Consider the following 115,811-nt stretch of genomic DNA (forward strand, 5'->3'; position numbering starts at 1 on the left):
GTAACCAAAGCAATACAATGTTATTGCATTCCTTATCTACCTGTGCTCAAAATTGTTACTGTCTCCTCAAAACCCTGCAGCCAGAAATTAAACCACCGGGCAGCAGAGGGGTGTGCTGGTCCCTCACACAAGTCAGAGCCGCCCAAGCTGAGTTCTCCTGTTTGTTGGCTTCACTCTTAGGCTCTCTCTTGCCTCTCTCGCTTCTTGCCTCTTGGCTCTACTGGCAGCAGCAGCAACCCAAGAACCCGCATTTCACAATCAAAAACTGTTTCAGAGTGAATTTGCAGCAGTCAGAGGGTCCCATTTCAAGTGCTTGTTCTTGCCCCCGCACCACACCCCTGTGAGCAGCAGCATTGACGGCTATGGAGCACAGGAGCAGGAGGCGAGACACAGCCTGACTTGCCCAAGCCGGCCGCTCGCTCTCTGCTGCCGACAGTAGGACATCATCCCTCCACGAGTTCCGGCCCCTCAGCCAGTACCAGCCGCCAGAGCTGCCAGCGGCACTCGCAGTCAGAGCCGCTGCCGCCAGACAGACGGACGGGGAGGGCAGGGCAGGGCTGCCGCCGCCTCCCTCTGTCCCCCACTGGGCCGCCCTGCCAGCCCGGCGTCACTCTGCGCCCGGCGTCACTGAGGTTTCAGCACCTTAGCAACTAGTGTCAGTCACTGATGTCTTCCACCTGCTGTTGTTCTGAGGGGTTTTTGTAAACTGTTCTTTTGTCACTTACATCTACTCACATTTCATTCCCCTTATCGGTGGAAAGGGACTGGCTAAACTACGGGGGAAGTAATTCACTTTAGACTGTGCACTCCCTTAACTTGTTTAAAACCAAAACCTACACCTCCTTCAACAAATAGTTTAGTGAGAAATGCTACTAACTTCAAAAAAAAAAAAGTAAAAGGTTTATTAAAACCTTATCAGAAGTACAACAGAAGACTGAATAGAGAAAATATTTCGGCGCTGGGAGCAGAGGATTTTTCCCACCACATGCTCATCCACACCACGGAGATTTTGCCTTTTAGTCTTTCAGCCCCTCCCAAAGTTCTGTCCATTGACTCCTTCCTCACTGTCCAGTGGTGGAGTTCACTTCCTTAAATCTTGATTGGAGGTCAGGCGCTGCCATAGTAATAAGCAGACCCTCCCAAATGTCCCAAACCCAGACCACCCCCTGACAACAACACAAGGGGGGTAAAACATAAGTCTAGAAAACTTCTCTGAACACATATACATGATATTTGTGTTTTAATTGTGAAAATCAGCCATCACATTACTCATCTATCACAGTGTGACTCATGGGAAAAAAGGGACAAGACCAAGCTAATGAGGTGATAGTCAATTACTTCTTAAAACCTGACCACTTAAAAAAGGTATCTGCTGGCCACTGCATTTCTTTTCAGGAAAAAAAATAGTTTCTCTTACATGTGAATCTTTGGAACACACTTTAAAAAGGCTTTCTTCAACATGTACAAAAGAACCTTGCACAGCTTCTTTCTGATGGGGTTTTGATGATAGAGAAAATATCTTTTGCAAATGTCCTGGAAATACCACTACTCTGACCATGAGGACACAGAATTGGATGGACAATTCTGGATTTAAATTCTACTGAACTGAGAATCCAAAGCTCCAAGAATTCAGTCCAATATGAACACCTTTTGTAACTCCCCCATGACTACCTAACTTTAAAATCTGCCTTAGTCATAAACTGCAAGATTTAAGAAAAAAAATGTGATATTGAAACCTGAGGATAATAGAAAGGTTATCAATGGAAACCCATAAGAAAGAATAATGCTAAAAATTAAAAAGTGTTTAAAACAAATAAATAAAGCCCAGATACTGAAAATCTAACAGGATGAAAAGATATATATGATATGCAGCATGCTTAGGCATACTGGAGAAAGAAGCAAGAAAGAATTAATACTTCCTTAGAATTTCTATGCCACACAGAAATATATTTTCCCAGATTAAGAAATGCTAATAACATTATTTTATTATACTGTATTGCATTGTGTTGGATTGTATTGTGCTGTATCATATGGTATTGCGTTGTATCATATTGTATAGTACTGTATTTTTTGAATGCATCTTTTATTAAAGGACTATTATAGGGATTTTCAGACCTATGGTGACTGAGTTCGCAAGACCACTGGTGAGCCTCAATAAATGAAGCCAAAGTGTATAGGAAGGTATCCCCTGGAGTTGCTCATGATAGACCTGGAAATCTCCTTACTACTGTCACATTAAGGACCCACTCTCAGTGGAGATTCTCCCTGCCTCTGCAGCCTTCACCCTCCAGATCATGAAGGAAACAAACTAAACTGGCCTATCCCACCTATCAGCACAGTAGAAAAAGTAATCAGGTGCTATGGGGAGACATTCACATCAGTAAATTTGCTTCTCAGGCTGTATGTCTAGAAACAGGTTTAACTGAGTCTGTGAACTAGCTTGGCAGGCTGGGCTAATATTTAACAAGGAGAGTACTGTGAGCACTGACGTAGTCTCCAAAGGATTAAACAAATGGCAGGGCACCAAGGATCCTTTGAGTCTTCCACTGTCACCACACATGCTCTTGTCCTACTCTATTGGATAAATATGTTTGAAAGTTTGTACATAAATCCACACTTAGGTATTGATCTGATTTCTAGAAAGGTTCAGCGTAATTCCCACTTTCATCCCAGTACAGCAGGCCCTCTTCATCCCAGGAGAGAAATGCGCCTTCTGCTAAGAGTGGGAGCTTTATAAAAGAAGCAGCAAATGTAATGAGATCAGCAAGAAAAATGCTACCTGTTTTATGTATCAATATAATAAATCAATGTTACAATAATTGGATTTTTTTCATTTTAATTCAGGTTAAAATAGCATGCAACATTACCCAAAATGGCAAGGTACTCTGGCAAGTGCACCTGTATAGACAGTTCTACCTGCTGCCATCTGCATTCCCTTCTGTATCACCATTATTCTATATTCTAGGTAAACACTACCCTTATTCATTTATAAATTAATTCTCCCTCTCTTTCTCTCTCTCTTTTTTTTTTTTTTTTTTTTTTTTTTTTTTTTATTAAGACTATCAAAGGGACAAGCAGAAGCTAGAAACTGTAGAAACTGGTGCCATCAGGTATCTGAAAATGGGTCAGGAATGCACAGAAATGAATAAACAGGTAACATAAAGGCTTGTGGTGACTTTGGAGGGCCACGAAGTAAATGCTTTCTCAGAGTTGGTAATTCTGCATATTCTTTATGTTTCAAACTTCATTCTTAGCAGTTGGCAGCATGTTTTTTTCAAAACATATCTTACTTCTGGATATGAAACATGAATACTACTATCTTAATCAAAATTACCTGTATTTGTTCACAAGGCTTTTAACAGAGAACTTAAAGACTTGCCAAAACAAGAACATGGACAGTTCTGAAAAGAGTCTGATGCAAATGGCTAATGAGAGAAAGTTCTTCATTAACATTTTTACATTCACAAATTGAGGAAACATCATCAAAGGCTGCCACAGCAAGAATACAGGGTTGGCATGCAATTAATCCCTTTGCAGAAGCCACCACATGAAACAAGTCATTATGGAAATCAGACCAATGTGCATCTTGGTTTTTTTGAGTTGCTACATACTTCTCAAAAGTCACTTAAATCAAAATGTTCAAAAGATTTTAAGAATTTCAGGTAAATGGATCTCTAGTGTTTAACTTGGACATCTTGAAGGACACATTAGGCTTCTGTTCAGGGTGGAGCTTACAGGAACTTTGCCAAAGCATGTTCCTTAAAGACTGTCTCAGACTTGTCTATGCATCAGACAGCTGGCTTCTCTAGGGATGCATTGTTAACTTCTGCGTGAGTTACAGCAGAATTACGAGGGGATACAATGGAGATATTTGAGATTTCTGGTGTGCTTGCAAATCTAGTGATAGGTAGAAATTTGGTGTTATCAGTCAATGAAATTCTGCTAATGAGTACCTGCGAATACAGAGCAAAATACCTGTGAATAAAGAGCAGTGTCTTTATGACACCTTAAATTGCAGTAACTGCCACAATGCCCCTTCATGGACATTCATGTGCTACAGCACACTGAAATACCATAACTCCATATTCTACAGGCCACTGAACATCTAAAAAATCCAGAAAATAAGCAGGACCTCAGAAGCATGTTAGAATTTTAGCTAGATGGGAGTCTTGGATGCTTCACCAAGCAACTTGTGCAGTCTGAAGGTGATATGCTTTACATAATATAGATAAAATTTTCAGTCAATCCTTACCGTCCCAGAGAACATTTTAACATAAAACCCACTAAATTTGCAGAAAGAAGTTATTTGTGTACTGATCCATTTTTATCCAGTTTTGCAGGCATGCAGGTATTTGTGGACACCCTTGAGAACTGAACCAAAGACCAAACAAATTGCTTTTAAGCTTCCAGTACTCAGAGGTAGTCTCTCCTCAGTGCAAAGATGTTAAAAAGACGAAAGGTATATCAGAATGGAACACCTGCCCTTCTATTTAAATGTATGTCCATCTAAAGCATCTGAATATATTTATTGTAGTGTGTTTATTTTCCTTTGAAATCAAACTGTATTTAATAGTCTTCTTTTAAGTCATGATTATTATTTCTTATAGTCACAAATTGCATGGACTATTAGGTATCCACATGTAGCCATGAAATCCAAATAAAACTATAAATAACATATAATACACAATTTAAGAAGTGCTATAAAACAATACAATAATATAAATAAATATTAGAACCAGGGGCTATCAATCAGTTTTCCTACAAAAGGCATCTTTCAGTGAAAAGTGAGCATAAACTCTAATGCTCAGTTAAGGTCTGTTAAAAAATTAAACAGGAAGCAAATTTTCAAAGACCAATAACTCGAGTAATGCCTCATATTAGCTCTAGTCATCTGAAGTTGGCAGTATGCTGTCTTTTCCTGTTTGCTGGAACATTTTTGTCCTGATATGCAAGTTTCAGTTATGCCCTTAAAATTCCATCCTTTAAAATGTTCCCTACTTGTCATAAAATAATTTTTGGCTTCTTTACACCCAATACCCTAAACCGAAATGTAAACCAGGTTTACATTTACCTTGTAAACCCATTCATTACAATGTTGCTAGCACTTCATGAGTCTTCATATTGCACCAGATGTAAAGTTTATTCCTTTCTATGTCCTTGATCCAGTCTTAGCTTCAAGGCATAAGAATTCCTTGGGCTCTTCTGTACAAAGGATCTAAGCAGCTTAAAAAGGTAAATTTCTTTTATGGGCCCACCAATTCATTCTCTGAATTTCATTCTCTGAAATTCTCACCAATTTTCATTCTCTGAGGAAATTTACTGTAGGTTGGTACACAATACTCTGATATTTATGGTGTTCCCAAAGAACACTATATGAAAGTATTGGGGCACAGGGAAGGGAGAGAAGACATTTTTTCTGAGGAAGCTGAAAACAAAAATAGTATTGTCCTGAAAACTTCTATGAGGAGAGAGTTAAACTTGTGCTGGTCTTGGGGGGTAGTGGAGGGGGGGGGCATGTGGCTATTCTTCCTTAGACCTAATGAGGGCATTCATAGACCACTATTGCAATATCCTGCCAAATATGTACGTATTTCTGGTAAGCAAATTATAATCCACAGATCCAAATTTGCTCAAAAGCATTGAAAAGATAGAAAGGTGACCTGCTCCAAGTGAAGTTGTAGGAATGCTTTTATGTCACACAGAAATCCAAGTGATTGCTGTGCCCTGACGAGTTTATATTTTGTATGACATACGTCCTTGTATCAGTTTAAAAACCCAGTTTACAATTACATCAGGCATAAGGAAAGGTACTAAGAAAGGCACACTCTGTCCAGGGGTAGAGCTGGGTAGCTTAACAGGCTCTGTACAGCTACACAGACAAAAGAATGTTGCCACCACCGTGAGCATTATGTGAACAAGGACAATGCTCACCTGTATTGAAAAAACAGGTGCTGCAGATTCACCTGCTTCCATGTTGCAGTTTCTCTGCTACCTCACTCCTCCGACCTCTCTACCGATCAGCACTGCAGCTACAACATCCATCTTCAAATGCTCATCTCTTTTGTGAAAAATTAAAACACATTTGTTGATTGTCCAGGAATAAGAACTGGTCACTTTTCAGATTCCCTGTATCAGATTCCCTGTATCAGGACCACAACACAACCACGGTTTGGTCTGTGCTTAGAAGATGCTCAAAAATACAGAGAAATCCAACAAGGCAAATTAGGGCAACAATTAGGCTTTAATTGTTAGATACATAAAATAAAGTACTAGACTGGGCAGAAATTTCCTGCAGTCTGAATGACCCTATCTGACTCCTATTCAAATGTAGGAAAGGAAAAAAAAAAAAAAAATCAGGATTATCAAGAGAAGTAGATATATACTATAGCAATTTTTCTCAGGAAAATAATTGAGAGGAAGATACATGGCCAAGTAAAGCAAATAATCTATCCTCTTATTGCATAAAAAAAACCAAACAAAACCACAACAACAACAAAAGAAACCTAGCATAATTTAGATCAGTGGTCTCCACTGATAAATTTGTCAGGGCACAGCAATTACTTACATTTCTGTGTGACATAAAAAGATTCCTATAACTTCACTTTTTTTTGTGCATCCCCATTAGTAAAGCATTTTTGAGCACACACGCCTAGCCTACAAATATTTATCAGTTGTATACATACATTACTGAAGTTCTAGTATTTCCTTCTGGCACCCCATTAGATCATCTCATGTGGGCCCACTTTAGACACCACTGATTTAGATCATCTAAGTATCTTAAAAAACTGCGGTGCTTTGGAACACAGAAACATCCAAACACGGGGGCTTCTTCCTTAAAATGTTGCAGAAAAGAGTTGGATGGAGAAATCTCTATTAGCTATGGTCAGATACAGTTTTCCAGTCACAAGTAAAGACTATCAAACCACAGATTATATTCTGTGCATTGATTCCAGTTTTAAAATAATTCAGTCATTAGAGAAATTAAACTAGTAGCTGGCCCAGCCACTGGGTAATCAGTTGATGAAGAACTATTTAAAGCACCATCAGAAAGCAAGGTACAAAAAGTATCATATATTAAAAAGAGGTCTTAAGAGTTGAAAATGAGAGCTATGAGAGCAGAGCGTGAACATTTGCACAAAGAAAAGAACAGTCCATGAACTGACACGACTTTTGGGAGCACGGCAAACTCTGAAGATTAAAATGAGTCTGGACAGTGGTGTGTCATTGGCACAACAAGGAGGGGAAATTGAGAAGCACTGGCCAGGATCAACACAGCCAGCTTCATTGAGGCACTTATTCACCACAGTCACAGAGATGCACAATTCAGTGTGCCTTAAATTACACCATAGTAATGATAATTCTAATATTATAATATGTATAATTATAAAAATAATTAACTATTATCTTGTACCTTGGAACAGGAGTTCACAATAGTTTCAGTAGTACACAGAAAAAGAACATGAAGGCCCTGTAGTCTTGTCATCTTCTAAATTTCTTTTAAATGTCAGCACTACAGAGGAAAGTAGCAGGGAAAAAGTACTGGCAGTCTTTTACTGTCCTTCTTAGGTGAAAGCCTAAAATTATATGCCATAAACTAGTCCAACATATTTTAGAGAAGAATGGATGGGAAAGATGGTCACTCTGTCCTCTGTTAGACTGCATCCCATAAATGTCTAAAAACAATGTATCTCTACCAAAACTTTTCAGGAATGCTACACCTCAAGTCTCTTCAGAGGGCAGATGCCCTTCATCAGGAGATGAGCTTACAGTCTTTCAAAGGAGTTTCTGGAGCCTTGCTCAGATTCCCAAACCACTTATTTCCAGCTTGCCTCACCTGCCAAGTTCTAGGTACCCATGTTCTTGAAGAACTCACAACATGCAACAAGAAACAACAGCTCTAAGACAATGGAAGCAGTATGTTTCTCCTCTACAATGAATATGTCCATCAGAGAAGACTTCTTTAAAAGTGTGTCCCTCAAACCAGTCACCCATTTCCTCAGAAGGCAGCTTGCTTGTGATGCTGCTAAGCAAACATCAGTCCAAAATCATTGTCCTTTGAAGCTGCGGGTTCTAAAGATGCACATATTCTTTTGCTCCTTGTTATGAAATCATAGGGTTACCCTGGGGATGTCCTCCTTTTATGGGTCCCTAACATTCCAAACATCACAAATTAGAAAAGGTCTCCAAGGCAGTTTTTTGTGAATCTCACAGTATTTTTGAAGGTAGTAACCTCTTCAGGATAAGATTCAGTCCAAAATGGCATATGGAATTAGCTCATCATTGGGTTAAGTAAAACATACAGTTATTTCCTTATTCATTCTGTTCTGTGAAGCTCAGCTCTTCAGAGCAGCGAAAGAACAGTTATCAGACACCTGGCAATTAAATTTATAATCGGCAGTTTAAACTGGACGTTCTCTTCCCTTTCGGAGCAATGCTCCTGCATTTTGACATTCCATCTCACAAGCCGGCTGAATCTTGTAGGCAAATTTAGGTCAAATAAAAAGAAATACCCAAGAAAATTTTGTTTTAAAGGCAATCTACGTTCTCCAATTCTCCAAGAGCGCCGCAGTGTGCCGGCGCTGAGACGCTCCGTCCCCCGGACACCTAGCGGTAATTGCGCACCTAGCAGGCGCTCCGGCAGCGAGGAGCCTTCCCGGCCCGGGGCTCCCGCGCTCGGTGACGTGGCTTGGGGACAGAACGGCGGGCGGGCACCGGGAGCGCCCCGCCCCAGAGCGGCAACGGGCGGAGCGCGGGCCGGCAGCACGCATGCACCGGCGGGCGGGCAGAGGGAGGAGCCGCGTCCGCCGGGCGGGCTGGGCTCCTCCCTCCTCCTCCTCCTCCTCCTCCTCCTCTTCTTTTTCCTCCTCCTCCCTCTCCTCCTCCTCCTCGTCGCCGTCTTCTTCTTCCCCCTCCCCACCCACCCGCCTCCAGCGCTTTCCCGCCGCCCGCCTTCCACGCACGGCGGGTCCCGCCTCGCGCCGCTGCCGACACGGCCGCCGCTGCCGCTGCGGGAACAAAGGAGCGAAGCGGCGGCGGCGCGGCCGCCAGCCCGGCGCCCCCCGCTACCCCCGCTCTCCCCGCAGCCGCCCGGAACTGTCCGAGGCGCCTTCTACGGCACCCGTCGCGGGGTTTGTGGCCCCCGCCGGGAACAGGTGGGTGAGGGGTGGTATGCTGGGCTCGGCTCCGCGGGGCCTTTACCGCGACGGGGTGTGCCCGGGCCTCCTCTCGGGCGGCCTCGTTGCGTTCGGCCTTCGGCGGGGCCGCTGCGGGGCAGCGCAGGCGGCGAGACAGTGAGGTTCCTGTGTCTAGCGGCGGCGTGGGGCCTGCCGGCGGCGGGGCCGACCGTGACTCAGGCGGTTGCGAGGAGCGGCCGAGCTGGAGACCCCCATCCGCTGCTGCCGCTCCTCAGCCCGGCAGCCTCGCGGGTCTTTTGTGTCCGGGTGTCGGGGGAGGCGGAGGGGGTGGGAGACGCGGTTAAGATGCGCGGCACTGCGGGCGCTTGGCAGGGCCCCCCGCTTTGTCTAAGTCAGCCGCCGGACTGCAGCCGTCTGGGGAGCGCCCTGCTCTGGTTCGGTTCCCCGATACCGACACTGGGCTCTGCCGAACGCGAGTGAGCGGCGAGTGACCCACGCAGCCTTTGTGCGTCCTTCTTTTGTTTTGTTCCTGTGTTTCTCGTGTTTATCGTGATCCCTTTTCGGAAGGAGGATGTTGAGGCCATTCGGTATGTAGGTCAGTGAGCCCGTTGCTAACGCAGTGCCCAGGTTTTCGGGCTGCTTTCAGCGCGCGTTGGGACCCTCGTTTTTGTCGTTACGCCGCCAGTGCGGGATCGCCCGGCTGGACGGCGGCAGCCCGGCCATGGCCTCGGGCCCGAGGGGATGACTGAGGTGCGCGGCCGGGGCCGCTAACGGGATTTACCCTCCCCTTTCTCCAAGTTGGGCTGATGACGGCGAGGTCCTGGTGGAAGAAGACCTTTTTTGATTATCTTTTTCCCTCCTCTCGAAGATGAGCGGTTGGGTGTAACCCTGCCCGCCCCGTGTTGCGGGGCGCATTGGTGGAGCGATGGTTGCTTTGGGGCGCCCATCGCGGGAGGCGGCGGGCTGGTAATGCCGCATTTTCTGGGCTGCAGGTCAGCACCCGCTCTCCCCGCTCCTCCCTGGAAGGGAAGGGCAGTCGGGTTTCGCCGGCGCCTCCTCCCGGAGCCGGCGGCCTGCGGGAGATATAAATAGGGGCTGACTTCAGCGGGCGGCCCGGGCCCGTCACGCCGCCGTCTGACAGGCGGAAGCGCAGGCGCTCGTCCGCCCATGTGACCGGCCCGCCGCGGCGGCAGCGGCACCGCCGAGCGCGCAGGGCCCGGCCCGGAGCTGCGGTAAGGCGTCGGTCGAGGGGCGGCAGCCGTAGCGGGGTTCCCCTTGTCGGGCGGCGCCTTGAAAATGAACGCGGGTGAAACCCCGGCCGTCTCCCGGAGCCTAAAAAAGCGTGACTTGTTTGTTCAGCGTTGGGTAGCAACGTTCCGTCAGGGTCATGCATTTCAAGTAGGGTAACACTCTGCCGACCAAAGGAGCTGCTGAGTTTCTAGTGTGCGCTGGAATATTAGAGTTGGCGCCTAAAGCAACATTTAGTAAGTGGTGAAATTTTAGGGCACTAACTGGGAAATAAAACAGGTCAGTTGATGTTGGCAGTGTGTTTGATAGCATATTGATCTTACCTGGCTAGTAACAAAAGGGCAGCAGTATTATTTTTCTGTGTTATGTAGACATAATTCTGTGTCTTGTCAAAGATGACAAGATTTTTTCAGATTTCCTCTAGGTGGGTCGGGCTTTCTTGTAGCTCCTTTGCTCGTGTGTTTGGCTGTAAAATTGTATCAGATAAAGTGTGAAGTCATGTTGTAGCCAGAAAGAATGCTATTTATACCTGGAAGGTGTTAAAAGCTATAAATAGTACAGCTATATATACCTGGAAAATTAGGTCTTGTGACCACTAGCTGACAGGATGAATTTTGCTTGTTTACTTTCTCCCGGTTTTGCTTACTGTCATCCCAGAAGTTTAGTTTAGCTAAAGGCACCTGTCAGTTGCAGTTGTACTGGGAAACATAAGTACTACTTGCCGTGTGAGCTCTCTTAATTAGAATCATTTTTCTTTATGCTGTAACGAATTTGCTTTTGGCATTTTTGACTTCTAGCAAATCTCAACTGTCAAATATCTCTTACTGTGACTGTTTCTGAATAGGAAAACAGCAATCCAAAGTTTATACTAAAATGTCTTCAGATGCCATATGCGCAGCTTCTACTAAATTTAAATTTTAGTGCAATATTGTTACATTACTTCAATTTGTAGCAAATGCATGATTACCGTGTTCCAGTTTTATTGCCCTTGGGAGTCAAGGATTTGGCTGCTATGCCTTTTTCTACTAACCTTTCTTTTCAGAGGTTAACAGGCGGTGAACATGAAGATATTATTTCTAACATGCTTAGCACTGACTGGCTCTGGAGGGCTTAGAAGTCTTGACAGAACCTGATTAGAGAAGGGATTTTTTTCTTCTGTAAGTGTGTAAGCTATGTAACAGAACATATTCAATAGTTTGGAGTTGTTATTGTTATCTCCCTTGGAAGACTGTTGTGAGAGTAATTGTGAAATTAGCCTCAAAATGATGAAAGATCAGTGCTGAAAAAGCAGGGCTTTTCTGCTGGAGTCTCTTGGCTCTGCTGGAGTCCAGAAAAATAAGCTATATTATTTGCCAGGACTGTTTTGTTGGTGTGAGCATAGTCTTACTTATTCTGCATATCCCTGTTAGTGCTCAGAAGCTAGCACTTAAGAAGGATTTTTGTCTGTCAAATTAACTTGCACATGCAGTTCAGTGCTCAGCAAGTATATTATTTCTCAGTATTAGTCTGATGACACTTTGTCTTGTACTAAAGGTTCATAATGATGTTACTTAGCAATAAATTGCAGTCTTGAATGGTATATTAATGTTCATATAACCCTCTTTAAGAATGGTGATATCACTTGGTGAGGCAGGATGAGCAGATATACTTAAAATTCTTTAAATTCTTAATACGTTTAACCCTGTAATTGATTTTGGTGGCATGCCTGCTCCTAATGCAGTTTTTGATTTTATTTACAGCATCGAGATGACTCAGGAGACAAACCAGACCCCAGGGCCTATGCTGTGTAGTACAGGATGTGGATTTTATGGAAATCCTAGGACAAATGGGATGTGTTCAGTTTGCTACAAAGAACATCTTCAGCGACAGCAGAATAGTGGTAGAATCAGCCCAATGGGTAAGAGTGTGGAGAATTTTTGGGGGTTGGGTTTCTCTATTTCTGTAGAAATTAAATATACAGAGAATTACAAGGGTTATTAGAACGTTTTGTTAGAGAACTTCTGAAGGCTGAACTGAAAGAATGAATATTCAAAGAAAATACGACTTAAAAGCACAGTAAAGATAAAAATAATTTTTGTGTAATGTTCTGGTTTGCTTGGCATTCAATCGTAACTTGCTTTCCCACTTAGCCACTTCTGTTAGCATTTTTTTAATGCAATCTCTGTTTTGGTTATTATGTAAAAATGTCTTTAAGTAAAAAATAATAAGCAGTAGCATTGAAGATTGTATGCAGGCAGTTCATAGCTGTATAGGAGACTATTTAATTAATGTGTTTTCTGTGATTTGTTCATAACTTGTCAAATTCTTGTTACATAGGAACAACCAGTGGTTCAAACAGTCCTACCTCAGACTCTGCATCTGTACAGAGAGCAGACACTAGCTTAAACAACTGTGAAGGTGCTGCTGGCAGCACATCTGAAAAAACAAGGTAAAATAAAGGTTGTACTGTGACGGTTGAATGAGCTGTGTGTTTGCTAGAAGGCTTGCAGCAATCCTGTCCTGTTGCAGTGAGTGCCTGCAGAAGAAAATGGGCCTGACAGGGCTCTATGAATCCATGTAAATTGAAAAATCATTCAGATATTTGGTGTTGTAGTACTGCAGTAAAAGGAGTGGGTTTTGTTTATCTACGGAACTAATTTGTTACAGGCTTGCCTGTTTTTTTCTAAAATACTACAATCTAAAATATAATAAAGAAGTATTTTGAAGATAGTAGAAGTATAGGTTGGGAAAATGTATCAATAGTGACTAAACCAATAGTTCATTAATGGGTCTGAAGAGTTCAAGCTTTTATTACTAATGTAAAACTGATGTAAATTTTGTGTTTCACTGTGCTTAAACAGAAACGTGCCTGTTGCCGCTTTGCCTGTAACACAGCAAATGACAGAAATGAGCATTTCAAGAGAGGAGGAATTAAAACCGAAAACAGAGACTGAGCCAGGTATGTTCTCGGCAACACTGGTCATAACCAATGTCTTAACATGAGTGCAGAGTGTGTTTACTTTCTGAGTAGCCATCTCCTGTTGTGGTGGTGGTCTTAAGAAATGTGTTTAGGATGCTTTTTGAGTACAGTCTGCTCAGAATAAAGAAAAAGGACTAGTTCCTTTTTCTTTATTCCAGAGCAGCTTTTAAATATATGTTAATTGTGAGTAAAAGATTTTACACTTATAGGGGTGTCTTTAGATCCCTAACATTTGTTTTTAAAGGTGAGGCACTCTAAAATCATATTAGGGCAAGGTGTTCTGTTTTGAAGTGGAACTGTTTGGATTCGGTATGTTATCTAGCAGAACAATTCCAGCGGACTCATGGCAGTCAAAATGGCTTGTTGTGTTTGGAGAATGGTGCTTAATAAATTCCATTCTACAGAGAAGTGAGGCTGTTGGGGAAGGGAGAACAGGTGGTTTAGAAACATTAACAGAAGTTGCTTAGGGTTCTTGAACTAATTGAGTAATCCCTAGATATACTCAATGCATTGTTTCAGGGATGTAGGGTAGTTGCAGCTTTAAATGTTATGTGTGAATTGTCCATTTAACAGTTTTATGCTCATGTTGGATTGTTGTAGCTGGAGCAGTAAAACTTCGAGGACTGAGCTATTTCTTGTACTGAGGCAGAGAGGGAGGGCAGCTTGCTTAACCTAACTAGTGAACAACTGAATTTGTACCAAATGGATATCTTAACGCTTAAAACACTTGTTTTGTTCTTAACAAATCCAAAGGTTTTTTTTTTATTTACCAGCTCTGAAACAGTTTTAAAAACTAAAAACTGATGTGTGTAGTAGGAAATCTATTTACTCAAGCTGAAGATAAAATCTGTTTCTCCAGTTTTGAAGTCATTGAGATAAAAATGGCATCAGATGCTGCAAAGCACTCTATCAAAGTGGTTTTTATCTAGTTATATCTTTGCCAACAAAGACTGTTCTGACACTTTATGTTAATTTACAAAGTATTTGTACAAAGGGTTTTTATTTTCAGTAAAAGCTGTCACAAGCTTGTGTAGAGATGGTTGGAAATACTACCAGAGAACTTAAATGGCTCTGGAAAAACTTGAAAACTTGAAAAAACTACCTTCTGAGAGAACACACCTGTAAATTCATGAGGCAGCCTCAGCTGCTATGATGCCCAAATTCCCTTTTAAGTGTTATTGTTTGGCATAGATCCTAGACAGTGTAAGATAATGTCCTTATATACTATTCTTAGGGTTTGTTGGACTTCTTAATTTAACAGTGTTTGCTATATTTAGTGGTGCATTACTCTGTGTCTTGCAGGCAAGAAAAGCTGGCCTGGACTTTTTAATAAAAGTTCCTGATGTGTCTGGACTAGGCAGATTTTTTATCTTCCCTTTTTCCAGTAGCATCCATTATGTGTTGGTCTCTTGAAGACAAACTGGAACAATTGTAAATAATTTGCATCACCTGATAGCAACAAAAGTTAATACTCTCTTTTAGATATGATTCTCTAAAATAATACAGTCATAGAGTTGTTAATGAAATAAACATGTAGCTATCAGCATAGGCTGACACTAGAGGCAATATCGTAACTGGACGGTACTAGATCATGAGCTGTATCTTCAAAAGTATGAAGTCACATTCTCTTTTGCCAGCTGTTCATTAGCAAAAGAGATTTTGTATGCTTCCCTTACAAATCAGAAACTTTAAAAGAAGGATTACATCTGGTAAATTATTTGTTTTTGCAATCCTGTAGCATAAAATTATACTTTTTTACTTTTGGAATTGAAACAACTGACTAGAAAGTGGAGAAGTTGAGAAAAAATAAACTATCGTTATAAATTATCAAATCGGAAACCAAATCTATAAGAAAATTTAGCAATGAGTTATTAGATTGTTAACAACATAAAATTTTGAGAAAAACCACCACAGCCAAGGCAGCATCAACCCCAGGTGTCGGCACGGGGTGAACCGGGATCCAACTGACAAAGTGTCAGCGTCTCCCCAGTGGTTCACCCCGACTGCTTCAACAGCTAGCTTATATACAGTGTATTCTGCCTGAGGCAGGGATGACTGAATGTTCCTTTGTGTCTCTTCACATGTAGAATTGGGGCCATACGTGTGCAGGAATAGACAAAAGTAAGTCCAGGTGTCTAGATGGTTGTCTGAACACTTTGGAAGAGCCTTCATTCACATGTAGCAGAGTGGTGCCAGTGCTTGAGTATGGTAGATGCAATCTTCCCAGGTGCAGGTCGTCGTGAGTGGCTTAGACATTCCAGGGAAGTCAGCAATCATGGCCCAGGAAGCTTTCATTCATACTTTTAACAGACTTGATATTTTTTTTGTCTGGCAACTAATTGAATAAAAATAAGACTCTGCTCCCAGCCAAGGGATGTATTTTATACATATATAGCATGAATTATCTCTATCATATACTACACTGTGAAGTTTAACAAGCTTGTTTCTATTTATTTTGTTGGGAATTTTTGTTTTTTCTTTGCTCAGATTGAGGTTGCAACCTAGATTCGCCTTCAGAGCAAACCTGGTGCTAAGACAATTGTACCTTAACATCTGAAGAAAGGCATGGTGGATGTAACTCCGTTGTAACTCACATGATTGTTTTCTTGTAACTTGTTGAAGTGCTCTGAGTCTTGACTGGATTCCAGGCACCCATGAAAGCCTCACTCCCCTCCTCAGCTGGACAGGGGAGAGAAAATAAAATGATGGGTTAATGGGTTGAGATAAGGATGGAGAGAGATCCCTCCCCAGATACCTGTCAGGGGCAAAACAGACTTGAATTAGAGGTGTGGAGTTTATCATTAACAAGATCAGAACAGGATAATGAGAAGTAAAATCAGACCTTAAAAACACCTTCCCCCGACATCCTCTGTGCCTCCTACCCAGTGGTGCCAGGAGCCAGGGTTGTGGTCAGGTCATCACCCAAGGCGCCTCCTGCTCAGGGAGAGGAGTCATTCGCTTACTGCACTGTGGGGTCCCTCCCACTGAAGAGAGCTCTCTGAATTTATCCAACATGAGTGTATGTCACGAGCAGCAGGTCCCTGAGAACTGCTGCAATATGAGTCCATTCCATGGGCAATGGCACCCCTCAGACTGCTGCAGGGTGGGTAACTTTTCCATGGGGTACAGTCTTTCAAAGACAGGCTGCTCCAGCATGGGAGCAGAGCCCCTGTCTGCTCCCATGGGGTCACAGCCTCCCTTGAGGCATCCCCCTGCTCTGGCCTGGGGCTCCTCCCTGGGCTGCACATGGATCTCTGCATCCCCGTAGACATCCGTGGCTGCAGGGGCACAGCTTTTCACGATGGTCTGCACCACAGGCTGCGGGGGAATCTCCGCTCCAATGCCTGGAGCACCTCCTGCCCCTCCTTCACTGATCTTGGTGTCTGCAGAGTTGTTCTGCTCACAAGTGATTGCAACTGATGCTGTGCAGCAACTTCTCTTTTTCTTTCTACTTAAATGTTACCACAGAGGTGTTACCCAAAGTGGGATGTGCTGCTTTCTGATTGGCAGAAAGCAGCACATCCCACTTTGGAGCTACCAGGGATTGGCTCTGCCAGTTGTGGAAGAAGCTTCTACCATCTTCTGATAGAAGCCACCTCTGTAGCCTTGCACTACCAAAAACGGGCCATACAAAACCAATCCACCGCTATAAATAAATGGTTTTAAAAATAAGTTTGTTTCAACAATTGTATTGTTTTAATGCACAGCATATTTTTAGCATTTTCTTAGACTTTTGTAGGTGATTACTTTGCTAAATTATCAGCTTCTAGTCAGGTCTGTCAGTGTTTCCAGACACAGTATCTGCACTGGCTCAAGAATTTAGTACTTTTTGTGGTTGTTTTTGATTGGGTTGGGTTTTTTAATGCAGTAATGCTCTGATTAGGGTGTAGTGTTATATGTAAGTAGTATGGCTTATGAAAAAGTAAACCAGAAATTAAACTGATAATGGTATTGTGTAAGTTACATATTTTAAAAATATGTAAATACTGTCAACTTCTGTCCATGCTGTGACTTATCCTGTCATTCAGCAGCCGCAGTGTTAGAAGACTGCAGGCGATGCTGGTTGGCATTTCTCTGCTCTCAATCAAGCTGTTAGGGTTAGAGCTGTTTTACAGCTGTTGAGCATTCAGGTTGAGAGACCCTGTAACGGGTTACCCTTGCTATGCTGTAGGTAGAGGCAGTGTGTTGCAGGTAATACTCTGGTAAAATGTAAGTAAGGTAGCTTATGATGTCGGGTAAGATCAAGATGTACGTACATGATGTTCCATAAATCTGTTTGTAATGAGTGCCTTGTTTGTTCCGGTTTGTTTTTACACATGGCTGTACTAGTTTTGCCACGTTGCTTGCTGTAAACAGTTACATTGTATTAGTAACATTCTATATTGTGTTTGAAGTAATTAGCTTGTCTTCATGTTTCCCATGCCTGCTGTAGCTTTGGTAAACACTCCTGATTGAAAAATTTCAGAAATTAAGTCTCTTGTAAGCGCTGAAGCTGTCCACTGCACAGAAAAGCGCTGAGGACCTAACTGCTGGTGCTCTGTGTGTTGGTGATAGCACATTATTGTTATTATTTAATAGTGATACACCATGCATGTCAAGTCTTTATGATAACCAAATTAAACTGTGTTTCTGTGACTGGGGAATCAGTATGTTGTGTTAATGGGCATATTAATTTAAGGTATTAAATACGCAAATAGAAGAGTTAGACTTAAGAGTTAGGCATGGAGAAGTGAGTGGCATGCTGCAGAACATTTATATTCCCACTCTTCAGCATGAGAGTAACCATGATGGACGTTTGTTCTGCAGCCTTTCATCACAGGCACATAGGTTGGCATAGAAGTTATAGTTCCTGAGCAAAAGTTCAACAAAGCATAGCAGGTACTGCCCATCCTTCCAGACTAAAGTTTTATGTACGAGCACCTTGTTGTCTTAGACTAACCCCAGCTGACAGCTAGGTGCTATGCAACCACTCACTCAGTTCTTGCTCTCCAGTGCTGAGGACAGTCGGAGGAGGAAAAAATTAAACCCCATGTGTTAAGATAAAAAAGCTTAACAATTAAAATGAAGTAAGATAAGCAATGCTGATGGTAGTAACAATATAATTGTAATGAGAAGAGGAGAAGAAAGAATAAACTCCAGATATTTCACCAGTGATGCATACTACATTTGGTTACCAACTGCTGACTGATGCCCAGCTCATTCCCCAGCAGTGGTTGGCAGCTCCCAGTCAACACTCCCCAACACTCCCCATTTATACATTGGGGGAAGTGTGTTCTGATGTGTGGATTATTCTTTGGCTTGTTCATTCAGGTCAGCTGTCCCAGTGATTCTCTCTCCTGGCTTTTTGTGCACCTGTTTGTTTGCAGAGCACGTGAAACTGAGAAGTCTTTGTTTTAAAGTAAAAGCACTATTTAGCAATATTTAAAACACTAGTTTTATTATTTGACACTAGTAATATATCAGCATTATTCTCATACTGAATCCAAATTGCATCACTGTACCAGCTACTGAGAATAAAATAACTCTATCCCAGCTGAAACTAGGGCAGTTGTGCTCATATGCAGTCTAAGGATTGTATTGTGTCTAGTACTTCTGTTACTGCTACTATTGTTTCAGGTCCATAACTGCAGAAATGCATCTAATGTATTTTGGATAACTTCTGACTTGACCTTTTCTCTCTCTTGTTTTGTTTTTTCTGTTTCTTCGATTCCCGTGAGTCTAAGAAGAACTTTATTCTTAAGTTCATAGAACCTTTTTGCATGTAGATTGAGTAGCTGTTGTACTTTGTCCTGTAGGTGGTTCCATCAGTGGCCTTGCTGCTCCTCTTGTAAGGATGCATCTTATCTTAAGGCTACATTTGAAGGAAATTTTCCAAAATTCGTGATGAAATGCCTGCATTTGTGTAGACTTTTTCAGGCAGACTCATCCAGTATAGGATTAGGTTAGTCTTTAATTTGCTAGGATAATAGCCATCATTGGCCATGGTGGTAATGCATATTTATAGTCCCTGCAGGCAATCATGTAAGACCAAAATAGTGTTAATAAAAGCCTATCCAGTTCTGAAAATCAGTTGTCCCTAAAGTTTTTGGCATTGTACTAGGAGAACTGATCTGGTAAAATTTGAGTGAAGTAAATCTTTGCAGGTCTTGAACCAGAGACGAGAGGACATGACCAGGGTGATGGAGGGGGCTACACAGAACCATAGAACCATTTGGGTTGGAAAGGGTTTTATAGATCATCTAGTTCCAAGTCCTCTGTTCCTGTGCATCACTAATCTTAGAGTAAAGAATTTCTGCCTAACAGCTCATGTATATCTATCATGTAATTCAAAAGTGTTTCCCTGGATCCTATCACTATCTGCCCACATTTAAATCTATCCCTTTGTTTTATTATCCGTCTAAAGCTGGAAAGGTTTCTGTAAGGTATTCCTAGAGCCTTGTCATCTCCGTGCTGAGCAACCCCATTTCTCTCAGCTTGGCTTCATAGGAGAGGTGTTTCAGCCTCCTGATCATCTCTGTGGCCCTCCTCTGGTTAACCCCGCAGATTTACATCTTTCCTGTGCTGAGAACCCCAGAGCTGGATTCAGCACTCCAGATGGGATGTGCAGTAGCAGAGTAGATGGACAGGTCTTGAGCCCATTTCTCAAGTTTGTCCAGATCTCCCTTTCTGGCATTCCCTCCTTCATGCTGAGAATGCACATAATCCCTGTCTGTGTAACTGATTAAGACATGCAAGAGCAGGATTCCCAAGACAGAGCCCTAAGGGATGCCACTCATCACCAGTCTCCAACTGGACATAGAACCACTGACCACACCTCTCTGGCTGTGTCCATCCAGTCAATTCCTTATCAACCACATAGTTAATCATTCAGTTCCATGTTTCTCCAGTTTGGAGATCAGGATAAAAAAGTGCATCATACCAGTAAGAGCTCTTTTACAGCGGTGAGAAGTTTTAGTGTGAGGACTTTGCTTCCTCTGAACACTGTTACTGAGAAAGCAGGTTGACGGGTACCAGCAACCACTATTTTACAGCTTTTGGCACTTTTTCAGCTACCTGTTCTATAGTGATACATAAATCATTTTGTGCACTTTGATTAACACTGTGATTTCTGGCATGAATTTAAGTTAATATCTTGAGGACCGGAATTGTACTTGCCCAGTTGGATTTGTCTTTTGTGTTAAAGGAAGCCTTTTGTGGCAAACAACTGTAAGAACAGTATTTTGATTTAGGTAGGCTCCTGATGTCATGGCAGAACAACTGCAGTTTTCAGTATTTTTCATCTGTAGGGTGATGAAAAAGGAATTTTGTTCTGAGTTCTAGGGCACAGGGTGGGCAACTTTTTCAGCTGTCCTTGCCATTACTCAGAAGCACATTTATGAACATTTAGCATCATAAAAGCCAATCAGACTAAAGTCTGGTGGCATAAAATAACAGCAGAATCCTTTATTCTTGGAGAGTAATAAATGGAACATTTTAGTTTGGATTTAGGGAGCTATGTCCCCTCTTGGCTTGGTACCTTTCAGTGACTATTACTGCATGTTGTGTCCTGCTTTTCCTCCTTGGAAGATGTGTTAGTTGTGGGGGAAATATCCTGTTCAGCAGCCTTTTCAGGGAACGTGCTGCTGCAGTTTCTTAGAATCACTTTCATCGCTTTACACATTGTGGGCTGCCATTGTTGCAGTTTCTTCATGGAAGAAACTTGTATACTTGGAAGATATAGATGGAAGTATACTTGTAGTAATTGGTAACAATTTTCCCTAGATTAATTTTTTCTCAGAGGCTTTGTTTTGTGATGGAGTGATCTACTAAGCTTTTTGTCTTGATAATTCCTGGGAAGTTTTAATTTTGGCTTCCTTGTTGATATGTGTTGACATATTATATAGGCAGTGATATAAATGATTCTCTTCTCATTTTCATTTTTTCTTAGTGTATGTTGTGAGTGACCTTTTGTCACTGTTTATTTGCCACCCTCTATATTTTCTTAACAATGATTGAAACAGCATGCATGCTCCCAGGGCTCAGATTTTTAAATTACTTCTGACGCAGACAAAGCTTTCTCTTTACTAACTACTCAACAAATTGCAATGTGTGTGTTTCTGGTTCCTCTTATTCATCTGTTTTGGCTTACAATTTGCTTTTTATTTTGAAACAAACTAGCAATATAACAAATCTTAAAAAAAGATATTTGACTATACCTTTGGAGAGGTGTTCAGTCTTTGTATTTTTTTAAGGCCATAGCTGACAGCTCTTAGCCAAGGTGCATAGCATCTAACAGGTACACTCAGTTTGTGATACTGCTGGCTGTTAGGCCTGTTTTTGGTCACAGGCTCTCTGGTAGACAAACTGGTACTGAACACTGATTGTCTTAGGATTTAAAGACAGGTTCAGAGTGTCGTATTTGTTCATCTAGAAAATCTTAATCAAAACAAATTGTTTCCATCAAAAAAGGGTTATAAAATATCTGCAATGTGACCAAAGAAAAACAACAGGTTGTAAATGACCTTGGTTGCTCATTAGCTCTGTTGCTATGATGTAGAGGTATAAAATAATGTTAGCAGTCATTTGTTTTACTGCAAGAAATTTCTTGATGATGAGCACTGAAGGTTCCCTGTTACTTCTGAGAGTTTGTTGCTTATAAGTGTTGTTTAGATTGTGAAGTCTTGCCTGGGGCATTTCTTGTGCAGTGAATTGTGAAGTTTTCTATGACAATGCAAATACAATTTTAACAAGCAAGTACTATTCAAAAGAATCTTGTCTAACAAACCATATTTGTATGAAGTTAACTGCAAATACGTCCTTGAGGCTTACGTATTCCATTTATTATGAAATGCATTTTGTAATAGACATTATGATAGACGTTATCATGCTCTGAGAGTGTTCAGCAAACTTGTACCAAGAGCAGGTATTACAGTTGTGTACAAGTGCATCTCTCAGCTTTCCTTAGTTCCATTTTTGGATATGAAGAGGATATCAATTTAAAAAATTAAATTCTTGAGATAAAACACTTTTTTCAATAAAACAGCCATGTCTAAAGATGTTCTAAAGATGTCTAAAGAGGCAATTGAAAAAGTATTCATTTTGACTATACCTGTTTAAACACAAGAACTGAATAAATTGCAAAAAATACAAATATGCAATATAAATTTGCACTTTGTTATTTAAATGAGGGCTCTTTAGGACTGTGTATTATGTAGCTGTATTCTCGATCTGTCATAGAATTAACAGCTTCCTAGCTGCTGTCCTGGTGAGCTGCCTTAGATACCTGACTTCACTGCAGAAGTGGCAAAACGACCCAGTACTATAGCAGGAACATATTACTGAATTTCCTTTTTTTTTTTTTTTTCCCTAAAATATGTTCATGTTAGTTATATCTTCTACAGAGGTATCTGTGTTCAGCAACTTTAGCTGTGACAGTATTGTTACTTTTTAGATTATTACTTTAATTGTATGATTTATTTAAATATAAAAGGTGCACACAGAATTTCTGTCATGCTTTTCAAGCCTGTATAGATATATAGAGTAAGTGCCATTTATTTCCTAAATGTTGAAATGTGCAGAATAATCTCAGTGTCTCAAGTAGTCGCAAGGGGTGGATAAAAATCCTTATTACTGATTCATGTTTTTAGACTAGTCAGCGTAGTACTGTAGGCAACAGATGTCAGAATCTTAGTGGTTGAATTAATCCTTACTGTATGCATACTATTTGATACCTCATGAAGTCAAGAAAAGCAAATTTTACCCTTATTTCCTTTGCGTGCTTTTAACAGTTGTTACTCAACCAAGCCCATCAGTTTCTCAGCCTGGTACTTCAGAGAGTGAGGAGAGAGCTGCTGAACTGCCGAAACCAAAGAAGAACAGATGTTTCATGTGCAGGAAGAAGGTTGGCCTTACAGGTATGAGAATACTGTCAAATTTGCATGATTAGTTACATCTTGCTAGATTAAACTTGACAAAAATTGTGTTTTATTAGATTTACCAGCTTTTTCACAATTCACACAACTTAGTAAGTCCATTTATTTTTCTTACTCTGTATATCACAGTAGACAAACATGTCCCCTTTGTAGTGACTGCACCCTTAATTAACACCATAATTAAAAACTAATTCCTAGTAATGTTTCTTCTTTTTCTGTGTACAGGATTTGACTGCCGATGTGGAAACCTATTTTGTGGACTTCACCGTTATTCTGACAAGCATAACTGCCCATATGATTACAAAGCAGAAGCTGCAGCAAAAATCAGAAAAGAGAATCCAGTTGTGGTGGCTGAAAAAATTCAGAGAATATAAATTAATGTGCTTGTGAAAAGACTGACTGACTTTTTGTGGGGTTTTTTTTTCAATACATCCTAAAAACCATGAAAAGAGCAGGTGCATGGTCATTTTCCTTTGTTTTCGAAAGTTTTACTTCTAGTCCTGTCTGTCTAAATGATACTTCAAATGTTTGGGTGGTTGTTACAGGCAGAATTGGATAGATACAGCCCTTGAAAATGTATATGCCCTCCCCAGAATAGATGGATGATCAGAAACCTGCGCAGGAATACACATGCACAGAGGACAGACTCTAGTTCACATGTGCCAAACAGATGTATGCAATCTGCATGTGTGCAGCAGCTCTGCCTTTTGAGATGTGCATGAGGTGTTTAATGTTTGGCTAATGTTGTATGCCTGTTTTGGAGAAGGATACATCAAAACAGTTTGCAGTCTACTTCTATCATTTAAAATCTCATTCTACTTTTAGTTGTCACACTCCCATTTTAGTTTTCCAGCAGAGTGCAAGCTGTGTAGAGGGGTCTACCACCACAGTAAGATGAGCGTCTTTGCCATATTTTAGTCAGTTAACAACTGCAGTGAGAAAAATAAAAAAAATCAGATACATATGAGAAGAAAATTGCTTTTTTAAAAGATTACATTAACTCAAGAATCCTGAAAAAAAGTTCCCAAAGGAGATGTCCTATTAGGAGCTTAAGAACTGGCCTGCAACAGAATTGTCCGCTTTTCCTTGCCTAGCTAAAAATGTTGTGTAGCACAATATTGTAAGATTGGTTTTCAAAACACAGTTACAAATGTTTCTAGGCATATCACAGCATCTCTATCAAGCAACACAGGTCTGAATAAGTTGCTGAAATACTAGAGCAGTTTATTATTCATGTACTACTTATGTTCTGTGTGTTCCAAGTTCAAAAGAATATTAGGAATTAATTTTTCTAGTTTTAAATGTAACAGTTGCACCGTTCTGCATGGAAAACCATACCTAACATGGCTGCTGTAGACTTAAATGGTAGCTGGAACCACTCTTGGAGGGCTGCTTTATCATTTTTAATTGTACTTGGGTATAGGACTGTAGTGTTCTTGGGTGTATTGCATGGGCTGCGTTATCTACGGCATTGTACAATAACAACTAGAAAAGGCAGTATTCTTCACTGATGCTTGTCTGGTAATATATATCACTTCTGTGTTATAATGGAAGGGGTTTTTGTGATGTATGAAACTTGTGTTTTTTATATAAACAAATATGGTTTAGACTAGTGTTGTGGTAATGCCTGTTCTCATTTGTAAATAGTTACATACATACACAAGGCACTACTCCTACCTGATTTTTGTTGCCAGTGTTCATTCTTGGTTTTTACTTCACTATTAAAAGTGTCAGGTTTCCGCTTTTAACTTTGTTCTTCTGAGTTATTAGATATGCAAACATGTACAGATAGTTCATATTTATGTATTGCACATAAGCTACCCAGCATCTATGCTATATTGTATTATGTAAATAATAAAAATAATGTACAGAAGGAAATACTTCCTTTTATGGTAGTTCATTGGTTTTAGTTCTTGCTGTAATGAGAATGTGACCTTGTAGAGGATCAAGTGCAAAGTTTAATATAAGTTCTTACAGATATTGTCCTATGCGTAAGCTTGCCTCTGTCCTTACTTGGATATACGAGCTTTTTTGAGACAAATAGCCATGAGCAACTGGGTTAGAGGTAACTACTTGATGACCTGACAAAAATGCCAGCAAATAACAATGTGCTTTAAAGGGAAAAAAGTATTAGCAATAAACCTCTCCCTTACTTCCAGTGGATTTGTCGTGATAGAGCCAGAACACTGACTAAACTGTTCTGTCCACATCTTCACCAGCAGACCTCGTCAGTTATTGTCAGTGTCAGCCACCCCATACAGGTGGTAAAATACACCTGGTTTATCCTTTCCAGTGGGAAGGAAAAGGATACAGTACACAGCACATGTTGCAATGGAGAAAGACATCATTAATACTGGATGATCCATAAAAATTGCTTATATCAGAAATGGATAATGTGTATTCCACCAGTCAGCTGATAGTCAATGTGATAAGTTAACACTCCAGCCACTGTGTGTACCTCCAGTAAGGGAACACAGGCATGCTCTGGGACTTCGCCATGGAACTGCTTTAAAGCGCCCAAATTACAGTATTTCTACCTTTCGTATTAAAGCAACATCTGCAACTGCATTTCAGCATAAAGGTGTTGGCATTTTGGTTTTTTTTGTTTTTTTACCTGAGAGTGCCCTGTAGCTGGGTGTTTGGAGAACTGTCTGGTTTTGATACTTTCTTGTCTAGAATGGTTTAGGACTGATACTAGTACTCATATTGTTGTTTTATGATTATGGTGGTCTCAATCTCAGTCTGATTTTTTTTTTTGTACAGAGGTTGCACTTACAAACACTTGTTAAAATATTTGATCTTGGTGCATCTGTACAGCAAAGAATGGAATGAAAAACTTCTTGTAAAATCGTTAACTGTATCATGTAAATTACACTTAAGTGGAGTATGAGCCTCCTCAAGTCAGTTGGCCAGCGCTTTGTTCTTTTAATAGTGTATGTCCTGAGCTCTGATTCCGTTGAGGCTCACAAAACAAAGGAGGGGGAGGGTTGTTTGAAAAGAGCAGGTATTGGCAAAGTATGTAGATGGGGACGCTATTCAGACTTAAGTGCAAACACTGGTACATTTTCCAAGAAAGAAACATAATTGCTTCATGTGTCACTGATCCTCCTTAACGTTTGCTTGTTAGACTGAGATCTTTTTAACTCTTGCATAAACACAAGTTCTGGGAAAGGTCTTACTCTGTTATAAACAATATTACTAGATGGTGGTGACTTTTTAGTTGGGAAAAAAGGGCCATGTAAACATGTGAATAAATGAAAACAACTAGGTCATCATTTCATTATCTTCAATCTGTGAAATGCTTGACTAGCCCCAAGTGTTATGGCTCTGCAGTACTATGTTCCACAGGATTCTGGGCAAATTTACTGACAGTTGTTACTGTTAAACCTGAAATTTGGAATGTAAGGATGGGCCTTCCTGTGGTGGTTCCAATGCTGATGATCTGCCAGATGCTTTGGTTGATTGTTGTGATGCATAAGGATGCCATGGGGTCAGGAACCCCTGACTACCAAAGCTCCTGACATGGTGCTTAGATCTTTGAAATCGTGCTACTGATCACTGGTGACTCTCCTTTGGAAGGTCATTATTTGCAAGTGTAACGAAATGTCTTAGATGCTTCTAGTCACTGAAAGGGCACTTAAGGATTTGACTCAGGTCTGGTGTCACTGATGAGTGTCATGTCATTTTTCCCGTGTTCCTAAGCTGCTCTACAGTATCATCTGATGCATCTTCTTGAAGGAGGAAATGTACAAGAAATAAGGATTGGTTTGTTTCAGGTATCCAGGTGTGTTAGGTAGCTATGACTCAGTCACAAATGGAACTTTGCTCTCTGTATAGATGTGTGATTTTTCTGCTTCTTTCATAGTTTCTCTGTCAGCCCGAAATAACAGGTTTTCTCACAAGTAACATATTACTGGCTCCCTTTATCTTTTCCTGTAATTAAATACCCAGGATGTTGATGGACTGCTTTCTGATTTAGGACATAAAGAGCTTTGGCAGTATACCTGAAAATACCTGGATGGCATTGAAATTGACATATGACAAACATGAATAGTTAGAAAATAACTGAATAGTGAGAAATTATTTTACAGCTGGAAAAATAATGAGTGACTGTATGTTGAAATACAGTGCAGGAACAAAGTTCTGTCAGTGAGTGAGTGCAGTGAGAGTTATCACCACAGAGAGTTTTAAATGCCATTTTGCAAACCTGAATTATCACTTAATCTACTGTAAACACTTAGGAGAAAGTGCTTCAGCCTTTAAGTTGTCTGTTTTAGAAGTAATTTAGTGATGGCCAAAAAAGCAGGGTTGGAGTTTGGAGGTTTTTTTTATCAAAGGAAATACAGAGGCCATTTCTGCTTGAAAGGGCATGTCAGCCTAATAAAGCCAAACCAAAGACTGAATCGCTCATAGTGTGAAGAATTGAGTTCTGTAGGAGGCAAATTAGCAGAATATCAGCAGTCTGTGATTTGATATAAATTAAATTAAAACAGGGGTAAAGATGGGAGTACTGAAATAAATGGAATAATCAACATCTACAATAGTCATCAAAAACTGGCCTGACTGTTTTATTTGTGTAGGTAGAATCTACTATTAAAAAAATTAAGTTGATAATTGAAATTTTTAGTGTCATAGCTTCCTGAAGAAGTTGTCTTGTATGTGTCTTTTGTACTAAATGGTAAGATGCAGAGGACAAATCCTTTTTTTAATGCCTATTTCGTTTCAGTGTGTGTTTCTGTTGTAAGCTCATGGCCAGATTTGTAGCAGCATCGGAAGATGGGCTTCTCAGGTGAGTGTTACAGCAGCTCAAACTGCTGAAGTGAGATATCTGTGTCTTCATTAAATCCCCTTGTGATGCTCTTTCGTTTCTGTCTGTATCTACAACTAGTTCACCAGCATATCTTTCCAAGCAGCAATAAGCCTGCTTATCACAATCTGAGGTTTATTCACTATGAAGAGAAAACGAAAAATAAATGGCATAATTATATTTACAACTTTTGTTATATTGTTGGCATAACCTTGTGAAAGGTGTTAAAAGCAGAAAAGATTTGCTGAGCTATTGCATGGCAAGCATAGAGGTGAAGAAATGCTACCTACAGCTCTGACCTTTCACTTTTGGAGACCTACATTACCTGTGTCTAATATTTTTGCCTGTTTAATATATTAAACAATATATAGCAAAAGAAAATAAAGTCCCACTGTGAATCTTCACTTGGTAGTATCAGTGAGATTGTAGCACAAATTTGAGGAAAAGGAAATCAATTTAATTCACTATCCCTCATTCTTGTTCATCTACTCTTTACCACAGTGCACATATATGTTGTTTAAAACCCACCCAGCCTGTGCCATTTTTGGTTAGTGTTTTCCTTGAGTGGAAAACATTTTTAGATGTGATTGAATTTTTTTTAATGCATCAGGGAGAAGTTGGGTGCATGATGTCTGTCCCCTGAGTTCCCAAGAAAGCCTGTGAAACAGTTTGTTCATGGGACTATTTGACTTCCGTAATACTTCTGGGAGACCAGGTCAGTTTGGGTTTAAACAGGATTAGGCTAAAGCAGATATTCCTTAGTTGTACTTTAAGTAGCGTGGGATTTATGAGGGGAAAGTAGATTTATGACCCTGGAAAAATCTTGATCCCTCTCAGTCTGGTTTCAGTCTTCAGAGTGAGACTGAGCTGGTTCCTTTAATTGCTGGATTCATATGATGAATAATACCCATACTGATTTGTGGATTTCTGTTAGAATTCCTGATGGACCAAAATCTTGGATGTTTTGTTGTCAATTCAGTCATGACAGCAACTCGAGGAAAGTTCACTGAGTACTGGGTCTAGTGTGAGGATGATGCACAGGCAGGCAGAGAGGTGAGACCACACAGACTTGCACACGCTGGTGAGGATTCGCGGTTTCAGTCTCTGTGCTGAAACAGTTTGGCTGGTACCATCAAGCATAGCAGTGATGCAAAGATTAGCATTTGCCATGGCGACTTAGGTTTGCTAGCTGAATGTGAGCCAGTAACCTGCAGGTTGCAGAGGTAGCTTTACATTTAAGTGGATACTTTCGCTGAAACTAGTTAGTAATTACATGTCTGGACCTGCCAATAAAGGTCCAACAGCAGCAGCAGTTCACTGGCTTCTCAGCAACATTTTCTAAGCTAGAGTTTTGAAATTGTTCTATGTTAGGAAATGGCCTAGAGATTCAAGTTAATTTACTCCTCATTTCACCTAAGCAGGGGTGGTTGTGTTTGTCATCAGCTGAGGCTGAATCACAGTTCAGCACAGAGTCATTTCTCAGTGTTGGCCAGCCTTGAGTAAATAGAGGCATGTAACACTCATTCTGCAAATACCTGCTGGAGGCCAAAGGTGATATCAGCGAACAGTAGCATCAGGGCTTTTACTGACTCTGCCTCTTTGTTTTCCAGAGCCCCTCGTGCTGGTGGGTAAGGGTTGCTGTCCTCATGCACAGAGGGGCGGACAAAGCATGGAAGGGGTCAGTGAGGGCACTGTCCTGCAGTTCTGGCTCCAGCTGTGCCATATTACCAGAATACTGCCACCAGTTGCTTGACTGTCTTGCAGCATTAGTTTTACCCTAACTCTTGCAATTGCTCCCTGATTTGGTTTTGGTGAAGTGATCCAAGTTAAAAAGCCACATTTTAAAGAGCAACATCACAGGTCTCAGGGAGGGTGGGCGAGTTAGACTACCAGAAGCAGAGGTACAACACCAAGGAGTGATCCAAGTTCCAACTAACACCATCTTTCAATAAGAGGAGTGCAACACCTGAGTTCTAAACTGCCCCTGTCTGGGAAAAGCAGCAGCTCTCCTTGCTTCTTCAAGTGTCACTGTGGCGCACCTGCCTTCCCAAGCTCCAGAGTGGCATCAGGGAGGAGCAGCAGCCCCTTGGCTGGGCCCTGAACAGACACTACTCAGGACACAACCCCACCATCTCACATTGGCAGGCAAAACCAGATGATGCCTAGAGCTGTCATTTCCACATTTACCTTAGAGCAAAAACTGCCCCAAAAGATCTCTAAACTCCAGCATGCTTCTCTGGAGGCTAAAATCCACCCAGCACCACACTTGGTACTCATCAGGCCATCAAAATTCTTCAATCACCGGCATTTCAGCTCAGGTAACAATTGTATCACACCAACGCCAAACAGGAAAATCTCCAGTAGACAAGAATACCCATACACTTCTGCTGCCTTACCCTTCCTCTGTAACTTAACTCCTGCACAAGCTTTGACTGGCCTTTGCTCGTTCATTTCATCCCCACTTGTGAGAGTACTTTAACAGTCTGAAGTAAACATGTCTGATTTTCTTAAGGCAGTTCACATAATTTGAAAATCTGATTTCTGTGTATGTGTGTGTGTGTTGTTTTTTAACTCCCGTAAAAGGTTATGCCGAGAACATATCTTTGCAACAATCCTTATTAGTATTGAAGAAAGTTAATATAGGCACAGCCTGCAGTATAAGTAGTATTTTGGTTTGGGATACAAGTGTAGAACTGTTTTTAGAACAGCAAAAATAAGAACGCCCCTGTCGACTGCAAGTCCTAAGCAGTCAGGGTAACTTCCACTTCTCTTTCTGCTAAATATGCTTCTTTTTAGGGAATGATTTACTAACATCAGTTAAGTTGCTAACTTGTGTTTGGGTTGTTTTTAACTAAACACAGTTAGGTGGAGTACAGACAAAGAATTCTGTTTGAAATCTCCATTTTTGCAAACCTGCTCATTGTGTTTTTAAAAAGTCTGTTGTTCAAATATGCCTGCTTGCTGCCCAGCTCTGTTCTAGGTGAGAGCTGCATCTGAAAACCTCGTCCCTCACTCTCCCACCTCACTCATCTGAAAGATGTGTGTAGAGAAGCAAAGCCTTATGTTCAAACATCAGATATATCCATCCTTTTGTGTTTCAAAACATTTCGTGTGTGCAGGATTTACAGCTATGAGCACACTTTATAGCTTTTTTCTTTACACCTTCGAGGTAAGTGCCATTATCAGCCGACAAATGTAGAAACACAAGGAGCTCAGGATTTTGATTCAGCTTAATATAACCAGTGGCTAACCACAGTCTTCACAGCGCCTCAGTTTCCCTCTGGCACATCTGAAAGTGATTCACAAAAATCTGCTGTAGAGAAAGGGTGTCCAGGACAGCCCATCAGGGTCTTCCTGACACTGCCATCCCCATGTGAGCAGGAGCCCCAGCTGTCATGCCTTCCAGGAGCCCAGTTCAGTGCTCCTGTGTCGCTGCAGCAGCCCCAGGCTGGCTGGCAGGCCTGTGGGGGTCCCAGCCGTGCCTGCTGCAGCGCCAGTCCCAGCCCACGCCGCCAGCAAGGCATCCTCACACCACCACACACCTCCCCTGTCAGTGACTCAGCAGCCGAATAACAGCCTTTTGTTCCTCCTCCCTGGGTACTTACGAGAAATTTCAATATAAGGAAACTGCTTGTAGAAAAATGCTAAAATAAAAGGAACTAACTGGTGTCCTAAGGCTCCCTTTTCCCAAGGCTAAAACTAAGAGTAAAACGACCCCATTTTTTCAATTAAGGAAATTGTCAGTCACACTGGCTAGTCCCAGAACAAAGTTCCAGGAACAAGTAAATATTTTAGGCAGGTGTGTTTATCTGTGCTGATAGTGCCAAGCTGTGGCACAATCAGGTCACTTTGACCATAAGCTAAACTCCAGAGCTCAGAAGGACTTTGACTGGATCAAAAGGGCAGGGCATGGTGCCCTGGGGCTGTCTATGCCACACCACCACTGTGATGATGGATCTGGAGTTTCAGCAGTATGTGGATGTAGTCAGCAGCCAGGCCCTGCCAAGGGCACCATGGAGGGGGTGAGGGTTTGTGCCCAACATTTTGCCTCTGCTGATCCCCAGGATGATGGGAAAAGGGGCTATCAGATGGAAAAAATGCTCCAAGTGACCGGGCTGAGCACAGCCTGCAAGAGGGCAGAACAGCACCTCCTCTGTCACCATTGCTCCAGCACGAGCAGTCTGATAGCCCCACATTCATTGCAAATGCCAGGGAAGACTGAGCTCCAACAAGACATACTGATTTCACTTTACCTGTGCTCAGAGGCAAAGCACAACAGTGCCACAAAAGCTTGCACAAAGCTCCGCAAGCGGCCATGTGGATCATCCAGGAAGGTGTTTTGTGCTTCAAGTCCCTCTTTTGATTTCCAGACACTTTTCCTTTAACAACAAGGAAGGTTTAATGCCTGTAGTATGATTGTTCTTTATACGGCTCCATGTGAATTTTGCCCATATCTTATCTGACTCATGAGAAAAAGGGGAGTACTTTTTTCCTGTTTTATGATTTTATAAAGATTTGCAACAAGGAATCTTATGTCATGCTTAGGTGAATTGTCATGCAAATGGCTGTAATAGGGGATAAGAGTGTTTGTTTTTTGATGATACAATAAAATGTCAAAATAGGAGTCTCAAAATCCTGTATACAATGTTGAGGCTGTGGTTGCTTCATGGTTCTCACACTCTGCATGGTGAATAGACCAAGCAAAATGCAGAGAGGAGTGTGAGAGCTATTTGTGTCAGTGAGAGACACCATGCAATTAATTCTCATACTTAATTTTGTCTAATTATTAGTATAGGTTTTTGTAGGCAGTGGAATAATCTGCTTATCAAATACCACTTCGAAATACATTAGCTCTGCCTTGTTCTGAAGTTAAACATGTAGCAATTTAGTCAGCTCAGTGAGTCACAATTCCAGTAAATGCAGAAGACAGCTCAGTGCATTTAGCACTAATATCGCAATTAACACTTCAGAAACCTGCCTAAGTAACAGAACCACCCAAAACAATTATATAGGCATTTTTAGTAACCAGGGTGTAGTGTTTACTACAAATTAAAATTAAATTAATTTAATTTACTACAAATTAAAAACTATAAATTAAAATTGCTTTTTAAATACCTTTGACAGTGATTCCTCAAGTGATCTAAACCACTCATTTGTGACAACTGTGTACTTCTTTTTTCATCACCCAAAAAGTACATCTACTTTCTTCTCACTCAGCAGCAAACCTCTTTTTGGAAAAAGGTTACCAGGCACTTTAAATTAATTCAAACCACATTTTGCAGGAAAAACCAAGAAAATAATGGAGAGGTCTGGCTGCATGCATAGGCACACCTGAGCCCTCAGCTTCCTGTTCTGGAAGGAACTATTGCAAAGCCCGGCACAGATTCTGCAGCCAGGCACGCTGGGCTGGCACACACCCATGTGGGACTGGCACAGGGTCGGGCACTGTGAGGTGGTGCCACAGCCCACCCTCATGTCATGCCTGCACAGCCCTCAGCCCTGCAGCCTGTGTGACACCTGCTCCATGGGCAGCAACCATCAGGGAACTGCACGGATCCTGTGGGGTCTGTGCTCCTGGGGGGCTCTCTCATTGTTGCAGTGATTTTATAAACGAAATTTTCACGGCCTAAACAACAAGGTGTTTCTTTGGGCAGGTCACGTCCTCTTCCCCACTGCTCATTTCAGTACTACAAGAAGCCTGGAGGATTTTTTTAATGGAAGGATTATATGGCTTTGGAGGCAAAAGCATGAAATGGTAGCAGACATTGTAGGGCAATGACTGCAAATTGTGTGTAAGCAGTTGCTTCTCTAGATGACGGACTGTGCTTCAGAGGTGTGAGGGGCTCACAAAAAGTGGTGAAGCATGGTACTTTGAAGGATAATTCTCAGAGGGCCGTGGTTAACCAGGGGATTAGGATGTCTGTAGATGTCCTGCCAGCCAGCGTTGAGGAGTCATGCTCCAAGAGAGGAGGGAGAAGGCCTGTCCAGGGATAGGGAAGAGCAGCACAGGTAGGTGCCACCCTCCACCCACCTCCCTGGGCTGCTTTCTCTGGTATGAAATACCTCTGTAAGATCAAGCCTAGGAAATAGTGCAGGAAAAGGTGGGTTTTTTCCCCCTCCTGCTGTTCTTTTCATTATTCCTTTTGCTCTTACTTTTATTTTTCTCTTTTTTCATTTCTTTTCTTTCCCCTTCAAATTTTCATTCCTTTTCTTTCCCCTTCAAATCCTCACAGGGTTTTACAAAGGGTTTTCTTCTGCCAAGTTCATTTTAAAGAGAGGAAAAGCTGAAGTGCAGGAGTTTATGAGGGCAGCTCATGACACCACCTCATACTGCCTCACCTGACCTCAGTTCCACACCAACAGCAGCTGCTGCAGGACAGCAGCAGCTCCCAGAACGGGCAGGGGCGCAGCAGAGAGCTGCCTGTGCACACAAACTTCATTGAAGAAACAAGTGTAAAGTCAAAATAAGTGTAAATGCAGCAATTTGAATTTAATTTGACATTTTGTGGTGTCATTGAGAGGAGGATGCCCAGGTGATGGGATCTCCCTGCTCTCCAACAGGTCTCCAGAGAGAGTCTGGGCTGCTTCTGTGGGCTGGCTGAGCTGACCCTGCTTCTGCAGGGTGCCCAAGGAGCCTCCCAGACTGTCAGCACAGGCTCATCACAGCCCTGCACTGAAGGGAGCGAGAGCCACGGTAAATTGAAACACGGGGTGCTCAGCATGTGCGCAGTACGATGTCGCTCTTACGTACTGTGCCTGAAACAACAGATCCTGGTCACTCAAATCCACTCTGAGTGTGTGTCACCGGGACATTCAGCCCCAAGGGTGGGTACATGATGAACACGAGACACGGCCTCAAGGGTGCCTCAGCCTGGAAAGGTCAGACCAGATGGTAGCCATTCTTCCATTCTTTATAGGTTCACACTTACAAAATCTGTGAATCTGTCTTTCTGCAACAGCATCAGCTGTTACACACAGTTCAAACTCTTCTCTTTTTCCTGTTACTCCTTGAAGCAAGTGAATTTTGTGTAACAATGCTGGAAATGCCCAGAGGCAGCCCTTCAGCTGGGGTAGGGAGGATTGCTCAGCACTGGCTGCTGTGTCCTTCAAGGCAATGCTGAGCTCATGTGGCACATCTGTTTGCTGTTTCACAAGTCATAAAAATACAACAATAGGGATTCCTTCTCAACAAAAAAAAAAAAAAAAGGCCAGGGAATAATTTTTAGAGCACCAAGAGAATACAGTGAGTATTAATGCTGCCCTTAGCTAGCTGGAATTGACATTCTGAATGAATTATCAGAGAAGTTAAACATCAATGAATTATTAGAGAAGTTGGGTTTCTGACAGCTCTGAGCTTTCACCATTGTGCTGGGAGGTGAGATTGGTTCAAGCAGGGGCTGGGATGAAAATGTTCCTACTGCTTAATACTTTCAGTTCCTAAGAAGAAAAATACTTTTATATTTTGAGATGTTACAACTAATAGCAATTATGAAAGGAAGAGGCATTGCTGATATTTCAGCTTGATTTCATGGCCTTTATGCTGTATTTTTAAGGTACATATTATAAGGCCATATTTAATTTAAAATAATGTAAGAATGCAGTCACACGCTTTGAAAGGAAGACAGCTGATTACATATTACAAGCATAGGGCAATCAATCTGCATTTTCCATTTTAACTATGCTCTTAAGTCATGAACTGCAAACCCATTAAGCTGAAATATAAATGATCCAGTATCTGATCTCAAACCAAAAGAATTTCTGCTTTACAGTCATGGGATAAGACTGATAAATTTACGTTGGCAAAGTATTCAGAATTATTCAGTGACTTTTTGGGGGGATTGCAAACTCTGTTTTCACTTGTACAAACTGTGCCTGTACCAATTCATTGAAATGAAACAGACAATTTCTATACGGATATTTACTGAGAGCATGCCAAAGGCTCTCAGATTTTCAAATTGTCTTGGAAACCCTCTACACCATAAGAACTCTGCTCGCATCTGGGGCTCACAGTACCTTAAAGAGGTAAGTTTCAACAGAGTACTCCAGTGAAATACTGTAAAAGCATTTCTTAATGGTGTTTTTCAAAGTAAAGTGTCAAGTTGCAGAGCTCCCATGCTGAAAGCCTAAATGGACCCTCTTAGTAAGAAAAGTAGTCTATAAAGAAGTTTTCTTTCACTTCTATTTTCTACTGGTTGATGAAAATACAGAACAGCTTTATTTCTTGTGCACAAAATTTTGAGCGAGTTGATAACAGCTTGCACATAATTCTCAACATTTCAGTGTACAATTCCTCAGTGTGTAATTAGTGGTCTTCTTATGGCAGTTTTTGTTTTAACAAAATCCACTTCTGGTGAGTTTCACAGATGCTTAGACTGGGGAGATTTTTATGCCTAAACTTTGAAAAATAAGAAAGTGAAGAAACACTCATCAAAGGATACGTGACTCTTGTTAAGCAGAAGCAAGCAAGCATTTCAGGACAGTACACTTCAACACAAAAAAAATAAAGTGGCTACTGAACACTGGCTTTGATTTATGAAGTAAACAATTTGGTAATAAAGATACATCAATACCTGTAAGAGCTTTGAATCTGAAAAAAGATCCCCTTTTGCAAATTACTGTGATGGGGGGGTTGCCCAGGTTCCCCAGAGAACAGGGTATGTTGCTGTGTATTTTGGCCTTCATTGTTTATTAGTAAGCTTGTCAGCTTTCTCTCTCTTCTCAAAAGTCAAATACAGAAAGAGATGAGGGTTAGTGTAAACACAAGGCCTCTTTATTTTGTTTCAACAGTACATGACTTCCTATTTAGCATGACCAAAACCAAGCAGAACAGTGGAAATCGCATATACCATTTCTCCTAATACATTGTTCTTCCTTGAAACTGCACAAGTACAAAAGGAAGGATAAATTCAACAACATTAACTCCAGTTAGGCATTTTCACATGAACCAGAGCTTATGCACAACAGGTGACAAGCAGACAAATCAGCGTCAGAAAAACTTACTTCAGCAAGATGTGAACTCTCCTTTGGGGAAAGAAAATTTGTCTTGAAGCAAGGGATGCAAACATCCTCAGGTAAGGAGCACATGCTAATCCTTTCTAAAAGCTTCATCACTAAAAGTTGTTAGAGGAGTACACAACCGAGCTCCAAAGACACAAATCCAGATAGGATGCAGTTTAGAGCCTTAAGCTGTCACCAAAACTGGCGCCTTCTCCTGCTGGCTTATCTCCAGTTTTCCGTATCTAAATATGCCATGGAGCACTTGGCCAAGGAAAGCTGCTGATGTCTTAAGTGCAGATCACAGTAAAACATCTTTATGTATTTGTCAGCTGTTCACAGTTTATGTCCTAGCCTTGACTGGGTTTAATTGTTACGAGTTGACTCAAGTCATTAAGCCAAATCATTGGGTCTAAGAGCTGTGCAAATGTAACATCATCTACGTGGTGGGACAAATATTTTGTGTTGGAGCATTAGGCAGACTGGTGTAAGATTGCCATTTATCCTTATCCTTCCCTCAACTCCACTCATTTACCATAGTTATTTTCAAACTAAGACTCAGTCTATGAGAAACCACAAACCAATACCAAAATTAAAGCTAATACACATGAGTCATGACAGGGTAAAGAAGTGAGGATCTAGGCATGAATAAGGCATTCACTTCTGCAAAGGTGACTGCCTCTGCAGAAGCCACAAAGGACCTTTTGGTAGGAGCGCACTGATTCTGGGCATTTTCTAAGAAAGAATTTCCACTGAAGTTTCCAGGAAACTGTCTCCCAAAAACTGAGCTCAGCCTTTCCACATAAACTAACAGTTCTATTAACTTCAAACAACAGATTGTTGTTAATGCTGCTGATGTCCTTTTGGCCTCACAAGAATGGTATTTGTTGTTTTTGTTGTTACTCTTTTTCATACCTTGGGGATGTCATTTGCTGGTTTCTCTGTTAAGAGAAGCGTGAGTTGTTGCACATTTAGTGCAAGGACTTAAGAACCCCACAGATTTAAGCCAAAGTCCTAGTATCTAGAAGTTCAGTACTAATATATGATTGTGTGATTTAAATTGTATGCATTGGTCTCAGCAATGAGCTTAATTTCTAAACAATCTGATATTTAAAAGAGTTTGTATTCAGTACTTCAGTCACACCAGACTGTTTGCCTGTTCTGGACTGGGTTATCACTGCATCACCAGGTGCATGACAGGGAATGATGTCTGGGGCAGGCACAGACAGAAATTCTTCACTGGGACCAGATTAATTCAGCCTCCGTTCTGGCCAGTGCTAAATGTTTCACAGGACAGGTGTAGGTAAAACATAATATGCCCTTACATTACGTTTCCTCTGGAGCCATTACAGGTAATTTTGATTTAAACCTTGGAGCCAAGTTCTAGAAACTGTGAAGAGTTACATAATTATGCCATGAGCAGGTATCTGGGCCTTTATTATTAAGTATGTAAGCAACTGCTTTGGAAACTTGGTCAGGTTTTGGACCTCCACGACTTTTAGAAGGAATGACATCCCTGATCTAATGGATCATTACCCGGGAATGTATCTTTTTCTCTGAGCATTTCACACCAAAAAATTTACTGACACATCATCTTCCTTTTATGAGCTCCTCAGATCGATCTCCTTTCTACTTTGCAGTATTTTGTATTCTGCTACCAGTATTTTCAAATGTCTTCTGAAATTAATTTTTTCCCTGTCCTTGGGGATGGTGCTATGTAGGGCCAGGAGCTGGACACAATGATCCTGGAGGATCCCTTCCAGCCTAGATTATTCTGTGACTCTACCCTATCATTTTACAGGTGAGTTGACTCCTAACACATACCAGGCTGCAAATAAAGCAGCATAGTTTATTAATGAAAATCCAGAATTTTCAAAGATGTCCACCTTATCATCTGTTATGGATTGTTCCTGGAAATGCTTTAAATAATGATTTTAAACAGGTCATCTGAGTAATGACATTAATGTTTTTTCCTTTCAAAACTGGGATATCCTTTGAAAGAACCTGGGCTTAAGTATTTTTTTAAATGAATAATCAAGAATAGCTATGTTCTCTTTTGCTCAATTTAGCTGTAGCTATTCAACAGTAATACCTTTTGCTAATTTGCATTGTATTATAATTAGATTTGATAAAAATTCTATTTATCTTCACTTCTTTTTACATTAAATGTTACTATCAAGTTCATAAAACCATTATAATTCTTTCCATTCATGAGTGTATAATCAGGCACAGAATTTTAGACAGGGTAATTTTAAAGTTCTCTTTTCTAAAAGAAAGCCAACTTACTGAAAATTTCAGTACAGTGAAAAAATACACTTTTTTCCCCTACAAAACCTTAGGATTACACAAAAATACAGCATAAATATAAACATTAGGCCAAGGCAACATTTTAAAGTGCAGAACTCCACTTGCCACACATGAATAATTCAAATAATGCTGCATAATGCATAGGCAATTCTTACTAGTATTTCAAAACCTAAAGTGACACAATGAGATCAACATATAACAGTAATTCAAATGCATTCTATTTATAATAAATAAGTGCTCATCTGACCATAGAACACAGTAAGCATATTGTCCCAACAAGCAAGCTCTACACAAATACCCTTTTCTTTTCCCTTTGTCTGAATGGCGTGCTACCATTGAACATAAAGACATATTAAGAAAGAAAGATCTCATCCACCATCTGGTAAGAAAACTTCTGGGGAGAGACATCTGGAATCTGTTGCATGTGCATTTTTCCAGAGGTTTTCTCTTTAATCAATCAATTTATACTGTCATATTTTTCAATATATACTGACTGAAAATTATTCCTTTATTTTCTTCCACATACTCATATCCTCTCAATGTTCAGTTGTTTCATCTTAAGGTTTGGGTTTTTTTTGGTTGTTTAGTTTTTTTAAGGGGGTAGTGTTGGGGAAAGGGAGGAAGGTAGAAGAGGGTTGCTTCAATTTGTATTCAGCTACTAAGTTCTTTGATGGGACGAGGACAGATGGGGAATAGTTCAAGTTCTAGCCTCTATTAGCATTTTGGTTTGAGACAATAGTACTGTTCTAAATTCCCAATCATTCTGCCTTGTTGAACCTTGGTTCAGTTTGCAGAGTGGTTTGCTATACAAGAATTAAGCTGCCTTCCAAATATTCTCCAGTCTCCAAAAGAGAGACTAAGAATCTGAATCCATTACTTGGCCAGCTTCAAAGTGCATATGCAGTAGGGGCACCAACCAAGGAAGCAGAATAGATGTAGTCTTGAGATGCACAGAGTGTGCATGTGTAAGTTTCAGCAGTAACCCCTTTTATCCATTGACCCTCCCCCACCTAAACAAACATCTTGGCAATCTACACACAGGCACAGAGTCTCATGGACCGAGACTTTACAGTGGGATCCTTAGTGATCCTTAGTGAGTAATTTTCCCTAAATTACTTCAGAGAATTCTGACTATTACATTCTTTGTATGACCTAAAACTTTTAACTTTTTGTGCATAAGCCATCTTCCACTGAATAAGCTTTTGGGACTGCCTTAGATGACCCCACTTAGCTTTTCTGGCAGCACATTTTTTCTCCATTCAAATCTATTTAAATGCTGCTGTCAAAAGACCATCGGTTTATTTTTTATATGAACTCCTCCACTGGCCTCTCAAACATCAAATTCAGACTTCTTTCCTTTACCTCTTAACACCTCAGCATTTAATGTAATGTTATCCATCTTGGGCATTGCAGAGTGCTGCAGGCAGCCCAGGACACTACCTGCAGGCAGAGTTCCTCCTCCAGCTGAGATTCTTTAAAAGATGATTTTCCATTGCTATGTCTGGGTAATGTCTGGATACTAGACATTAGAAAAGCTATAATCAAAAGAGGAGTTCCTACTTTGTCCCTGAATTTAACAGGAGTCAAACAGCTCATGACCCAGTAAAAATTCAGATACAAAGCTCAATGGCAGCAGTTATTCTAGAGAGTCCCTTTGTAATTGGACCAGCAGTGTAGTCCTGAACTTGTTAAAGTTTTAGTGTGTTCTCACATTGCAAATAAGTAATCTGTCCACCCCCCGAAAGTATTTTAAGAAATGCTGAATCCCTTTCTTAAAAACACCACAAAATAATGGGAAAACAATTAAGTCAGAGACAGTTAAGACTATCACTAAAATAAAAGCATAGATTTAATTCATAGCTCTGGAGACAAAGAAGTAGGGCACTAGCATACATTGTACACAAGCCTGTGTGATCTTTCTTCGCCACAGGAAGGCCAAAGCTGAAAACCATGTAATTCCCTAAAAATAGTTTCAAACAGTAACTGGGAGGATTAAAACATGTGTCTCACAGTTCTTTGGTTTTGAAATGTGAAATTTGGTCAATTAAATTCATGTCAAAATTCACAAGAATAAATGTCCCTGAATCAGGAAAGCAAGCTAGAAAGCTGAATGTTATTTGCTGAACAAGTGTGCTGCCATGTAGGTGATTGGGACACATGCAAAACATAATGGCTGAGAAGACACCCTGTTGGAATGTGTAAATCTTAGATCTTGACTCCTAAAGCCTTAGGAGTCTTGGAACATAGTGGGTAGGAGGGCTGTGCCTCCAGCAGGCAGCAGGACACCTGAGCCAGCTCCCAGGGAGTGGCTGCATCCAGGTGATGCCTGCAAGGCACCTCCTGGTCATTCCCTGCTGTTGGTACAGCCCCTCAGCTTTGGCAAGAAAACCACACTGAACACTGACTGTACTGCTAAAAGTGCCCAAATTAGCTGTTACACTTCCCCTTGATGCTATGCTGTCTCATGTAGGCATAATCATAACAATACATAAGCTCTGAAAATTCTTTTAAAATCAGAACATTATGAGTGGCGTTGGCCAAGCACTCTCTCTGAAGTAGACACGTAGTGAAACTTTGGTGCAGTGACACCCCTTGTTTTGTAAACAGAGGTAAGTCCTATATCCCCAGGCAGTGAGTTGAAAGTGCAAAACAAGGTTTGGTGAAATCAAAGAAGTTTGAAGTAGGCCTTAAAACTATATTCAACACATGTTTACAGTATCTAAATACAATATTGGTCTCTAATGACCCTGAAATTAAAGCACACATTCTTTGTGTTGCAAAAACATAATAGAGAAGCAAGAAGAAATCCCCTCATCAAACAAATCTAAAATAATAAATTAAAAAAAATTAGAAAAAAAAACCCAAAAGAAAACAAAAAGGTCAGGGAAATATGCCATTTTAGGAAAGGAAGTCACACAGATTTCCAAAACAAAAAGGGCATATTTTTTTACCTGGAATCCTGGAATTCTACAGGGCTGGAATTATGGCTGCCACATTGAAAAACGCTAAGAGCACAGTAAAGTTGAGCTGCTATTTTCAGTGATGATTTTCACCTCAAGTCAAAGGTGGTAGTGGCCAGAAAGAGACCCTTTCTCCTGGAAACTTTTAAATGCATTCACTTCCCTTACAGAAAGGAGAAGGGACATCATCATATCATCCTGTCTGAACAGTCAGGAGCAAATGAGTTTGGGAAGATTCTGCAGGATGCTGAACTAAATGAAGTACTTCCTCTAGTCCAGAAAACCCTCTTAATTTGTTTGCCTTTGTGTAGCCTGCAGAGATATCTTAGTGCCTGCTTCTAATTTAAGAGAAGTTTCATTCAGCCGTCACTCAGATCAAGGTAATTCAATGGAGTGTCTGACTACGAATGACAATCCTAAACTCTTAAATAAGGACCCTTATTTATTTATAAACACACACTTCTGACTTAAGTCTTCTTAAAATATAACATTTTAAATTAATTTTTTTAAAGCTCATAGGAAAAACTGAAAACTACATTCTCCAAAAGGACACTAATTTTTCCATACTTGATAATAATATTATGGAAATTGCAGTCTTCCATGATATTCATTACCTGCAGAATCAATTTACAAGCACTGGGGTTTTTAATTTAAATTCCTATAGAAAATGAGCATCTCATTGTACTACATAATGCTTGCTATATTATTATTAAATAGAGCAGCAGGTGTCCTCTTTAAATAAAGTATTCATCAAATCCCCAATCAATGCACAAATGCTATTTTTACAAATAAATTTAAATAGCCATTCCCTCTAGAACTATGAAAATTTCAGTATAGTAGTTTTTGAAAGGTCTAACAAAATTTTCAATGTATGCAATTTTTTACCATTATCCAAAAGTGAGGTGTCATTCCTGATGATCAGGCACTGCACTTAATCAATCTTTTCCAAATCAGATGCAGAATGATCAGCAGAATATTTTTCAAACAGAAAATGGTTTTATACAGAGCTTGAAAAAGGAACCACTTGCTTTCCAGCCACATACACTTCAGAAATATTCCGATCGTCACCTGAAATAACATGGTCAAAACTGAGGTTTGCTCATAAATACAAACACTGATTTAATTAATGAAAATTATGCAGTCTAAAAAAACAGTTTTGGAACACATTATTTGCAGCAACCATTTCCTAGAACTAGGAAAGTCCATTTGGAGAGAAATAGTCAGGGCTACCACAAAAATTAATAAATATTTTAGCAGCCCATGTGTTTTTAAGAAAAAAAATAAACATAGCATTCAGCTGCTGCAGTAGTGCAATGGATTTTCTGTATATTCAGTAGATCCAAACCTCCAAAATAATATGTATCTGTACAGAAAATCATTTGTTGCACAGTATCTGAACAGGCTTCGAACCAGACGCCAAGAAAGCTGGTGAGACAGCTCCTCAGAAAGGCAAAAGTCTCATTACAGCATGACACAGCTGTGGCCACAGCTGGCACCAGGCACCCCAACATCACAACACAGCAGCAGCACAGCCCCAGCCCAGGCACTGCCCAGACATGTTTACAAACAATTATAATCATAGGCCAGTTTGTATTTATTATTGTCAAATATTAATGCTAATTATTGGGGACATGTTAATGTTCATACAATAGTTGGATAAATATATTTAATTACTGCAAACAAATGTATACTTTCTTATGTAAAAATAAATTTATTATTAACCCCAATATTAATTGAGACTTTTGATACAGGAAATGAGAATTCAGCTTGAGCTGAAATTCAAAACATACCTAGATACAGGAACTTCTGGAGAGTGTCCTTTAAAAAAATAGGAGAAAACAAATTCAGAAAGCAATATGGGCTGTCCCAGTTAATAATCATTTGAAGCTTGAAAGAACTGATAAAAACACTTCTCCTAAATATTCTTAGTAATAGTGAAATCAAAGCTTAATATACATAATTTGCTCTTTGAAAACAAGGCAAAATTTAAATTTTTGTAAAGTGCTAAGGACCAACAACTTAGCTTAAAAGGTTTAGATTTAAACTTAAAAATAATTCTTTTTACAGAACTGGAATTATTTCCAGGTAGTCTGACCACACCTATAAACTCCAGTAACTGCTCTTAACTATTTTTTTTGGTCAGAGAAGTTTTTTGAATGAGAAGGTGTTTCCCTACCATAGAACCAACACTGCTTTAACGTTAACATAAAAATTGTGCTTCTAACTCAAATTAGCCATCTTGAGTGCTTGCTTCATTTCGTAACAGCAATGCAGAAAAGTCAACCTAACCTTTCTCTGGGAACAGGCTGAGATTTTCAAGTCTGAGCTCTAAGTATTGACTAAAAATAAATTGCTTATTCTCGGCTGCCATTTGTCACTGCAAATACATAACTGTAATTGCCATCTTGGGCTAATAAAATGTGCATTAAAATATTACATGCATTTTTGCTATGGTGTTACAGCACTGTCACTGGGGTCAGCAATATTCTGATGAACAAAAAGCCCATGGAACATGCAGGAACACGCAGGTGGTAGTGCGCCCAATTCCTGCCACCAGAATCACTCTCAAGAGACGTTTTCTGTATCATGGACCTCCCCCATCACTTCCATTCATGTTCTGATCATCAATCCTGTTCTGATTACCTCAAAATCATCAGCAGAGAACAAGTCAAAAGGGCTATCTGAAGCCTTTGTGTTGATTAGCAGTGCATCAAATTCTTTTCCCACCTCAAAGTTTCCAATCACACCGTCCAGTCCTAAAGCTGAGGAAGAAAATAAGCTCACAAATAAGTCTTCAGGACCAGCCTCCTCCCACCATGTAGAAGTATCTGGAACTTACTTGAAATATTCATAAGACAAACAAAAATTTCGGTGATTACAAGGAAAAACCCAAAACTAATTTGAATAATATGTTAGCACTTAAGAAACAATGGCTTGTATTCCAAAACCATTCAAAATCAAATTGGGGCAATGAGAAACAGTAAAGCATATAATAACATTCATCTTACTAAGGCAGTATTAGACTGCATTTCTTTAAAAGTTTAAGCAATTTGAAAGTTTTATAGACATATTGCAATAGTAATATGATAATAGAAGAAGTATCCAGTGGTAATTGCAATTAGCAGGAACAAATAATAATATGATGTGGAGAAATAATCATGGCCAGTCTGAAGGTCTCATACCTACCTCTATGGCTTGCCTTGTGGTCTATTATTTAGCTCCTTTTTTTTTCAAAATTTCATTACAACCACAAGTTCTCAGGTCCACATGCCCTGAAAACCTACAAATTCATCTTCAGGGACTGGGTGCTCGCAAGGGCTTAGAATTCCTAAAGAGAAACCCCTGTGCATCTTTAGAAATAAATTAGGACCCTTTTAATTTCTAGAAAGTACCTGTGAATTAAATCTATTTTTCCAATACTCTGAAATTAAGTCATCAAAGAGCATAATACCTGCAAATAATTTATTTGTTTTCAGATTGCACTGATAAAGGTAATTCAGTCTTGTAGTTACTTTAAGAAGTCATTGAAGTTTGTGAGTGGCAGGAATATCACAATACCTTAAAGACATTTAAACTCCTACAAATGCTGAAATATTTTGATTACCTACTACTTTCAACAAAAACTGTCTCATATTCCTTCAGGTTTTTGAGCAGAATGCAATTTTTAGATTAAACACAAGAGGGTGATAAGTGTTTAGGAGTCTTAACAAAGCAAACTATTAAAAAAAAAATCACTCATTTAAATTTCTGCTACTGAAATTTTTCCTTTCAGTATCCAGGCTACAGGAAGCTTGTAGAAATAATTTATATTCTACCCTTAAAATTGATTCAGTAAGGATAAAACAGCTTAAAATCAATATAAAAAATGAACAATTTACTAAGGAAACCTAATATAGAAAAAACACAGGAGTAGCTGGGAAGGAAAGCCACCATATGAGTTTGGGATTTTTATGAGTCTTCCTTTCTGTGTCTCAGCTAGTTTATTCTCACACTTTGTGGAACAGTGTATTTTGCAGGATAAAGAACACTACTTGTTCCCTGCTCATCTTCTGTCTTCTCTGTTTTCCCCATTATACTCTCCAGGAAATCAAACTCAGTTCTGAGAAGATCTGATTGACATTTTCACTACATCTTTTAAGCTACCATTAATAATTCCCAGTGGAGCTTTTTGGCAGCTACAGGCAGGTTACAATGAGAAGATTTGGGACCAGTGCTTTAGAAGGTAGTGAGATCATTTCTGGTAACTGAAACAATAATAGGTTTTCAGTTACATGTGGATTTTCTCTCTGCTAAATCATACCAGTTATACTAAAACTTTTTTTAATTTTATCTATTTTTATGTGCACACTGATTACAGCAAAATTGGTTCTCGAAAACTGGAGAACCCATATTCTATATGATTGCATTCTGCAAATGCAATTGTGTTTTGAACAACCACGGTGGAAAGCCTGTTTTTCTCCTCTTCCCTGAGTGAGGAGTGATTTGCATGATGTTTTGATTTGCAACAAACTGCCTCACTGGCAGCTCAAAAAGCACAAGCAAAATTAGAAACTCATGACAAATAGAATGCATGATTTTACAGTAATTTCAGTTTTTCTTCTAGGCGATGGTTGCTGAGAAAACAAATTTCCAGCTGGTACAATAAACAGACAAGCACTTACAGCCTTATGACTAAGTCTGAGGATCTCTGCAAAGCAAATGTACAGCCCTGAAAAGCCATTAAGATTTTGTTATTAAACTCTCAGCATTAATAGAGTACTCTTCTCTAAAAAGCCTAGTGTGAGTATGAGAAACTGAAGGATTATCTCTGCCTACCAGTCAGATTTCACTCTGGACCAGCAAATCTGTGCATCTCCCATGAAGACAGGAAGACATATAATCAAAGAGAGTTGTATCTCTCTGTGTGCACATGATAGAATTTTCTTCTTACCTTGGCTTCCTCCCAGAGTGGCTAGCTGAAAAGCTTCTTTAAGAGTTAGTCCTGTTTCATTCACTTTATTGATCTGAAGGCTATTAGATGCCACCATTGTTTTCCTTATAGCATCAAGCATAGAAGCTGAATATCCACCTGCAACATCTAGAAGGGATCAGAGTCTTAGAAACAAGCTTTGGGTATAAATCTCTATGTTAAATTTCTAAAAGTTTTAATTCAAAATTCTGAAGAGACATATGTGGTAAACCAAACAAGTTCTACAGCTAAGCACTGTCTCTGAAGGCATAATTCCCAAAAAAGGTGCTCTCACACACAGTCAGGAGAATAGAACACAACACAAAAACAGAAACCTGAAAAGTTGATGTTCAGGCCCTGTTTAAGCTCATAACAGCAACAAAACTCTTCACTAATTTTTTAAATTTGTTTTAAAGGAGTTTTGGACCAACCCTAGAATATCAATTGTCTACACTTGCTTACACAAGTGGAGAAAACAAAGGAGGACCAAAAATTGGAGACATGCTGACTTTTAAATATGAACAGGTGAATGTATCTCCCAATGGTTTCCAGGAAAAAACACTTTCAGAGCGAACTACTAACCTGTACCAAGACCAAGTTTCACATTATGTTCGAGAACCTTTCGCACATTTAAGACACCGCTGCACATCCTGGATTGGAAGAAGAAACATGTTCTGTGTGCTACATGCAGAAAAAGTTCTGAAGAAGCAGGGCTGCAGAGCCATTTTATGACAAAGACCCTCCTTCAATGTGTACAAGATTTGGTTTATTACTAATTCTGTCTGGATACCATGCAGTATCTCACGTCAGTTCAACAGAAAGAATAATTTATATTCCATTTCCCCAAAACATTAACAGACTGCAGGGGGAAAGGGAGATGCCACTGACATCTACTACTGAGACAACAGTCAAAAGAAACAAATTTTTAGAAAAGAAGTATTTATATAGATATGGATATAGATGCAATAACTAAACTGAAAGACAACAAACTCGTCCAGAGCATGCTATGCAGAAGTGGACAATGAATACTCATGTTCAATCCAATACGTCATTTATGGTGTAATGAGGTATCATATAGCTTCTATATCATAGTTTTGTAATGGTAGCACTGACTCAGGGTACTACACAAACAACATCTTTATTTAATTATGCACCATTCCTTTTTTTTTAACTTACGAAAAGTTAGAATTGGGGCAATGCGAAATTGCAGCTCCACGAAGACTAAAAAGTTTCAGCTCTTCTTCAGAAAGATGACAGCCATGTGCCATCACAGTCTAAAGAAAAAGAGAATCACAAATTTACTCAATATTTCATTTATTTCTGCAGCTATGCGGTTTGCTGCACTTCTTTAAATAGCCAAAAAGGACACGTTACCATTTAGTGAAATTAATGCACTTCTTGAATTAAGCTCTTAAAACCCACAAGGGAAAAGCTGATTAACTTCAATGTGCCTGATATATCATTCCTTCAGCTTTTTCACATTTTTTAAATAAAAGAATACAGGATACTTGCTCTTGCAGTGACTGCTATGACCAAAGACAAAAGCGAGAACTTCCCAGTTGTCCTAGTGCTGTAGCAAGCTTACAATTTATATTTTGTAGCTAACACACAGATTAAGTACTGGGGATAGGAAAACATCCAATAAAATGGAAGATGTATGTACTCTTAGCATGTTTCCTATTAGCTCTCTAAAGGTTTCCACCAGGGAAAGAGAACGAGATTCAATATTCTTTATGTAAAATATAATTAATTTTTTATGCAACTGATAAATTACTTCTACTTTTTAGCCAACATAACTGACTTTCAAAAAAAAAATTCACAAGAAAAACAGAGTATAGGACAGGATAGGATAATTTAATAGTGGATAAACCAATTATTCCCATTCAAATCTAATTGGCGTTACCTCATATGCCAAATGCCCACTGAAAGAGAGGAGCAAGAGCTCTGTTGGATCTTGCAATCTGCACATAAAATTGAGCATGGCACTGAGACTGCTTCCACTGAGCATCTCCTAATGGCACTGTACCTCTCTCATCTCTACTCATCAAGCTCACTGTAGCTGAAAACACAAAGAGAATAGCCTCATCTTCAGATAAGGACCTACATATGGTAGCTACTGAACCATTTCCCTGCCAATCTTTGCTGTTTTTAAAAGGAAAAAAACATTTCAGCAACAGCCCCAAAAAAAACACCCGCTTTTAAAACACTTAAAAAAAAATTATTTGGTATCTTAGTTTGAGCGGATGGGGAGACGACATCTGAGGTTCTGCTGCTATGCTTGTGTTTAATAGCATCCTTACCCAAATATCCAGGAGCCTGACTCCAGAAGGCATCAGTAATCATGATTTTTCATTACCATTTTCACTTGTGTGCATACAAGTCACAGAATTAAGACCTGTGCTTTTGCAGCACAAATATGCTCTTTAGAACACTTGCGCACCAAATCAACATGCAAAGGACCGTGTAAGAAAGCAAAGGTCAATTCTGTGTACATACTTCTCTAGTCCATATTGATTTCTCAGCAAAAAGAACAGTAAACAAGTCATTTACTAGGGTAAAATTTCAAACACAGAAATGGGAGCTCAGCAGCTGATTCCTTGGCAGTTTCCACCTGCCCCTTGTGCGTCTGAAAATTCTCTCTCAAATTTTTTAATGAACTTGACTGAGGTTTAGGTAAGCTGACTGTAGTTGGGTTGTTCATATTCACTTTTGCAGGGGCAGTCCACTATCTAATTAGATGTGCCCTGGGTCTCTAACCTGTAATTGCTGTGGGCAGGTATAGGGCATTTATCTCAACAGCACAAAGCTGTGAAGAATTTCAGCTCTTCGGGCTAGTGTGCCTGTCAAAGCTCGGTAAAATAAGTTGGTAAAATGAGGTGAGAGTGCTTTTGGATAGTCAGAGCAGTAAAGTGCAGCTGTCTGCAAGTGAAGCAGATGTTTAGAATTTAACAGGCAAGGCTGCTTCTCCATAGGAAGAAAATGTTACTGGTCCTAACGTACCACAGAAGAAACCTTCAGGCAAACTGGAAAGACTGGGTAACATCCTTGGAATATAAGGATAACTAGGTACTGTCCAAGAATTACCAGTTCCTACAACACCAGCTTTATCTTGCCTCCTTCTAATCCCACTGCCCTAATTCTCATTGAGTCTTTAGAAAATTAATCAGGGAGCATAAAATATGTTTCTTTTTCACTCCCTCTAAAATACTTAGGAACACAGAGGGCTTGTTTAAAGATCCAGCACCTCAACATAGAACATAAAACAAATTTACTTTTCCCCAGATGTCACTGACCTTCACAGAACAAAAAAATTTTTCAGATAAATACATCAAACCATCATATTCTCTACATGGATTAATTTAAGTCATATTTGGGAAGTTTTAATGTGGCTACCTTGCTGGTTAGCAGCTTGTTTTTATCATAGAGTTCAGTGTAATTCTGGTAGGCAGGAAACATGTTCTCCACAAGCTTGACTTCTTCCTCAGTCTCACTTATGTGACTCTGCAATAAGAAAATGCATAGAGCAAGTCCTTTAAAACAGCATTGAACCTGACATTGCAACCTTCTGAGCAATCTACTGGCGCTAAACATACATTCATAAAAAATAGTGCCTGTAAAGCCTATAGTTCCATCTAGTCCTTGCATCTCTTTTTTCATCAGACCTGAACAAGTTTTCATAGAACCTAAAGAAGTAGCTCCATTTGTTCCTTGTCCATCTCAGCGATGTGGTGACACAATGGCTCCACTTCCAATTTCAGGAAGATGTTAAAATAATAGATAAAATAATACACGATGTTATTGTGAAGTGAAAGAGAGAACAAGCCTACAACAGGTGGATGCTGAGATCAAAGGCATCTTTAGATGGTCAGCACGCTGTCTGTCCACACCACTCAAACAGCACACAGAGCTCTGAGAGCTTACCTGCACATGGAGATCGTGGGTTTGTGCCAAATCCCCAAGGGCATTCAGCAAGTCCTCTGTGCACGAGGGGCCAAAGCGGGGGGTTATGATAGGCTGTACTCTGGGATACTGAAAATAATAGCAGATGGGGTTTGCATTCTACATATATATTTCAGCAACCATAAGACTAGCATTTACACAGCAATTACATTTAGTCTTCATTGCTTACTGCTTACTGCATCCCTGCCAACTCAAATTAAGCTGTATAGTCATTTCCTTTCTTTCATTAGGCATCTCGTTGCAGAAACAGAGAATGAAAGTGGGGGTTTCTGACCATAATTTTAATAAACTTTATTAAAGAACGTGTTTTTATTTGAACTTTCATCAAGTCCCTGAAATTTCACCAGCCTTCAGCAGCACTGGATAGTTTTTCATATTTGCTAACAGTCTAAATGTATGATGAGAAGTCAGTTGAATGACCAGATATTTTTCAATCACACTTCCATGACCATTGAAGATAAAATTATGCAAAACTGCAAGGTCTATAAAACCAAAGCCATTTCCTTGTTCAATCCTCTTTACTCATAACAGCGACAAACCCCTGAACACCTTATGTAAGAAGAAGAGTGGCATAATCAAATATGCTACACAACAGGAAACAGGGGAGAAGACCCTAAAAACTACAGAGGTTTACACCTTGCATCTCTACATTAAAATTTTCCTAAAACAACAGTCAGCAGGACTGCAACTCTGTCACCAGGCAGAGGCCAGAGTTTAGCACAAGCCAGTAAGTGATAACTTGGACTAGAGTTCTTTGTATTATCTCCCAGAAAAAAGGAGCTCAGGTCTTTGCAAATAGCCAACTAACTCCAGTGATACATTCAGATTAGGCATTAAACTCCAGGCAGCTGCTCTTGAATATTTTGAGGTGGGATGTCAAAAGAAGCCACTGAAAACCAAAGGCTGATAAGAAAAGTACTCAGAAAAGTACTGCTGAGTATAATGTTGGAGTGTAAACTTCTATCTTTACCACTGGAGTGGAAGCATGAATGCTATTAGAAACACACTTTATGACATGCACTGACACAAAACACTAATTTTATAGTGGATTAGTAACTTTACTAAAAGAATAGTGATTTCTGCTGGTGAGAATTCCTTCAATTAGTCTGTCTACCTCTATACTAAGAGTGCTAAACTGAATTCCACCTTTCTTAACAAGAAAATCATCCTTTTTAGGAAGCAAGGTTTTTTAACTCAGTAGAGAAACACACAGAACATTGCACTGCTCTGAGAACAGAAAACCGATTTTACACTGTTACAAGTACCTTTGTCAACATGACCAGAACATTTTTCAGTGTGATGATATCTGTCTATTACACAGACATACGTATATTTATTGATTTGTCACTAAGACAAAAGATTTGGATAGCAGGATTAATTATTTCATGTGTTTACACAGCATCTTCTGAATACAGAAGTGAATTCAACAAAGAACACTACTTACTTTCTTTTCCAGTAGTTCTCTAACAAACCTGAAAAAGGGTAGAAATAAAGTTGCTATAAATCTGTCCTCTATGTTATTAATTATGAAAAATATAAAAAATACATACTTGAATACCCTGTTAAACATTTCTGACAGATCAATTGTTTTACAAAATTTTGAGCCAGATTTTCAGATGAAATAAAAAAAGGGAACACAATGAAGTCAGCATAGTGACACCAATTATGCTAGTTTTGAATTTGACTCTGAACATGCAAATGTTTTTTTCATTGCAATAGTTAGCATTAGACAAGCAGTAATTATTCTGAGTTCTCCCTGAAAACCAAACACATGCTACATTATATGAATTGAAAACATAATTATAACCTACAGCTGCAATACTGAAGAAGGAAAAAACAAACCAAACTTTAATTTGTTTGTCCATGATTCAAATTACAGCGTTTAAACCTTTTCAAATCCAAGTTTTAAAAGATGCAGCAATATTTTATATCTTGCAGTAGAGGCATATGTCCTCGTTCACTTAAAGAAGCCTTGATTTTTTGGAAATCTTATATTAATGTTAGTGTATAGACTGTCTACCTTCCAGAAAATAAAGATTTACTTACTCTGTTAAATAAAATGCCACTCAGACCTCTATAAAAAATACTAAGCAGTCACTATGGATAATGCAGATGAGCAAATTAAGCTTCCTCCTACTTTGGAAGGAGGAAATTCTTTCAAAGCCCATTTGTTCAGTGTATGTAAGTGACATGTGAAAGACAGTTTGAGACGCTTTCTGGACAGGATCTCTGTGAATTTTTATGTTATAGTTCATAGTAAGTAAACTGTATCATTTTGATCACAACAATATTGTATCAATTTTTTCAAATGTCTTCAGAGGAAAAAGAAAATTATGCTAGAGGCTACAGTCACAGCCCTGAAGGTCACACTACATCACCAGATGGAAACAAGAAGCCTGAGTTTGATTTCTGCAATCACCAAAGGAGTTTGGGCCCACCATTGTCTTACTTTGAGAGCTAAAATGCCAAGTGAATTAGCTACCATCTGCTCGTTTCTCCTCTTACCAATTAACCTGATCACACTTAATCAGAAGTTTATGATCAGAACTTGATCAATAAAATACACAGTTGAGCAGAAGTTTTACAGAAATATAATGCCCAGTTGACAAGCCAAAATTTCAATGTGGCTGTTTTCATTCTTTCTCACATTATTTGAACAGTGTGAGCTGTTTCAAAACTGATGAAATGTGATGAAATATGTTTTGCAAATATAGGCTATAGTTTGTTGGCTTATGTACTTCTCTATGAGGAAAGCAGCTCAGCTTCAAATCACTGTCTTCTATAGCAGAACAGACCTGAACACAGGTTCTCATCTTTACAGCTGACTATAACTAATAATACCATATATGGTAATCTAGAGTTCAATTCCCCAAGTTTTTATTCAGTCCTCTTTGACAAAGAATGATAGATTCAAATTCTTGATGAATTAAATTTAATATATTGAGTACTTGGAATTGTATCTTGTTTCCATGCATACAATATAAATATTTCTGAATGTTGACTTTAAGTAACTGAAATGAATGTAGTCCATTTTCTGACAGCGTGACAGATCACATTTCTTAGATTCTTAAAAAACCAAGCAACAAAAACCCAACTAACATGTTACCCTCTTAATGGAACAGCTTTTTCGTCCTTCTGCAGTTGTATGGCTGTGATTTGGGTAAGTGCTCCAGATCCATGCCAGGCAGCACACAGCTCCATTCCCTAGACAGCTATGGAGTACTTGTGCCAACCTCTCACCCAAACTTCAGAATAATTTCTTTTTACACAATCAAAAAGGAATTAATTGGAGGCAAAAGATAGATATTTGAAAGAAAGCTATTTAGATCCTTCTGAAGCTTTTAAAACTATCAGAATTGGAAGTTCTGCTTCTTTCAGGCCCATTTGGCAGGACTTGCACCGTATTATGGAAACTGGGGATTTACATAGAGGGAAACAAAGGTTAGAAGAGTGAAGGTAACTCACACTGCATGTTTTAAACATCTCTTTAAAGATAAACACTATAGAAATACATTACTATTTCTAACTTTTATCGTCACTCCTTTAGCATGATTTGTAAAAACAAGGGAGCAACCTCACACAAGTGCCAAAAGATATTTATATTGTCTCAGGGGTTTTCTCTTTCAGCATGACATCTGAAACATTTATATAGATAAATAGATAGCCCTATGAGAAGAGCTGTATGCCTGCTTAACTGTTTTCTGAGCATGGGTGCAAAAGACAAGAGAAACATGATAGTAAGCTGCAATAATCCAGTCTTGGCTCTCCTCCACTACAAATATTGCCTTCATTTGATTCCCCTTCATTCTCTCAGCTGCATGTTGGAGTGGTTTGACCAGTGCTGTGATGGAGAAGATATGTTTAAAATGGGGTATATGAGAGCTGAGCTTACAGCTTGAATAAAGCCTTAACATAAATGATGGAAGGAAATAGCTTAGAAGTCAATGGGGATGAAGGAACTGGCTGCCACCTCACCATTGTATGTCAGGCCCCAGGACCTCCACACACACAGCTGTGAAAGGGAAAAGAGGCAGAAGAAAACAGACATATCCTCTCAAACCCTAGATCTGTGCTTTCTCCCTCTATTTACAAAAGCCAGAGGGATGCTCCTTGGGCTGTGCAGCAACTTTTTCAGGAACTGCCAGGATTTGCAGGAATTGCCAGGACTGTAGGGGATACTACTGTTGGAACAAAAAAGCCTGTTGCTAATAAATTCACACCTGTAAGCTCTTAGACAGGTTCGCATCCACTTTTCAGATGTAGCAAAAATCTTACTTTAAAAAGTTTTGCCATCAATTTTATCATTTTACCTTTCTGTCTCTTGGACAGAGTCAGCAGTAATCTCTCTGTATTCTGGCACACTGTTATTCACATCCATGCAGACTTTTCCAACAAATGCTCGTTGACCGAATTTATCTGTTGAGATGCATTAGAATATAAAGCTCAGAATCACTGGTTCTCAGAAACCATTACCAAAGCTTGTACTGAAATAAAAAAATTTAATTCCACCCCACCCAGCTCTATTTAGGATGACCAGAATTTATGCTCCTGCCTTGTCTCTAAGTTAGGATTATTCGTGTGACTTTTAAAGATAAAAAGAAAAGACAAAAATAAGGAAACTAACAACATTAAATAGGAGCTGTTTATTTGCACATTAATACTCATAAATAAGAAGTAGATTACTATAGTTTAACCACAACCAGAATTCTTAATGGTAGTCTGTGAAGACAGCTGTAACACAAAGGACGAGAAACACAAGCATCAAAGTACAGTAGCTGCAGTAGATGACTACCTGAAGATGAGAGAAGGCGTAAAGATCTTAGCAAACCATCTCTCTTTTTGCTAACAGGCAAAGACTGTTAACAGGACAGTTAGAGGGAGAAATTTCCAGATCTATTCTGGCCTCTTTCTTGAGATTTACCCATGCTAGATGAAGAAATCAGAAATCATATGTAAAACATGCATATAATATCCTAGGCTGTCAAATGCGTTTTAAAATCAGATCACTTTGTCCACTTTTACTATTTGAGTTGTTTAATGCAATGGCTTCAAAATTTTCCAAATAAATCAGAATAGCTCATTTTTGATGAAATTTGAGGTTCTTATTAAATTTCTCTGCTTTATGAGCTGTCTGAGCCTTGAGAAATCCTCCAAGAACAAAAACATTTTCAAGCAGGCATTTGCAACTATGAACAGAAGGGAAGGATTCTGATGCAGCTTCCACTTCTCTGATTTCAGAGGGTGTGTGAAGATTTTTGATATTGATTATCAGATGAAACCTCATTGTATCAGGAAATTAATGCACCAACTGGGCCTCCTGTCATTCAGTTCTTTTAAACCTCAAATAACAAAAGGTTAGAAAAGGCAGCTGAAGAACAAGTCCAGCAGACCTAATTCAAGCTCAGCCAGCAGCAGACTTGGGAATGAGGAGAGAAGGAGCAGCAAGCAGGACAGAGGTGTTTAAATGAACATGGGTAACAGGTGGGGCCTGGGGACACAGTGTGACAGGTACAATGAATAAAAAACAAATTAGGAGAAAGACAGATCCCTAGCTAGTTTAAACTCCTAAACATTGTTTCCTTCAACTAACACGACCCACATAATCCTTCAAAACTCAATGTTAGACTTACCTATAATTTCAGCAAGAAGAAGGGAACTATCTGTGTGAATTGTTGCAAAGTAGCAAGCTGTAGTCGTGCCATTCTTTAGAGTTCGTCTCTAAAAAAAGAAATCAATTTCAACTGTCTGAGAAAAAAGCCAGCATAGCTGCCAAAATGCAGAACAGGAAGTCTCATTTCAAGCTGCAAGAACATTTAGTTATTGTGAAATTTTGCAGTGAAGTGGGAAGGTAAAAATATAGATTTTTAATTTAATAAAAGCTTTTTTAAGTCTGAGGGTTAATAAATACAAAAAACTGCTCACAAAATTTTTACAGCAGCTAAACCCATAGAAACCAGTTATTATTCCTTTCCCCAAACTGGAAATACTCCAATTTATATTTAGAAATAAAAACAACTAGTAATTTTTTCTATTTCCTGGTTATGAAAGGCTCTCCAATTTTGATGGTGAAGCAGTGTTTGTGTAGTGTTAGCAAAGCAAGGTTTTTGGGGAACATGGTGGTTTTCTTTTAGCAACCTGATCTAGCTGGAAAAACAAGTCAGGTTTTCATGTACCAAAAGCTTTGTTGCCCTCAAATACCAAGCATCAAACTTGACTGTAAAAGTAAACTGAGCAAAACCACTCAAACTATGAGTTAATAATTAATCTAATATACCATCTGAAAGGAAATCCTTATATTACTTTTGGGGAACATAATAGTAAATTACCAGGTATTTTAGTTACATTAATTCATGATGAAATTTGGAGCTTCTCTCATCCTTGGGACTGATACAAACTATGTTGACCACTTATCCAACATACAGACCTACACTATACTTTTGGGTTCTGGCTGCCAAATCATTTGAGAATTTCTTAAATTTCTTTTAATGAGATAAAAGGTGGGAGATTCCACACAATGTTTAGAGGAAGGGTAGAGTTAATTATCTGACAAACATGAAGGCAAGCTCTGTCTTTTCCTTACAATATTCAAATTAAAATCTTTAAAAGTTCCAAAAAAGTCTCAAAATAGCAATGTCATTACAAAGACAAGTTACCTTTGTCTTTTCTAGCTTTTAAAATTCGGAATTCTCTACTTCTGAAATCCTAACAATGTTGTTAAAGTAAATCTAAAAGAATTCTGTTTCCAAATCATCAGCACAAAGAGGAGGTTCCAGCTAAAAGAAGGAAAATTTCACCTAAATTGTTTCTTTTGCTGAGTATAGAAGGCATTTGTTGGAAACAGGACTTTGATTTGAAAAAATCGACTGTTTTTTCATTACAACTTCATAAACACAATGAAACTTATGAAAAGACATCTGCTCCATGAAAGTTTAGGTGCAGGGTGAGGTCTCTGGATGTGCTGGGATGGCTCAGCCTGCGCGGTAACAGCGTGCTGGGCACACGGCTCAAAGGTGAGGCCACCTCTCTGTTTTAAGCACTTGAAGGCTTAAAAGTGCTTGTGACCAGGCTGCTCCTGCATGCTTTTATCATGGCAGATGGCAGAAAGTAATTTCTTTTAAAATTTGTGTGGCAGGGAACAGCATAACTATTTATTTCAGATTTGTTATGTTATTATATTGGCAACAGACACTTCCAGGGTAATAGACAAATGCAAGGCAAATTATGCTGGCCAAATAATTTCATCTGTTGAAGATATTTCAATCCACAAATTAAAAGATAAATATCAGTTATAGGCCAGAACTAGTACTCTGCAATAGCTGCAGAGTTGTCCATCCAGCAGATCTTAAAGACTTTATAGTGCTCAGGACCAGTCTAGCTCAAACACAGTCTTTCTTCGACCCACAATACCACTGAGAGACTCCTTCTAAGGCCCCTGGAGTGAAAGACATTCTCACTATAAAGACCTCAGCAGCAGCAATGGCTTTCTTTACTACTCCAGAACATCCCAGATCTGTCATCTATCAGAAGTATCTTCTCTTTCATGTGTTTTTTTCAGATGGTGGGTTCATAATAGAGGACTTTTGTGGAAGAAAGGAAACATTCTCTGAATTAATTTTTCTTTTACTATGCTTGGTTATTGCTACATTGAAGTTGTCTGCACCTGCTGGCTGTACTAATTCTGAGAGTAGATTAGTTGCTGTATATTAGTAGATGTCATTATATTCAGAAAAGGTGATAAATAGTTCATTGTTAACCTTGTGATTAAATTAACTCTACTGCCAACAACAAGAGAACAAGACTGTAACAAGTAACAGACAATCTTGGCTAGCAATTAGAAGAGTGGCTATCTTGTTTTTATCTGGTTTCCATGACAGTAAAACTACTCTTTCTGTCAGCCTTCTGAGAACATGCCTATATTACACAAAAACGAATGCTGTCAAGCAGGTAAATGTCATTTGCAGGACTTACAACAACTCTGGTGTACACTTCTTCTGCAAAACCACCATCCTGGTATTTGGCTTCTGTTGGGAATGTGTAAGCAGTCAACCACTGCAAAAGAGGCAGGTCTACTCTTGTACCAGTAAATGAATACTGAGGAGCATGAATATGTGTATCAACCAATCCTGGCATGAAGAATTCACTAAGGAAAGAAAATAAAACTGTAATAATCCAAAATGCCTCAAAAATTCTCCATAGTAATTAGCTTTGTTTTAAAGAGTATACTTGATTAAAATCCATCAGAGTACATGGCAAGTACAGATTAATCTCTCTCTTCCAGCATCAGCCTATTGATTCCTGCTGTACCTCTACACATACCCATATTTTGGTATGAAGCTGTTGAGTAATATCATTTACACTACAAAATAAATATATCTAACTGTGAGAAAAACAGTATAGGAGCAGGATTAATCTAATTATCTCTAATATTGACCCACCCTAAATGCCAACAAACAGAGGGGAACTGACTTGACAATAACTAAACTTACTCCACTACAGAATCCACCTGAAAAAGAGATTTGTACACAGTCTTGTTTCCTAGTTTGAATACATATGGAATGCCTCTAGCTTCCAGACCATTATATTTACAAAATGTTACTTTCTGTATGCCAGTTTTCTTCTACATTATGTATATGTCTATACACATACGTAAAATCAATTAATTTCAAGGCTTAATGGAAGAACAGACACTGTGTCTAAAAATGCAGACACAGATACTGGTGAAAAAAGCTCTGCTCAGTATCTTGACAGGAAAGGCATATTTACAATGTAACTGTAAAACTATATGTTTGTCATGCAATGTTCATGCAATAGCAGGAATGAGTATATCAACTTTACTACGAAGTTGCTATGGCTATTTTGTTTTGTGCTGAAACTCCTTACTACATAACATTTCTCCCACTCCTCTTTCCTTCTCCCTGGCTACTGAATGAACTGAATTTTGTCTCTTTTTAGCTTCTCTTTTTTCTGTTTTCTTGCAGGCAATAAATGTTGAAAAGTCTTCCTCAATCAATTCACATTCTCAGCACCTTCCTTTTTCCTCAGGCTATTTCAGGCGAAAAAAATATCTCATTATTCATATATACTGTATGATTAGCCTTTCAGCAAAGCATAAAAGATTTTTAGCAGTTGATTACTAGAAGGTCTCAATTATAAGCCACAATTCTTTGATGGTGCTACTACATGCAAAGCATAGCTCAAAACTTTTTCACACAGTCCAAAACTTTTTTACTTCACAATAAAGTTGGAGGATTTCACTGCATGAAGAAAAAATAAATGCTCCAGCTGCAGTATGGAGAAATCAAAAGCTCTGTGTTTAGAGGGCTTAAATCTTCTAATTGTACTAATTTTTATTATGCAACGTGTCAATGTCTTAACAAAAAAGTTTCATATCTGCAGTGTCAGTGTTATCTACATTTACTACACCTAGACTTTCACGTTAGGCACAGCCCACTGCTAACAAATGAATATAAAATGTAATTTCAAGAAAGAATGGCACTCACTTTCATGAACACGGAAGCGATTTTGCCTGAAAATTAAATATGGCATTTTGCTCTGTGCAGCATACATCATCCAGCACAATTCAGCCATGTCTGCAATCCCAAACCAAGGAATGCAAAAATAACATGGACTGTCTGAGTTGCATCCAGAACATAGGCACCTTTGGGTAAAGAGCTCTCACTGCACTAAAATGGAATTTTGGCCATTAAATATATGGGCATCATATGGTTTTAATGTGGTCCCTGTAAAAATAAAGACTCGGTTTACCTCACTCAAAGAACAAACTGCAATTGCTGTAGCTAATCTTAATAAAACACATACTGTTTACTCAGTAGTCTTATGTCAGATGTTTTGAACCCCCAAGTCTTAGCCAGTTGCTCTAGCTGATCAGCTTGTTCCACAAACACGATCTAAAAAAAAAGAAAACATAGTTAAGTACCTCAAACGTGCATCCCACATCAGCTTTATATGAAGGCAAAACAAGTTATATCTTAAAACCAATTTTACACACTTACTACAGAGGTGTTTGGCTTGCATTGAGACTCTTGTTCTTCCTGACTATCAAGCATGATTTTGAAATACCTTCTCATAATCCAGTGAGTAACTGCACCCACCTTGTAACTTGTAATAAAACAGTTAACTCCTTCTCAGGTAATACACAGGCAGAACAGCACAGACCGTAGCATCCTGCAAGGTAACCCCATGCCAGCAGGACAGTCACTTGTGAGGAATTGTACAACAGCCTCACAGGAATGCAGGTACAGTATCCACAATGAGAGGGGTCAAATTACCTCCTGTGCCTATGACTGACTGACATCAAGATAAATATTTCCTAATTTTCTGCTTGTGTTAGTCTTTTTTAATTTTTATTTTCCCATCGTGCCTACGATGAGAAAATAAATTGAAGGGGAAAATGTGGATAATATTTTCATTTTACAGAATGGGCTAAAAGGATGCTGAGATCTTTGTTTATTGCAAAATAAAACCCCACAATCTGGAGCCAAACTCAACCCCATTTGACTCCTAGGGAACACAGACTTTACTGAAGATGAGTTGCTGTTGCCTAGTCAGAATTTTAACACATTTCCTATTTATTTTTAACTTCTGTGGTATTTTAATCTACAAGATGACTCTTAGCAGCTGAATTCTCAACTCTTTGATTCTCTGGTCTATCACTAATAGGCATGACAGCTCCCCAGGAAACAGAGACTGTGGAGCCTAGAGACTGCAATGCCCACTACAGACTCCATGCAGGATCCAAGTTTCCTCAACATTTGACAATTTAGAGGACTTGGAAGTCTCCCCTGGCCAAAGACTGCCCACCTGAACTTACAGAAATTCCTGCCTCTAACCACAGCCTCTGCCAGAAACCAATTCATGGTCTTCTAACTCCCTTGGTGTAAGAGCTGGTTCCCTTAATTTCAAGGGAATACTCTTTCTGCTACCAGTATCCTTCTGCTCCTGGGATGATGCTCACATGGAGGGCCTATGTCACCCTCATGACTGCAGTTGCTAGGGCATCAGTTAAAAAGAAAAACAAAACCACATTAAAAAAGGCAAAACTTAGTACTTTTAAAAAGGCAATAGGAAGAAACTTAGGAGGAAGAGCAAGAGGACTGGAAGAAGCATTGCTTAGCACTTATTCGCATGCCATTTTTTATGTGCATGCTTCTTTTGAATATAAATTCACCATTTTCTGGTTTTTCCATAGACAAAATAAGCAAAGCTACTAAACTGTAAATGCTGCTAAACTGTAGACAAGAAGTTATTGGCTGCCTAGTCTTTTAAACTAATCATGGCTAGTATGATTTATATTGTTTAAAGAGCAGATGTTTCACATTTTCAGTCAGAAAAAATATTAAAATAATGCCATATAAATAAATGCCACACTAGCAAAAATTGTAAGATTGTATTAAGATTCCATTAATAGTTGACAAGAAGCAGTATTGTCCTCCATGCAAAGAGGAATACATCCAACTTAATTTAACTGCAGAAGGCTTGGAATACAGACCTACTGAAATATCTGATGTGCAATAAAGATGTTATTCAGACATTGAAGTCAAAATGGATGCAGAATGAGCAATGTTAGAGCTGCTGGGGGGGAGAAGGATGAAGAGGGAGAGAAAAAAAGAGAGAGAGAAAAACATGAAACACCAGATGACAAATTCTGGAAACAGGCGTTGCCATGGAAAAGCAGTGGCTGTTATGTACTCTTAGGGTGCAGAAAAATAAAACACCCAAATCATGGAAAAATGAAGAAGATATGTTTCAAGGAAGCTGGGTAGACGAAACCAATTCTAAACCTGACACCTGGTCTCTTATGGTTGAATTAGGCTATGGGCAAATCAACAAGACCTCTACGTTTTTTTCAAACAAACTTCCCAAAGGAATTCCTTAGTCAGTCAAGAGTTGTTCCCCATTGCTTTAGGATGCATTTCTAATGCTGAATGCTTTAAACCCTTTGAGATCCTATGCTTGAACATTTGCTCCAGTATTTGCTTGTGCATTCAAGGTAACCAACTGGATGCACAGTTCTTTAAATTAGTTCTGCACCTCAGCACTGTAGAAGCAAGAAGAAATTCTACACCAGAGCCACTACAGAGTCAAGAGAAGTGCCCAAGACTAAGAACTTCAGCTTTAAAGAAGGAAGTCAAGGAAAATAATTGGCACTTTGGGAAAGGTATATCACAAAACACAGAATCAGTGGCTGCTAACCCCATTGTCCAAACACTTCCATAAGTTCTCACGTGTTACTCATATAATGGGGCTAAAGAATCCAAAGATCAGGGGTAAAGCTCTCCCAACATTTGTGACTAATTCAGGCCTTTTGTATATCAAGTGATGCCCAAAGCTCTTCCACTAGAGCATAGCTGGTCAACTGATCCGTGCATCAACCCTGATGTAGCAAACCCTGAGTGCCCTCAAGCACCACAGGGCAAAGATGTTACTAACAAGAAAATGGAAAGTGAATTATACTGGCTGAAGGAACATGGTCTGCTTGGATCCAGCAGCACCTGCCTATGGCATTCAGAGGTGAATAGGAGAAGGGTCTGCCCCTCTTTCCCTTCCCACATGCTCTCCTCCCTCTCTGTTCCCACAGTTATTAAGTGATGCCTATTGTTTGCCTAGTTCCCAAAACTGGAATGTGAGGCTAAATGAGAGACAAGAACACTCACAACACCCAGCTGCCAAAGGAACTGCCCAGCCTGCTGAAAAAAGGGAAGCAGTGAATTCCAGATAGATGGTACCTTCCTCCTTGTACAGCTGACATGTGTCCACTCACTGTCACAACAGGCTGAAATCAAAACTTATGCTTAATATCCTTATTCCACAACTCTCGCTCTTTTCATAATTTACACAAGGGCTTTTAGCTTATATTTTTTCTATTTACTAAATATTCTACTCACCTAGGATAATTACACCAACATTTCAATAACAACTCATATTTTGCACCTATGTCTGTTTTCTGTGCCCTGAGGAATGCTGGTCTTTCTCTTCACTTTTCCTCAAGGGAAACTCCACACTGCTCTGCAAACCACTCAGTTAAACATGGTCCTTACTTTGCTAACTTGATGATAAATTGGGGTTTAATATCCAAAGGCAATGATTTTCTTCATAAAACTTTGTATTCATCTGGGGTAAAGAAGAGAGATGACATTTTACATCCCTTGGAGGACATGCAGGGACCCACACAGCAAAACAGAATCCAGTTGTTCATACAAGCTCTCACACTCAGTGTCAAAATTTTTACATGATGGAGTCAGCAACATGAGGCAAAAGAAGGACACCTGTTTAGTTAAATTTACATCTTTGGCAGGAAAACAAGCAGTTTTGGTGTAAATTCAAAAAATAAAGGCAAGTAATTTCTAATCACTATGTCTTTTTTGAAAAGCCAACTCTTCTGTGATTCCAGTGGTTGCTCTGTGTGAGGCTACATTATGAGTAAGAGAGAGAAAAGAGAGCATATTGGATACTCCCTGTATCAGCCCCTAGAATATTAAAATGTCAAGAATTTGTAATAAAAAGAGAATTAAATAAAAGTGCTTGTCACTGTATTCTGGTGGGAATTTTATTTTAGGAAGATAGTGCTTTAATGGATTAAAAAAAAAACAACTTCTGCCAATTTATGCAAGAATAACATTATACTGTGAATCCTTGTTCCCTAGGAAAAGGAGAGAGTAAGAGCACAGATGTCTAGGTGTAGCTTACTAATCTACCTCTTTTTCAAGAAAATCACTAAAAATCTTGATTTCATATGGATGCTGTGTAGAGACACTTTCTCAGTAATTGACATTAAGGGGAGTGGGATGGGGTATGAATTTATGCCTTGTGCACCTGTGTTACACCAGCCAAACCTTTTTACATTTAGATCTATTGTTTTAGTGAACACCAGCCAATACATAACTATGCAAGTGTTTACTCCCTCCAGTTCATCAAAACACAGCTCCTCACAGACTTCAATACACCTTGCACTAGACTCCTCAACAGCTATAAGAGGGCTGTCAGGAAACACGCCCTCATGGACCCGTGTGAATAGAGAAAATGCACTGTTAGGGCTCAAACTGCGTTTTGCACATATTTAAAATGGTACTGAAGCCTGACACACTGAAGCCTGTTATTTAGCCACAAGAAAGAAAACTACTTTTTTAGATTTGACATAGGGCGACCATATGTTATCAAGCCTACAAAAAATCACCAGTCTACTTGCACAACCTGCACTATGAAACTGAGTTTCAAGTGTGATAAGGGTTAAGGAAATGACATTGCTTCCCTGCCAGACTCTCTTCTACATTATCAGTAAGTGCAGTGCTCGTTTTAAGCCTGGTTCATACTACTGAAATGCTCAACATCACCATCTTTCTAAATCTTTATGGATATATGACATAGGGGGAATTTTTGTGACGAGAAGACAAAAAAACAAAGCATCATTTAGATGGCTGTGCAGTGGGTAGACAGCTATTTTCACCATCACTGTTTAGATACCCTTAGAATAAAAAAAAAAAAAAAAAAAAAGAAAACCAGCTTGCGAAACTGAAAGAAAACAGAGAATCTGAAAGAATGCCAAATCTAGGAACGCTGCTGTTCCGGGAAAGCTCAGCACACCTCAAAAGCAGATTTATGCCAACCGCAGACTCGTGCCGAGGGGACGCTCCATCCCGGCCAACTCCAGCTCCCGCGAAGTGCGAAATTCCTGCTCCGCGGGGCTGCCCCGACGGGCGGCAGTGCGAAAATGCTCCGCCGTCTGTGCCCGGCCCCGCGGGGCCGGCCCTGCCTCTCGCACCCCGGCCCGCGCCCGGCGAGGCGGACCCGCAGCGGCATCGCCCCCGACCCCCGCCCGAGCCCCCACTCACGGTCCCGTTATCGTCCACCCCCAGGAGGTGTCCGTGCAGGATCTCCATGGGCGCCGAGGCGCTCGAGTGCACGAAGGTCCCCTTGAAGACGTGGGCGAGCGGCGGGCGCTGCGCGGAGCTCATGGCGGCGGCGGGCTGGGAGCTGCCACACCGCGGGCTGCCTTCCCTCGGAGTCTCTCGGTGCCGCCGCCGGCTTCCTGGAGCTGTCACCATCTCCCCACCCCCTGGTGACTTTCTTTGCGGGGAGTGGTTGCGGCGCAAGGAGGGCGGGAGGCCGCGCCGCACCCCCGCCTTCCCCGGGCGGACTAACGGACGGACGGACGGGGGGTCCCGGTGTCTCCCGGACCCTCGGCCTTCCCGCCGCCCGTGCCCCCATGTCAGGGATGTGCTCTCCCCCGAGCAAGAGGCCCGAACGACAGGAGAGATGCCCGGTGGGTTTTAGGGTCCCAGTTTCTCGCTGGGAAGCGGTGAGGGGTTCGGCAACGTGTCTGGTAGTGTTTAACGAGTGTGGGGCAATCCAGGTTTGCAGCCAACCTGCGGGTTGTAGCCGCTTGCAGAAGTTTAATTTACAATAGGTTTTGTAGGTTGGAAAAGGCCTTTAAGACCTTCAAGTGTCAGACTGTCTCGTCAGTCCTCGGCCTCTGTATCGGACATTAGAGCAGTGTAAGAGTAGAGAATAGATGCCAGCTGAGGTACCAGAACTTCCAGAAGTAGGCAGCCTCATCCAATGGAGATGGCCGACAGAAAAAAAAACAGCCGCAGGAGAATGAAAGGCAGGGAAAAATTAATTTTGTTAACTCAGAAAAATGTATCCCTGGAATGTTATTCTGCTCCAACAGCCCAAGTCAAAGTACATAATGAACACATCCTAGGAGGATGGCTGTTGAGAGTGTTGGACTAAGACTTCACAAAGGCAGAATTATGTGCATCAAGGATAACACCATGAATGCCCTCTGAATTACTGTTTGAAGTGACCTTTATTCATCAACTTATCAAGTGATAAATGAGCTTGGCACCAAGGGCACTGACACTACTGTTCTCAGGGCTGCATTGCAAAGTTTGTCATTACATGGTTTATCATTAAAGACCTTTGCGCTCCCCATTGTGCTGACACTCTGCAAAGGCATGGCAGATTATCTTTCCTACAAACTCTCCAGACTAATGGTGGAAAGAATGAGAAACACAGCAGGAAAGGGCAGAATAAATTTAATTTTAGTCTGCTAAGGGCGAATCATCAGCCTCTATTTTGCCTTCTTTGCATAAGAATGTGTTATCCTAATGAGAATGAAGTTTAAAAAATATTGGATTTATTGATATCAGTGGGATGTTCATAGGTGGATTTTGACATCAGATTAATCAGGCAATAAAGAATGTTCAAAAAAAATAGACATGCGAAAGTGACTTTTACTTATATTGGCAATTCTTGTAAGAGTTCTCGCAGTCTAAGAAAACCAGCAAAGACATGAAATTGTTATTTAAAACATATTGCAGTTTTCTATTGTATTTCTAGCATCTTTGACACGAGAAAATAGCGCACAAAACAAATCACAAGTCTTGAAGATTAATCTAGAAAATCTCCAATCTTCTAGTTTGGAGAAGAAACTGGCATAAATATCTTTCATGCAATTTAGTCTATTTAAAACAAAATAACACTTTCTGTTTCTTTGAAATGCAGAGTCATAAATTTGTCAAAAAATAGCACCAGAAGTCTTCTCACTTAGGATTTGCAAAAACCCCTTTTCCAAAGTTGTTTCTCAGGGTGTTGCGGTTGTGGTCGTCAAGGCTGCAGCTGAAATGAGCTGGTTTCCGAGCCATTACTCCAGGCAAGGAAAATTGTCTTTTGCGGCAGGAAACATAGGGCGGGAGAAAGGCTGGTTTTGCTACTGAGTAGCAAAACTGAGTAATAAGGGGGGTAGAAATGAGAAACGGCGTAGGGACCAAGCCCTGCAGCGGTAAATTCACTCGCTCCTCCCTTGAAGAATGGGAGTAGCAGGCAGCACAAGAGCTCGGGATTTGGTGCCAAAAGCTGGTTTAGCCTGATTTGCATTAAGTGGAGCACACAGCTGTCCTAGGACAGCGTCCTGGAGAGGTAAACCAAGGAGGTGCTGCTACCAAACTCATTCACTCTGCTGTTCAAAATAATATTCAGCAGAGCTCAGTGCTTCTGAGGAATCTTTTGGTTGTGTAGTGGGGAAGAGGGCTGCACCTGAGAATGTCTGCTCCAACCCTGGTTTTCCATTAAATATCTCAGGGATTGCCTTCAACATCCTTAAAAAGAGAAGTGCAGTGATTTGAGTGAGATGTAATCCAGGTAGTATTTATACAAGAGAAGAAAACCAAAAATATGGACAGTCTGTTTCATTAGCACTTTTATGGAGAAATGTTAATAACAAACACTGCTTGTGATTTTTTTTTTTTTTTGGCTTTAGTGTGTTCCAAACACTCTGAAGTTATACAAGTTCCTTGTCAAAAGACCCGTCAAAAGGAGGTCTCTTCTGCTTTTTCCAGCTGTCACATGGGAAAGCATAGGAGCTGTGGAAAACTGCTGGTGGAAGAATGGTTAACACCCTTCTCTCCTCACAGATTTATTTTTTTTTAACCAGTTACATATGCATGACCTAGATACTTGCATGAGCGAAGGTGAGACCTTGGCCAACTATGAAAAATGGAGCCACTGCTCAAAAATGTTGTAAGAGTGAAGTATGTTTAGTTTATTCTGGGATAAACTGGGCTAGGCACTTCACCATCTGGAATAGAAGTATAATGCTCTGTTGTGACTGTTACATAGTAATTAATTTAAGGAGTAGTTTGGTAGTTTTTTTTCTCCTTCCCCAGAATAGTTGATGGTCTGGATAGAGACATTTAGCTTCTTATAAATCATGCAATAGATGTTCTTTTAGTAGAATTTAATATTATCATATATGTGTTAATCCTTTTAATAATTAAGACTGTGTACTTTGATCTAATACTGCTAAAAAAAAAGAAAAAAGTCTGTCTCGTTATTCAGTATCCTATCAGACTCTCTATGTCTTCTAAATTATTGACTTCTAGACAATTATTGAAATTAGTCTTTAAGTGAGTCCTGAAGCCAGACATACTCAAGATTAGAAGAATAATCAGTCAATGTATTTCTAAGAGCAAGGGACAGATTTTAACATAATAAGAGTGCTTTTATTCTCCTTAACACTTTCACTTTTTTTTTTTTTTTCACTTGATCTTTTCTTCACTCATCACACTGTGCCAAGGATGAATTCAATTAGTTGATTCACAGTCTCAGAGCACCTAAGCTGATCCTGCAACTTCTGAGAAATGTAAGAAAAAGAAGCCTGCTTCTTTCCACTACTTTCAGAAGTAGTTGATGGGGTACTTGCCACCAACAAGAAACTCCTCTGTCACGAGCCTGCTGAGGTCAGTGCCTGTGCAGCCTGAGTGCTAGGATACAAGAATTATTACTCTGATCTGGCAAGGATGGTATTACAGCATTTATGATCAAAATGGACCTTGTCTGTTATTTGTAACATAGCAACTAGGTAAGAGGAGAGGAAAAAAAAAATACAGCTCATTCATCTGCCAATAATTTATTTTTTTTCCTGGATAAGGAAGAGCTGATTATGCAGCTACTCCGTCCTTGGGATTATTAAAAATAAAAAACCAAACAGACAAAAAAAATCACCCCAAAGTAGTGATGCATGATAAATACCTACTCTCAAGTGAGAAATTAAGTTGGGAGCTAGGTTTTAATCCAGCACAGGCTACTTCATCCACCTTATTTTCCCACAAAAAAAATTGTATAATCAGGATATGTTACATTACTTAACTTTTCCAACTCCATATAAGAGTGAAAATTACCACACTCCAAAAGAATATGAAGAAATTACAATAAAAACAACCTCTTTGTCATTTGCTACCAAGAGGTTTCACTCTGCAGGTCCCAGATGTATCTTTCAGCCTTTGATACACAAATCAATAAAGCCTTGGGAAGGCAAGGCTCAGACACTGCCAGGGGATGTTGGAGTTACTTTCTGGTGCTTCCTATCTCCTAAAGAGGCCAGCACTGGCATAGTACTGTCATAAAATATCCCATCATTAGAATGTAGAAATGGCACATTCTGCTTGCTCACAGATACATAATTAACTGAAGCACAGATTGGCTGATGTTAGTTCTTACACTCATGAATTTTTTCTGTTTTACTGCCAAGGCTTGTTCTTAACAGAAATTGTACTAACTAACCCAGAAAAGTGCTTGAGGAGAGACAGCAAATGCTACACAAATATCAGCAAAACTCATCTCTCAGAAGTACAAGCATGAATAGGTGAAATATGTCAAAATATTTTGTTGACAAATTAATTGTATTTTCCACAAGACACAAAGGATGAATCAATGTACTTGGTGGACTTTATCTCTGATTGTGTTTAAAGAGAATTCAATAGAATTTGGGTGTCTGCTGCTGTTAACAGAGGTTTATGGGGAAAAATATGGACATGACTTGCTATTATTGCCTGAGAACTTTATCCATGGAATTACATTGTGTGGTGGAGCCAACACACATTATTGAATGGGATCAGCTCATCTCTGGTCATGGCAATATCACAGACCATTGTAGGTAACTGTTCAAAGAAGACTTTGTTGTTAGTCTCATTTTCATGCTTAAAACCAGTAAAACCAAATAATCTCCAACATACTATCAGTGGTGATTTATCTAGCTTTGTATTGCTAATAGAAGATAAAACATTTTAGACACGTAGTCACAAATAAATTGTGGTAAGGAATTAAAATAAGATGCTACAATTTACTTCTGCTATTATTGCTGTCCACACATGACCACTTTTCCTGCTTTACCAAAGAGTATATTTCACCAAAGCTGGAATTAACTTTCTTTTTGAGTGATTTGTGAACTCTGAACCATGATGAATAATCTAATTCAAGCATGTAATTAATAGTCTGTGCATCCAAGCCTAGTCCTGTAAAACCACTTAATAATTGCAATGTCTTGACCAGCAGTTGTACTTCTAAGCTGTTTGAAGGGTCTCTTCAAGTGTGCCAGTGTTCAGTAAAGCAGCAAAATCATAATGAAAAGTTTTGTGATCAGGTTCAAGAAAGTCTATTAGAAATACAAAATTAACATCACAGTGTTATTAGTCCATCACTTCATTACAGAAGATAGTATATATAAACTGTGAGAATCTAAAAAATAAACAAACACTTTTTGAATTCCCTTTGTCATAGTGATGCATTTACACTGAACTAAGTAACTTACTTATTCACAGGTACATAATTTTATGGATTACCTTTTATGTTCTGAAATTGAACGGGAATTTATTTCAATGACTTCTTGACAGAAACTTCCTGCTTTGCACCCAAAACTAGATTTTGAAGCCATCTAAAATGTTGGTCTCTAATTTGAGGTATACAATATTTTGAACTTCCCAGTAGCTCCTCTTAAGAGAGGACAGAGAATGGAAGGAAGGAAGAAATATGAGAGAAAAGAAGCAACATTTTGTAGAAGCACATATTCATCCAAGGTCAATCTGAAAAGTTGATATAAACCCCTTCACTTCCCCAAAAGGCAAATACATGTGACAAGCGAGAAAAAAGTGGAGTCTTCATCACTTAAAGGTTGATCATAGTGTTGATCCTTTCACTAACACTTCCCAGCCTCACCCTTTCCTAACAGGGCTTCATGGGATGCTGTTTACCTAGTTTGAAGCATTATGGCTGCTGGTTGATACACTCTGTAAAGACCACGTGAACATGAAAAAACATGATTGCCTACCACTGGAAAATTGCAGATTTGGACATAACTTAATCTTCCCTGTATTCATTTCCTCAGTCCTTGTTTTTGTCCACATTTTGCTCTGTATTTCAGAGGATTTTTTAGTCTTTTTCATAAAACCACTGTTTCTTCTGCCTTCCTGACTCTTCAGCACTCAATCATGTAAGCTGAACATAGTACAAGTAAGTGTCATCTGGACATCCAATAGATGTGTTTATGCTGGCAATTTGAGCAGATTGAGCTGCAAATTCTTATTCACTTTCCAAGTTGTGTTTGTCTTTTTGGTTGTAGATTTGTCTTGTATCTACATTTCAAGTAGATACAAGACAGTGCTTGTGAGCACCAGCTGTGTGTGTTTGCCATGTTTTCCCTCTTGGTTGAAGGGAGCTACTGATGACTGCATACACGAAGCCATAAAAAATTCTCCCTCTGAAATATGTTTGCAAGGTCCTCCAGTAGTTTTCTGTTTATACTTGCAGTTTTCTCTTAGTAAAGACTAGAAAATCTGAGATGTTTCTACAGAAATCTGCTTTCACATGCAATCTGTAAATTTATTCATGTAGGAATCATGTATTAGGTGTAGACACATGGACAGGTAAGGTATGTGTTATCAAGTATGGGCACATCAGGTAAGGATACGTGGAGCATTTGATGACCATCAGCTAGCATCAAATCCTTTGTTGGTAAGCACAACTTGGGTATGCAATTCTAGAGCCACAACAGATAGCATCAAATCAAGCTTCTATGACAGAATCACAGAGCCACCTACATTGAAAAATATCAGAGTCCAGCCTGTGGCCAAACACTTCCACGTCAAACAGACCATAGAGCTCAGTGCCATGCCCACTCCTTCCTGAAGCACCTCCAGGAATGGTGACTCCACCACCTCCCTGGACAGCTCGTCCCAATGCCCAATTACCCCTTCTGTTAAGAAACTCTTCCTAATGCCCAGTCTAAACCTTCTCTGGCACAGCTTAAGACTGTGTCTTCTGGGCCTGTTGCTGGCTGCCTGTGAGAGGAGGCTGACTCCCATCCTGCCACAACCTCCTTTCAGGTAGGGGTGAAGAATGATAGGGCCTCCCTTCAGCCTCCTTTCAGCCAGACTAAATACCCCCAGCTCCCTCAGCTGCTTCTCACAGGACTTGTGCTCCAAAACCTTCACCCATTTGATTGCCTTTCTCTGGACTTGCTCCAACACCTCAAATCCTTCGTTAATTGAGTGGCTCAGAACTGAACACAGGATTTGAGATGCAGCCTCATCTGCATCAAGCACAGGAGGAAGTCGCTTCCCTAGTCCTGTTCGCCACCACATTGATACACACCAGGATGCCACTGGCCTTCCTGGCCACCTGGGCAAACTCTGGCTCACACTCAGCTGGCTGTTGACCATTATTCCCAGGGCTTTTCCCTGGGCCCCTGCCCAGCCAACCTGTCCCCAGCCTGTAGGGCTGCATAGGATTGTTGTGACTGAAGTGTGACACCCTGCGCCTGGCCTTGTTGCACCTCATGCCATTGGTCTCAGCCTGTCTGGATCTCTCTGAGGGGCCTTCCTACCCTCCAGTAGGTCAATGTCACAGACATGTTTTATAAAAAATCCTTTCCCCGGGATTTTTTCTCCTGAGAAGTTGAGAGGCCTCAGGAACAAAATGTAAACCTTGATTATCTGCTGCTGTGGAATGCAACAGGTGGATCTGTGATTGGTGTCATGCGGTTGTTTCTAATTATTGGCCAATCACAGTCCAGCTGTTTCAGATTCTTGGTCAGACACAAGTTTTTGTTATTTATTCCATTCCTTTCCTTTCCTTGCTAGCCTTCTGATGAAATCCTTTTTTCTGTTTTTTTAGTATAGTTTAAATATTTTATATATATATATATAATAAAATAATAAATCAAGCCTGCAGAAACATGGGATCAGATCCTCATCTCTTCCCTCTTCCTGGGACCCCTGTGAACACCACCACAGGTCAACACTGAATCATGACAATAGGTAAGGTGAGAGCCTTAATCCATTGAAGGCACTGTCTCACACAACATCCCTGTTGATAAATTAGAAATGTGCTTCTTTGATGGACTACTGGGTGAATAAGAAACTGGCTGGATGGCTGTATCCAAGGGTTTGATTTTAATGCCTCAGTATCTAAAGGAGATCCCTAACAAGAGGTGTCCCTCAGGGATCTGTATTTGCAATGGTAAAATCATGTCTTTACTACTGACAGAAGCAGTGGATTGAGTGCATTCTCAGCAAGCTTGGGGATAACACTAAGGTGAGCTGTGCAGCTGATGTGCTGAAGAGACAGGATGCCGTTGAGAGGGACCTTGACAGGCTTGAGGACTGAGACCTCAATGTGAACCTCATGAAGTTCAGCAGTGGATTTGAGCAGTCACCAGCATCAGCAGAGGCTGTGAACTGAGAGCAGCCCTGCATGACTTGAGCACACTGGTAGATGAAAAGTTAGATATGAATCTGCTGCATGCCCTTTCAGCCCTGACAGTCAGTTGCATGCTGGGCTGAACAAAAAGCAGTGTGGGCAGCAGGGTGAGGGAGAGGACTCTGTCCCTTTGTTCTGCTCTTGTGCAACTCCACCTGCAGTACTGCATCCAGCTCTTGGGTTCCTAGCACAGAAAAGACAAGGACATGTTAAAGGAAGATGATGAAGATGATGAGTGGCCTAAAGCACCCCTCCTGTGAAGACAGAGTTGAGATTGTTTAGTCTGGAGAAGAAAATACTCCAGTAGCGAATTTGTTGTGGTTTTTCAACATATATTTTTCTTACATAGATCTTATATAATTATTTCTTATAAGAAACACTTTTACTGAGCCTTTAATGATGGCACAAGGGGTAGCAATTTAAAACTGAAAGACTGTCAGTTGAGATTGGCTGTAAGAAGTAAATTTTGTACTGTAATGGTAGTGTGACACTGGAACAGATTTTTAGAGAAACTCTGGATGGTCCATCTCTCAAGGTGTTCAAGGTGTTCTGGACGGGGTTTTGAGTAACCTGGACTAGTAGAATGTGTCCCTGCCTGTGGTAGAGGGTTTGGTCTAGATGAGTTTAAATGTCAAGAAACCCTAAACCATTTTGTGATTCTAAGTATCTTCCTTCTTCTGAAGATATCTTTTTTTTTTTTTTTTCCCCAAAGGTAATAACAGTGTTCACAATTTTATGGAATGCTCTTCTTGAACCTCAAGTTGACATGAGGAACACATACCGAATCACATACCCATGCTCTTGTTGACACCTCCAGAAGAGAATCCTGACAGAATTCACAAAATAATCACAGAGCTACTGCCAAAAGCCATGCTGAGGTGAAATTGTTCTGCTGGAAATGCATCTGCAAAAGCACTGGACAAACTTTACTGACTGGAGCATTGTGAACATATAGATAGACAACATACCACAGAGCAGAACACCACAACACAAAGAAATGTTACAGAGATCATGAATGAATGAATTAAGAAGCATTGGATCACTTGTCCTTTTTAGCCAAGGGTTGTCCAAGAACACTGTTTCACCATACTTGGCGTTCTTTACTTCCTCTCTTCGATTTAATGACCAGATTATAACTAACAGCACTTTTTCAGTTCTGTTTTTACGTGACTCCTCTTTATGCTGTAGTCTTTCTCCTGCATATCACACAGAGAATCTTTTAGGCTGGAAAATGCCTCTAAGATCATTGAGTCCAACCTTTGACTGCTCACCACTAGACCACAGCACTGAATACCACATCCAGTTGTTACTCGAACACCTCTGGGGATGATGTCTCCACCATCTCCCTGCGCAGTCTGTTCCAATGTTTAGCAACCATCTCCATGAAGAAATTCTTCCTCATGTCCAACCTGAACCTCCCGTGGTGCAGCTTGAGGCTCTGTCCTCTTGTCCTGCTCCGGGAATAGCCTGGGAGAAGAACCCAGCCTCCTTCCAGGCCATTGTTGGTGGTGATAAGGTCTTCCCTGATCCTCTCCAGACTGCACACCCCCAGCTCCCTGTCCTGGTTTAGAGCAAATTTGTTAAAGAATCTGCAAAGGAGGGCCCCTCCAGAAAGCAAACCCACACGACCCCTGCCCCCAACCGGTTCGGGAAGAATTCCTCGGAGATAAGTGGAAAGAACCTGTTTATTTGACTGGCACAGCACCCCCAGCACACAAAGTGAACAATGCCAGGTGACACCGCTCTGAGAGAGATGACAAAATCAGAAAGTCTCTTTCGGGGGTGGTTGCTCTGTTCTCAGTCCCTCCGGCACTGGGGCAGCTGCTGCAGGCCAAACGGTGCAAATCCTCGGTATTCCCAGGTCCCAGCTGGGAGCAGGTTCGAGATGGTCGAAGAAAAGGAGAGGAGAAACAGTCCAGGAAGGAATTTGGAATGTTTAGCTAGAGCTAGCTAATAAGCAGGGGCCAAAGCAGAGCAGAAGCGAGAATCAGAATAGAGAGCAAGCAAAGCAGAAAGCCAAAAGCAAAAAGAGCAAAAACAGCCCTATGTACTGCCCGTCTCTGTGTTCCTGATAAGAGACACCCAAACAAAACTTTCACTCTTCAGAGCCGGTGTTAAAGGCACAGAACATATGAACGGGGATACAAGCATCATAACGTCACCCCAGGACATTCCCTTAGCCATGCCTCATCAAACCTGTGCTCCAGACCCTTTCCCAGCTCCATTGCCTGTTGGAATAAAATACCAATATAACTGGATGGGACGTGCCTGGCTTCTCCAGCCCTTGCTGCTTGACCAAAGGCGGAAGCTGTGGTGGTTTCACCTCACAGACACCTTTGGCTGGCTGGATGCTGCAGCTGGGCACTTGAGACAACTCCAGGCCTGCAGGAGATCAGGTTTACCTCTGGTGGAGAAGCTTCAAGGCGAGGTGAAGGTACAGGAGTCAGGTTCTGCTGGAGGTGTTATAAATGATCAATCGTGAGCCAAATTATCAAAAATTTTGAAAATATTTATTTATCTTTCTGCGTGACTGAATTTTGGTCTCTGAAACCACCACAGCCAAAGAGACAGCATTGAGTCTGGGATCGATCCCCCCTCTCATTCACGAATGCCACTTCTTGCAGCAAAGTTTAATATAGTTTGTTGTGCCCCTGGCAAAGGTGTCCAAATTTCTTTTGTAACTCTTCACATTCTTCGCTGTTCTTTTCAATGTGCAGAGCTGGACAAAGATTGGCTCCAGGTGTGCAGTCAGTGTTGATGGGCTCCGGGGCAGTCATGTATTCACATGTATAATTCTGGCATCGCTGACTGTCTTGATAGATGCAATCAGCAGGTTCCCAACAACTCGAGATACCGGTGATCATCACCTTAGAAGCGTCCATTCTTACGCTAAAGCGTCAATCATTATCTGTGTCCAGGAATCCATTGGAATCTGAATAGACATCTGCTCTTGGGCCAGGGGTGGTCAGAGACATGTGTTTGGATTTTTACAATCTTTTACAACATACATTCTTTAATAGCATGAATAATCCCTACCATATATTACAATCCCTCCCCTATAATATCACCAATTTAATTCATGCTCCCTCTATAACCCAAATTGCTAAAATCTATTTAGCTGACGCAGGACTGGGCAGGGGTCGGGAAACCAGTGGGTTACTTGTCAAGGCTTTTGGACCTGGTCAGCAGGGGCTGGCCCAGGTGACTATCACTGTAGCCTTGCTGGTGGAGGAAGCTAAGAAAGTAGCCTTTGGGGCACCTTTGGTAGTATTTGCACTGCAAAATGTGAGGGGCATACTACAACAGAAAGCAGATAAGTGTTTGGGGAAGCTTCAGAGGAGCTGGTTCACGATTGCGTGGAAGTGGCTGAGTTGCAGACGAAGATCAGAGAGGATTTGGAGGAGGAAGAATTAGATGAAGGAGAAAAATGGTTTGGAGATAGGTCAAGCAGGGTGATTGAAGGGAAATAAAAATTGGGGTATGCAATTGTGGACGGATGAACGGGAAAAGTGACTGAAGCAGGTCCCCTGAGCACGGGTTGGTTGGCACAGGCTTGCAAACTGTACACAGTTCTGAGAGCCTTGAAAGAACTGAAAGGGAAAAAGGGAACAATTTTTACAGATTCTAGGTATGCCTTTGGGGTGGTTCACATCTTTGAGAAAATCTGGGAAGAAAGAGGGTTGATCAACACCAGGGGAAAGGGACTGATGCATGGCGAATTGATCTGGCAAGTCTTAGAAGCTCTAAGGGGGAGGGAGGTAATTTTGGTGGTCCACGTGAAGGGACATCAGGCAGGGATTCAGTTCCAAACCTGGGGAAACATTTTGGCAGACCAGGAAGCCAAGACTGTGGCACTAATGATGGTAAGTAAACCGGAGATTGAAGGGATCGAGGTCCCAGATGACCCTCCTCAATCCTCCCAAAAGGAAATTGAAAGTTATGAGAAGACTGGGGGAAAACTGGAGGAAGCTAAGTGGAAATTGCCAGATGGGAGAGAACTAATCTCCAAAGGTTTTACCAAGAGGATTTTGGGAAACTGCGCCAGCGAACACACTGAGGGACACAGGCCCAGGCAGAACAATTTTTGAAATTTTTCGGGTGCAGGGGAATTTACGAATTGGCCAAACAAGAGGTACAAGGATGCCTGATTAGTCAGAAAGTTAACAAGACTAAGGCAAGACAGGCCATCCTGGAGAGTTGTCCCACTGTGTACCAACCATTTGAAAGGATTCAAGTCAATTTAAGTGTGGAGGTTCGAATTTGTGCTGGTGATCATAGACAAATTGACCCATTGGGTAGAGGCTTTCCCCAGTCCATGGGCAATGGTTCAGACAGTGTCCAGAAAATTACTGGAGGAAGTTGTACCCCAATATGGGGTGGTGAATTACATTGACTTGGATCAAGCAACACATTTTATGTCAAAGATTATTAAGCAGATGGCTAAGGCAGTAGGGATTTGGTGGGAATACCACACACTGTGGCATCCCCAGAGCTCAGGATGGGTGGAAAGGATGAATCAGACTTTGAAAGCGCAGTTATCTAAGTTAATTTTAGAAACTCGGATGTCTTGGCTGAAATGCCTACCTTTAGCCTTGCTTAATATCAGGACGATGCTGCATTCAGAGACGGGGCTCTCACCGTTTGAAATGCTATATGGGATGCCATATAGGGAGGGGCTGCCAGTGGAACACCCCAGGCTTGAGGGCAGCCAGATTCAGCCATTTTTGTGATCAACAAAAATTTACAGGAACTTAGGAAACAAGGGATAGTATCTTAGAGCGCTGCTCTGGGATTTGCTATCCACAAAATCCAACTGGGTGCCAGAGTGCTTGTGAAAGTGTGGAAAGATGTACCTGTCTCCTCACTGGGAAGGTCCCTTTCTTGTGCTCCTGACAACAGACATGAGCATTTGGACTGTGGAGAAAGGCTGGACACACGTGTCTAGGGTGAAAAAGGTCGAGCATCAGGAGGAAGCCCGAGTGGAGGGTCACTTCTTCCCCATGTGACTTGAAAATCAAACTCCAACCTCCTTGTAAATGATGGACGGAGAGCGGCTAAGTTGTATTCTGTCTGACTGTGTATGCTATCCATTTGTACATTTCAAGTGTGAATATTGTCAGGGTGTTTCTGTTGTAGGCTGCAGAAGGGGACAGAGGCCAAAGGGATTGTACACTCAGTGTCCGGAAGAGGAGCTTGAGCTGACTGACCGTATCCTAACCCTTGCCACAAGCCTAGGAATCATTGAATTAGACTCGCAGGAGTGGTTTCACATTTTTCAGAATGGGGTGCGTGGAAAGCTCAGGTCTAAGGCAGAGATTCTGGATGTGGAGTGCCGGAAATCAATCAAGGTACCGTGCAGCTCAGATGCCATCAGGGTTTCACAGTGGGCGCCTTCATGGCAGGTATGCAGCAAGGTCAGAGAATGTATTCCCTGAAGAATACTCCTGCTGCCGTGAAGATGGTCTTCCTCACCGCTGGTGGCACCCCAGGGGGTGGAGGCAAAGGCAGAGGAGCATGCCTGGTGGGAATCCTGACTGGCCTGAGCCTAGCCATGTGTGGGACGCAGAGTCTGCACACTGAGGTCCCGATGAGAGGCGGAAACGAGAGCTTCGCAGAGGAGTGCGGAAATTGTACTCAGGTGGTCCTTGAGGGGACGGGGGAGCCTCAGCATACTGAGCCCTGGAGGAATGCATCAGGGAGCCTGGCAGGTTCTGTTGCCTGAATGGCACGAGGGTCAAATTATGTAAATTGGACCGAGGGATCTGGTGTATCGATCCTGAGGCAGGGGCACGGAACGGGCAGTCAGGAAAGCACCAGCATCAGACATGGAAAAGGAATGCGGAAATAATGCCAATCTCTGTTCGCAATCAATGTAATCAAACAATGTGTGTTGGGCGAAAAATGGAATCGATCTTTGTTGCATATCACCAGGTGAATCCATTGTGTTATGACGGGAAAATGTATTGGATGGGAAGAAATGTCAAATTTGGCAGCAAATTCACCTTAAGCAGGGAACCAATCATATTGGATATGGCCCAGGCAAATGATGATAGGGTGTGCCTGCAATATGACAGGGTTGTCTGCTTTGCAAAGAATAAAGACAGTGAGGATCCTGAGGGAAGAATGAGGGAATTCACTCAGGAATTGAAGAAAAGGGAGTCAGAATTGAGGAAGAAAAGAACTGAACAAGAGAGATTGAAAACTCTGGGAGAACAGTATTAATTACTTGAGAAACAATAAGCTGATGGGGAATTACCTTCCCTAGATCAAAACTTATTTATTTATTTAATGCAAGATATTGCAACTGAACTGAGATTGCCAAATTGCTGGATTTGCGGGGGGCTGAAGGCAGCAGAAAAATGACCATGGAAAGGGGAAGGTTTGGCTCCAGAACAGCTTCTGAAGTGGGACAATCCAAGGGTCTTAAAATTGGCACAGAGGCCTGAGGGGTAGATTTTGGATCAGAGGGTGATTGGAACCATTTGCATCAGTCGGGAAGGAAAGCAATATACCAAAATTGTGGGATACACTCCATGTATAACTACCCTGATGGTAAATTTGAACAATAAAGGCAAGATCTGGCAACCAAAACCCCCTGTGGGGTACTGGAGCTGGAAAAATGAGACCAATTGTGAATAGAACTGAAAGATAGGACTTCGCTGCATCAAAAATCCTGGAGCCAACCCTTACCAATCCTTGGAGGGCCTGAGATAATAGTGGGAAGACCCAGGGAAAATGAACATTAGATGGAAAGCCCCAGAAGGCATTTATTGGATTTGTGGGAAAAAGGCATACAGTGAGTTACCCCTGAGGCGGAAGGGGTCATGTGTTGTGGTGTGTTGCAATATCCTGTTTTACCTTCTCCCTTCCCCCTCGCCCCTCGCTGAGTGTGCCCTGTCAATCAGGCTAACATACCAGCAAGGCGTCGTGTGATAGGTGTCCCTAGTCCCTTGAGACCCTGCCCCTTCACCTGGTTGGTGACTCACCTGTCCCCTCCCCTTCCCCTGTCCTGAGCTTAAAATGTTAATGAGACCATGCGGCCTCCATTCTGTTAGCAGCAGTGGCCCAGTGCAGACATCTCTGTACCAATGGAATAAACATCTGGCAACCTTCTAGCAGAATCCACTCCTTCCTTCTCTTCACCATCGCCAGAAGCTCTCTCCTGAGGAGAACGGAGTCCTGTCTTGTGCCCCGCTGCACTCTGCCGCCAGCCAAGGTATCTCTGGGGTAAAACACCGCAGTGCTGCCTCTGGCCCAGCAGCGAAGGTTAGAACTGGCCTAGGCACCATCTAACTGGTTATATTGGGATACATATTCCAATATATTGGCGTCCCTGTGGGTGGGCTCGACTCTGCAGCCCGAAAACGGACTCGCAGTTCCTCAGAGAAGCTCTGGCAGCCGTGCATCCAGCTGAAAGGAGCCTGGCTTCAAGACTCCCAGCTAGAGACTTTGGGAATATTCCCAGAAAAAGTTTCGTGGACTGTTCGGTGCCTTCTGGAAAGCCCAGCTTCATTGTGGTGAGCAAATTTTCCAGAGGAAGAAAAGGGGAGCCTCTCTTGCACCCAGAGAGAGGTCCTTTTCCGGTGGAGACCTGCCTGCCTGTACCCAGCCTACAGCTTCCATTTCACGTGAGTATCTCTGCTTTCGGTAGAGCAGAAGCTCAAAAACAGACTCTGCCGCGAGTTCTGTTCCTTTTTGCCTTTGCATTTTTGGCTGCGCAGCCCCACAGACAAGAATTCATAGCGTTCTAGCTTTATTTTCTGCGTGTGTTTCACTGTCTTTTAAAATTCGCGCCGGAGCGGCCCCGGCTCAGTAGCGTGCTCAGACATGTGTTAGGAGATTCTCTTTCTCTTTCTCTTTGCGGGGGAGAGGGGGGGGCTCTCTTTCCACGTGGCCGGGGGACCTGTGGGGTCGGGAGTGCTCTGCACACGCGGCGGCGGGGGGGGCGTCCCGGTTTCGGCTGCCACGTGGAGTGGCTGCTCCCTCTGCTCCGCGGGGGAGGCTTTGTTTCTGCCTCAGCTCGGCAGGGCGTGCCCTGCTGCTGCTGCCCGGGAATTTTAAAAGCAGTATATACAGCTGCATTGTGAAGCTTTTGTCTGCTCGTTATCGCTTTCTATCTGTGAGTTTTTTTTAGAAATTGGTAGCTGATTTTAGCTTTGTTTTTGGTCAGGCGGGATTAAGTACTTTGCTTTTTACATCTAACATGGGTTCCAAACTTGTACATTGTTCCAAGCATTGTACAAAGGGGAGTGTATTATAATATTGTTAGCATTTTAATCAAGAGTAATGTGAAATTCTCTAAAGGAAAATTGAAACAGTTTATAAGATGGCTTTTTCTGCAGTTCCCAAACATTTCCCCTGAAGAAATCCACAATATTCAATTCTGGGATAAAGTTGGGAATGAATTGATAACCTTAGGACAATCTGGGAAATCACCCTCAGCTAAATTTGTGTTCTGGAGTTTACAAATTCGAACAGCATTGCTCAAACAAAAGGAAATGGAGAAAAAGCCAAATGTAAAGCCATGTACCTCTGCTCTCCCTGTTCCTCCCTCTCCCTCTAAAACCCCTAAACCTCTTTCCCCAAAACTTGGTATTTTAAAGAGTGCAAACTCATTGGGAAGTCGGCTCCCAGAGTGTGCAAGAATACCTGAGTTGTTTTGTTCACAAAGCCCTGGCCAGGCTGCGTGTCTTTCCCAACCCCCTGTATCCCCTCCTCTAAAACCCAGAGCACGTGTTAGCTTTTCGGAGAGCAGTGATGTCCAAAATGGCCCCCAGTCCCCAGGGGGTGCACAAGATGGTGGGTGCCACATGGCATCTTCCCAAACCTGGTCTTCTTCTTCCCAAAATCCTCTTAAGCATTCCAAAATTCCTGCCCCATCTCCCTCTCCTCCTGTTCCTCGTGACACCTTCCCCCCTCCCCCCGCCTTTCCTGCAGTACCCTCAGCTCCGCCTCTCTACTCCTCCCAGGGGGCGTCTGCTGACGTGATGTCACCAGGTGACCCCGCCCCCTGTTCCCACAGTATCCCCGCCCCCTGCCAGCCCCTTGACCCCGCCCCTTGTTCCCACGGTTTCCCCGCCCCTTGCCGGCTCCCTTTCCCCGCCCCCTCCCCGGGTTCCCACGGTGGGGACACACCCACTGCCTGTCCCCAGACCTGTAGCTGTGATCCCAATGCTTCTGATTCAAGGGATACAGAGCCGGGGACAGCAGACCCAATGCACAGTGCCATGTTGTCACTGGCTCCTGTTACGTTTCAGCCTGCAGCTCAAGCAGGAGCAGCCCCTACTGCTAATTGGAGCTCCTTTGGACTACAATTGATTAAAGAGATCTGTAAATCTCATAAAGAATATGGTCCACACAGTCCATATTTCCGTGGCCTTTTAAATTCTGAATTAAGTAGGACTGTTGTGGTTCCACATGATTTAAAACAAATTTTTTCATGTCTCATGACATCCACGGAATTCAAATTATGGGAATCAGCATTGAAACAACTGCTAAAAGACGCTTTCCCAGGCTTACAGGCTGATCCAAACATAGCAAAAGACAACAATGGTAACCCTATCACCATGGAGCACCTCTGTGATGAAGGCCAATGGTCTTCTCCCTCAGTCCAAGCTGCTGCAATACCTGCAGAAACACTTGAGAAAGTAAAAGAAGCAGCTGAAAAAGCATTCTTTTCCCTCCAACCTGAGGGGCCTTTTGAGCCCTATAGTAAAATCAAACAACTACCATCAGAACCCTTTTTGAAATTTGTAGAAAGGCTAACTAGAGCCATTGAAATACAGGTTAAAAAGGAAAATGCTAGGGAAGCAATTTTAGAAGAAATAGCGTTTACAAATGCAAATGAACAGTGTCGAGCGGCAATCCTGAGCCTTCCTATGGAACCTTCCCCTACACTAAAAGATATGCTTCTAGTCTGTAACAGGAAAGTGCCTCTGATGAGTGTGGCTGAAGACACCAGACCAAGGCTGCTGCCAAGACCATCCCAGCGTGTCGCTGTTGCCAGCCCTTCACCTTTTCCCTCAGCACAGCAGCACCCTGGGCAGCAGCGGAGACCAGCAATGGTTGAGCCCACTAAACCATGCCTGCTTTGTAACAACCTTTCCCCTGAAAAAGGAATTTGATGAATTTAGAAACGGTAGGGGAGGAGAACTACAAGCCCTCCCTGGGGGTAAACAACAAAAAAATGAAGAATAAAGCGCCAGCCTGCCAGGCGTGCAGACATAAAAGGAGCAGGCCAAGAGAATAAGGGTAGCAAAATAAATCAAGTGCGCAATAATATTAACATTTGTGTAAGTGAAGCAGGTGCTTCAAAGACCAAGTCTGCTGGTCCACTGTTGAAAGTGAAACAAAATAACCTTTGTTATGATTTAAGTGATTCTGTATTAACCGTATCTTCTGTCAATGAGCCTTACAGGTTGCAGCTGACAGAGTCACTCCACCTGAAGGACACTGACTGGCATTTTGTCTCTGTAAATCCTGAACAGAAGGGTACTTGGAACCAAATTCGTTGTAAGTACATCATCACTGGGGACAAAAACACACCACAAGAGATCGAAATTGCTCCGGGACTGACAACATCAGATCCCAAGCAATTTGTTCTCAGCCTGCACTGTTTCCACCCACCCCTGTTTCTTCCCAAGGGACAAATTGTTGCTCAAGCTATCCCTGTGCCATCTTTACCTAAAAATGTCGATAAACAAGGGCCCACAGTCGCCCGGGTCCAAGTTATTGGGACAGATAAACCCAAATTGTGGTGCAATGTCAGTGGGGGTGGGGTGTCTAAACGCATTGAGATGCTTGTAGACACAGGTGCAGACTGCACAGTGATTCCAGTACAAGACTGGCCAGCACACTGGCCTTTACAAAATGTTGCTGGTCACCTTCGAGGTGTAGGAGGTCTGCAATTGGCAAGGCAATCCAAAAGCATTATTCAATTTGAGGGTCCAAACGGACAATTGGCAAATATCCGTCCATTTGTGTTAGATTATTCAGAACCTTTGTTAGGGAGAGATTTAATGGCCCAGTGGGGTGTCACAATTGATATTCCAGACTCTCCACAGCATTTTTGTGCAGCAGTCATTGAACAACAGTGCCCCACCCAAAAACTTAAGTGGAAAACAGACAAACCAGTTGATGTGAAACAGTGGCCACTCAGTAAACAAAAAATAAAAGTGCTTGAAGAACTAGTGCAAGAGCAACTAAGAAAGGGCCACATTGTGGAGACCATGTCCCCATGGAACTCTCCAGTGTTTGTCATCCAAAAAGCTGACAAAAAGAGGTGGCGACTCCTCTGTGACCTCCGACAAATTAATAATGTAATTGAAGATATGGGTTCTCCCCAACCTGGTATGCCATCCCCAACAATGCTTCCCCAAGATTGGAAATTAGCTGTTATTGATATTAAAGATTGTTTTTTCCAAATCCCATTGCACCCTGACGATGCACCGCGTTTGGCATTCTCTGTCCCTTCTATCAATTCAGAAGCTCCTATGAAAAGGTACCATTGGACCGTTCTTCCTCAGGGCCTAAAGGTATCTCCAGCTATCTGCCAGTGGTATGTCTCTTCCCTGCTTTCCCCAGTTCATGCAGCCGCAGAGAAGGCCATCATTTATCATTATATGGATGATATCCTTGTGTGTGCCCCCAATGATGATTTACTAACACATGCGCTTGACCTAACGATCGATGCATTGATTGTTGCAGGGTTCGAGCTCCAGGAACAGAAAATTCAAAAGATGCCACCTTGGAAGTATTTGGGCTTAGAAATTGGAAATAGGACCATTGTTCCTCAAAAACTAGAAATCAATCCAAGGATCAAGACCCTTGCGGATGTCCACAAGTTGTGTGGGTCTTTGAATTGGGTAAGACCATGGCTTGGTCTGACTAATGAAGACCTTGCCCCTCTTTTCAATTTATTGAAAGGGGGAGAGGACCCAGGTGCTCCTAGGTCTATTACCCCAGAGGCACGGAAAGCTCTAGAAAAGGTTCAGATTGCAATGTCCACAAGACAGGCCCACCGATGCCGGCCTGATCTGCCATTCAAATTTATCATCCTAGGTAAGTTGCCACACCTCCATGGAATTATTTTCCAGTGGGAGGAAAAACAAACACCTAAGGCAAAGGACACACCAAAAAAGGACCGGGACCAGAGGGACTCTCTCTTGATCATAGAATGGGTTTTCCTCAGTCACAAAAGGTCCAAGAGACTGACAAAGCCTCAGGAACTGGTAGCAGAACTGATCCGGAAAGCAAGGACCCGGATCAGGGAGTTAGCAGGATGTGATTTTAAGTGCATTCACATTCCAGTTGAGTTAAAATCAGGTCAAAATACTATGAAAATACTGGAACAATTGTTTCAAGAAAATGAAGTGTTGCAGTTTGCTCTGGATTCCTACTCAGGACAATTTTCGGTAGCACGGCCCGCTTGCAAATTGTTTGAACAAGATGTTCAATTTATTTTAAAATTAAGAACTGCTCTAAGTAGGAGACCTTTAAAAAGGGCTCTAACTGTTTTTACAGATGCGTCCGGGAGGTCCCACAAGTCCGTTATAACTTGGAAGGATCCTCAAACCCAGCAGTGGGAGACGGACATTGCTGAGGTGGAAGGTTCACCTCAGGTTGCTGAATTGGCTGCGGTTGTTAGGGCTTTTGAAAGGTTCTCAGAACCATTTAATCTGATTACAGACTCTGCATACGTGGCAGGAGTAGTATCCAGAGCAGATCAAGCAATACTGCAAGATGTATCTAACATTGCACTTTTTGAATTGCTCTCAAAACTGGTAAAGTTAGTCACTCACCGAGAGCAACCCTTTTATGTGATGCATGTCAGGTCACACACTGACTTGCCAGGGTTTATCGCTGAAGGCAACAGAAGGGCAGATGCTCTTGCTGCACCTGCAGTGATGGCCACTCTCCCAAATGTTTTTGAACAGGCAAAAATCAGCCACCAGCTTTTCCACCAAAATGCACCTGGCCTGGTTCGCCAGTTTAACATCACTCGAGAACAGGCCAAAGCGATTGTGGCCACGTGCCCAAATTGCCAACAACATGCACTCCCTACAGTGAGTACGGGAGCAAACCCAAGGGGACTGAACAGTTGTGAACTGTGGCAAACAGATGTAACACACATACAGGCTTTTGGACGGCAGAAATATGTTCATGTTAGTGTAGATACCTTTTCTGGAGCGGTCTATGCTTCTGCCCACACAGGAGAATCATCTATTGATGCTATTAAGCACCTCTTACAGGCTTTTGCTTTCATGGGCATCCCCAAGGAGCTGAAAACTGATAATGGGCCTGCTTATAAATCCAAGGAATTCGGGAGCTTCCTGCAGCAATGGGGAGTAGAGCACAAAACTGGCATCCCCTACTCCCCTACAGGTCAAGCCATTGTAGAAAGAACTCACCGTGATATTAAAAGGGTCCTGGACCAGCAACAACAGGTTCTGAAGGTAGAACCTCCCCACATTCGGTTATCCAGGGCACTATTCACAATCAATTTTCTGAATTGTTCTTTTGACAGCCTGAACCCACCCATCCTACGCCACTTTGGGGGGAACAGTCACAGGTTGATGAAAGAAAAACCTCCAGTTTTAGTAAAGGACCCTGAGACTTGGAAAATGGTGGGACCTTACAAATTGGTTACTTGGGGACGTGGATACGCCTGTGTGTCCACCCCCTCTGGTTTAAGGTGGGTTCCTTCCAAATGGGTAAAGCCCTATGTTCCCAAAGTCTCAGAGAAATCTGCAGAAGCACCCCAGGTTGCTCACGCTGCCTGGAGAAGAAAACGCCGTGCACATTCTCTGGAGGAAATTCCATTTAAGCCTCCTATCTGGAATAGTTTGTAATATATGTTTGTCTCAAGTTTTTGTACCAGTTTAGATCCCACTGTTCGTGTGTAGCCTCGAGACATCATGAGACCGAGCCTGCTTCTCGTCCTACTCGTGATCATCCCACCTGCAATCTCCTACATAGTACCGCAGCCGAAACCACATATGGACTACCTCGATAAAGGTTCTCAGACATCAACAGAGAAACTGACAACGAGCTGAATGGACTTTTCAATGGCTGGGGACTCTCGGGCTGGTTGGGATCTATTCTGAAAACTGTAATTTTAGTGCTGTTTATTTTAGTTGTAGTTATTGTAGTTTTTAGCATTGTTTTTGGAGTAATCAGACACATGGTTCTCAAGCTAATCTCAAGCTCATCTCCCCCTCCTGAGGTCTACCATTTGGAAGCCCTCAGTGCTCCAGTGGATGACCTGGAAGCCTCAGTAGAATCATTCTGCACCATAAACACAGTCCTCTTCTTTTTAAACAAAACTAGGGGGAGATGTTGTGGTGTGTTGCAATATCCTGTTTTACCTTCTCCCTTCCCCCTCGCCCCTCACTGAGTGTGCCCTGTCAATCAGGCTAACATACCAGCAAGGCGTCGTGTGATAGGTGTCCCTAGTCCCTTGAGACCCTGCCCCTTCACCTGGTTGGTGACTCACCTGTCCCCTCCCCTTCCCCTGTCCTGAGCTTAAAATGTTAATGAGACCATGCGGCCTCCATTCTGTTAGCAGCAGTGGCCCAGTGCAGACATCTCTGTACCAATGGAATAAACATCTGGCAACCTTCTAGCAGAATCCACTCCTTTTATCTCCACTATCGCCAGAAGCTCTCTCTCCTGAGGAGAACGGAGTCCTGTCTTGTGCCCCGCTGCACTCTGCCGCCAGCCAAGGTATCTCTGGGGTAAAACACCGCAGTGCTGCCTCTGGCCCAGCAGCGAAGGTCAGAACTGGCCTAAGCACCATCTAACTGGTTATATTGGGATACATATTCCAATAGTCATGCACTCTGGGCATGATCCAGACGGTGTTCTTTACTCTCCCTTGAATGAAAAGTAACCTACTAGGGGCTCCTTTATGAGAGACCCTGAGGAGGGAGACAAGAAGCCTGAAAAACATGATACCTGTCATAAGTGGCAGGCAAACTTGGGAGGAGGAAGAGTGGCCGGCTGCGAGAATATGATGCCGGATGTGAGCAGTCACCCCAGGTGCTGTGTGATTGCTCACATCCACGAACAACTGGAATGGCTGCTTTACATCAGGGAGGTTCAGCACTGGTGCTGCTGTGAGTGCTTCCTCGACTCCCCTGAATTCTTCTTCGTCCTTTTCCGTCCATTTGACTCAGTCCATGGTGAGTTTCTCGTATAGAAATTTCACCTTTTCACTGTACCCTTCAATCCACTGCCAGCAATATCCCAACAACCCCAAAAGCTGCCTGACCTCCCTTTTTGTTAGCGGGGCTGGTAAAGCAATAATCCCTGCCACCCTCTCTGCATCCAATTTCTTTTTTCCCTTGGTTAACCAATGTCCCAAGTACCTGGCCTCGGGCTCTGTGAATTACAACTTCAACTTTGACACCTTCAACCCCTTTTCCCCTAAAAAGTTCAAAAGTTCAATGGTGCTCACCCTCCCAGCCTCCTCCCTTGGATCTGCAACCGACAAATCATCTACATATTGTAGCAATTTTGTCCCCTCCGTTGGTACAAAGTGACTCAGCACCTGCTCAAGTGCTTGCCCAAATAAATTTGGGGAATCAACAAAGCCCTGAGGCAACGATGTCCATCTGAGCTGCTGCTTTCTGTTCATCCCCAGGTCTTCCCACCAAAACGCAAAGTAATCTCTGCTGCCCTTTGCTAAAGGACAGGTCCAGAAAGTATCCTTCAAATCAATCATGCTGTACCACATGTTCTCGGAAGAAACGGAAGCAAGGTGTAAGGATTTGAGATCGTGGGGAACAAAGTCTTGGTTCTCTGATTCACAGCCCTTAAATCTTGCACTAGCCTATAGCTACCATCCATCTTTTCACAGCCAGAACTGGGGTGTTGTGCTGGGACGTGCACAGCTCCAACATTCCTTTCTTTATTAAATCACCGGTTTCAATCCCTTCCTCCCCTCCATGGAGATGGGGTACTTTTGACCCGAATGGGGTCCTCTGATCTCAATTTCAACACAAATCGTCTCTATGTCCAGCCTCCCAGCTTCCCCTTGGACATACCAAACCTTCGGATCTATTTTCTCCTCATCCTGGATGGTGAGTTTATACATCCTCACCCTGAGCCGGGAATTTTCCACTGCCAAGCCGATCTCTAGAGCTACCATCAAGTCCCACCCTAGTAAATTAAAATCTGCATCGCTTATCAATAATATATTTCCTGTACATCTTTTGTTTCCCCTTTCCATTTCTACATCTTTTATTATCGGAACCTTGAAGGGTTCCCCTTTTGCCCTAATTACCATCATTGAGTCTTCTCTCAGAGAGCACCCTTGCAGTAGCTGCTGCACTGCTGTTCGTTCCGCCCCTGAGTCTACTAAAAACCACATGTCTTGTCTGCGGGGTCCTATTCTTAATTTTATCAAGGGCTCCCTTGGTGTTCCGGACCCAAAACTGAAAAGCCCCTGGCACAGAATCACAGAATCACAGGATCACAGAAATTCTAGGTTGGAAGAGACCTTTAAGATCATCGACTCCAAGTCATGTTCTAACACCTCAACTAGATCATGGCACCAAGTGCTACATCCAGTCTTTTTGTAAACTCTTCAAGGGATGGTGACTCTACCACCTCCCTGGGTAGATGATTCCAGTATTTGACCACTCTTTCTGTAAAAGACACCCTTAATCTTCTTGAAACATTGTTTGGTCCTTGGCTTTGTTGGGACAATTCTTTCGCATGTGTCCCTTTTGCTTGCAGAACTAGCACTCGAAATCCTTCTTTTTGGTTGTTCGATCCTTTTCCTTAGGAAGGACTTTTCTTCTTTGCCAGCGCCGCTTTCGCCATGTCTCTGACCTGCTCCTGTTTCTGCGCTTCCCTTACTGCAGCTACTAATACCTTAGCTTGAATCTTCTGTTTGTCTTCGTCTCTTTTCATATAGACCTTCTGGGCTTCTCGGAGCAATTCCTACAATCCCTTGTCCTGCCATCCGTCTATCTTTTCTAACTTTTTCCAAATGTCTTCCTAAGATTTTGCCACAAACTGAGTTTTCAACAAAACCATCGGAGAATCAGGATCTGTCCCCAAATACATTCTCAGGCTCTTTCAGAGCCTCTCCATCCACTCCATGAGTGTCTCATCCTTTCCCTGGCATTCTCTGAGTACCTTACTAATGTTCTGCCCCTTGGGTACCACTTCTCTGATACCCTGAATTATCATGTTCCTTAGGTTTATCATTTTCTGCCTCCTCTCCTCCGTCTGGGCACTCCAGGACGGTTTCTGGTTTGGCCACCTCTGGTGCCCGCTTTTCCCATTGGCATTTCTCCATTCCTAGTCCTTGATTGCGGCTTGTCTGATCATCTCCCTCTCCTCATTGTTGAGCAGCGACCTCAGGATCATGTTGAGATCCTCGTAGGTGTAGGTGCTGGTCCTTAGAAATTCATCTAGCCTTTCTGCCACCCCCAAAGGATTGTCCATCAATTTTCCCATCTCTTTCTTTAACGCCCTCACATCTCCGGTATCGATCGGAGCGTGTACGAAGCTGATAACTCCCGGAGCTGTCGGCACTTCCCGTAAAGGAAAGATGCCAGGTTTCTCTTCCTCATCCCTACTGTCTCCCATGGTTGCTTTCCTTGTTCACCTCCTCGTTCAATGGGCCAGGGGAGAGCTCACTTTGGGGAAAGTTACCTGGTTTTCTTCAGTTTTGGGGAGGGTCAGCAGCAGTGGCTGCACACATGGGAGTAGAGGTGCTGCCACTTGTTCACGTGGGAGGGAAGGTGCCGCAGCCTGCTCTGGTGGAAGCAGCGGTGCCGAGACCTGTCCCAGTGGGATCACCGCCTCGGGAGGCAATGCGGGCACCAGCGGGGCCTGGACTGGACCGGGCTGGTGCGGAGGAACAAGGTTGGGAGGTGGAAGATTGTTCAAGGGTTCCCATTCCTTTCCCTTGTTAGCTGCGCGTCAGAGGGCTTGTACTGGGTATAAACTTGTACAGGCGTACCTCCACATCTCAGCCTACTCAATTTCCTCAAAATCCTGTGGGCAACGATCAAATACTTGATCATACAGGGACTCGCAAGTCCATGCCTCAAACGTGCCAAACACCAGCCAGACCAGATATTTTCCAATCTCCTTCCCTCCTGATTGTTCCATGCAAAAATGGACCATTTTCTCCTTGGACCTCCCCGCTCTCCTAGGGCTGTAGTCTCAATGTTCTAGCATCCATCCCAATGGGCTTTCCCTTGGAATTTCTGGCAGAACCTTCCTTGGGGTTTTTTCTGGAACCTCCTTTTTCCCAACCCCATTTTTCCAAAAATCCTGCCAGCAAATTTTCTCACCTTGTCTCCTCCGGCTGGGACGCTTGATGTGTGTCCCGAATCCTTGTCCAGTCTTGATTTCCTGAGCTTGCAAAACGCCTCCAGTCTTACTCAATCACGCAGAGAACTGTTCCACAGACTTTTCAACTGATCTCCAGTTGTCTTACCTGTTCTCTCCAGATCAGAAGGCAGACGGGCAGAAGGCAGACATGACTGATTCCCCCCTGAACTCCCTATGAGTCCTGGGTCCCACGTGTGTTAAGAAAAAGCATCCTCTTCCCCCTTGACCAACCACATCCCTTGTGAGAAAGTGGTAATGCAATTGTGGGGTCCACACTCACTTCGTGACAGAATCACGTCTCACACACATGGTCAGTCACACCCCACCCAACCATGCGATACTCACGGTTCCTTTCCTGCATGGATTCTTCGTGCATGTCGATTTCTGAGTGGAAAAAGCACCTCGGCCTCAAAGATTCCCCCTGGATCTTGCTGAGTTTCTGCGAACTGGGCCCATTTTTATCCCTTTTCGGCTGTGGCTCCAGTTTCGGTTCAGTGATTTTCTTTTGGTCTCACGAATTCCCAGTCCTGTCAGACTGCTGAAATCAGCGGGGCGTCTTCTGGCCAGGAAGGTGTCTCCAAATCCCAAATTCAAATCACATCAGGTTGTCACCAGATTGTTATAAATGATCAATCCTGAACCAAATTACCAAAAATTTCAAAAATATTTATTTATCTTTCTGCGCAACCGAATTTCACTCTCTGAAACCACCACAGCCAAAGAGACAGCATCAAGTCCGGGATCGGTGCTGGGTGAACCTGGACCCGACCCCTAGCGTGTCAGAGTCTCCCCCGATCACAAATGCCACTTCTTGCAGGGAGGTTTTGTACAGTTTATTGTGCCCAAGGCAAAGGTGTCCAAATTTCTTTTCTAACTCTTCACATTCTCATTGTTCTTTTCAATGTGCAGAGCTGGACAAAAGCCGGTTCCAGGTGTGCAGTCAGTGTTGATGGGCTCCGCGGAAGCCATGTATTCACATGTATAAGTCTGGCACCACTGACTATCTTGATTGATGCAATAGGCAAGGTGATAATTGTTCTTAGGTGGTTCCCTACAACTCCAGACACCAGTGATCATCGCCCTGGAAGCTTCTATTCTTACACTAAAGCATCAATCATTATCTTAGCTGTGTCCGGGAATTCATTGTAATCAGGATAGACAGCTGCTCTCAGGCCGAGGTGGTCAGAGACATCTGCTTGGATTTTTACAATCTTTTATAACATACATTCTTTAATAGCATGAATTATCCTTACCATATATTACAGAGGGTTTTGATCCAGAGCTTTATTCCTGGCCCACAGGCCTCTGAATCCAGCAGCAGCTCCAACAGAACTCCCTGAACTGTGTCGCTGCTGTTCCTTTTAACCCTGGGGAGAAGGGGTGGGAAGGGGTAGGGATCCCACCAACCAGGTAGGGGGGAAGACTTAAGGGACAAATGGCACCTGGATGGCCCAATGTCCTCTAGGGGTGGAGGCATCTTTTGAACTCTGCCAGTCACTCGACACCCTTCTGGAAATGCCAGGACAGACAGACAGCACTCAGCCGGGGCAAAGGGTGGGGGCACGCAGAGGTGATTGGCACCTGGGGAAGGACCGGGAAACTGAGGCAAGCTATGACATCACACCGCAACAATTGTCCTTCTCTGGACATGCTCCAGCACCTCAGCATCTTTCTTGTAGTGAGGAGCCCAGAAATGGACACTGAACTTGAGGTGTGGCCTCACCAGTGCTGAGCACAAGGGGACAATCACTGGTCCTGCTGGCCACACTATTGCTGATTCACACCAGGATGCCACTGCCTTTCTGGCCACTGGGCACACACTGTCTCATGATCAGCCACTGTCAAACAGCATCCTCAGGTCCTCTCCTGCCATCAGCTTTCCAGCCACAGCCTGTCCCAGCCCATAACAGAGCCCCAGCCTACAGCACTGTTCTGACCCAGCAGCAGCACCCAGCACTTGACCTTATCATGTAGTTGGCCTCAGCCTAAGTGAATGGATGAATACCATCACATTCTAATTTGTTCTCAGACATGTTTTGTTGCCTTGCAATATTCAAGGATTGTTATGGTTTACACAAGTTTTCTTCAAACTTTTCTTTTCTTAAAACTTCCAGCAAATTTTCCAATTTTTTAAAATGTGCTTTTTAGTTTTTCACATTAGTGGCATGAAAAGGTGTCCTTTTTCCATTCAAGTTTTAAGCTGAGACAGTAAATGCAAGGCTGTTAAACTGTGGTGTGTTCCATGGCTGCTCCCTTCATTCATATATGTAGCTAAATTTTGTATAAATAAGAGACAACTGTGATCGTATCGTCCGATGATCTATGTAATACATGCCACTAGCAACACCTGAGGCTTTGTATGTTTATTCAAATATCTCTAGGAACACCTTGATTAATAATTCGCCAGTAGTAGAGTGTTCATTATGGTCTCCAATAGGATGTGGGAAATTATTTTCATTGATAACTACCTCTCCTGGCCAAAAAAAAAAAAAAAAAAAAAAAAAAAAAAGATGCTTTATTTATAATTTATAATTTATTTATAATTTGAATTTGTTCACATTGGCTTCCCAAACAAAAATATTTTTATACTGAGTAGGAAAACTCTTCATGAAAGTTGTGCTTTCACTAGTATCAAGAAGATCCCTTCACTCTCTGTTTGACAAGATAAATGGATTGTGGTTTTGGTCCTTCATGTTACAGCCTATTTTCCCAGCTTAAATGTTCCTTATGTCTTTTTCTGATTCTGTCTGATTTCAGTGTCTGTCATGGATGTTGAGAACTGAATGCCATATGCTAGAAACAATCACGGTAAAGCCAAATGCAGAGGTTATGTAATGTCCCTATTTTTACAGCTAAAACCTGCATGTTTGCCATTTTGTTTACACTGTTGCACCAACAGGCCATATTGCCTTATAGACCACAATAAATCCTATGTCTTATCTAGCTGCAGAATGAATACAATATACATTAGTCACTCATGAGCATACACCTTATATTTGTGTCTGTCTATGTATGCACAATTTGCTTGAGACAAAGCAGTCAAGATGTCCAGATCACAGAAAGTGGATTCTATTATTTGCTCCTCTTCCTATCTGTGTATTTTGCAGTGTAACAGTGAAAATTTGCATTTTTTTAATGGCTAGTAAGACAAATGTGGAGCACAGCATCAGTATCTCCACAATTCTAGTGGAGATAACATAATATACTTTCTCATGAATATAGTGGCTAGAGGTCTGTCATTCTCATATGAGTTAGTGAGATGGTCAAAAACAGACTTTGTATGGTATCCCATCTTGTGCTATTTCTGATAAAACAGATTATTCAATGTGAAATTTTTTAAAATTTTAGGTTTTTTGGAATTTTATCACTCCACTATAGCAGAAAAATCTTATTTAAGACATAAAAGCACTCAAAATCATTAAATACGTCCTGTGCTTTTTTTCTTTCATTGTTTCTTTTAATCCTTGTGGGAAAGAGCAGTGGTATCTCTAATCCAAAGTATCTGTGTACATCACCTGGCACACATTAGTAAATCTTTGCTCTGAAATTCTTTAAAAATCATTAAATTAAAAATATGAAGCAACTAGTCAAGGTTTCCCAGATAAGACATATTGAATGACAGCTCATCAAGCATCTGGGAACTGAGCTATGCACTTACACCCTTGCTTCCCTCAGCATTAGGCTCCCAATTGTCAGCCTCAGACTGCAGCAGGGAGGTCACTGCTGACCCAGTGTTGTCAGCCAGAATGTCGCACAGACTCCTGCTGTGTCACCTCTGGCAGTTATGTCTCTAGTGTGGTGCTGGCTAGGAATTCTGGGCATCTCCTGGCACTCATCTTCACTCAGCTGTCTGATCTTCAGTCTCCCTTCACTTCCAGGGAGTTGTCTTCTTTTTTTTTCTTTTTTCTTTTTTTTTTTTTTTTTTTTTTTTTGTTACCTACTCTTTTCCAAGCTCCAGCTTTCCTAACTCGAATAGTCTGTGTGCAGAAGCAGAATATGTCATCAGCCTCTTAAGCGGTTTCTGACATCCCTTCCAGAGTTGGAAAAATGCCATCTGTATTTAAACTAGGTATTATCAGTATTTACAGGTCCACCCTGCAACCCTTGCAACTATCAGGCTGCTTCCTGGGAATGCAGAACTTCTGCTTCCAACATCTACTCACATGCACACAGGTATTCAACTGTCTGCTGCCTGGTAGCATTCACAGTGAAGCTATTTTTTTTCATCCGTGGCACAAGCAAGGATTTTTGTGATTCAGATGTTCTGTCGTGACTCACAGGCTCTTTTGATATGCAAGTATGAAGCTTTAAATAGCACACCATGACAGAAAGATAGTGCAGTCAAAGTGGATTGTCTGCTTTGAGAATCTTGGTCCCTGGTAAGACACACTCATTCACACACTATCAGTGTTAAAACACTGTAATTTGGGTTTTTTTTCTATTAGATACAACAGGGAGGGGAAAAAAAAAAACCCCACCACGACTAAGCCTTTGTAAAAGGCAGTTAATTTATGCAAATCAAATAGGTTCCTTTTCTCAGTCTTCCACACAGAGCTACGGAAAAACAGCTGGGGCCTACCACAGTTCCTCAGTGAGTCCTTCACTGTCTAGGAGAAGAGGAGTTTTATCCCATTGCTCTGTCAAGAGAGAAATGGATGTCTGGACAACTAGGTAAGTACCAGCCAAAGCTACTCTTTCTGCTCTGGATGTATCATTTGAGGAAAAGAACTTCTGCTCTGTGACTCTACACACGTTTTGCTGTGTGCCAACCCACAGCTTCCAAGGCAAATACAGGTAGGAACACCTGCTGCCCTGAGGAAAAAGAGAAGAGAGAAGAGAGAAGAGAGAAGAGAGAAGAGAGAAGAGAGAAGAGAGAAGAGAGAAGAGAGAAGAGAGAAGAGAGAAGAGAGAAGAGAGAAGAGAGAAGAGAGAAGAGAGAAGAGAGAAGAGAGAAGAGAGAAGAGAGAAGAGAAGAGAAGAGAAGAGAAGAGAAGAGAAGAGAAGAGAAGAGAAGAGAAGAGAAGAGAAGAGAAGAGAAGAGAGAAGAGGAAAGATGTAATATGTAATGTAAAGTAATTAATGCTTAGATGGCAAATGTATAAAATAAAAAAATTGTTAAACAAATTCAACATCCAACAAGCCTCTGACCACAGTCAACCTGGAGACAGATTACCACACCGAAGTTGCAAAACTCCTGGTGGCATCAGGAATGAATGCCTTGTTAAAAAGTAAAAGACATGACTGGTTCGGAGATGGGCTTCCCCTGGAACCACCCAATGCAGAAGATTTTATTTTCCATGACCAAAATACCGTCCTCAAAACCCATAGCCAAAGAGACAGCGTCGAGCCCGGGATCGGCACTGGGTGAACCTGGATCCGACCTCTATCACACTGGATCTCCCTCTGCTCACAAATGCCATTTCCAGAGGGGCTGTTTTATACAGTTTTCTATGTCTGAGGCAGAGGTGCCCCAATTTCTTTTGTAACCCCACATATGCATGAGAGTTCCTTTCACTGCACAGGGCTGGACAATCGCTGTTTCCTGGGTGGTGGCAGGTGCTGACCATGTCAGGGGAAGCTGAGTATTCAGATGCATGTTCTTGACGACTTTGGTTACGGAGACTGATGATATTTATCAAGTACTAATCGTCCTTGGTTGTTCCCGGGTGGTTCCAGGGGAAACCCATCTCCTCACCAGCCACGTTTTTTTATTAGTTAATGAGGCATTCATTCCTGCTGCCACCAGGGGTTTCGCAACTTCGGTGTGGTGATCTGTCTCCAGGTTGTCTGTGGTCAGAGGCTCGTTGGATGTTTAATTTATTCTACAAATTTTATTTTATACATTTTCCATCTAAGCATGAATTACTTTATATTACATATTGCATATTGCATATTGCATATTACATAGTTGTCTATACTTTTGGCAATATAGTACAGCAGAAATACAAGATTTTGTGTACATTAAAATCTTATTTTATTACTGGTAGGGACCCATTTCTTTCTCTAGGGGGAAGGAATGTTTATATTGTGAAACAAATTTTTACAGTGAAGGAGTTGATCAGAAAAGCCAGATTGTAGCTCATTTTCTGGGCAACTTAATTGAACTAGTTTTGGTAGAAGATACCTTTTCTAATACCCCATAGTGGTTGAAGACTAAGCAACTGATTAGTTGAAGGTTGTATTAATACTAACAGCAACTCAGTGTGCCTTAAACAAAAATAGCAGCACCCACCAGAATTCGTTAACTCCTCACTGCCGAATAACTTCATTCACTTCCCACATGCAAACACCCACTTTGTTCATAACTCATTCTTTTAAATCATGCTCAGATGCACCTGATTAAAGACAGTCTTGAGGGTTTTTTTAAGACTGGTTACATATTATATGTCTTTGCAGTGAAAGTGTGCCTGCTAAGACAATATCTATTTCACAAGGGCTACAGATAGGCTTGTATGTGCAAGTTAATAATTGCTTCTGGGCCTGCTTTTCTCCCTTTTTTCTGACTTAAGCTTTGGAATTTTTATGTTCCACTTAGCAGCAGCTCTTTTTGTTGTGACTGTCCAATCTCCATCGGGTACTTGCTTGCACAGTACCACAGTACTTGCCAAAAAAGAGATTTTTCATCGCTTTCTGCTTAACAGATCTCTAACTGAGGTATAAAAAATTTCAGAGAGGCGGTTTCAATGTGGAGGATGCGAAACAGCTTATTGTACTAGAGCTGAAACTCCTGCCCCCAAAGTATCTTCTTAAAGGGCTTGTGAGATTTCTACTTGAAAATTTGGAAGCTTAATTTTACCTCAAGAAGAGATCTCGAGGACAGTGTGAGGAGACAAAACTGAGGTCAGCCTGTCTCTTGTTATGGAGTGGCCTCCACAAGTAGTTGTTCTTTCAGATTGTTCTTACAGGTAATAAGTTGTTCTTTCATAATTATAATGGCTGCAGCTATTTCTACCATGTCAAGATCTAGCTTCAGGTTATATATCTGTTCTCTAAGCCATTTCAAAGGCCCCAGTTACAACAGACTGTGGTTGGAAGACTTTGGATGAAGAATCTGGGAATTCAGTAACAGAAGGACATGAAAGGAAGGGAGAAAATAAAAATGTATAAACTTATTTCACATCTATTCTGGTTCCAGCCAGGACAGGGTTCATTATTTGCAGTAGCCAGGAGGGGCATGGCCAGAACCCAGAAGTCATTCTATACTACCTCAATTCATTACCAGGAGTCGGGGAAGGGAGTCTCTTCCAGGGAGAAGGGCTCCCTCCTGGTCACAGTTGTAGGTGGGCATTTTACATGTGAATCACCCTCCTTTGTACATTCTGTCATTAATACTGTGGCTGTTCCTGTTCATTTTCTTATCTTATTGCTTTTTCCAGTAAGTAGTCCTTATCTCAACCTGTGGTCTTTGCCTTTTGTGCCCCCAGCTCCCCCGTCCAGCACATGCACTGCAGCGGGCAGGAGGGAGCAAGCAGCGCATGGTTTTAGTGGGAGCACCGTACTGGAGAATACCATTCCTAAACAATAACACGTCAAACTAATTGCCTTATTTCCCACTGGAAGTTCCATAAGAGGAGGTTGCAATAAGACTTCCATCTGCTATGAAATCAAATTACACATCACTGCAGCTGCAGTGGTAAGGGGAGAGTAAGACTGCATTTGTAAGATTTGTAACAAGTACTGTGAATAGCATAATAAAGAGGGGCCCAATAAACAAGTTGACGATTTTATTCTGGAAAAAATTAGTCCATTTTTCTTAATGAAACTGAAGGGAATTTTTCCTTTGTATTATTCCCTTCTTTATGTCTTGGGACACTGAGGAAAGCTGTTTCTTCATTATTTCTAACTTTACTTCTACAGGTGCTTCGGCAGATATTTGAGAAATTTTTTCGTTTTGTATTTGAAAGACAGGGCTTGAAAGATTAGTTGCTGCTTTCTGCATTAGGGAAGCTCTGTAGAATTACTGAATGTATCATGCATGTTCCCATACTATTCTGCTTCAGAATAACATCCTTTCCAGTGTGGGTTTCTTTATTTTATTTATGAGTGAACCGTTTGGGAAGTGTGATTAAATTTTATTTCTGTTCCTAATAATGGGGAAGCCCTTCTCTCATGTCTCATATCAGCTCATAAAAATACATAAATTTCATATCCAAACTGAATTTCTCTTTCAAGATTCTAAGTGTTGCATTTATACTGAGCCTGACACTCAGAAGCCACCTTGCATCATAGATAGATCCTTAATGGAGCTGAGCTGACTCCCACTAGTTGAAAATCAGGCGTCATATTTCCAGTCTGTCATCCTGAAGACTCAGTGAACACTCAAGGATGAATGCATATTCAGGAGTCCAAAATATTATTACAGGTCTTTCCTTTTGGATCTTTCTCTTATCAAACAAATGTGTTTTATTGAATAATGTATTTTCAGCTCTTGTGTAATAGGAGAAATAAGAGAAAGCAAATTGCATTTTATTTTCTGAATCTATTTAGAAACGAGAGTGGCTACTGCTGCTACTAGAATGGTACATATTGGCTATTCCATAGAATGATCATTCATTGTGTTCAGGAAAACATATTGATGGATAGAAAGCAGCAGAAGTGACGTTCTGCAGATTATATCCCTAAGAATTTGCTCATTATGTACATATTTCAACATCCCACACAATACAGCCACCACACAAAAGGATAAAATGCAGCAAAAGTATAATCATTTTCCTGTTGAATAAATACAACATCAGATGATCCTCCATCTAGTCTTGGGAGTTACAAGAATTTAGCACTGGCTCCCACTTTCCAACCAACCAACCTCTAAAAAAGCAAGCATTTCACAGCTGAAGGAAACATCATGTAGCTCAATTTGTGTTTACTTCAGCTGAAAGTTTATTCATGCTCATTAATTTCTGCAAATGTAAATTCTTTGGATTAAGAGTTTTACTGCAGAAAATCTTTCTCCAGCAGCAGCAAATAGCCTTGGAAAATTCTCTTTGACTGCTGCCCATCGCTGTTTTCTCTCTCAGATGCCCAGATGCAGGCTCCAGGATGTCTGCCTCCTTGATTTTACCCCAGACTGATGGCCAGCCAGCAGGCAAATTGATTTTACCCCACCAGATGGCCAGGTGGCTTTTGCCCATTTTTGAAGGCAGCTCTGACACTTCACTTTCTGCAGTTGTTGGGGCTCTCCCTGGTATCTACAGCCTGGGAGAGGTGATGGAAACTGGTTGTACAAGGATATCAGCTCCCTCCCTCAGCACCCTGGGCGCAGCAGGCCAGGTCCCAGGATGTGTGTGGGCGCCAAGTGCTCCTGCATGAGCCCTGACCTGACCATTGAACTTGCTGGGAGCTCCTCTCCTCCTTCACTGAGGGCAGAGGCCTGGCAGACCCTGCTGGTGACAACAAGCAGGGTGGTGAGGACCTGCCTTACCCATGCCTGAGGCCACTGAATCACCTACCCCAAACTACAATGGTCAGCCTCCTGTGACTAATGTAGTAGTAAAAACATCCACTGCCCCTGACACTTCTTGCAAGCCGGTAGAATTTTGGCTTCCCTTATTCTGCCTCTACATGCCTTGGCAGTATTTATTTATTCCTTCTCTGCATCTTCCCCCTGTCCCCGACCTGTATTTGCATTTTTTTGTTGAAGATGTGTCACAACTTGCTTGCTTCATCAAGCTGGCCTCCTGATATGGTGGATGGACCATTCTTGCCCATGGAGAATGCTGTTCCTGAAGGCCAACAAGCTTTGCTGGAATTCTTTCCGTTTCAGAGACATCTCCTATGAGATCCCACCTATAAGTTCTCTGAAAAAGGCAAAGTTTTTGTGCTTGAAGTCCTAGGTCTGTTCTCTAATGTTCTCCAGCCACGTCTCCCAAGTCCAGAACACAAAATTTAGGAATCAGGAGAATAAAATCCCTAGGTCCGCCATAGGAGAGGATCCATTTCAAGACCAGCTAAGGAACCTGAGTGTGTACAAGTCCATGGAACCCAATGAGACTCCTCCATAGGTCCTGAGGGAGATGGCAGATGAAGTGGCTAAGCCACTGTCCATAATTTTTGAAAAATCATGGCAGTCAGGTGAAGTCCCTGATGACTGGATAAAAGGCAATATAACATGTATTTTTTAAAATAGTAAAAAAGACACAGGGAACTAAAGATCAATCAGTCTCACTTTAGTGCCAGACAAGACCTTTAAATGAATTCTGCTGGAAACTTTGCTAAGGCACATGGAAAACAAAGAGGAGATTGGTAACAGGCAATATGCCTTTACAAAGGGGAAATCATGCCTGATGAATTTAGTGATCTATTTAGGATGAGGCTACAGCACTGGATAGAGATAGAGCAACCCCTTAACATTCAGTCATCGCCTTCCCATATATGGAAAAAGTAGTGTCTTCGTGTTCAACAGGTTTGTTATCCGCAAAGACTCCCTGGTCTTCTCTGCAGAGCTGCTCTCCAGCAGGTCAGCCCCTGACCCGTGCTGGGGCTTGGGGTTACTCCTCACCAGGGGCAGCACCCTACACTTGCCCTTGTTTAACCTCATTGGGGTTCCCTCCACCCAAATCTGCAGCCCGAGAAGGTCCTGCTGAAGGCCAGCACAGCCCTCAGGTGGAGCAGCCACTGCCCCCAGTGTGGGACCATCAGCAAACTTGCTGAGGGTGCGTTAGGTGACAGGTGACTTCATCTAGGTGACAGAATCACAAATATGCTGAGTTGGAAAGGACACACAAGGATCATTGAGTCCAGTTCTTGGCCCTGCACAGCACCATTCCAAGAAACCACAGCAGGGGCCTCAGAGTACTCAGACCCTGGAGAGCCTGTTCCAGCGCCCAGCCAACCTCTGAGTGAAGAACTTTTCCTAACATCCAGCCTAAACCTTTCCTGACACAACTTCATCCCAGTCTCTTGGGTCACTGGTCGCTGCAGAGGAGAGATCCGTGTCTGCCCCTCTGCTTCCCTTCATGAAGATGGTGAAGGCAGTGATGAAGTCTCCCCTCAGTCTCCTTCTCTCGAAGCTGAATTGACCAAGGTATCTCAGCCACTCCTTACAAGGCTTCCCCTCAAGGCCCTTCACCATCTTCATGGTCCTCCTTTGGACCCTCTCTAACACCTTCATATCTCTTTTTTACAAATTCTTATTCCATTAAAAACCTTTGAGAAGTGACATCTCCCTCCCTCCTTACTGTCAAGCATTTCAGGAATAAGCATGGTCCTAAAGCACTTGGTAGTTGGCTTTTTCAGGGTAGAAATGGCAGTAATGGTATCTTTTCCGATTTCCACAGTGCCTCATAGCAGCGAATAGGGGCTCAGACCTGTCACACTTACTCTTTTTACTGAATTTGCAAGACCTTGGGTCTGAAGCTTGTCACTCTTGCTCTGGCTGAATTTTTGTTGACCTGTAGCTTCCTTTTTATTGCCTCAGCTGTGAAAGCGAGTCCTCTAATTGAGCAAGAGCTGGTGATGAATCTGTTTTACTTGTGTATAGTACAAACCACTCTTTTTTTTACAGATAACAGTAACAAACAGCCATTCTATGAAGAATGGGATAGTTATACCTCTGACACAATGGCATAAGGCAGAGAAACCCAGGTCTGGTGCAATAGCAGAGGCCTTGAGAAGCAGAGATGCACAGTATGGTGCAGAGGACTACAGGCAGGGGTGACAGAAAGTGGGGAATAAGATTGGCACTGGAGAGAGACTCTGCGTCTATAAACAACTCTTCTGTGATCAGTGAAAGAAATGCAGACCCAGAGCTGGCCAGAACTGTTTTAAAAGATAACAAAGAGAACAAATAAATGTGCCATACGTAGAGAGCCCCATACATAGTGCATTTGGATGTAGTATGATGCTACATACCACTGAAGAAAAAGGAAGATGTAAAAAACACGTGTACAAGTGGCCTCAAGTGGGTGCTGGAGAGAGAAAGAAGAAACCAGTGATATCAGTATCTTTTTCCTCCTGAATGATTCATGAGGCTGACAGCTTCTGACACTGCCCTTTTAGGGGCCCAAATCTGTTGACTTCAAGATGCAGGGGAGCAGTGGGAAGATGAACATGAAGATGAACTGAAGAATGGGGGTACTTCAATTTTGATTTTAATATTACCAAGACTTTTCCATATAGAAGGGATTTGACTGAAATTTTATTAGATCATATTCTGTAATGATTAGATCTAGATCACAAAATCATATAATTATTAAGATAAGAAAAGACCTCCAAGATCACTGAGCTCAACCTTGAGTGAACACCACCATGGCAACTAGACCACAGCAGTAAGTGCCATGTCCACTCATTTCTCGAACACTTTCACTGAGCAGCCTGTTCAGAGCTTGACAACCCCTTTAGTAAAAAAATTCTTCCTGTTGCCCAGCCTGAGCCTTCCCTGGCTCAACTTGAGGCTATTTCCTCTTGTTCTGTTGTCCAATGCCTGGGAGAAGAGACCAACCCCACCAGGCTACAACCTCATTTCATGTAGCTGTAGAGAGTGATGAGGTCCCTCTGAACAGCCTTTTCTCCAGACTAAACAACCTCAGCTCCCTCAGCCACTCCTCATATGACTTACTCTCTAGACCCTTCCCCAGCCTCATTGCCCTAAGAAATTTTTATTTTATAAAAAAGCCACTGGCAAACGGGTGCATGCAACTTCTCATTTGGATGTGTCTTCAGTACTGGGCACTTGATTACCCTACATTTATCTACAAATGGACTTTGAGCTTACTTGGAGCTTCCAGCAGTGGAGCACAGCTACCACACCCCTTTGACCAATGAACAATGGTCTGTTGGGGAGGCTCTACTCGTTAATCAAGCACGCATCATTAAGAGGAATATATATGGAATGTTAGGAAGAGAGGGAGATCAGTCAGATCTATCTGTGAAATCAGTGGCATATCAGATCCCACAGCCAGGTTACCATCCCTCATCTCCAACAGACTATTAAAGGTTCATGAGTTAGTCTTTTAGGACTTCCATCATCCTAGCAATACACTTCTAACTTTACTTGTACGTAAGCTATGATCCCTCCATCCCACCAGCAGGATTTTGGGTACAATGCTGCAAGAGCTGCCAGGCCGTAGGGAATGCAGCCAGCCCAGAGGGACAGGGTGCTGTCTGCAGCAGGGGTGCAGAAGGGCCCAGAGCCTTTGCTGAAGGCTGTGCTATGATGGTGGTGGTGTGGTCCATGCCAAGGTGACTGACAGCGCTGAGAGGGAAAAATCACCAGACGTCGGCAGCCTTCTGTCTGCGGTAAAGTAAATTTTGATATTTTCTAGTCTTTGAAAGCACAGTCAGAAAAAGCTTGTCCTACTAAATTGGGTAGTTTACCGTACAAGGCTGAGATATAGATACAGTCTAATTAATCTGAAAATGGTACAATTGGACTTCATGAACAGCTTATCTGTTCTGCTAAAACCAGTTTTTGAAACCAGAGTTTTTGAATGTCATCTGCAAGGCTAAATTAGATAATGTAGCCATTGTTCTCATATTAGCATTTACATTCTCTGAGGTCTGTGAAGGATTTGAATATTAGCATGCATAACACTGTAAAATTGATTTATCAGGGCAGCCAACATGTGCTTGTAAAAGACATCATTTGTGAGAAAAATTTGTGCCTCAGGTGTCCCCTGAGTAGTGTCTGTCTTGTGTCCCTAGTGTATTAAAGCATAAAGGCCATTGTGAAGACATAAACAGCAGTGCATTTTGGTGGTGTTACAGCTGGTTTTGTTAGGCATCTGTGGATTGCTGTGATGGGAGCGGGCTAACCTCAAAACTTCCATTTTAACTGTATTTACTTATGTTCCAAGACTAGGCAAATGCTTAGCAACTAAAAATTAATCATCATTAGTCAGGCCTTATGCATATCATACCACATGTCTGATACACCTTTCTGGCTCTTGATTCACAGGGTTGACTGGCTTTAGGTCTCTGAGGTCAGGATGGCCAGGCTCAGGACCGCTGTGATAAAAGAAAAGAGAAAAAATTTGGTAGGTTTGGCCCAAACTATTATTTCCTCCTTTTGTAGATCAAAACCAGTCTATTGTCATCCTTCCAGATATGTGTTACTGATTTTCTAGAAGGATATTACCTGTTAGGTGACTGCTGTCTGATTCCTTCTAACAGTTGCACACTGGATATCACTGTCTTGGTTGTACTGTTTTTATGCAACAGTACCTAACAAACCTTACAAAACCTGTAGCTTCTGACATCAATCAGTCTTTTGATATGTGTGGCTGCTACACACACAGAACAAAGTCACTAACAGGGCTGATGCCTGAGGTAGTTAAGAGAAGGTAAGAGGTATGAGAGGCAATAATTTTAATTTCATTTAATAAAGCACGTTAAGCAATGCACAGATTTTGGCTCAGCAACGCCGTGGCTTAAAAGAATTTCAAGCCAGTTCAGATCAAACCTCAGAAAAGATATAGCTCGGTCTGAACTGATGATCAAGAGATTCTATCTCTTGATGGAAAGAAGGAAGGAAGGAAGGAAGGAAGTGGCGGAAGGAAGGAAGTGGCGGAAGGAAGGAAGTGGCGGAAGGAAGGAAGTGGCGGAAGGAAGGAAGTGGCGGAAGGAAGGAAGGAAGGAAGGAAGGAAGGAAGGAAGGAAGGAAGGAAGGAAGGAAGGAAGTGGCGGAAGGAAGGAAGTGGCGGAAGGAAGGAAGTGGCGGAAGGAAGGAAGTGGCGGAAGGAAGGAAGGAAGGAAGGAAGGAAGGAAGTGGCGGAAGGAAGGAAGGAAGGAAGTGGCGGAGAAGGAAGGAAGGAAGGAAGGAAGGAAGGAAAGGAAGGAAGGAAGGAAGGAAGGAAGGAAGGAAGGAAGGAAGGAAGGAAGGAAGGAAGGAAGGAAGGAAGGAAGGAAGGAAGGAAGGAAGGAAGGAAGGAAGGAAGGAAGGAAGGAAGGAAGGAAGGAAGGAAGGAAGGAAGGAAGGAAGGAAGGAAGGAAGGAAGGAAGGAAGGAAGGAAGGAAGGAAGGAAGGAAGGAAGGAAGAAGGAAGGAAGGAAGGAAGGAAGGAGGAAGGAAGGAAGGAAGGAAGGAAGGAAGGAAGGAAGGAAGGAAGGAAGGAAGGAAAGGAAGGAAGGAATGGGAAGGAAGTGGGAAGGAAGGAAGTGGCGGAAGGAAGTGGCGGAAGGAAGGAAGGAAGTGGCGGAAGGAAGGAAGGGAAGGAAGTGGCGGAAGGAAGGAAGGAAGTGGCGGAAGGAAGGAAGTGGGAAGGAGAAGGAAGGGCGGAAGGAAGGAAAGTGGCGGAAGGAAGGGGCGGAAGGAAGGAAGGAAGAAGGGGCGGAAGGAAAGGAAAGGAAGGAGCGGAAGGAAGTGGCGGAAGGAAAGGAAGGAAGTGGCGAGGAAGGAAGGAAGGAAGGAAGGAAGGAAGGAAGGAAGGAAGGAGAAGGAAAGGAAGGAAGGAAGGAAGGAAGGAAGGAAGGAAGGAAGGAAGGAAGGAAGGAAGGAAGGAAGGAAGGAAGGAAGGAAGGAAGGAAGGAAGGAAGGAAGGAAGGAGGAAGGAAGTGGAGGGAAGGAAGGAGGAGGAAGGAAGGAAGGAAGGAAGGAAGGAAGGAAGGAAGGAAGGAAGGAAGGAAGGAAGAGGAAGGAAGGAAGGAAGGAAGGAAGGAAGGAAGGAAGGAAGGAAGGAAGGAAGGAAGGAAGGAAGGAAGGAAGGAAGGAAGGAAGGAAGGAAGGAAGGAAGGAAGGAAGGAAGGAAGGAAGGAAGGAAGGAAGGAAGGAAGGAAGGAAGAGGAAGGAAGGAAGGAAGGAAGGAAGGAAGGGAAGGAAGGAAGGAAGGAAGGAAGAGAAGGAAGGAAGGAAGGAAGGAAGGAAGGAAGGAAGGAAGGAAGGAAGGAAGGAAGGAAGGAAGGAGAAGGAAGGGGGAAGGAAGTGGCGGAAGGAAGTGGCGGAAGGAAGGGGGAAGGAAGTGGAGGAAGGAAGTGGCGGAAGGAGGAAGGAAGGAAGGAAGGAAGGAAGGAAGGAAGGAAGGAAGGAAGGAAGGAAGGAAGGAAGGAAGGAAGGAAGGAAGGAAGGAAGGAAGGAAGGAAGGAAGGAAGGAAGGAAGGAAGGAAGGAAGGAAGGAAGAAGGAAGGAAGGAAGGAAGGAAGGAAAGGAAGAGAAGGAAGGAAGAAGGAAAAGAAAGAAAGAAGAAGAAGAAAGAAAGAAAGAAAGAAAGAAAGAAAGAAAGAAAGAAAGAAAGAAAGAAAGAAAGAAAGAAAGAAAGAAAGAAAGAAAGAAAGAAAGAAAGAAAGAAAGAAAGAAAGAAAGAACAGAAATTATCTAGTTCACCAAATACCTCCCCTGACAATCCCTCACACCCCAATTTCAGAAGAGTTTGGTGAAACCTTGGGCAGAACAGAAATGTGAAACTTGTCCTCAGAATCTAGCACAGGTTTTCTGAGTTCATATATTTTGTTGACTCATCCTCTTAAATGCCTCTTCATTAATCAAATTAATCCATGCACTTTTGGTAGAGAAAAACACAACATAATTAATTCAAAGACCAACAAAATTATTTAAAATTTTTGGGGTGCAGGCAATTGTAGATCAGAGAGTATAGGAAAAAAAAATGTTTCTAAGGTTTCTACTTCTTAGAAAAAGGTCTTATTATACATCTCAAAAATTACTCCAGATTTGTTTAAGTGGAAGAGGAAGATATCAGTCCTTAATTTCCATACAAAATACCTGGAACACCTCTAGGCTAGAGCATTTTAAATTATGAGTATTTTTAGTTGGCTTTTTTTAATTCCAAGTATTGTTTGAGTCGGACATCACTCCACAGAAATGCTAAAGGGTATTTGTGTCATGTACTGCATTGCATTTGTGAGCTGCTAGGATTAAAACAACATTATAATCTCCAATGAAGCTTGCACTATAAACAAAACAAACAAAAAAAAATTGGATTTTCAGATGGATGGCTGTCTCACCTGGTAATTTAACTTCTGGGAAAGATCGGTGATAACTGTGTCAGGGAACAGCTTAGCCAAAGTCAAGACGTGAGCCACCAGGCACCAGCAAGTATTTCCAGAGACAATGCTAGCTTGGGGCTGGTAGGGTTTGACATACTCCAAAAACAATGAAACTTCAGTTTATAACCCTTACTTTTACAAGGGAATGCTCATGCATCCCCAGTTTTGGGTGTAGACAAAGAGAGGAGGTCATCAGCCTGTCTGCCCAAACCAGCACTCTACTCACAACACATGATAGGAAGAAAATCTTCTTTATCTTGGCTGGACCCCAAAAGTCTCCTTGGATCCCTCAAAATCACATTGAGCTCCCCATCACCTTTTCTTACTTCTACTACTACTTCTTTCTGTTACAAAATTCAGTTTATATTTGCCAGCAATGAAGAAAGGAAAATTTAGTATGTTTGTATTACTAGAACAACAAAATACAATTTTTATCAACAGTCCAAAGAATCCGTGTAATAATGTGGGTGTGATTTACTGTGCCTTCAGGAAGAGACCTTGTAGCTAGCAGCAGCATTCTTCTGTTTCTCACTCTCCATCAAAATGCACTAATCTGACACTGTGTCCAGCTCTGGTGTTAATACAGCCAAAGCCCTGAGAAGGTGAGAACTTTCAGCTCTAAAACTTGCTTTAGATTACTGGAATCAGAGGCCTCAATTTCCATTTTGCAGTCATGGTCCAGCAGACACTTAAAATGCAAGTTTTCTCCTCAGCTGAGACTTTGTTCCATGAAGTATAGTTGAGTGAACTTTTGTTCACTCTAAAAAGGGCTGTACTGAAACAGTTCAAAGAAATGCATTATATAGATACAAAACAGAATTACTATGGGATCTTTGTTACAACCTTGCTTCAAGTTTTTTCCATTTTTTTCAGAATGGTTGTATACCAAAAGCAGTTAAAGATCTGGAGGCTTCTTTGCAAAGTGATTTTGGAAAATGGTATCCTGTCTATCTTGATACTTGAGCTTCTTGTTTTGACAAGGCTTTATAAGATAAGACATATTTTCAGATTAACCTAGTGAAACTGAAGAACTAAGAGAATGTATGGTGCTGACTATAAACACATGCCAAAGTGCCTTCTTTACTCTTCCAAAAAGTACAAAATACATAGAAGCAAGGAAAAAACAAAGGGAGATACTTTCTCGAAAGCTAGTCTCAGCCAGCGTAATGATCCTAGACCAGCTGATCAGGTGGAGCTGCTGCTGCTCCAGTTTTGTCAAAGAGAGCCCCATGAAGTGATACCCCTAAATGCACTTCCTGTAGGCAGAGCACCTCACCTGCAGACATCCCTTCATGGTAAGAATAATTTTGGGACATATGCATTTTAAGGTAATACTGATGAGATATACCTGTCTTTATGCATTTATAATGGGGTGAAAGATGTGGAGATAAGTCCATGATTTTTTTGTGGCGTGACCATGCACAATCCAGGTTGATGGAAACGATGTAAATATCAGGCCTACAGAAGAACAACTTCTGGGGGAGTAGTTGTTAGTGTAAGAATGATGGCTCACTGGTCAGGAACCCCCCGTGCAGCCCCAATGAAGGGAGGCTGTGCCCCTTGCTGGGCAGGGCCTGCTCGGGTGCTTGGTGGTGGCAGTGTCACAGATGGATAGGGCAAGGCAAGGGACTTCACCACCAGCAGCCCCCATTCTGTCTCCCCCTGGGCACTGACTCCCTCCTGTGTCACAGACATCTTCTGTGGAAAATCCTTTCTTTAGGATATTTCCCCCTTCTGGGAAGCTGTGGCCCCAGAAGAAGAATGTAAACAATGGTTACCTGCTGCTATGGAATGCAACAGGTGCACCTGTGATTGGCCCATGTTCCATGTTTACAATTAAGGGCCAATCAAAAGACCAAGCTCTCTCTCAGAGAATCAGAGAGAGCTCCTTTGTTGATTCATTCCTTTTTTCTATTCTTAGCTTAGCAGCTTCTGAACCTTTCTCTCTATTCCTATTAGCATAGTCATAATGTATTATATATAATAAATTAATAAATCCAGCCTTCTGATCATGGAGTCAAGATTCTCATCTATCTCTTCAACTCTGAGGAAGCCTGGTAACACTCCTGGGCTTTCCAAGCTGGACTTCCCAGCACAGTGCTGATCCTGGAGACGCTTCTCAGGCAGGGTACAAACCTGCGCCACCCATGTGAGCGGCACAGGGCACAACAGTAAATTTCCTGTGCCAAGGAGTCAGCACAGACCGGGCTCCCTGGGCACAGGGGTGTTTTTGAAAGTCTTATCTTTCATATGGAGAATGTCCTTTGGACTTGTTTGGTCAGCTTTTTTTTTTCCACTTTGTAATCAGACCCACATGCACATATGAGATTAGAGATAACCTGCTGTGTGGTACAAGAACAGCAGTTTGGAGTTAGGTTGAATGGCAAGAAGCTTTTCTATTGGCATCACTTTATGAAGTAATGAAGTTATTTTGGCAAGGTAATTCTTTTTGGGGGTTTAAGAAGGGGATAAAGCTGTGAAAGGTGACAATCTCAGAATATGTGGAGAAGTTAAGCTTTTCCAGTCACCATGGTTACTTGCTTCTAAGCCAGAAACAGGGAGGGAATATATAATTTATATCTTTAACTGACCTGCCTTATTGAAACTACATTGTGTTCTGAGTTGGACCCACTTCAGTAAAACCTGTTCAAAGAAACAGGCCTGCATTTGATGTGAAATACCATGGACATTAGTCAGAGTGATTAATTCCTGCACTCTGCAAATAGCAGTTGTAAAAAATTAACTGACCAAGTCAGAGTCAAAGTGGGTTTGTTGGGTTTTTTTTCAAGATTGCACAAAAATAGATTTGATATTTTTCAGAAGGTGAATTAAGACTCCAGTTGTTTGCCAGCACAAGGCCACAAGGACTATTTAAGCTCTTAAAGCAAATGTTTTACCGTACATGGAATATTTTCTAGACCTTCTGCATTGATGTTTTTGACCTTGTAGCTGTTTTTGCATCAGGGAATAAATTGCTAGTAAGGAAGGCAGTGTCTGAAAAATATGATTAGGAAAATATTGTTGAAAACAGTATTTCTGTTTATTAATTTCTATTGATTCTATTCTAATTTCTATTGATTCTATTCTAATTTCTACTGGCTAAAAAAAAGGACAAGATTTCTCTTTTCTTGTCCATTTGGTGATGTTTTTGACCTTGTAGCTGGTTTTGCATCAGGGAATAAATTGCTAGTAAGGAAGGCAGTGTCTGAAAAATATGATTAGGAAAATGTTGTTGAAAACAGTATTTCTGTTTATTAATTTCTATCTACTGGCTAAAAAAAAGGACAAGATTTCTCTTTTCTTGTCCATTTGGTCAAACTCCCATCCACTCACTCCTAATTAGGAGGGAAAAGAGCTGGTAGTTCTGGGAGAGGAAGGTGTCCCTGCCCATGCTAGGGGGGTTGCAACTAGATGACTTTAAGGTCTTTCAAACCCAAATAATTTAATGTTTTGATGTTACTTCATGTACACCAGAAAGAGCTTTCATAAAGATTTTTTCCAATGTAACCTCCAACTCCTAAAACATTATATTACTTCTCCTTACAAAACATATTTTTTTCAATATCCATGCACTTCACTTTGTTCCATGTACGATTTACTTACATGATAGCCTGTGCCTTTTACTGCAGAGCCTTTTGCAATTCAGGAAACACTGTAGATCAAATTCAGATATTCCTCAGAACAAAGCTACTTTCAGCTTTTAATAGAGACCTAGTCACTACCTTATCCATTTCAAAAAGCACTAGGGATATGCCTACTTAGATTAGGTGTCAAGAACCCCTAGATTTTTCCTGTGATAACAAATACTAATTTTACCTAATTTAATTCAATATTAGTACTGTTACTAAATGAGAACAGTATTGTGAAAGCTGTAGCCTTCAACTGTGTTTTGATTTCATGCTGTTGATTTGGTCTTTAATTATAAATGCTCACACTGTAAACCATGGTTAAGCCATCAGTTATGACCAGACATATGTCTGTGACCAGACATTTGATTTTGACACTTTTATGATTAAGATTATGTAAAGGAAGAGTTCTTGACACCTGAATACTGCTGGTGCAGCTAATCCAGTCACCACATTTATTTCAGCCAAGGCAAGTGATTCATAGCTGAATTGTGAACAAAAATGAACTTTTTGCCTGTTGTACCAGCCCTAAAAAGTAAAACAATGAAAATACCTAATTTGTTTTAAGCAAATCTTAGACTTTGCCTATAATGGTTCAATTGCAAATATCTTTCAGCAGAGAAGAGCACTGATGCCCACCCACAATGTGATGTTATAAATTTAGAAACACTCTTCTGCTGTTACCATAGAAATCATTTAAGTTTGCAACAAAAATTATGGGGGAATTTAGGGAAGATTCAACAGATGCTGTTAAATTTCATCTATTTTGTTTTCAATGCACAAAATACCCTGAGAGTCAAAAAAACAGTCAAGTTAGCAGAGAAGGGATGTTTGAAATCTTTAACTCTACCTGAGAAAAGTCTAGAAAAACAGAAGAACTGATGGTAGCTGTCTTATCCAGCTCCTCTGTGTCCACCTGTCTTAGACCATTGGAAGACGAATCCTTCAGCTCCCAAGATTTGGGTCAGAAAATTCACTTTTGGGATAAACAGAAATTACACCTATTTGTTGGGCTGAAAAAAAATTTTACCCCCAAATCTACCTTATCTGAGACTTAAGACCTCCTTAGGTACAATGGCCTTTCCAGCAAGAGAAATTCACATCAGAAATAAACACTGCTATAAAAGCTTTTCAAAACAGCTTCTGTGTGACCAATTTGGATAAACAAGCATTTGTGGATATGCTTGTGAATCATGTCATTATAGTGAGACTCCATGTGAACCACAAGGTCTTCTCAGCAGGAGCAAGATCTGATCTGCGTGCCTGCAATGCAGAAGGCTTCATATTCAAAATCACCTTTAGCACAGAAGAGATTGGAAAATGCCTGATCCAGACATCATTAGATTTAGTACTGAGATTCCCACTGACTTTTATACAGTCTGGATTTGATGCAGTGCTTGCACAGGACCAGGCTTTTTCTGCTTCTCACCCCACGCAGCCAGAGAGGGGCTGGGGAAAGGACACAGCCAGGAGAGCTGAGCCCCACTGACCAAAGGGACATTCCACACCACTGGACAGCATGCTAGGTATATGAAGGGGAGGCAGAAAGAGGAAGTGAGGGACCTTTGGAGTGGTGGCACTTGTCTTCCAAGTCACCATCAGCTGTAATGGGGTGTCAGTCCGCTGGAGAGGAATAAACACCTGCCTGCCCATGGGAAGCAGTAAACTAATTCATTGGTTTTCTTGTCTTTTGCTTTACCATTCTCTTTACCTTTTTGCTGTATGTTTTACACTGTCTTTATCTCTACCCACACTTTTTTTACTCTGATTTCTCCCTTATCCCACCAGAAAGTGAGGAGGAAAGAGAAGTGGGAAGAGCAGAATGAGCCAGTGGTTGTTTGGAGCTTAGTTACTGGTGTTAAACCCTTTAAACTCTTCTTCTTTCTTACAAAAATATAAATCCATACCACTGCACTGTACCAACTACTAGGAAGAAAACTAACATCAATCCAGCCAAAAAACCAGGACACCTGAGATAAGTGAACAACTTGCTATGTCTCAGAAAGTCCTCCAGTACTTCAGAAAGATACCTGGTGCAGTGCTGTTCTGTAAAGCTGCTCTATTTTAATACAGACCTTAATACTAAATAAAACAACATGTTGGCATGGATTTGAATGGTCTCATGCACATAATTTTCTGCTAGAGATCATCAGTCAAAGTCTGAAATTAATTGTGGAAGAAATAAGAAGGAGCTCTGAAAACCTCTGAGGAGGAGTGGCCCATAAATAGTTTTCAGGTCTCTGTTCCCAAGCACTTATGATTGTACTTTGTCCCTCTCATGACCACTCTTCTCCAAGACACAACCACACACACACACACACATACACACACACTCAAGAAGTGAAGGGATTGAGGAACCTCCAAAAGAGAAAAAGACAAACCACAAATTCAAATGCTGCTCTCAAACTCAAGTGATTCCAAATAACCGTATCCTGAATATTTAGCACTTTTTTGTATACTTTGTTGACAGTCTTCCAGTTGCTGACTGATGAAGAAGACATTAATTCTTTTAAAGTACAGATTCAGATCTTTCTTTCAAGGAAAGAACTGCTTATCATGCATTATACTCCATAGTGAACACTGTGACTTATTTTAGTGAGCAGCAAACATTTTATTATAT

The 115,811-nt window shown here is 41.6% G+C and overlaps 2 protein-coding genes across 4 annotated transcripts; one reads left to right on the forward strand and one right to left on the reverse strand.

The window, feature by feature from the left end:
- Positions 1-8,875: 8,875 nt before the first annotated feature.
- On the forward strand, positions 8,876-25,130 carry ZFAND5 (zinc finger AN1-type containing 5). Of its 3 annotated transcripts, none has more exons than XM_064736126.1 (6): positions 8,876-9,152; positions 12,122-12,279; positions 12,699-12,810; positions 13,223-13,320; positions 23,109-23,234; positions 23,478-25,130. In XM_064736126.1, the coding sequence occupies exons 2-6, from the start codon at positions 12,129-12,131 to the stop codon at positions 23,624-23,626; spliced, it is 636 nt and encodes a 211-aa protein (XP_064592196.1). In that variant the 5' UTR covers positions 8,876-9,152; positions 12,122-12,128; the 3' UTR covers positions 23,627-25,130. The 3 variants fall into 3 exon arrangements, with proteins under 3 accessions (XP_064592196.1, XP_064592197.1, XP_064592198.1); XM_064736127.1 differs by lacking the exon at positions 8,876-9,152 and adding an exon at positions 10,273-10,366; XM_064736128.1 differs by lacking the exon at positions 8,876-9,152 and adding an exon at positions 11,470-11,539.
- Positions 25,131-36,770: 11,640 nt separating this feature from the next.
- GDA (guanine deaminase) lies at positions 36,771-66,263 on the reverse strand. The gene is made up of 14 exons (XM_064735843.1): positions 66,078-66,263; positions 61,048-61,136; positions 59,197-59,368; positions 56,859-56,946; positions 55,539-55,644; positions 52,673-52,700; positions 51,190-51,297; positions 50,662-50,769; positions 48,445-48,542; positions 47,851-47,918; positions 47,251-47,397; positions 44,964-45,082; positions 44,111-44,138; positions 36,771-43,388 (listed from the first exon to the last, which is right to left on the reverse strand). Exons 1-14 carry the CDS (start codon positions 66,198-66,200, stop codon positions 43,318-43,320), a joined length of 1,353 nt encoding a protein of 450 aa, XP_064591913.1. The 5' UTR covers positions 66,201-66,263; the 3' UTR covers positions 36,771-43,317.
- Between the last annotated feature and the right edge of the window lie 49,548 nt (positions 66,264-115,811).

The sequence above is a fragment of the Zonotrichia leucophrys genome, chromosome Z (assembly GCF_028769735.1).
Source record: "Zonotrichia leucophrys gambelii isolate GWCS_2022_RI chromosome Z, RI_Zleu_2.0, whole genome shotgun sequence".
In the NCBI taxonomy this organism is placed as follows: Eukaryota; Metazoa; Chordata; class Aves; order Passeriformes; family Passerellidae; genus Zonotrichia; species Zonotrichia leucophrys.

What these genes read in the sequence shown, in the direction of transcription:
- ZFAND5 (XM_064736126.1), top strand. Translation starts at nt 12,129, where the DNA reads ATGACTCAGGAGACAAACCAGACCCCAGGGCCTATGCTGTGTAGTACA. An exon ending in TGGTAGAATCAGCCCAATGG is followed by an intron (nt 12,280 to 12,698) that starts GTAAGAGTGTGG and finishes CTTGTTACATAG; the next exon opens with GAACAACCAGTGGTTCAAAC. An exon ending in GAAGAAGGTTGGCCTTACAG is followed by an intron (nt 23,235 to 23,477) that starts GTATGAGAATAC and finishes TTCTGTGTACAG; the next exon opens with GATTTGACTGCCGATGTGGA.
- GDA (XM_064735843.1), bottom strand. Translation starts at nt 66,200, where the DNA reads ATGAGCTCCGCGCAGCGCCCGCCGCTCGCCCACGTCTTCAAGGGGACC. An exon ending in GGGTGGACGATAACGGGACC is followed by an intron (nt 61,137 to 66,077) that starts GTGAGTGGGGGC and finishes CTTTTTTTTTAG; the next exon opens with ATCGTGTTTGTGGAACAAGC. An exon ending in CCAGAAGTTCCTGTATCTAG is followed by an intron (nt 43,389 to 44,110) that starts GTATGTTTTGAA and finishes ATGTTATTTCAG; the next exon opens with GTGACGATCGGAATATTTCT.